Genomic DNA, 111,768 nt, shown 5'->3' on the forward strand with positions numbered 1-111,768 from the left:
TTTTGCCTCTTTATGATGACTCGCTGAACTTAGTCCTAATTTGTAAGTCGCTTTGGATAAGGGCGTCTGCTAAATGACTAAATGTAAAATGTAAATGTAAATGTAAATGTAAACTATATATTTTAAATACATCTGTTATTCCAAATGGGACTCGGACTTTGATTTCATGATGTGTATGAGACAGAACAAACGTAGCCTAATAAGATAGTGCTAATAGATAACTAAAAAATTACAAAGTATGTAGGCTAAATTGTTGTGATTATGATATGTTTTGTATACGACTTCTTTTATGGAGCTTTGACACAAACTCTTGTTTAAAATACATAAACTCGTTTTAGACAAATTACATTTTTATCACAAATTTAAGAGCCAGGTTAAATTGCGTTCTTTGTATTAGCCCATGCTAATTAGCCTACTATAACCATGTTTTTTCTTAATCTAATTCTTATCTAAAAAGCATCATTACCTTTTCAAACAATAAGTCTTTATTTGCTATAGCCAATAATAAACATTTTTCATTGTTCATGAAATTGTGACTTAAATTCGATTCAGGTTTTGGGAGTGCATCTTTAACTGGATAGCCTAAACTTTTCTTGTAATGATTCAGGTTAACGAATGTCTTTGAAGGAGTTGCAATGTTGAGGAGTGGGATGGCGCTTCAGTAAAGGTAACGCACGTGAAGAGTGGGTTTGACATTGGGAGTTTGAAAGTGGAGACCGACACAGTGAGGCTTCTGCTCTCAGCCTCTCGTCAGAGAAACAAACAGTTTATCAACCCAAATGTGACTTCAGTCTCTTCCAGTGACATTTAGGCTAGCAATACATCAGAATTGGAGATACCGTGTGGAAACATAGTCTCAGCATGGGCGCGCGCACGCTGCCGGATCTTGTCGGTGACTTTCAATGAAGAATGTTTTATTTTTCGTATATTCGCTGAAATTGGACATCGACCATGAATTATGTTTGTGAGAACAGTCGCCTGTAAGGTGCTTGAACTTTCTGGAATACAAATTGCTTGACGGATTCGTTTAACATGGACTCAGTGGATAAATAAATCACACATTTTATCGATACCAGAAGGCTATATTTTGTCCTGTCACTCAGTTTATTTACTGTCATTTTTGCTGAAAGTCCGATGGACCGAGCATCTTCACACAATAAAATACACGCACAGAGGAATTAATGAAGAACTTATCGTTTGGGATAATAATCAGACAGGGTTTGGAAATCTCACAATGAGGCTGAAATCATCGAGGTTACGTTACCTGTAAGTATGCTTAATATGGACGTTTCATTGCTAAACTGTTATTTTTAGATTTAAAAACATAATGATAATAATCCACAATTTTTGTATTTCAGATTCCTTCAATTCATGACTCTGTGTTTTTACACTCAGGTAAGTTTTCTGCATTATGTAGAACAAGCATCTCAAACTAATAGTATCCTATTATATATAAACTTATAAGAAACTTTAATATTGTAACATCGGTTTAACCAAAATGAGCTACATGGGTGAAATCACCTGTAGTTGTAGTTGTCTCTGTAAAAAAATCTAAAATAAAGTAAAAGTAAAATGTTTAGGATCTGGTTTATAACTTTAGGTGTTAGTAGATGTTAAAGGACAGTTTCAAGTGAATGAGCATGCTGTTTTGTTTACTTTGATATATAACATCCACATCAACTTTTTACATTTACCTACATGTTAAAATAGAAATATCACTGGGAGGGTTGTAACATGACTTTCCAGTGTTTTATATTGGACCCACAAAGACAGGTGTGACAACTCTTAGAGTTGACAAACACACTCTTAATTTTTAGAGTTGTAAGCATATATTTCAAAATTTGTTTCAAATTTGATGTGCTGTTTTCAATTATGTTTATTTTATGTTTAATATTTTCACATACATTGGGTGGGGTGATCATGCATGGGCAATACTATATATTTTGAACAAGATTGTTTGGATACCACAATAAATTCATGCACAAAATATAAACCTTTAAATTATTTTCTATTAGTGTTACACCCCATCCTGTTGTAGATTTAGGTTGCAACAGCAAACATTTTTGTGCCTGACATTCATTTTTATGGATTATAAATAATTCATAGAATTATAAATGTTATTAATTTGTAGGTAAATGGGAATAATGTGCCAAAGTTTTAGTCACGCAATGCGAAACAAAACAGTCACAGACATTGATACCAAAATGTTACAACACTACTCCGTCTCCCCTACAAATATTTTCCGGTAAAACATCAGCTGAAAACGATACGTTTTTTACGCACATTAATCCTGTGATGTTATATGTGTGTAGTTAATGTGTTATAATCGTGAAAACAACTCATTATTAATAGAGTCATTGGCAAATTGTCAAACATCTTGAAAAGGCGTAAACCCCTCACTTTAAAGGTAATGGCTCTAACATGTGGGCAAGGCACATGGCTGACTTACAAAAGAAAATCATTATGGGAAAAGACCCGGGAGACAGGGGTGAAAGATCAGTGTTGGTTGAAACGAACCCTCATTGGCATGTCATCTAGAGTGTGGACAGCGCACTTGCCCTGAGAATGCCAACCATCGTGTGTCCTCCACTTCATAAGACCAGGCACATATGGAATCATTATTTTAATCTGATGAGAAACAATTTATTGTACTTAAGAGTGCAGTCCATAATGTCTATATCATTGTTCTAATATACACAATGAATCAATAATCGTAATGTAGTTCTTCAGTCTTCTATTTACACCATGAATCTGCATGTTCTTCTGTCACATTTTTATAGATGACGATGCAGTCCATCTCCGTACCCAATTTTAAGCACCACGTAACGGAGCAGAGTCGTCTATCGGACAGGATGAGTCGGAGATTAACAAGGACTTATCAGCTCTATAGCCGGACCAGTGGAAAACATGTACAAGTCCTGGGCAATAAGAGGGTCAATGCCAACGGCGAGGATGGAGATATTCATGGCAAGTCACAATCTTTGCAGATGCACTTTTATGCATTATTTTACTTTGTCAGCTTTAAACAATAGGACAGAACAGTCAGTTGAGGATATCACCTCAGGTTACTTTCAAGAATGTCCAGTAAATGCCATTGCCAAAAAGTAACCTGCCTAGTTTGAAATGGATTCTATATTTTTGAGTTTGGGAATCTCAAGAGAAACCCGTTTCGTTTCTGGAAAACACATCAGTACTCATCTTACCTCTGCCGTCTTAACATTTCCTGAATAGTTATATATAAAAGTTGTAGGATAGAAATATGACATGCAATTTTCTAACATCATTATTTTTCATCTTTCATGTCTTCCAAAACAAATGTTTATTGCAAATGTTCCTGTATTATGTGTGAAGCAAGATGATGATCTAAAGTTTCAATCACTTGTCAAAAATTATTGGCACCAAAATTACATGCGTATTTTTATTCTGCTAAATAAATGATTCATAGTATGCCTTGATGTTGCAAATAGGCAATGAAAAGTCAATCTTGTTTTTACTTGAACTCAATGTAATTTTAAAGCTATACAGTAAGGCACCTGTTTTAAGTGAGCTACGGCACTTCTTCTCCAAACAAAACAGTGGTTAGAATCCCGTCCGCTGGGAATGAATTCCTGTCACCAAAGTATTTCTGTGTGTCTAGCCATCTTTCCACTCGTGCAGTCCATCCACTTTGCCCACTTTTTTGGAGGGTCATTTTACGAGGAATTTTCATAGCTTTACAACTCAAAGTATGAGTCAGTTTATGAAGAGAAGTGAGGTCAGCGTCATTGGTTTATACCTCTCTTTGTTACTCTTACTTTTACTCTTTGTAGTCTTGGCCTAACACACACATCTAGACTCAATATTAGCAGTTTTGTTCACACTTTATTCCAACCCAGACAACATTACAACAATGCAAATCATAAACTATCCAGTACACAATCAGAAGCATCACTCATTATATCACCTGAAAGTGATGTGTAAAAGTAACAAACTTTGTCACATTTCCAGCTAAACTTATTGTGGAAACCGACACGTTTGGAAGCCGGGTTCGAATCAGAGGAGCAAAAACAGGATACTACATTTGCATGAACAAGAGAGGCAAGCTTATTGGACGGGTGAGTTTAACCCCTTAAGTGCCCCAACCATAAACCATTTTTTTGCATAGACATGAAAATGTAATTGTAATTAAGTGTGTTTATGTAAAAAAAAAAAAAAAATCAACGATATCTACAAGATACCGTCCTTTAACTCAAACAGTAGAGCATGACACTAGAAATGCCAAGGTCATGGGTTCGATTCTCAGGAAAAGCAAAAACCTGATCAAATGTGTTCCTTGAATGCATTATAAGTCACTTTGGATAAAAGAGTCTGCCAAGTGCTGAATGCGATGAAATCATACGATTTTAATAAAATGTAGACATCTAAATGGGCTCGAACGGCACTAATCGTATCACAGGTAAACCCATCATGCCCTGTGAACAAAACTGAGCCTCATAAATTTCTCAGGCTTGAATAGCAGATTTCTGAGTTTGTCATTTCAGTCCTCCGCTGTCTGTCTCTTTTTGTTGCCAGAGGAAGGGCCGTGGCAGGGACTGCATATTCACTGAGATTGTTCTGGAAAATAACTACACGGCTTTGCAGAACGCTAAGTACAAAGGCTGGTACATGGCCTTTACACGCAAGGGCCGACCCAGGAAAGCCATGCAGACCCAGCAGCACCAGCGCGAGGCTCATTTCATGAAACGTCTTCCTCGAGGACACCTGTTAACAGAAAGGAAGCCTTTTGATTTAATCCCATATCCCCTCAACAAGAGGACTAAGCACCATCAACGCACAAGTGCGAATTGAGGGCAGTATCATATCTTATACCGGAGTGTCTTAATTTGAGTTAATCTAATCTATGTGCATCCATAGTTCTGGACATCATAGCAAACTGATGCTGTGTAAAAGAAAAAGAAAAAAGGAGGCTGTACAGATGAACGACTGTACTACGAACAGTTTGTTCTAGGACAATTACTGAACTGTTGACTGAACAGAGGACACCGTAAGCCTTGTAATAATGAGCAACACATCTCTGGGAATACAACAAGACAACAGAACATATGACACACAAACACTCTCAGAAAAATGTGCACAAATTGTACCTTTTGGGATATAACATAGCTTGTCACAGGGACAGTCCTCTTTAATTGGTCCTATTATGCTATTTCACTTTTCCAACTTTAGTTAGTCTGTAATGTTGCTGTATGAGCATAAAAAAGATCTGCCTGGTTACAAAGCTTAAAGTCCACTCCAAAGGGAGAAATTTTATTTAAAAGAATCCACTTTCCAAGAACTACAGCGAACAACTCGTTTGGACTACAGTGCATTTTATTCCGGGCTTTGTGAAGTCATAATGTTACTCATTTAAATAATATCCGCCCACAGAAAATGCAAATAAGGGGACGAGGCCTGGACGGGCTGCATGAGAGAAGACAGTGTTGTCACTATGGCAAAGAGATGCTGTTTTGTCCACCCCATTTCCAAAGCTATGTCCTATTATTTGTAGTTGTGTTTTTTTATCAGTTCCAATTATACCTTTTATGTAGTTTCTACGATGTTAACAAAGGGCAAAGCTTTGCCTCCGCTTAGTGTTGATGTAGTGTTTACTGTAGCTTCTGTAAGCTCTTGCTTATGTAAGACTGTTCACTGCCCCTTAGGAAATTAACCATGGTTTTGTGATCGATTACTGTTTGCATTACCATAGTTTTCCAACAAATATCCTGATTAAATGGTGTATAACATCGTATCTAAAAATGAATAAGAAAATTACAGAAAAAACAACAAAAAACATACCACTCTGAAACGTCCTGTGAAATCCGCGGTTGCAAAGACGAAATCCGTTCTGGACGTTCCTCTTGTTCGTTAACATTCTTAAGTCTGAATCAGGCTTGAATTGGCTTGAAATTGACACCATCCTTAATATTTACACCTGAGCAGATGAAACTCGCGATTATGGTAAGGGGCGTGACATTTCCCGAACACAACACACTGGGCCAGCTAACCAATCACAGCACATTTTGTATTTCGGAAGGAGAGGCTTCATCGAAACTGGAACTAATGACGCGTTCTAAATATGAAATTTGTAACATGTGTAAAATATGTGAAAAACAATGTGTTTTTTGAACAATCAACCATGAAAGCATATTCTAGTACACCCCAAAAACAAAATCAAGACTTTGTAAAAGGACATAATAGGACCCCTTTAAAGGGACAACTTTGGACCTCATTTACCCCTTAAAGGGTATATATCACTACTCTAAGGTAAGCTGACCAATTAAGGGTACTGTTTTTGCTAATTTTTTTCTGACAGTGAACATGGCAGCTACTGATATTCTCGAAAGTATGCAGATACACACAGATTCCATGATGTGTAGTGACATTATCAAAAAGCATCTTTATTGTTTGTACATGACTATATATTTTTATTGGAAGATTGTAAGATACTTCAAAAAGTGGAAATATTTATTTTAGAGCGTGTATTAAATTCATGTAAAAGTATTGATTTAACAAGTTTATAGGGTGTGTGATTCATTGACTCCCTAAACGTCTTTTGTGGGAACTTTAAATTCGGACTGTGATTGATTCGACTCCTTTGAGATGCGCTTCTACGCTGAATTTGCTTTGAAGGAGTCAGCGATCATTAGCTGACGGGTTGAATTCTCGCTCTCTCATAGATCACACTGTATGTGTGTGGGCGCATCAAGAACACGAACACGACAAGTGTGGGTTAAAGTCGAAGGCCTCCAGGAACACAAGTCGGCCAAATTGGGAGCCAGTTTCTTTCAGAGTCAGGCTTATTCAGTTGACAACAACAGGCAGCCTGAGAGAAACCTCAAGGGCATGCTCGGGTCTATTCAAGAGGTATACCTCCAGGACCGTATAGCTGTTGTTATGTTTTTGGCCCAGCAGTCGAACTCCCAGAAAAAGAGGCCTGAGCCTCAGATAACTGTGAGGCAATATCTGTGACAGGCCGGTCTCGATTGAATGTGCTCAGCAAGTGAGACTGGGCCTTTGAATAGCTTGGGCCTTTTGCTTTAGAAGAGATGAGGTCAACCCACCATTGCTGTCCCAAACAAAGGTTACCACCGTGTAGTTGCATTTCTGCGACCCGCACACCGTAACCCTCTGATCAAATGCTGCCTTTGTAGGCGCCGTAGAAAAGAAACATGTTATACAATGGTGGACCTGAATAATAACACAAGGAGGGGTCAGCTATCAAAAAAGGAAGCCCAGTCACACAGAGGGGGTGAGGGCGGGCGAGAGAGAGAAACCAAGAGCGACTCGGGGGGAGAGAAAACGTTTCGGGGGGTGTTATGGGTTGAGATGTGGGCGAGAGGGGCTGAAAGAGGGCAAATGGCTGGGAAGAGGCAAAGAGGGGCACAGACGAATGAAAAGGGCCAAAAAAGAGTGTCTCTCTGTTGAGGCAGTTGAGCATGACCATTGAGGCCTCAGGATGGGGAGGGAGAATGGGAAGAAGAGACACTGAACAAAAATCACAACGCTGAGCTCTTCGCCCTGTCGCCTTTTCCCAGGACTTCTGATTTGTCAGTTGGCCCTTGGACTGCTTCCATCTGCAGATCCATGTTGTGGTAGAAAAGCATCTAGAAAAGCATTTTATTGACCTACTAAAACTATTTAAATTGGTGCTTTGTTCTGTTCTTGTCCAAATACCACTATAGGCTAATGCTATGCCTGCATCATTAAAAAAAAAATAGACTTAATTTTTGTATTTTAAATGGGAAATGTTTTTGTGTGCGCTTATTAACCATACATTTCTTAAGTTCGAATTTTTCATACAATATCCGTAAAGAATTATAATAATACATACCAGTATATAAACCAGACCATTGCTACAAATTTGATGTTGGTATTATACAAGCCAAGGTATCATGATGCAGGTGTTATAAAACATTCAATGTTTACACTGCACAACTTTTAAAATGTGAACAGATTATAAAACACTAAGCATCATACATGTTCCTGTAAAGTTACAGAGAAAAACTGGAAAAGCACACAGCAAATTAAAACAATATGTGTTCTAAAACATGTTTGCTCTAGACTGGATGGAATCACAGTCTGAATCTAAAAAATCGGAGTCTGTGCCCATCATATTCCACACAATTTTCTGTTCTCTGACTGCCCAAAATCTGCAGACTGACTCAATGATGCAACTTTTTTTGCAATTAGCATCAACTCCAGACTGCAAATCTGGGCAAAAATCCAGCTAAGGTTGTTTAGTAAAATCCAGTCACATTTAGCCACTTGTTAGAAATCTCTTATAGTCATGTAAAAGCTATAATAATCATGAGTGGGGTATTACTGATGTATTTTATCTCATAGAATAAAATGTGAAAATACCTTGAGCTTACTCATAAAAACCTTTACAAAATACATTGACCTAATGGAAGCGGGAATTCAAAAAGGCTAACTGTGATTGATTGCTTTACATGTCAGTCAAGCTAATATGAGTAGGCCTTACAAGAATAAGCTGTAATATGGACCAGACATCCAGTCAAAGGTCTGGAAACTTGAGTCAAACAATGTAAAAACAAAACAATGCAAATGTTGACCACCACCCAGTTTTAAAGAAAAAACTGCATTGCTAAAGTATCAGTAATCAATAACTCGCTCCAAAATGCTAACGGCATTGCAGATCACTCCTGTAGGACCCATTGTATCCGCTCTGACTTACAGATAACAGTCAACATCTGCCAAAAGTCCAGACCACTGGTCACCAGTCTGTCAGAAGAGCCGGTACCTCTAAGAAAACAGGACTGGTGGAACTATAAGAATCTCTCTCGGTAGCAGTTAACCCATAGACATCTGATTCTTTCCATGTAAGACATTTCTAAATAATTTTTCACAGACCTCAGGCCAACAATCTCCCCTGGACATTTGGTATTGGATGAATCTGGAATCTCATATTGCTGTGAACTGGAGCGAACCATCTTTGGGCAGTGCAAGAAGGGGTGAAGACAGCGCCAGGACTCTTGCTCTGCTCCTAGAAGGTTTCAATGATGTGTGCAGATGTTTGGCTCGCGGCACTGCTTGTCAACACACGAGTGTAATGATGCACAATGGTTTCCGTCTCTCTGTGGTCAATACGAGGCCGTTACGATGAGAGGTTAACACACTGCAAAAGCTGCAGATTCTGGTGAAAGGTCAGTATGTTTTAAATCATTTTGACAGCTCATGTCAATGCATGGCATATCCCAAAGGTTGCTACCGTCACCATCACCAGAAGAGTGTTGCCAGAAATTAGGTTCCATGGTGTGTTATGGGATGTTGAATATTTAAGCAGGTCACAGTTCACTGCTTTAGAAAACCTTGGATCTTCACATGCATAACTTTACAGTGAATGCTTATACAATTAATTAAAGGTAGGGCCTTCAATCAAAACACTGACCTTGATCAGTATATATGGCAAAATGTTGCACAGATACATGTTAAGCCTAGACTTAGGCTAAATCAGTATCTCTATCAGTCCTGGGCTTATACAGAAATCGAAAACTATTGCTTTTCAAGTGTAACGTTTCAGTCCAATGATGAAGTCAAAGGGAAAAAGAAAAAGCCAAAAGGATCAAATTATAAAAGGTTTATTACATAACTCAAAAGCAGGTAATGCAGAAATGAGCAAACACCACGAAACAGAGTGCTAGGTACAAACAATACCAGACAATAACCTGAATGTAAGGAGGAACTTAAATATACAATGATAACAAACTAAATGGCAAACAGGTGTTTTGATTGCATGAGTGTCCATTGTAACTAAAGACTGGTGGAAAACTAGAACAAAGGGAACAAGTAACTGAAGAGAAATAAACTAAAAGTCCATGAAAATGAACCTAAATGAAAATGAAACTAAACCAACAGACCTTGACAACAAGCTTATGTTTAGCCATTAAATGAATATTTTAAGGTTTTAATGCAAGGTAAAGTTGACATGAGTGGAAATTCACCCTATCTATTTTCTTAATGCATGTTGATCTTATTGTAAGCAATTCATCCATGAATATGTATTTTATACCTCCTTTTTAATCAAAATGGCATAACTTAATCTTCCAGTAAAATGAGACTTCTTACTGTTGATGTATGTCTCCAATCATTTAGTCTGTTTAAAATCTGTCCCTTTCTTACATTTACAAGCTCTCATTTAGATCTGCCTCTATCCAATCATCAACGGATTGAACCAGTTCTCCTTATATTTCCTTCTCTTTTTTTAAGAAGAAAATATCTGTCACTACTTTCATCACATCTCGACTTTAGTTGGCAGCACTTGTGCTCAGCGTAATGTTGATTACCACAAAACTGAAATTGAATGAGGCAAATTCGTAAAAAAGTTGAAATACTCAAAACAAAATGTAAACAATGCATGTTAACATGTTTTAGTGTGAATGTGTATAATAAAGCTATTACAATTTTTATAATGTTGTAAACCCAAAATGACTATAAAATAACAAGCTTTACAACTTGAATAATAAAGACGAATTAATTAACATGCATAAAAAGTGATCAGTTGACTTAACTTAAAAAAGTAAGGAAACCATTAGCCTTAAAATTATTAAGGTGTCAAGTTCACATAACTTAATTTTTTCAATTACGCGTGAAGTTTATCACTTTTTTTAAGTTGTCAACTGATCACTTTTTTTACAGTGTGCCATCTTTCATATTTTCCACCTTTGCCATTCTAAAATATTAAAATTTTTCCATGTTAAAACCCAAAACAAGAGACTGCAGTGTCAGCCGTGAACCCTGGCTGGTGAATTCCAGGGCAGAAAACAACATCCTCAGAGGCCGTTATACACAATAGTGAGAAAGACTTGTGGTTTAGTGCCTGTTTTATGCATACAGTCTCTTGGTTTGGCACAGAAACTGTAGACTAAGAACCAGAAGCGAAGAGTCACCAGAGTCAGAAACCGTATATTCACATGTATTGTTTTGTCTTTCCCTTGACTTAAACCAACATAGAGTTTGAGTTTGTAGTATTCTATTTACAGTAGAAACACAAACAGTACTGTGGTGCATGCCAAACATCATCCATAAACATGAGACGAATACAGATAAAATCAAGGAACCAAGATAAATGAAATGTTTAATTTTCCCACGATGCACTTCAAGGAAACTGATGAGTGGAGATGGCAGTATATGGAAACTGAAGTTCAATGACCTTCATGTTATAGAAATAATGATGATGAATCTCCAATAATTATGCAACTGGACAACTGCTAGATGCACAAGTTGTCAGTTTATGAATTTGATGCATTTACTGAATGAGCACTTAGCTGATTGCACTGTATCATTAGGGCCCGAGCACCGATGGTGTGAGGTATGTTGTATGTATGTTTCCTGATTTCTTTTTTAATTATTTTTTTGTCCGTTTTTATTTTTAATTCTTATGCATCTGCTATAATTATTTTATGTTTTTGAAGTATTTTATGTTAAATTTGAATTACTATATGACATGTACTGTATAAACATACCTTGCCTAAATGTACAAACAGTGTTTACTAAATGATGATTTATCTCACAACACATTGGTGGGTTATATTTTCTAAGTTACAGTATAGTGGAAATAGCTGGAATAAAACAAACTTCTTATAATAATTTTATTTTATTTTAGTCAGTGAACGCATTATTTAACAAAGAACAGTTGTAGGAAGACCATTTGAAATTTTACATTGAAAAAGAACACACATTGAAAGTGAGTTGCTTGGATGCACAAGGCTGACAGAAACATGCCATTGTGAGACACAGAGCTGAAGTGAATGTGCACAGAACCGCTTCCAGAAAAATACAATGACGCAAAGGCTCCGGATCCACAGCAGTTCACTGAGTTTTACAGTCAATATCTCCTTCACTTGTCCCCTTCAGTTTCTTCAGTTCCACAAGCAGCTCCTGTTCCAGTGTTAAAATCTCTTTGGGCTTCTTGTACTACAACAAAAGCGAGAGAAACTCCATATAAAAATCCATTGCTGGATGGAATAGCTGAGTACTGGAGCAGACAACAGAGGTGAGAGCAGTTCAGTTCAACCTTCTCTACTTAGGTGAACCAATAAAAAGTGAAGGCATAGTTGCCCTTTTGATGATCTGAGACCAGAATTGTGTGCTCTCTTAGTGGGGATTAGGGTTTTGGCAACCTGGTCCCAGATCCACGCAAAAGGGAAAGTTCCTCTACGTGATGCGGAAAAAAACTGTGAATACATACCTTACAATACAGAAAGAGCTTAGAGAAAGTAATTAAGTGAGACTAGCGGTGAGAGTTCACTCACGCTGATGATTAAAGTGTTGTTGGCGTGGGTAAAACTCAAGGCTGCGCTCTCCAAAGGCAGCTGGCAACGGTCGAGATCTGGAATACTGAACTTCTTATAGTACCTGGGAAATGAGGAGATGAACAAGAGAATGTTTCTCATGGCCAGCCATCCATCTTCTATCTAGATCAACAGTGCCACCTATAGGGTTACTGCAGGGCTTTTGCAACTAAACAATTAGTTCAACACACTTTTCACCAGGGTTATTGTAGCTAACTAAAACTGAAACTAAAACCATAAAAAACTTTTACATTACCTGAAATGCTATAAACTTTAACTTAAAATATAAAAAAACATATTTCAGCTTGTCTAAAAATGGATGGGAAAAAAACTGATACTATAGAACTATAATAGTATACTATATGATACTAAAATAACACTGCTTTTCACTAGGTAATCCTGAATTTATAAGCAGAAGTTGACTAATTTGATTTGATATGATTTTATGATTATTGTATTTCTCTAAAATGAAGATGAATGCATACATGAACATGTTTACAAACTTATTTTTAATGTTTTTGAAAGAAGTCTCTTGTGCTCATCAAGCCTGCATTTATTTGATCAAAAATATAGAAAGAAAAAAACAGTAGTATTCTACCATTTAAAATTATGGGTTTCTATTTTAATATAATAGTAATAATAAATATACTAAAAAATTAAATTTATTTATGTGATGCAAAGCTGAATTTTAATCAGCCATTACTCCAGTCTTCAGTGTCACATGATCCTTCAGAAATCATTCTAATATGCTGATTTATTATCAATGTTGGAAACAGTTGCTGCTTAATTTTTTTTTTTTATAACCTGTTATACTTTTTTCAGCATTCTTTGATGAATAAAAATATTTTTAAAACAGCATTTATTTAAAATAGAAATCTTTTGAAACAATTTACACTACCGTTTAAAAGTTTGGGGTCAGTCGTTTTTCTTTTTTGAAAATAAATTAATACTTTTATTCAACAAGGTAAAAAGTGATTGTAAAGATTTCTATTGTTAGAAAAACATTCTATTTTGAAAAAATGCTGTTATTTTTAACTTTTTATTCATAAAAGAATCATGAAAAACGTATCACAGGTTCCAAAAAAATATTAAGCAGCACAACCGTTTCTTAACATTGATAACAACTGAGTATCAAATCGGCATATTATAATTATTTCTGAAGGATCATGTGACACTGAAGACTGGAGTAATGGCTGATGAAAATTCAGCTTTGGCCACAGAAAAAAAATTATATGTTAAAGTATATTTATATACACACACCAACACACATTATATATACATCTAGGCTATTACATACACTACCTACTTTAACACAAAATGTGATACTTTGTCCAATTTCAGTCAGACAACATGAACACATATTACAGCCAATAAACACTAAATTAATTAAAAACACTCCTTTCATATTCCACAATCAAGACTAGTTGATTTTTAAATGGTTTAGCAATTTAAAGCCTCCTACTTGCATCAATTTGAAAGAACTCACTTTTTGTTGGAGGTTCGAATGACACAACATCTTTCCGTCGGCTCTGCTGACACACTGTAGACTTCAGCAGGATAAGAAATATTACGGATCCTCCATTGGAAACTGGCTTTTGTGTCCTTACGCATGAACAATGGCTGTGGGCATTTAAAAAAAAAAAAAAAAAACACTTAGATAACAAAACAGGTGCCTAGCACACATCAATATTAAAACACTGTCATTTAAACATGATGAAAAATGAAAGGAAACCTTACATTTGAACTGTTCTCTTTTATTAAATCAGAGGTAACGTTAATGTCGTTTGGGTTTGCTTCACCAACTTCCCATGTCCACTGCCCCTGCCCTCCAAAAGAGGTTTTATGTCGCCACTTTCGCACTGAATAACGTTAAAGATGGAATGATTATAAAATACAAATCAAAATTAGTATGAGAATCAATTTTTTTTTTTAAAAACTGAAAAAAGTTCAAACTTACAGACAAGTTCGTCAGTTTTCAGGTCATACTCCTCAGCCATCTCATTTCCATCCTCAAACATATAATGAGCTTTCCTTTTCCCTAATGAGAAAGGCATATGAAAGAGTCTCTCAATTCATACTTTACTTTACATCGAACATTGTTCACGCTTTAAAAGAAATAAAACATTCTTTTAACAGGTATTTCATGATATTTTGCATAGATTCCAATACTATTAGCCGGTAGCAAATGTATTCGACTTATCACACGTATTAGCAAGACTATTAGCAAGACTGCCAGCATAAATACACATGCAAAATAGCAAATCAAAAAATAATACAGAATATATATCCGCACCATCCGATATTAAGGCAGTTTTCTTGGCTTTCCTAAGCGCATCTGCCCAGTGTTGAACAGCCATGCTTCATGCGCTATCATTTCCTCAAACAATCCCACGCCTGAAGTTGCCAAGGCAACAGCTATTTCTCAAACAATATATTTCGTATCTTTAATGCATTTACAATGTGTATATACAATGAAATATGTAATTATAACTATGAAAAGTATTACAATTAAGTACAAAAGAAAAGTATAATTTTAAATGTTTAATTTTTTTTTAAACGCAAACGCTAGTGTTGACTATGACCCGGAAGTTGATCCGTTTAAAACACTCGTGTGTTGTGTTGTTCCTAGAAAGAGGAGCTCGAAGGGGTAAGTATGGGGTGTTTTAAGTCATTTAAGTTGTTGTGCCTTTAAAGTTTTATACAGTTTAATGTATGTTTTAAAACACAGCAATCCGTTTATTCGCTTCCTGCTCTCAGCTCTGGTTGCCTATATGAGGACATTAGTCTTATGATTTCTGCCAGTGCTAACACCCTTCTGTAGGTTCGATCTGTGTATTTCTGTAGATATTTGAAGCCTGCTGATCCCAATCATTTTGTTTTTAGGGCTCCTTTCCCTACCCTGGCCGGAATGGAAGGTCATGGTATCCTGAAAGCCTTTCCTAAAGTAAAGAGACCCAGGCCGAATGATCAGAAGGACGCGCCTCCCCAAAAGCGGACGCCCGCTAAACCAATAACAGGTTCATAATTCACTCTTAGAAGTACACTTGAGTAAAGCAACAAGGACTGTTTGAGAGATTGAAGCTGCATATTTCACTTAATGTAAATATTTTGACAAATAGATATCCTTCTATTTCTTCCATTGAATTATGTATAATATTTTGTTTGAGTGTTGAAGTGCTGTTCCTTTTAATTTGTCATTTTATGGTTTAGGATGTTACCGTGAATTAGTTTGAATGAAAATCACCATTATGCAAAAACATTTATTAAATAAATAAATAAATAAATAAATAAATAGAATTGCCCTAGTTCCATAGACATTGGATTTGTTTAGAAATCAACCAACCGACCTACCAAAGCAACTAGAACAAGTAGTTCTGTCAGGACCACTAACTTCAAAGATGATTGACAATTAGAATACAGTTTGTATTGACCATATATGTTTTTGTTCTGGGCAAGAACTCACTGCCCATCCATATCAATAACATTCTTAATGACAATAAATGAATGACAGTCTGATTCGAAGAGGAATCTCAGAAGACCAGGTCCTGACTGGAAGAGATGTGGAGCTGGGGTTGGGGGAGGGTAGTTAGCTACTGAGCAACACTATAAAGCTGCTGATAATACTGTGTGGGCCTTATATATAGGGATGTGGTGATAGGCATCATATTCCTATAGATAGACGTGGATCAGCTGAGAGTCAGCTGATGCAAGCTTGAATGATGTGACCTGCCAGAACTTCTATTCTTATATATGAATCTTCTGATACAATTTCAACCTGCTAATTCCAGTAATGTTTTATAAATGAGTTTTATAATTATTTATATTATTAAAGTTTAACTTCCTGCTCCTCTCAACCTGCATCAGTCAGCCCAATCTGGTATGAGTACTAGTAGTGGTTATGTTTTAAATGTCTGCATCTTTTTCTTAGGTACATTATTCCAAGGAGTCACAATATACATTGTTCCAGCTGGTATAGGGAAAGCCAGGTGTGATATATTCCATCGACAGATCACCCAGAATGGAGGACAGGTAGTGTCCACATTCTCTCCCAGCTGCACACACGTTGTGGTGGATGATTCAGTCGATTGTAAAAGAGCTCTGAGGCTTCTGAAAGTGGAAAGACTGCCCTCTGCTGTTCAACTGGTCAAATGCACTTGGTTAAGTTCCTGCATTAGTGAGAAAAGATTACTAGCCTCTGAAGACTACAGCCTCCTTCCACCTGAGAGGTAGGGCACTGGAGACTAGACTCAATTGCAGTGGCATTGCCTGTGGTTTTAAGAAATTTTCATAACTGGAATTATATTTAGACACTTGTTTGTTTGACTTTTGAATACATTTGTAAATGTTTATTCTGAAGGAACTTGTGTAGAAATAAATACTAATGCACATGTGCTCAGTCCCACAGTTGCCCCTTCTGAGAAGTTAAATGAGACTGAAGTCAGCCCAGTTCCACAAGTAGCAGTAGCTCAGGATCCTTTGAAAATCCTTAAAAATCAGGATACTCAAGAAAATCCCACAGAGACGGTAAGAAAGGGAAGGATGGGAGGTTATTGTAAGATCCATAATTAGTTGTTTTTTTCTTCCCTTATGCAGTGCATTTAATATGACTCATTCCACAGGTGCCAGATATTCAGGAGGAGCACCATGAGGAAGATGGTGTATCTCAGGATGATCTGGAGGCCTTGATCAGTGGCGTTCACCCATCTGAGAGCAACCAAGACCAGAGCCAGAGTTTGGCAGGGAATCCAGTTTTGTCTGCGAAGTGGGTCTGTTCCCAAGCATCCACGACTAAAGGGGAGAACCATAACAAGCACATCACTGACAAACTGGAGCCGCTGGCTAAAGCTTATACACACAAGGGCGATAAATGGAGAGCTCTGGGCTACTCTAAAGCAATCAATGCCCTTAAAAGCTACCACAAGTCCATCACTTCATATGAGGTCAGTTCAGATACGCATTTGAGTCCTCAGAGGTTTTAGGGTTCATGGAGGTGCTTATTTGTGTTAGGAACACATATGGTTGCTGTTGCAAAGGTAGTTTCAAGCGTGCAACCGTAATTAATTTAGTAATAATAAAATACTTATTTTGCTTTTTAACATTTTCAACTTTCTTTAATGTGTAATGCATTTTGAGCATGAAAAAGGTCTGCAAACGTTTTGAACATTCAAGAATGAAAGCCTATTCTAGTAGACCCCAAAAACTAAATCAAGACTTTGTAAAAGGGCATAATATGGCTTCTTTTAATAATTATTTCAGTAAAAAAACAATAACTTCCATATAAACATGCTTTTTACCCCTTCTATTTATAGGAAGCATGTAAAATTCCAGGCATTGGTAAACGCATGGCAGACAAGATCATGGAAATCATGGAAAGCGGACACTTGCGTAAACTGGATCACATTGGGGAGGAAGTACCTGTTCTTGAAATGTTCACTAACATCTGGGGTGCTGGGGCCAAGACTGCACAGATGTGGTATCAACAGGTAAGACTGTTATACAAGGAAACTGTAGTTCACTGTTGGATATTAATCATATGTAAAAACCAAAAAAATTGTATTTGTATGTCAGGTGCCACTGTAACGCAACATTATTATTCTAAATTACATGGAGCCCCACACATGACAGAGAAAGATATTGAATTAAGAGTTCATCCCCACAATTGATTATTTTGTTCCCTTGTTTTATTTAAATTGTGGTCAAGTTGTACAAATTTAACTAAACCGAGAGAATGAAATTGGTACAATGTGGTCACGATTTAACTAAAATGAGGGAACGAAATAATAAATTATAGCCAAAACAGTTCGGATTATGACAGCCCTAGGAAAAAAAGGCTATAGTTGTGTCCCAATGATGCACTATGCACTTATACACAATGTACTTATGCACTATGTACTCAACTGTGTAGTGTATGAATTTTAATATGGTTATTTTGTCATTCATCATCGGAGTACATGACAGTCGAGTGCATTAAGTGTCCAACGTTCCACACTTTGTTTTGGTTTTTCTCGGTTAATTAAGTCTCTGCCAACTTCAACCAGTAATGTGAATTTAGAGCCGGATTACCTGATTGTCCAAACAATGGGCACTTTTCAAACTTTAGTGTTCTCAGGCATGAAAGTCATCTGTAAACTGTCAGTACATTCCATTCAGAAGGAAGCCAGCCAATGCCAGGTTCCCTCTAATGCCTTCACCCTCCTCAGTGACTGCTGTAGCGGTCGAAAATAACAGTCATGCGGAACACACTTTAATGCTATCTTTCCAAGCCTAGATGGGGAATATTTGGTGTTACTAGTAGTGCAGAACATTTACAGCAGCTTTGTACTCTGTGTAACATACAGTTTTCAATAATATTAAGAAATAACCATAATATTTTACGTTTAAGTTTAAATGGCTGATTTGATTTATTTTATTATCAGGGATTTCGCACACTGGAGGATATTCGCACTAAGGCAGTTTTGAATCACACTCTAAGGATCGGACTAAAACACTATGATGATCTCCTCGAGCGGATGCCGAGAATTGAAGCAAATGCGATCGAGAAAAAGGTTTGTACAGACCTTATTTTAAATGGCCTGTAGTAAAATAAAATGCCTATAACCAAGCAATTTAACAGAGGGATTTCCTTTGTTCCTTCTATCCATAACAACAGCATCCGGTTGTGAAGAACAAGAATGTATCTACTTGATTTTCAAAGCAGTAAATAATAAAACTGAATTTCTAAAGCACAAGCAGGTAAAAAAACAAAACAAACTATTTTGCATTGGCAGCAGAAATACTGTCAATCTTTCTCTGTTGGCTGATGGACATAACAGAGATTGTTAGTGAGTCTGTCATCCCATAGGAAGAGTGGGAGTCCTTGAAAGCTGGCGCGTCATAAGTCAGAAGCTACCGAGCTCCTTACGGAGTCTTTGGTCCAAGGAAATTGTTTTCTTACTTTTACTTGGAACAGCCCCCTGTTTTCCTCTTAACAGACCGACCTGATAGATAAAAAGGGCAGATGAGTGCAGCATGTGCTGTCCTAGCTTGACAGAATGATATGTAGAGCATTTAAACGTATGTGCGCTCAGCGTTTCAGCTCCAAATTGCCTGAATGCTAGGTACAAATAAGCATGGGTATAATCACCATGTCCTTAGAACACTGCTTAAACTGACAAAATGTGCATTTTTTTTTTTTTTTTTTTATGGCATATTTGATCAAATATAGTAAAACTAATATTTTAAAATATTAGTACAATGTAACATAACTGTTTTCTATTTTAATATATTTTAAAATGTCTTTTTCTCTTTTCTGTGGTGGCAGAGCTGAATTTTCAGCATTATTTCTCCAGTCTTCAGTGTCACATGAACCTTCAGAAATCATTCTAATATGATCTGGTGCTCATTTCCTATTATTATAAATGTTGAAAACATTTCTGTTCTGCTTAAACATTTTTTTCCTGAAATTCTTTGAATCGAAAGTTCAAAAGAAATGGATTTTTTTTTTTTTTTGTGACAATGTGAAAGTCTTAACTTTCACTTTTGATCAATTTAATGTATGCTTGCTGAATAAAAGTAGTAGTAATTTTTTTTTTACTAAACTTTTAAATAGTAGTGTATATAAATTACATCAATTAAATAAAAACTTACACATGAACAAAATAAATATTATTTTTGTGATTGACAGGTGGAGGAGGCAGCTCACAGTGTGGACTCACAGCTGGTGGTTATGGCGTGTGGCTCATACCGCAGGGGCAAGACCACGTGTGGAGATGTGGACGTTCTCATCACTCACCCTGATGGAGTATCGCACAAGGGTGTTTTCAGCAAAGTGTTACACTTCCTCCATCAGAGCGGTATGCTGTGATATTACAGAGAAATGTAGAATAATTTAGTTTGATTCAATAAACCCATATTTGATATTTATTTTACCATCCAGGTTTCCTGACAGACAACCTTGTTAGCCATGAGGAGAACGGTGAGCAGAAGAAGTACATGGGCATCTGCCGGCTTCCAGGCCCTTCACAGCGCCACAGACGCCTAGACATCATTGTAGTGCCCTATGCTGAATTTGCATGTTCTCTTCTGTACTTCACTGGCTCCGCTCACTTTAACCGATCAATGAGGGCATTGGCTAAGACCAAACACATGAGCCTATCAGAGCACTCGCTAAACTGTGCTGTTGTGCGGCAGTGTGGCGTGAAATTGGTGGCGGGAACTCCTTTACACACACTGGCAGAGAAGGATGTCTTCAAACACCTGGGCATACCTTACAGAGAACCACATGAGCGAGACTGGTGACAAGGCTAGATTCTTATTTTTTGCATGTGACTGCAAGTTTTACATGGGAACTCATTATGATTTTATGGAATCATGCTGTTGTAATCACATTTTTAATGTGGGAGTGCATAAAGGGTTGTTCTATAGTGATGAATTGGAATTTTTAATCCTGATTTCAAATGTCATCAAAGATCTTAAATAACATTTTATTGGATGTATTTTTTAATGAGAGAATTATTATCTCTTGATATATGCTACTATAAATATGTAAATTATTAAAACTCCTCAAAAAGTATGAACTTGTGTCGTTCATGAATAAATTGGGATGAGCAAGCCATCTTAGTGGTGAATGAAAGGGGACGTTATTGAAATGTATTATTCATTTCAACATTTGGCTGTATTGATAACTTTTTCTTTGCATTTTTTCCGAAGTCCAGTAGTGGACAAAATGGAGGACATTTTGGAACTACTTTTCATTTGTGGGGAAAACACTCTTTATAGTTTCTTAGAAGGTTCTGTTGACACATTTGTTGACTTGGTCATCATAAATGACTGTTTTTATGAATCAGTTAAATGGCTTTTCCTTTCATTAGGATTTTTTTTTTTTTTTTTACTTTCGGGCACTTTTGGGGCCCTTTACATGCTCAAAAACTCTTGCAGACTTTTCACACACGTTGGACATCTGATGGCCAGGCACAAGTTGTCATGGGGGGGTTCTGTGACGCACCCTTTTATCTGGTTGTATTTGAGGGGCTCTGTAGCACACCCCTTTTCACATACAGTAACCAAACTTCATACACTCATAGATCTCATCGGGCTGAACATCTTTAGCAGTCTAAGTCATAAGCCAGCCCAACAGGAAGTTGGCTATTATGGGTTGTTTGAAAAACGCATGCTCTGGAATTTGATATACTCCTCCTAGGGGATTCATCTGATTGCAACCAAACTCAGACAGCATAAATTCAAGACATTGAGAATGCTAAATTGCGAGCAGATTTTTTATCTTTTAAATGGTTTGGCCGTGGCGAGGCAACAAATTTATGGTGAAAAAAGGGAAACAGGAAGTGTGTTATAACTTCTGCATGCATTGACAGATTTTGATTAAACTTCAGCTGTGTGTTCATTGTAGCAGGCCGATCACATGGGCGAGACTATTGTGAGTCAAAGTCATAGCGCCACCAACTGGCAGCAGGAAGTGTGTCACTTTCAATAGATAGATAAATGTCTCAAACTCTGCGTGTACTCACTTACAAAGAAATGAAGGATCTATAATTTTTATGGTAGGTTTATTTCAACGGATAGAGACAGAATATCAACCAAAAAATCCAGAAAAAAACACATTATATAAAGGTTATAAATTGATTAGCATTTGATAAGGTGAAATAAGTATTTGATCCCCTACCAACCAGCAATAATTCTGCCTCCCACAGATTGGTTATGTGCCTATGTGAAATACAGATTAGTCCTGTCACTTTAAGAAAGTACTCCTAATATCAGCTCGTAATATGTATAAAAGACACCTGTCCATAGAATCTGCATCTTCCATTCCAACCTCTCCACCACCATAGGCAAGACCAAAGAGCTGTCAAAGGACATCAGGGACAAGATTGTAGACCTGAACAAAGCTGGAATGGTCTACAAGATCATCAGCAAGAAGCTTGGTAAGGAGACAACTGTTGGTGCCATTATTCAGAAATGGAAGAAATACAAAATAACCATCAATCACCCTCAGTCTGGAGCTCCATCTGTCCTCATGAGGTTAGGATGATAATGAGAAAGGTGAGGGATCAGCCCAGAACTACGCGGGAGGAGCTTGTAAATGATCTCAAGGCAGTTGGGACCACAGTCACCAAGCAAACAACTGGTTTTCCTTGACAAGATGGCGCCAGTGTGTAAGGCTAGCCGTCTGTCAGCATCACGTTGCGTCTGCCTTTTGTTTGCTGCTGTTTTATTTTTGTGTTTTTGCTGCCGGGATATAACTAGCCTTCTCTGTCCACCTCTGTGATTATTCCCCTGAAACGGCCCCACTTACCTGTGGTGTCCCTCAAGGTTCTGTCTTAGGCCCCATCCTATTTTCTTTGTATATGCTGCCCCTGGCCTCCATCTTTGAGAAGCACGATGTCTCTTTTCACTGTTTTGCAGACGATATTCAAATTTATTTGCCCATAAACGTAAAAAAAAAAAAAAAGGGCCCACTGCAGCCCCTGTTTGATTGTATGAAGGACATTAAAACATGGATGAATCTAAATTTCCTCAACTTAAATGGAGACAAGACAGAGATCATAGTGTTTGGACACCCTGAACTGCTTGATGTAGATTATCTCGGCCCTTTAGCTTCAAACAGCCGCTCAACTGTGAGGAGTCTTGGTGTTGTGTTGGAAGGTGCATTTAAACTTGATAAACAGATATCCGCCACTGTTAGATCGTGTTTTTTCCAGTTGAGAATATAGCCAAGGTAAAGGCTTATCTCCCTCCTAAAGATTTGGAGAGGGTGATAAATGCCCTTATAATTTCTCGCCTTGACTATTGTAACTCCTTATATGTGGGCTTAGACAAGTCATTGATTCAGCGTCTGCAGTTAGTTCAGAATGCTGCTGCCCGCCTCCTGACAGGAAAGAGGAAGAGGGACCACATTACACATGTGTTGCGTTACCTCCACTGGCTTCCTGTTCATTACAGGATTGATTTTAAAATGTTACTTTTAACTTTTAAATGCTTAAATGGATTGGCTCCATTATACTTAACGGAGCTTCTCCATGTTCATATTCCAGCTAGAGCGCTGAGATCAGCCAATCTCCTCCTCCTGGATGTACCTAGAAGCAGACTAAAAACCAGAGGTGATCGAGCCTTTAGTGTAGCTGCCCCTAACCTGTGGAACAATCTGCCAGTCCATATCAGAACCTGCCCAACTCTTGAATGTTTTAAATCATTGTTAAAAACCCATCTTTTTTCTTTGGCATTTCCTTCGAGTTAAGTCAAGTTAAGTTACTTTCCTGGTAAGAAGGAAGAAAAGAAAAGAAAAGAATTTTTTTTGTTTTTTTTGTTGTTGTTGTATTTTTATTGTGTGAGTAGTGACCTGTTAATGTATTTGACCTGTGAAGCACCTTGATCAACCTTGGTTGTTTTAAGTGTGCTATATATAAATCAAATTGATTGATTGATTGATTGAATTGGTAACACACTACGCCGCAATGGATTCAAATCCTGCAGCGCCCGCAAGGTCCCCCTGCTCAAAAAGGCACATATAGAAGCCCGTCTGAAGTTTGCCAATGAACATCTAGTGATTCAGAAAAGGGTGAATCATTTTATGGTAGGTTTATTTTAACAGACAGAGACAGAATATTAACCAAAAAATACAACACATTATATATAGTGTAGGCTTTTGAAAAGAAATTTGAAATCCGTTTTTGTGACATTATACCGGAATGTTGCTTTCTTCAGATCAGTAAGAGGATAAAATCATATTCTTGCGGGACTCGCGCCCTTAAATTATGTCTCCGCTGCGGCTGCGCATACAACATATAACCCTTTCACACGTAAATTTAAAATAATCTGGCTGACACCCCAGCGTGAGTTTTTCAAGGCGACCGTTATTTAGAATGTGTCACTTTATGGTTTCCATGGTGACGCGTAATTGCTTGTCACGTGACACACCGCAGCAGCAACAGCGCTTAATGAATGATGAAAAATGTGGAAATTTGAAGAGATTTTCTGTCGAGTTTTTAATAACAGCAGCCAGTGTTGCTCGATCAAGAACTGCCATAGCAGGTCACACGATCGTTCAGGGAGGAAAATAAACAAAGGAATACGTTTTTCCAGCAACAAGGGAAGCAGGTGGAGGAGTTGACGAGAAGACGCCAGATCGCGTGGGTTGCCGCAATAATGAGGAATTTGTTTAATTTTAATAAACAAATACAAAATATTGTCTTCTAAAATTCCCATAAATATGGTTCTGCCATGTGAGGGTGAGACTGTGGTTTTCTTGGACAAAGTTGTCATAACGTTAGTCTGCTGTGCTCTTACAAACATGTGTCCAAGTGTTGAGCAGTGATTGCTAAATCATCTGGTTTGCAAAAACGTTTGTTAAAAGTTGTACAAAGCTAGAGGTTTTGTATTGTATATTCCTTGATGACTTGTAGGATAGTTGATGAATTATGTTGATTTTGTGGTTCATGTTAGCAGACGATAAAGCCAGGCCACATTGCATGAATCAAATAAATTATATTTATTTTGTTTTCAATTAACTATTTGCTTTGATATTCTGTACATCTTTTGACATGCCTTTTTAAAATGTTTGTGAATCAAGGTTTTATATAACTGCTTAATAAATACATTAAGTGGCTTAATTGTATCCGTTTCTGTACTGATTGCACTATTTTTTTGTCTATGTGATTGCATCCAAAAGGACTCTTTTAAGTAACGTTACACATAAACTGGGATGGGCAAAGATACATCAATCTATTTTGAAGGGATGTATCTTAAACTCCTGCAAAGTGTACGCACTCAATTCAAAAACAAGGTTAACGATGTCCAGATTTGTGAGCGGAGGTAACGTTAGTGCGTCTGGATCTGAAACGTTAATCCAGTCTTGGGCTGCTAAATAATATGGATCAACGTCGTTTATCACGGACAGTTTGTCCAAATAACGTTTTTGGAAGTGGCATTTAGTTTCTCCCGATAGGGTCCCTTCTCTTTTTCTTTCAATTTCTTCCGTTCTTCTTCAATTTTTACCTCGTTTTAGCCAAACACACCCACTATTACATGTTATAGCAATGGGCGGCGAAAAGGTAAACAGAGATCGTGCCTGCAAACATGGCGCCCACGTCCCATAATGCAACACTGCGTGAAGTACCTTCACATTCCCTGAAGTCGACATCAAAAAGAAGTTGTGACGGCCTTTTCTTCCCTATTGGGATGTATATTCTAGTAGTGAAATGGCTTCTCAAACAAGATAAAATTAAGCTTCCTTTGGCTCTAGCTTCCACAAGCAAGCACTTTCGACATGGTCCATGATTTTCAAGCATAATTACTTTATATGGAACAACAATGATATATGACATAAACATAAGACCCTATTTTTTTAAGAATTGGTTTTAAAAAAAGGATCAATCTGGTGAGCCAGTTGTTTAATGAGAATTGTCAAGAATTTATTTTTCGCTATAATATTTCTTCTACACCCAAGCAGTTTGTCTTGATGCATAAAATAAAATCAGACATAAGAAATGAAACCCAGAAAAAGGACAACTTGAATAAAATTATATATTTTTTTATAAAACGGTTAGTTTCAATCCTTGATTCTGATTGGTCAATAGTTGTGCTTTATTCACGATAAAACAAACACGGCTATGACCGCTTCACCCAATGGTTATATGTATCACTACAACACCCCTAGCAACCACTCTTAGCAACTTAAACACATGTGCGATATTGTCCATTGAAGCTATAGTGGAGTATTGTGAGAGATCGAGAAAGCGAGTGTAAGTTACCTGCATTCACAGTAGACATTGCATTTTCCTTCAGGTCAGTCCTATATTCATAATAAAATATTCCGTTTGAATGTCCGCTGCGATATCTTGTCATTTTAACAGTTAACCGTTAAGGGGTTTTCCCGTGTCATCTGTCAGTTGCGTCTTCCTTCTCCATGAAAACAAGTTTGAGTCTTTTCAATATAAAAGTATTCTCTACCGACTGACTCATTCATAACAGTCTTTGCCGCCATCTATTGGCGAAATAATATATGTAACTTCTGTTGCTGTTTACGGTCAGGGACTATTTTTTTCCAGCGGAAGGAATGCTTTTAGTGATTTTACTTCATGAAAGTAGCATAGATAAATATTTTTCGGCTTTAATATTTGTATTGTGTGGCAACCGTTTTATAAAAGCAATAAGGTACTCGAGGCAAGTGCTGTATCGTGAATCAGTAACGGCTGAAGGGGTTGCAGGCACTCCGCTTCGCGTCGTGCCTAACAACGCCCTTCAGCCGTTACTAACTCACGATACAGCACAGCCTCTCGTACCTTATTGCTGCTTACATATATTTTTTCACCAACAACAATGGCCTAACAATGTAGTTTTGAGCTTCTGATGCTGTTTTTTCAGTGTGATTGTTTTTGTTCATATTTAGTTTTCAGTAAACATTTTTATTGTAGTTTTAGTAAGGCTTTGTTTATGTGTGTGATTTAAACAAAATCTGATTATTCGTGATTACATATATTTATCAACTGACCACTCTAGTTTTTATTTTTAACATGCACGGCTTGATTATTCATACACAAATTAGTGTTATAAGCTCCGGTTAATAAAGTTTAGATTACTGTGATGCCTGCTGTAAATAGTAATTGCTGTACTTTTCAATAATTTGTACTGCTCTAATCAATAGTATTTGTGTGGTCATGTGCCTAAATTTAGAAACAATTTCAGAAGTGATTTATTTCATGTTAACCATGCATTTAAGAAACAATATAATATTTTAGAATGACTGGTTGCTTCCATTGATCCATCAATTACTTCCACATAACCAGGTTGACATTTCTTTCATTCAGGTAATTCTGGTGTTGTTGCTGTTGTCACAAGACAATGTTCTTCAGCCAGGAACATCAGGCCAATATGCTGCCATCGAGAATCAGCTGGTATGACAGCTCAGACCTGTCCACTATGGGTGACCCTACCAGTAGTGGTGAAGTACCAGTGGCTTAGATCTCAGCATCGCTGATGCACACAAGCCCTCACAGTACGTCAAGCTGCAAACCATTTGAGGGATCCTAACCTAACTGTTTAAAAGCAACAACATATCAACCAACCCCAACATTCTAACAACCAGTTAGCAGAAATGCATGAAAAACCACAGAAAGTCAAGCAACCGTACAGCAACATGGTGATAACAACCGCTCAGAAAACCTTGGCAAACGCATGTCAACACACAGGAAACCACCCAAAACATCATATCAATCACATAACAATGCATTAAAAAAAAATCACTTGAACAACTCTTCACTGATGTCCATGTGGATTCATGGAGCGAAGCTTCTGCTGGGTACCAGTGAAGGGCAGTTGAGGGTCTCCCATAGGCGCTGCTTGATCTTTAGTCCTTGCGCAATGCTGTAGGGACAGTGTCGGCTACAGAGTGTCTTCTGCACGCTGCAGCCGTGGATGGAGACATGGCTCTCCCTGCTGACACATGTCCACTGAAGAGACTGAGGCTGCTGGGTGGATGTTTGGAAGGACAGCAGTGTTCTTCATATAGCGCTCTTCCAAACCGCTGGGTCCTTGAGCTTTCACATAGATGGAGCTATAAGTGTGATCCAACCTGAATACAGAGGTCAGCTGTGAAAGCTCACAGGGGTCTTGAATGGAAGAGATGCCCTCCACCAAGAATCCTCTTGGGTGTGTGGGAAAATCCCTGGTTCTTCTCGGGCGATGCTGCTCCATGCTGATGACTGAAGAACAACTTCCTAAATTAGACAAATTGATGAAACTTACTAAATTGGAGAGTTGTGAAAGGCTTGTAGCACCTTTGATCAAACTTCAAGGCTTTCAGGGACAGTTGTGTTGATTTCAAATATCAACAAGCTGCTGTACTGACATAGAAAGCTAAAGCTCATTTAAATGTAAATAACACTTGATATCAGCAGTAAGTCGATTAGAGCAGCCTGAGCTCTCTATTAGCATTATCATCTTCATTTACAGTTACAGTGCCTCCAGAGACTGACTATAATAGCACAAGCCGGTAGCATTCGAGTGCAGCCTGTGAAGGGGCTTTTCATTGGTTGAGTATCTACTGATAGAATCTACTATCCTATCTGTGTGTCTAGAACAGGTTCCCAACTTTCTGACCTCAAATCCACCCTCAGCATCTTAACATTCTTGACGTAGACGTCATGCAGAGGGTAGATGGATTGGCTGGCCTTTTCAGTGTCCTTGCCTACACTGTCAGGAATCCTATGCAACAAAAGAAGAAAGAGAACCATTTATTACACACAGCATAACAGTTATAGATCAAGACTGGATTATGTTTTCGATGAGTGAATGTGTATGAGTCCAAGACAAATTTCCCCATTGGGGACAATAAAGTGTATTGTATTGAATTGAATTGACTGCCAACACTCAAAAGTTATGCTAATAACGGTATTTGTAAGAAGTATGAGTTCCATTGTATGAAGAGTATCTACTAAAATCAATCAATCAATCATTTATAATCAAATCATCAATCAAATTTGATTTATGTAGCACCTTTAAAAACAAATCAACGCAGTTCAAAGTGCTTTAGAGGCAAGAAGCAATTGACACTAAAAATAATAATTAGGCAAGAACAAGCCATTTACATTCATTTAAAATAACAAATAAAATAGACCCACAAATAGATTATAACAAAAACATTAAACAAGTTAAAAAGTATCAATTAGAAAATCAATGTTGATAAAAACAAAAACAGTATACTAGGCCTACTGTACTGATGATTAATTGCCATAATAAGCAAATACTAAAATATATAAGATTTGGTTTGGTCTAAGACATTACACGAAAACCAGACTGAAAAGGTGTGGTTTTTAATTTAGATTAAAAATATTATTATATTTAAAACATTCAATTATTTTCTGCACTTCTCACTTCCTCCGGAAGGTTCTTCCAGTGGCAAGGTGCATAATGACTACCCTGGAAATCCAGAGTTCTCGCGAGAGCACAAGTTGAATTTGCTCAGCGAGTTTACTCTGGCGTTGAGTAATGATGCTCATTAAATATGCCCTTGTATCTGAGCTGCACCAATCACATCGGGTTATCTGATATAGGAGGGCCAGAGGCGAGCTGAACAGATGACGAAAGCGCTGTGACGTCGAAGTCATTAGTTAACATTGCAAGATGACTACGGATGAACACCAGGGGCCTGTTTCAGAAAGGAGGTTAAGTGAAAACTCTGAGTATGTTAACCCTGAAATGAGGGAAACTCAGAATGGGAGGTATGTCCAACCTGAGAAAGCAGAGTAAGTCAAGCCCATTTCTGAAAGAGAGGTAACTTATACTCAGAGTCAGTTACCATGGTAACTTACTCTGTGAACCTAACCTGGTCGGGAGCAGGTTTTCTTCGGTAAACCCAGAGTTTCTTTCGGTCTCCTCCCCTTTTTTAAAGAGGAAGCGGTGTTTAAACACTTCACTCATTCTTTCAGTACATTTTTATTAATAAAATTAATCTTTTATTAATAAATAAAATATTGCTATTTTTACTGCTGTTTTTTCTATTTTTTTAACAAAATGAAGTCTATACATAGGCGTAATTTGCGGGTGGGACGGGTGGGACATGTCCCCACCACTTTTTGCCAGGGTCGATATTGTCCCCATCACTTTTTAAAACATCTCGCGGCACGAATGTACCAATTCTACAAATAAATAAAACATCTCCAGTTAACTGGCAGAGCATTCATTTCGTTCGTTTTTTAAATAAAAGACGATCTAGCGCTCAAATGTGTTTTTTAAATCAAGTGATCAAAGTGCTCGTTGGCGCTGCGATCAGTGGCGCGGATACAGTGTTTTCGGTGGACCGCACAGTCTTCACTCGGACGCGCGCTTCAGTCCGTTGCGGATACTCTCTATTCGTTCTGGTGAAATCACAAAACATAATGCACACAAACGTGCCCCTGCTTGATATACAACCACTGATGAACATAAACGGTTTTGATGAGAAAAAAAAAAATTATATGAGAAAAAAAAAAAAAAAAACTATGCGAGAGCAGATTAGAACCCAGAACCTCTGACACGGTTGGCGAAAGTTCTACCACTGGACCATTAAGATACACGTTAGTCAAGCAGCGGATACATATATCAGGTTACATCTCATTAAACGACAAATTAAACCCCATGTAGCCTACTATTTAAATCGATTGAAGGTCATCGTAATGTTATTGTTCATATATCTGATTTAGCATTTTATTAGCAACCCCCCCCACCCCACCCCACCCCACCTGTCCCACCCACTTTTTAAAACAAAGTTACGCCACTGAGTCTATATAACTCCTTAACTGGCAACTGAAAATACAGTAGTAGATTAGAGTTACATAATGTAGATCTAAAAAATTCTACATAATTAAACTGTGGCATTTACTGAAAATCACTGAACTGTGATCATCTGTGCACCAGAAGTTGATGGACCGTCCTCCTGCTGTTCTTCCACACTCTGGGAGAGATAAGAATACCCGTTTATACTTAGATTTAAACTTAGATTCTATAGGCTACTCCACATAAAAATGTGAAAAAATCTGAATGTGTAGATTGTTTGATGTGTAGACACATAATAATATTACCTCTGTAGGCCTCTCTGTGCCAGCAGAAACTCTTTATCCCCATCGTCCTGTGAAGATGAGCATTTGGTCGAGTATAACTTTATAACACTATTTGTCATAATTTCTGGTGTATTGAGTAGGCTACTTACAACTGCCTGGGGTTCTGTTGGGACAGGAGGCTCCAAAAGACAGATATTACCAGAATCTGTTGGGACCAACAAAAAACCCAAAGTAAAATAAATGGAAATATCAAAAATAGCCTATTTTCATTAGTCGATGCCAGACCATTAATCTTTCAGATTTAGGTCTGGATTTCCAGGCTAAAAGCAGCATCAAAATGACAATTGAAAAACACTTAAAGGAGTCATGAACTGGATTGTTTTATTATTTTATAATGTTTCCTGGGGTGCCCTTATAATGTTAGTATGATTTTTACATCAAAAATTGTCATAATTTATAAATAAAAGCCATTTTTCCAAGCCTGATTTCAGCCTCAGATTTGAACGCTCTGTTTTAAGGGGCGTGTCTGCTGTGAGACTGCAGTGCAAACGCCCACTGCTGTGATTGGCTGACATGCTTGCATATGAAATAGCTAGTATTACATGAACTCTCTCGAAAACTTTTACTAAGTTTTTTACTATTACAGCTATCGAGATTAACAAATCGTGAAAAGTATCGTTTAAAGCATTATATTTAAATCTATTCCATCACATGAAAGGTTGCAGCATGATGATCACTGACTGAGCAGATGACAGACAGTCTGTTGATCGCGTGAATAAAGATCTTATCATTGCAACGCAATTTTTGTAAAATGTTTAGCACAGACACCTAAGCCAGTGGGAAGGGTTGTAGGAACCGCGTCATTAAAAATGTATTTAATCCACTGGTCCCTGATAGCTTGGTCCGTTCTTGGGAGAGAAAAAACATTTCCATGTTGATTCTGGCAGTCAACAACAGAGCAACTCACGTGTGCACCACGTTTCTACATCTCACACTGTCGAGTGCGTACTTCGAATCGGAATTCAGTAATGGCGGCGCTCGACTGAATATAAGGGGGAGAGGGGCAGGGCGGGCTTCCTGCAGCATAGGTCTGCGGTGTCCATATATGGTATATCCTGCGCCGACTTGACGTCAAGTCGGCGCAGAAATTAACATCACGTATTTGAGTGCGCGTGCACGTGGGCTGGTTGACGAACCCAGGGGTAAACAAATGCTTCACTTTTAAATATCGGCTTCCCGGCCAGTGTATAATCGTTAGGCAATCATAACATACATTTTTTCTCGTGGAAAAGTGAAAATTACAGGTCATGACTCCTTTAAGAAATCATTTGACCGCTTATTCTCTACAACAGTATTTCAACCAGTAAATTTTAGTAAGAGTAAATCTTAGCCCAATTAATTTAATAAATCAAACCCGTTCCTAAAGGGCCACCTGCAGTGTTTTATTCAAACACAACTGCCAATTATTTCCCCACTAATCTTGTAGACCTTGATTAGTTCAGGTGTGTTAAATTAGGGCTGTAGTTGTACTACAGGAGCAGGGCCTGACTCCTTCTTCTTGTAGGTTTTTAACGGCACCTGGTAGGGCCTGACTCCCCTGATCTAACATGAACTTGTAATGCTACAGATGAGGGGTATAACTTTATATGTACAGTTTGTTGAGCACCTTCTTGAGGTCACTGGTCATAATTTTCATCATCTTCTTGCATATTTCTGATCTGGTTGTGCACTTCTTAGTGAAGCCCATGCAAAATAGGCATATCCATTGGTGGTCTTCACATCAGCATGGCCCTCAATCATTGTCTAACATGAAAGAAAACGACACATTAGGATTTTAAAACAGCCTAGAATTCAACTTAAGCATGCATTGTTGAGAATAACTTATTCATGAAGTTTAATGTATCCTCCTAATGCCATAAATTTAATCAGATTGGTCATTATTATCTTTACTAAAGAACATTCCCCCCCAAAAATGAATAGACAGAATCAAGGGGCCCATAATTGACCAGCAGCGCCATCTTTTATTTTTAACTGGAATGAAAGCGAGGCTGTGAGGGATAGACAGACACATCCCTTCAGTGGGATGTACTGTTATTTAATGTGTTTTTGGATTTTGTTCTGCTGATGAAACACTGGAAAAATATCTTGCCAAGAAATTTCAGAACACAAAAAACTAAAGACAACATGAGATGTGCAAAATTATAAGTGATCTAGGGGCTGTATAGCCTACAGCTTTTTACAGCTGATGCCATTGCAAGCAACGTTTAGTCTATCCCTCACAGCCTAGCTGTCATACCTGTCATTGCGCTGCTTTGAATAAGTTCTATTGTTTGGAGTCAATATAATGCCACATAGTTTTGCAAAAGACTGAAGTATCGCAAAAGAAAATGAAGTTTTATTTAATAGACTCCATTCTAGTGTCCATATTTACCACCTTAAAACTTTTCATAGCGCCCCTGCTCGCGTGAAAATGAGAAGGTGACGTCACAATGTTTTCACTCCACGTTGCATTTCGGGAAGGCGTTCCCCTTTGTCTTTGGGGGGTTTTTTTTTTTTTTTTTTTTTTTTTTTTACAAGTTGGTTAGCAGCTAATTCGACAGTGACCGACATAGACTGATGACAGAGAGAATGAGTAACAGAGAGAGAGAGAGAGAGAGAGAGAGCAGCAAGGTGGGATCAGTAGTTTTTGAAATATGCTGTTGGCCAATGTTGATATTTAAAATCAACCCAGTGTTACTCACGTGTGGACCCGAATCAAAGCAACCTCCGCGTCTGTTTTCAGGCCTTCTTGCTCGGCTCTCTCCAGTGCTGGAAAGCTTTTCTAATATTAACACGGGTCCTAATAAAGCTCTTGCCCATACATAACCCTTTATTTTCAAGTCATTTCTTCTGAGCTTTTCTCTTTTGTACTGTCTCATCTATTTGTAATGTCTTGAGTTCACTTTAAATCTCCCTCTTGTTCGTTCTCTCTCATCCACCGTCATACGTCCCCTACTGCTGATTGGCTACACGGTTTTTGGTGTCGGTGTCGGACCGACTAAAGTTAACATCCAAACAGCATATTTCAAAAACTACTGATCCCGCTTTTAATATTTGTTTGCATTTTTTGCGATACGGCGCAGTTTCTTGGGAAGAAAGGTAAGGACGACCTGCCAGCAACAGAATGGACGAAAGACCAAAGACACAGAAGCACTAGAACCTCACACACACCCTGACATCTGGGGACACTTTTCCCGACGATTTAGGATGACCCACGCTGTCAGAGGAGGCTCACTGAGGCACTTTAAATGCATGTTATACGAAAAAAGTACATACATCTCATATGCTACATTTCCAATTTCCCTTTGTCAGCAGGAATTGCGTTTCGATGTAACCTAAGGTCAATAACTTAGTGAGTCAGTGAGAAGAATCACCCCACAGTCCTAGACTCTCACTCTGTGGGCGGAGCTAAGCACCATTTGTCCCATCATCACGTTGCGCACATGGCGTAGGTTACGGCAAGCGTCACACCCAGCTGTGCCTTTGCTGTTCGCAGGGACTCGCTTGTATAATAGGTAGGGGCAACCAGTGGCACGGAGCTCCTGCTGCTGCTCCACTGCTGTGCCTCCCCTCATGTCGCAATATAACAATAACAGCAGAAGGCGGCGGTGCATTAACAAGTCGAGAGCCTTTTACTGTTTGGATATCTTTGCAACCCTTGCGCTGACCAAAGTAAACACTGATAGATTGTAATGTTCTATCAGCTTGTTGAAAATGGGCTTGTTTTTATATATCGCTGGATCTGCAACCCCCACCGAGGCCAGTGTCTATGAGGTGAGAAAAACATCTTAAATGTCTTGTTAAACTTTGCCGGTTGTTTGTGTCGGTTATGTGTCCTGTTGGGCTCTCAATGCACACTTCAGGCTCAGCCACTTGTTGAATGCAAGTGTCGAATCGAATCAAAGCATGTTATCCTCACTTTGTAGGGCATGTTAATAAGTTTGTGTTATTAACACTGTCCGTTTTATTTATTTTGCAATCTGATACATCTGTTTATTACGAGTCTTCCGTGCTGCTAACCAGTCTTACGTCAAGTCACGGAAGTGTGTCTCAAATCCTAGTTGGCTGCTTGCTTGACGCCGTTTTGGACATAACGTGATGACCGAAATGCTGTCTAGGTAGACACCTCCCTATGTTTTGGAGACACGGCCTAAGCCTACGGGCCAGGTTCAGTAAACAAAAGTCTGCAGTGTTAGCAGTGGCTAACAATTCAAATGTCACATATTTCGAGACTTTTATAGTGGCGTTTATAGTAACGTTAGCTGATTTGAACTAGAATACACTAACGTGAGTTGTCAATTACCAGTTGTGTTGAGAATATAAGTGATTCTATGAGCATGTACAGTAACTTGATTCAACAATTAAGTTGAAGTCATTAATCTAAAGTCGTAATTTTGCATATCACAAGTATCGTGACACGTGTTTTACCTTTACAGAGGTCTATGGATTAATTGGATTTTGTTATCGCTGTTGAAGATAGTGCTGAGCCCATTGTCTGTAGTTCAAAGAAGTGAATTTATCACTAAAATGTGCTGAGTGGTTTTTTTCTTCTTGGCCTTTGAGGGATCCCTCTGTAGCCTACATATCTTTTTGATCAGAGTACAACTTGTCTCGTCAAAATGTATTTTTGTATGGATTGTAAATGGTATTTATGGTAGCATAACAAAATCTGACAATTAGTGTAAAACGTCCCCAAATGCCTTCAGTATTGTTCGAAAAAATAAAGGTAACAAATAAGAATTGTTTTGTGGTCTGGTCACTGAGTCTGACCTTGATACATAACTTGCAAATGTGCTAAAACCCACAAGGTGGTAGAATGTTTACATAGAGTGGACATTTTTATGATTATTTTTGAAGTCATTTTCTGCATGTTGTGATGTGACTCACATTTTAAATAGCAGGCTAAACAGAATATTTATAGAGTTTACCTTGCATTATACATCAATAAATAGACTGCAAGGGGTATTCTTGTCATCATGAGGTCCAAAGGACATTGTGTGTGTGTTTTATTGGATATAATTGAGTTATTGGTCAAACAAAAAACAATGCCAGGGTGTTTTTGCTTTGATGTTTCTGGATGTACATGCACATGCTGGTTTGCAGGTCCAGTAGAAAGAGATTGCTAAGGAACTTGCAGTAGGGTAAAACGATTTAAAGAAACCTGCGCATGAACCCTGTTGTAATTGGTGTAACTGGTGTTTGTAGTACTGTGGGACGCAGACAGACCTTTCTCATAGAATTAAGTGAGTGTGAAACCAGACCAATGCTGCGGGGGGCTCGGGAACAATTTCACTCAGATGTGGACCTTCTAAACAAACTCTGGTGCGGTTCGACTGAAATATGAACGCAGCATGGACCGAAGACACCTAATGGAACCAAAAAAAAGGATGCAATGTCACAAGATGCAACCCAGAAATTCCCCTCTATTCCTTAATTCACTATTCCCTACATTACTCCTAATATAGTCCACTTGAATAAGTGAACAGAAAACAACTGAGTGTGCCAGAAATGGCTGCCGCTTTTGTGTAGTTAGTCATTTGAAACTTGCCAAACTGGCAGCTCCAGACCAGTAGTACTGAACATATTTATCTTGAACCCTGTCATGCTAGCATGTATAAACTTTAATTAAACAATTTAATAATCAATAAAAAAATTAATTATACCTGTATGATATTACGCTGTACACATTGGACCAGCGGTTTGGAAAATGGATAGATGAATAATTCAGCTGTTGGCGCCATCTTCGGGCGAGGCGGGAATTAATTCGGCTCGACCCTCGCAGTGCATTATGGGTATTTTCTAGCTGTTGAGTGTACATCAGTTGTACACTTGTTATTGCAGTGAACTATGGGATTGAATAAATGAGTGCACTCGATAACATCCACTGTGGTTTCGGACATTACTACAAATGGCGGGTATAGGGGGCGATTTTGGACATAGCCCTGGTTTTTCTTATCATAGGAGCTACATTGCCCATTACAGTTCAGTGGAAACGCTGTCTCCTTGCAGCAGATCTTCATTTGTGTTCAACGGAGGAATTCCTGGAACTGTTGTGACTCTTTTAACCGTTTTATAAGCTCTTCACAAGTTCTCAGCTAAATATCACCATCCTATGCATGCACGTACAATGAGCGCGTTTAGCACCGACACCGTACAATTATTTTGGATGTTTGTTGCAAATTATTTTTAATTTTTTTTAACTTTAGGCTCGGTCTTAAAAATGACAGTGTGAACTTTTAGCGAACCAGAGCTAAATTTATTTTATTTTTTGGTCCTGACCAATAGATCCAAGAGAACGGAACTACAAGTGTGAACAGAGTCTAGAACCGGCCTAAATGGTAACGCTTTTATCCTCAGTGTTGAGGGGGTTCCAATTTTATTTAGCCTCACATTTATTTTACTGAACCAAAGTTGCATCTGTATGTCAGCAGTAGGGAAATATTTGGTTTTGTTTTGTGTTTTCACTGGAAAAGATTGTAAGTCAGGAAAAAGTGATAGATTGGCAATTTGGCAACACTGTCTGTGTCTGTGGTGTGCGGGAGAGAAACTTGCATGTTGTAACATACACCAACAAAAAACTCTTTCTCTATAATTGAAGATGCCTGACACAAGCTATTTTGAGTGGTAGAACAAAATTGACCTTTCCAAAAAGTGGTGAGGGCATAGTACACTATGCGCTGCCTTGACTAGCAGCATATAGAATTGCGTTGGTTATGCTATGCTATTGGTTCCTTGAAACTTTATGGGCTATAGACATTTAATAATTTTGGTGCCATAAAAAGTGGCTCAAAAACCTTTAAATCACTCTCAAAGTAATGAAGTAGGTTAACTACAGGCTGGCTGTAGTACCATCAGATGACAGCATAACCTGAAGATAAACCACACTCACCAGTTACAAGTTAAACAGAGTTCTGCTTAGGAGTATTTTATGTAATACAGAGTGCATTTGTGGACAATTCCTCCCTCTAAATAAGAATTAAAATCTCATGTTCACCCGAAAGTCTCTTGAGTTTTAGCTGACTCAGTATTAGTATCATTATGCTGTCGCTGATACTCAACTTCTCACTAAGACTGTGGAAAACAATGTTAGCTAGTCAAGGATCCTTATTAGACTGGCCAACATTATCTTCTGCTTTCAGCAACTTCTCATTATAACTTATTCAACTTAATTAGTTTTCTGATATAATGTTTTCTGGCACTGAAACCGGATATGGATAGTCTCTGCAGCTGCAACAAATTAGTTCAATCTGAGGTCTTCACACATCTGTCAGATCTTACACATTCTTTTGGACACATTTAGAACATTTAAAAGTCGCACATAAAAAACATGTAGTGCCATTTATTTGAAAGATTTTTTTTTTTAAGCATGCAATAGAAAAAAAATTAAACAATAGAAGTACTTTAATGGTTTTCAGACTTGGTCTTCATAGTTATTTTGATGAACAACACTTGTGGTTACTCTGCTAGGACACTTGAGGAAAACTGACATACAGTGACTTAAAGGCACAGTATGTACATTTCGCTGCTAGAGGTCGCTTTTTCTAAACAACAACAAAGGCGTAGCTTGATGGAAAGAAATCCGACGGGACTCGGGCAGAAATTATGCTCATGGATGAGCTAATGTATTGAAGTTGTATTAGCGTTACTGTTGTATGAAGCAGGACGGGGCCGAGAGCCCGGGACATTTTACCTTGCTGTGTTTATTATGCTAATGTGGCACATTGCAGTAAGCTGAGTCAATATTATAATATCTTATTAAAAGCTGGATGACTTGTTGCTGAATGGCATGAAATATAGCCTATTGCATGACAGAGAAAAGGCTGTAGTATTGTCCCTACAAATAAAGCTCTTTCTGATTATGCTGTTATTAGTCATGGCACAAACATGTTATATGTGGTAAATCAAGAAAATGAGACTCAAAGAGTAAGACTTCTGTGTTGAACTATTTAAACTATATAATGATTAGTTTTCTGTCGATAAAGGTATCCAAACAGTTGCTCACCTGTCTAATAAAATGCATAATATATTATGCGTTTAGTGTTTCCATGGTTTCTACGGAAGTAAAATCAGAAATCAAGGGTAGCTTGGATATGGTGTCATCGACAGGCGACATGGGCTGTTACACTGGTTAAAATATCTTATTTATCTGGATTTAAACATTGTTGAAAACATTTGGGATAATGCAAGTAGGCTACACAAATCAACAAAATATATAGCATTGTTCTAGTGGTTTTGGGATATTTTGATCCAAAAATCTTACATATTGTGCCTTTTAAAATAACCTTGACACCATTTGGTTGAGAGAATAAATCCAAAAATGGGTCAGGAAAGTAGAATGAGTTCTTCTGAGAAAAGGTCTTGCGTCATTTGTTTGCAGATTCCACATGGCTTGATATTTTGTATTCAGTCACGGTGTAATGTGATTCATACATTTTGTGTGTCCTAAGTGTCCAAATACTTTTTTGGGTCACTGTGTGTTTAATGATACCCAGAAACAGTATGTCCAGTCTCATGTTGCAGAGTCGGCATTGGTTAATTGCTGATATTTGTGGTTGGTGATAAATGACACACTCAAAGTGCCGTGACAGTCCTTGGCCCTGTCCCAAATGACACACTTCATGTGCACTTTCGGTCTTGTGGACTTACAATGGCTGCCGCATGCGCGTGCCCGTTAAGTCCGTGAGACCGCAGTGTGTCCCATTTCTCATTTTTAGGTCTCAGAAGGGTGCTCGCGAGCGCCCCCATGTGGTCGATTTGCGCCCTTGATGCACACTTTTGCCGAGCCCGCGCTGATGCGGACTCCGCAGCAGACTTCTTCCCGACAGTCAAAGCGGCATTACGTCACGAAAGTGCGGACTCAGAGGAAGACCGTGAGTGCTTAGGGTTCCATTTGGGACAGGGCATATGACGTTCTCAAGGGAAAGACACAGTGTCATGGGCTACACTTGACCTGCTCAGCAGAATTGAGTAATTTCTGGAATTTTATGTTTACTTTGGTCTTGAATCTGGTCTTGCTTTTATGGTGACAGTCATTAAGGCTTGGTAATGGCTGTGTGTGTTGTAAGCTGTGGTAAAACAGCTGTGGTTAAAAACTATTTGTGACAATGTTTCAGGCATTATGGGATGATATTTTTTGCCTGTTCAGCCTACGTGAACATGAACTGCTTAAATGTACTGATTATACTGATACACCATAATAATACAAGATGTAAAAATGATCACATGCACATACTGAAAGCTTATCAAAATTGTGATATGTAAACAGTGTTCAACAACCAATGTTACCCACACAAAGGCAAAATACTTTAACTATAAATGCTATACTTTGTAGATTATAATTATTTATAATTAAAATATTTTAAAGGGTTAGCCTAGTTGAAAATTGAAATAGAAAATTCTTAAAATTAATTAGCCTAATTACTCAACCTCATGCCATCCAAACCCGTAAGACCTTTTGTTTATCTTCGGAACACAAATTAAGATATTTTTGATGAAATCCGAGAGCTTTCTGTCCCTCCATTGACTGCAATGTTATTACCATTTTCAAGGCCCAGGAAGGTAGTAAATACATTGTTAAAATAGTCCATGTGACCGCAGTGTTTCAACCTTAAAGGATAACTGTTGCCAAAATGCAACCTAGGGTCTTTTTTGTTGGGGGGGAACCCAAAAAGTTTTGGGGAAAACACAAAAAGTATTCTCGTCACTTCATAACATTAAGGTTGAACCACTGTGGTCACATGGACTATTTGAACTATCTTTGCTACCGTTCTGGGCCTTGTAAATGGTAATAACGTTGCATGAAGAGACAAAGTTCTTAACTTGTTTTCTGAAGATTTCTTAAGGGTTTAGAACGACTTGAGGGTAATTGATGACAGAAATGTCATTTTTGGGTGAACTAACTCTACCCCCCCCCCCCCCCCCCCCCATTTTTACAATGTATAGGTAGGGTCAACAGCAAAAAGGTGAAGAAAATGCTGCTTTAGATAAGTTTTAGGATCTGACTAACTGAAACGGAACAAAACATTGTATGGCTTTGGGAACAGAATGTTAGGCAATGTTTTTGGTAACCTTTTCATTTCATTTTGTACTGTCTACTCCCATAATATTGAGGGAGCATCTCATTATAATGCAGACCTCCTTACACTCCTCTGCTCCATGGAATTTTCCGTAGACCAATCCCTGTCCCCTGTGTGTGTGTGTGTGTGTGTGTGTGTGTGTGTCTGTGCACCCTGTTCCTCCCCTGTGTATCACGGACTTTCACAAGGCTGAAGGGCTCTGGAGTAACATGTCTGTACTGCACCAGGAGACGAGAATGGTAGAGAACCTGATCTCTTAACTTTATTTAATCATTAACTGATTCATGAAATGGAACAAACATGCCTTGCCTATTGTGCCTACCTTTTGAAGGTTTCTGCTTGTTTTGTTCTGATCTACCTGTAGTCTTTGTTTTCTTGAGGGTACATGGTGTCCAGTGCTTTTGTAACTGGATTTACTGTAAGAGAAAGGAAGTTAATTGAAAAGATTCTGTAAATTTTAGATTTCGCTGTACACAACATTGACAGTTCGATGCTATACATATTCTGAGTGTCCAGGCAGCTTTTGTTCTTTTATGTCAAGTAGTTGACATGAATCAAGAATTATGGAGCCAGTGCTTTGTTCAGTGATATGAAAATTTTATTTTATTTTTTTTACCCCCAGATCTAACAAAGTTATTTCAGGTTGTACATTTTCATGTGTTTCAGCCCCGAAAAAAGCAATTATATTTACAAATAAATTCAGCATACAACCTTTTTGAAAATAAATAATTATTAATATGTCTATTAATATGTTTAAGGAAAATATGTTGTTTCTGTTTAAACTGTTACTCTACATGACATTTTGTTTTTCAAAAATGGCATAGTTTTCTAATTTTAACCTTTTGTAATGGGCATTATTATTTAACATTGACCCACTTCTCTGGTAAAATGTTTGATTCAGAGTTTTACCTGACAAAGCATATTTATTGTTTTATTTCACACAGGTGATTAACCTGTTTACTGTAAAACACAAATTGCACCCAAATATTGCACTGTATTTTAGAGTAAATAGTTTACACACTGGATTATACTGCTTAAACTGAGCTAAATTTATTCATTATTTTGTTTTCAAACAGTTTCAAGTACTTTGGTGGTAGAAAAGTACATGGTTTAAGATGGAAATATAGCCTAATACTTACTGAATAATTATGGCACATGGTATAATTATACACTTTGCTTAATGATAACCATATTCATATTGGATATATAATGTTAATATAGCGATTTCAGTCCAAAAATCACAATGCTACCATACCATACCCAAAAGTTTCTCAAAAAAAGTTTCTTCCAAGAATTCTCAAAAAAAATTATACTTTTTTTTTATTTAATTTTTTTGGTCAAGATTTGCTGTTCTAGAGCTAAACGCTGAATCCACAATACATTTATTTTGTATCATTTAAATTTTTTTTCCAGCAGGTACTTCACTGTGAGGGGGTGAATAATAAAAGCTACGTGTGTGAGACGGGACATTGTTGTGGAGAGTCCCAGTGCTGTAGCTACTACTATGAAATTTGGTGTAAGTGCATCTTCATGTTTAATATCAGGGTCACAATGTTTCATAGGAATTCATAAACGCTAGTTCACATTCAAGAATGATGACGAAATAAAACTTCCAAACATTCATTAAACTTCAACCTGATGAAATGTAACCCAGCCTTAAGAGGTTTAGAAGAACTAAACAATATGCTGAAATGTGGAGAAAAGGCTGTTGTACAGGAAGTGAGTTCAGCTTAAGATGCTTGACCTTCAGCAAACTGTGGAGTAAGAATGACATGAGTCTCGCAAATACTTATGTTTGACCATGCACAAGCAGTGGTTTTAGTCTAAGAGGAATTAGTCAGGTTTTTAAGTAGCAGTATAAAGTGCAAAGGCATACTTTAAATGTTTTATTTTGTTTCCGTGTGGGATTATTCCATGTTTTTTTCTCAGGGTTCTGGCTGGTGTGGGCCATCATCTTCATCCTGAGCTGCTGCTGCGTGTGTCATCACCGTCGCACCAAACACAGACTGCAACAGCAACAACGGCAGCACGAGATCAACCTCATTGCCTACAGAGAGGTTCACAACAACACCTCTATCCCCTTCTACTTCAGTAATATCATCTCTCTTATATACACATTCTGTTTTATTTGCTACTTTGATTCATTTAGCAAAGAACCTAGAAAAATAAGGGAAATGAAAAACGACAGTAATAATGCTTATTACTTTAAAGCTCAAACATAGATGTTTAATAATAAACTTAACATATTCTAATACTGGAAAAGCTTCTATTGTTAATACGCATTTTCTTATATTAATACTCTGTACAAACAAATATTGAATTGGCTAGAATTTGTGAGTGCTTTGTGTAGATTAGAATTTGTTGGCTGTCAAATGATTTGTTACAAAATCTGGGCCGTCAATCGAATATTTTAATCAAATTAATTACTTAATATGATTTAATTGAATTAATCACTTATATCAACATTAAATATATGTGACCTGTGCTGGCAAAATGAGTCGTAATGTTCACGGGCTAATTTCGAGCTACAGGCAAAACAAGCGAAAAATGTCTATTTTGAGATTTTCACAAAAATGAAATTAAGCCCTCGTCTAGTGATCCCAATGCCCCAAATAGCAATTAAACATCTGAAATTACAGATCCGATGCGTGCGCACCTCAGACGCGATCCTGATATACACACATACACAGAATTGTATGTCTTGGCCAGTGTTCACGCAAACATTATCTGTTATGTCTTATGTGAACGTTTGGTTAACTGTTGGGGAAAAACATCTGATGTGTAACATTTTAGATCTTAGCAGTACATTAGGTCTAATATACAGGCTGTCTGTTTCATTAATGTTAATCAAACAATTGTGGCATAATGGAGAAAAGTTGAATATATATTTTTGCTATAGATAAATAGGCAATATTTGGTTTTGACTTGGTGTGTGCCAAATTTTTTGTTATTATCAGTTTTTTTTAATTATGGTTGCTATGTGATTTTGTTTTGGAACCTTCAGAAAACTTTAACTTGATTTCTCAATTTACTTTGCTGACTCTATCGACTTCAAGCAGGTGTAGTAGCTCAGTAATTTTTGGTCTGATTCCAACAAATCATACATCATTTCGAAGGTTTTTTAATAGAGAATGTGAAAATAACATGAAATAAAAGTTGCTTATTGTGACTCATTTTGCCAGCACAGGTGACATAGATTTGAATAAAGTGAAAGTGAATGTGACATGACGTAACCCATACTCGGAATTCATCCAAGTTAGTGCACATACATTAGGAGCAGTGTGAAAAGAGATGTTCTCAGAAAGCTGTCTTTGATGGTCTTGACCTGGTTTTGCTGATAGATGAGAAATTAACTTACACCTACAACCACCTACTCGGCACTTGCTGCTTTTTGTTTGTTTCAGTAAGAGCACGTGTGAAAGACAGTGTTATCAAACATTTAGCATGAGTTTTTTTCACACAATGGCATGCAAGGTTTGATCAAAGTCCCTTTTTGAGCCATGTAAGTTTACGTGTCGGCATGCTCCAAGCAATTATTTTCTATGTAGGCCAATAGGCATGCAAATATATCTGTTCTCTTCTTCATCTCCAAATCTCCGAAACCAGTTTGTTAAGATTCCATTTCAATGTCTCACAAGCAACAAAATCTAAAAAAAAAAAAAATTTCTTAGCTCAAACTTACTTCTCCTGCCCTTTAGCTCAGCTAGGAGAGCATCCTGAATTAATTTCTCTTTCTTTAAGTTTTTTATTTTTTTTTCAGTACCACCTAGTCACAGCAATTTTCTTATTTTTAGAGTTATTTACTTACAGTAGTCTTATAGTCAATAGTCCTATTTTAACATTAAGCAAACTGAAATTGCTTTAAAAGGATAGTTCACAAAAAAATGAAAGTTCTTTCATAATTTACTCCAAATCTGTATGAACTGTTTGGTTACACATATTCTTCTAAATATCTTCTTTTGTGTTCAGCATAAGAAATTCATACATGTTTGGAACAACTTGAGGGTGAGTAAATGATGACAATTTTCATTTTTGGGTGAACTATCCTTTTAAGGACAAACCTTAAGGACTGTGTGGGCAACTATTATCATGATTATGAGTAATGTCAATATTCCTGTTCTTAGTGAAAATGTTGTCATTCAGTGAACTGGTTGTGATCAAAACACTTGGCACACAACAAGTGCACAATAATATCTGTATGACAACCACTAAAATAATTTGTCTTACAAAGCTATATTAAAACTGTATACACTAACGTTCAAAAGTATGGGATCAGTAAGATTGTTTTTGAATGAAGTCTCTTATGCTTACCGATAAACATTGATCAAAAAATACAATACAAATAAAAATATATATATTTTAAAATGTAATTTATTCCTGTTACAAAAGCTAAATTTTCAGCAGCCATTACTCCAGTTTTTAGTGCCGTGTGAACTTTCAGAAAAGAAACGTTTCTTCATCTCGTGAATGCATCTACCAAATGAATAAATATAGATGACCTAAAAAAAAAGTTAAAAAAAATGTAGAGTACGATCGATGTGAGTTAATAGTTTTAATCTAATCTGTCCTGACAGGTTAAAACAAAAGACCTGTTGGTCATATTGAGAGCGCGTCACATGATGATAAATACATCAGTTGTAATTGTTCAAAGTTATGTGCCTTATCATTTTATGGCTTTTTATTATTAGGGGTCCAAGCACTGAAAGCGCACGGACACCCAGCCGTCTGACACTAGGTGGTGCTATAATAAAGCATTTTGCATTTTGGATTATAACTTTGGAGCCCTAAGGGCTACAGACAGTTTTCTCTCCCCTGAATCCTTGAGTCAAGCCAAAATCTCAGATTTTTTTTAAGTTTCTTAAACTACTTTTCAGACTCCTCCTAGGCCGTTGGTCCAATCTTCACCGAAATAGGCACACAACAGCAAGTTAAAAAAAGTTAAAAAGTTAAAAGTTATTTTATTGGTGAGGCAATGCCCATTTTTATGAGTTGACCTATAGCTGCTGATCGCAATGTCCAAGCTTAATGAAACTTGATGCACAAAGACAACAGGACAATCTGAGAACACACACTAAGTTTCGCACAGTTCTGCCAATAGGGGGCGCTGCAACTAAAATCAATTATAACTTCGTACCCGTATGATCCATGAAGTTGAAAATTGGTGTGCATCTTCTTTGGTGGACATCCTAATTATGCTCTAATATGACTTGGATAAAAACATGGCCGTAAGCAGCAAACAAATTTGTGACACAAGGCAAGGCAAGGCAAGTTTGCCCTATTTTTTCAATAGGGCATAAGTCAAAATAGTGAGATACTAACACCATGTCAACACCAGATGCGACTGTTCTCGAATTGCACCATAACAGCTTATGGCTGTCAATACAATGGACTAGTGTTGGTACTGAAATTTTACAAATATGGCGATACCAGCATTTCCCTCTAGCATTTTGAGCTTTGTTGAACGGATTCTTAAACCCCTCTAATTGGCTATAGTGTTCACGTGCTCAACATAAATGTCTCTGATTGGCCATAGTTTTCATGCGCTCAACATAAATGTCTCTGTTTGGCCATGGTGTTCACGCGCTCAACATATGTCTATGATTGGCATCAAAAACATAATAGACGTCTTTGACGCTCTTCACTGAGCGCTTACTCATACACACGGGAGCGTTTGAAAGCAGGTGTCTATCAGCGAATCCGTTTATCAGCGGTTATGTTCAGGGCATAATCAAGGCATCGCATCCAGCGTAGACAGCATCACTGATTATAATAGATTCTATTGTCGATTGTTCTGTTGCGTCTACCTGCTTGCGTCCAGTGTAGACATTGTGTAAGTCATAATTAAATGTGGAAGAAGTTGAAATTTACATATAATTAATTAATTAATTCGACATAGTAAGTGATAATGTGAAATTCAAATTTGAGTCAAAAAAATTTAAGTCACATTAGAAAAAAAATGTATTTAAAAAAATCTAAATCAGATCATAACATACAAAGTCGAAATTGTGACATTCAAAACTAGGGGTGTGCAGAGAAGCCAATATCTGTATCTGTAACAATCTCAAAATGATTTGTATCTGTATTCAAATAAATCTGACAGTGGATGGGGCTTTTACTGGAAGTTCATGAAATTACATGAAAAGCCCATTTTAAATGTAACTCTGTTCCCTTCATAGTTTTCATTTAACTTGTATAGCTCATAAAATATATTTTTTTAATAATGATACAATTTATTAAAATATCTTCTAATTAAAACAATAATACTAAATGTTAAATAAAAGGTTTAATATAAATATACAGCTTTGGGGCTAATACAGAAAAGGCTTTTCACCTTTAGATTTCAAGCAAGACAACGGGATGGTTAATAACTTCCCAGAAGAAGATCTAAGGGATCTCTGGGGGGGAGTAGGGACAAATAAGATATGTAATGCAAGCTGGAGCCAAGCCACGCAAGGCTTTAAATACAAAAGTTAAAACCTTATCAATTGTAAATTGGTCTAATATGGTCTGAAAAATCTACAGAGAGGTTTGGAAATTTGAGTCTGGAAAAGTATGGAATTTTGAAATGGAAAATGTGTAGGAACCTTGCATTAGGATATAAATTTCTAAATTAAAATACTAAAAAGACAAAATTAACAAGTTCAATTTATAATACAAAAAGTCAAAACAATGACATACTACAGTGTTGTCAATTATGAGATTGTGTCAAAATAAAACAAAAGTCCAAATGTTTTGTCATAATTTTGACTTTTTTTTCTTTTGTGGTAGAAATAGCCTTTCATGAAAGTCAAATAGGTTCGGAAAAACATGAGGATGAGATAATGATGACCATTTGACCTTTTTGGGTGAACTATGACTATCCCTTTAAAATGGTTAAGCTATAGTTCTTCAACCAAAACAAAAGTTTGAATTCAATTCTCACAATGGTTCTCAGACATTTTCTTGGCATTCTTTCTCTTTCAGGATTCCTACCCAACTATCTCCTTCCAGAATATGAGGAAGCGGTGCATCATCCTGCTACGCCCCCTCCCCCATATAGTGCCTTAAACACCGGACCTCCAGCCTACACCAGCCCCTTAACCACTGACCAGCAGGATACGCACTGCCCACCCAGGCAGATCACTCCAGTGCCCCCTGCATCTGACACGCTCTGTTCCAGACCCAGCCTGGAAGAGATCCATACCTCCAACGGGTACCACCACAAAGACGACAGCAAGAGCGAGATCGAGTTAGAGCGAAGCAGGTCCACGCAGAGTGCTCTTCCCTTAGAGCAGCCTCCCGGCGTGGACAAACAGAACGAGTGCAGGAAGGAGACGCTCAGGAATGTGGTGATGCCTGATGAGAAAGAGAGGATTCTGGCAAGGCACCGCAGATTTACGGGGGACTCTGGGATTGAGGTGTGCGTTTGTGGGCGAGGCTTGAAAAGCCATGAACCCAAAGAATTGGAGAGGCTTTTGAGGGAGGAGGACCAAGGGGACTCGGAGGATTTCTGTGAGGAATGTGGCCTCCATTCCTTCGAAGAGGAAAATCAGGGCCGTCTATCCCCAGAAAACAGAATGGAGTGTGGAGCATCGCCACTGGCCCAATCTCAACCTCATCCTGTTTGCCTCTACTTGCATACTATTAATGAACAAGAGGGTCAACACAATAACACAGAATCTTAAAGCTGAATACTAATTTAGAAAAAGCTGAATGTGATGGTGAACAAAAAAGTGAGATATAGAGAGCATACTGATGGAAACAATTAGATGTTGTCCGCATCTTTGTTTTATGTACAAAGCATCTATTTATGCAGTTAAAAGCCCAAAAGTGCACAAGGATGGGCTCTACTTGCTCCACGAGTTGAGAAGTCGTAATTACAACGTCAGGTGCGTTCAAAGTGATCGGAGCAAGATGCCGGTGTGCCTTTTCTACACAAAAATACAGCAAAATGATGAACAAAGAACGCACATTTTATGAAGGTGCTGTAAACTGAATCATAATTGTACAATACTTTTGTACATGCAACGTAGCTAGTTTTAGTTTTAGTTTTTCTCACTGACACGCCCCCAACTCAATTCTGGGCTCAAAGAAAATCCAGCTTCCCACTTTGCAATTACGACTTTGTGCATTCATCTCGTAAATATGATCTTTCATGACTTATAAGCACATCCACAGTGTAAAGATGCGGTCACATTTACAGTTGCTTGGTGAAATTTTATTTCAATAGCAATCTGTGTGATCAGGAGTTTTCCGTAAGGACGAAAAAGTTCCCAGCACAGAATCTGCTTTTATTCAAGTTGGTTGTGTGAACTCGCTGCGTTCTCCTGCAGAAAGCTTCTTGGTTTTAAAGTGACTTCTGTGTTCGCTGTGCTTCACACATCACTACACTATTGACAATGGACCTTTTTTTGCCCATGAAATTGTGCAGTTTTAGGACTGAGACACTAAATACGTAAACACTGGTGTGCTGAAATATCAGTTTTTCAGGACAGTCAGAGAGAAATGTAAAAACTGACGGGACACCAAAAAAAGACATGCTTTTGAGGCCCCTGTCGACTTTCCCTAATGTAATGGGACAAATTTTAACGGTGTTTATTAACTTTTTGTTTTGCACAATCACATTGTTCTGAATGAATCATATTCAATCAATTTTAAACAAAGTATTTACATACTGTACCTACAGTCTTAATTCACATATTGCCTGTTGTTTTTGCTGCTGTAAGCTCTGATGAATGTGTATTCAGAACAAGTTTGATTCGCAAATCTAAGCTTTCATAGCCAAAGTAGGCTATATAGATGACATGGGACAATTGTTAGCATTGGAGCTTGAAAGTGCTGCATTATTATTACTTGCCATAATTTTCTGATTGCATAGACACACTACATGTTGTATGTTTCTTTGAACCTGTAGGGATAAAAGCCTTGCCAAAGGGAGTTTTCTTTAGTACACGAACTGCTGGAAGTCAGGTCTTATAGCTGTTTATCCATTGATGTAAGCTACAAAGTAAAATAAACTATTTTCTCACTGAAACATATTTAAGTGAACTCCAAAGACAGAAACATTCTGATATTTTTTCAAATGATATTATAGATAATTCTATTTGTATAATGTGTCTTGATGAGATTGATGCTATTGCCGACACATAAGGGTACATAAGGCTGTATCGGTGTAACATGAATTGCCTCTATTCTTTTTGCACTCTGTTACAACCACTCTTAAATGCAATTCACGTGCCAGTTGTCCAGTATCATCTTGGACATCAGCCTAATAGAATGTATATTTTTATGTAATACTTTTCTTCATGAAAGCTCAAAATCTGTGCCTTTTAATTTTCACATCATGTACTTTGGTAAAAATTCGAATTGCCTTGATTTTCTGTTCATATGCAAACTAATGAGCTACTTGTGTAATTATAAAATGATTTATTTTTGTATTTCTGCACCAAAGTAGCTTCAGTTTTAAGTTCCTCCATTACTGAAGCACTCTTTTAACAAATAATTTATTTCACTGCCCTAATGAATGTTATTAGTAGAAAGATGTGCTGCTCTTACTGGTGTCTCTGTGATGACAATCTAATGTTAGAGCTGTGCTTGGAGACAAATACATATGAATCAATCTCTTTCTCTGAAATCTTAATAAGCTGCTGATTTTCAAAAAGTTATAGATACTCTGAAGCATTGTGCACACATGATATGAATATGATATCATGTTGTACAGCCTGCAATTCTTTTGTCTAACATTGCAATCATCTAATGATTTGAGTTCTGGCACAATTGATTTTGTATCGGTCTATCTTTTGTTATGCAAAAAACCTAATCGTGAAACTGTCTATTAAACACAAATCAACACAACATGTGTCATTGTTTTCCATAGTTTCCTGTTGATGTTATCTGTAGGGATATTGATTCATTCCTGTGCCATCTTTGAATCAGTTCATTAACCAGATCTGTTCAGTGACCCTTTCTGTGGTTTGGGTGGCATGAAGATAATGGTGGATCTTTAAAATTCCAGTGTTTAGTGAGTCACAAAAATGGTTCAATCATTAGTTAAAAACACATTAGTTCTGATCATGACCAAAACATGTCTTATCCTAATAAAATGGCATGTTTACACTTTTCTAATTAAAATCGTGTTAAAGTGTTTAAGCGGTTTCTTATTGTTTTACAGTAGTAGGGTAACATGGGGCAAGATGACCACCCCCAGCCGCTTTCATTTTTTTGCCCGACCATAGATGACACAAAATCTCATCTCAGTACTTTTGATTAATGGCTACGCTATTTTTAATTTTGTCATTTCATCTGAATATCAGCATTTGTGAGATTTAGTCAGCCAAATCAGTTTTGAGTTTAATTTATCTAATTTTGTGTCTCTGGAAAATAGTTAGCTATGCCGTATGTTGGAATATCAGTGTGTGTCTATTTGTTAATGAAGGCTTTGTGGACACATAAGTGTTTTGGGATTTGTGGAGTAAAAGTTATTGATTTTATTGTAATTAATGGGGTTGTTATTTAGTATTTACACAAATGAGATGTACATTATACATCTTTTCTTTCATTAAAACCTATAAGTTAATTGAGTGATATAATTCAATTTGATTTTTACTGTGTTTCTATTATGATATATCTTCAAATTAAATATGTAAGTATTCATATGACTACATTAGACAACGATTTTACCTTTCAGATGAATCTCTTTTACTGGGATTCTGCTTTGTCTGTTATCTGTTATTCAATTATGTCAACATTTTAAATTGAATAGTTAGTTTAGTACTTTTATGACACTTTAAAAATGTATTTATTAATAAGAAGTTATTATCAAAAGTAATGTGTACATTCTGTAAAAGCTTCTTATTCCTCTTTTAATATCTTGTCTTATGCTATAACAGCAAATTAGCGAATGTTTCTATTTATTTCCACGTCGGCTGATGCATCATCCTCCAGCAAAATCTAAACTTCCATCTAAATGTGTTAGCCTACTGTTTAAAAGTAAATCCACATTGTTCTTAAGGGGGGCATCTTCCCCATCTATTATAGTAGGCCTAATTATTATTGGGCGTAAACAAGGGTTACTATGGTACAATTTTACAAGGGCACGCCGCACGCCACACATAAAGATCCGCTGGTTGACAGTAAATGGTTCCTCTGAACAATTAAAAGTATATATTTTTGTAAATGATATAAATACACTATCATATTTTATTAGATGAATTTCTGAAGGCTCTATGTTCGTGATAGATTATGATTTTAACAGGTTTAAAAATGCCACGATTGTTCTCAAAGAGCGCTCTCTACAGGGCATGCGTTGTATTATTTCATGATACACGTTTTTGGGAGAAGGTATTCTTCTTTTGAGTTTTATCATTTAAACAATATTAATAAATACATTAACATAAATCATTTGATTTAACCCTCTATGGGACTAATTATGAAATCCCAGCTAGAAAAAAAAAGACTATATTTTACATCATTTAAGGCTAAAATCATTTTTCAAAATTAGTTTTCTAAATATGATCTGACCTTTTTTTAGGGTGCCGTCATTTATAACTGACTTTGTCCTATTTGGGCAAATTGCCTTAAACTTCACATTCATTCAAATGCATTTTCACTAGCTGTAAAGTACTGAAAAGCTCTTTGTTTCAAAAAAAATTAAAAAGCTTTATTAACATTCCATTTCATCTTTTGTTACTACATTTGGAACTCACATGTGAAATTGTCAAAAACTTGACACAAATTCAGACGCAACTTCGCTGCCTGGAATTATCAATGATAATTGAGAGATGGACAAATAAATGTTCCCCAAAAGCCTTTTTTTTTTTTTTTACATTATAAAATGATGTATGAATGATCACTTAAACCCAAGTTGCTTGTTCATCTTACATTTACTTTATGATTTCTGAGCAAAAAAGACTTTACCTGCTAAAAAAGGATGAACTATCAATCAGAGGACAGAATGCATGAAGATTATATTATGTACAACAAGTTTTTCAGCAAAGTTTTGGTCGTAGTGGATAATTTATAGGCCCTAGACATTTGCAAATTATACAGTAGCCTAGGCTAATATATTGATAAATAAGCATTATACTTACTGTTCAACATTTTATAAAGAATGTTTAGTTTAAGTTATGAGGGAATACATTGTTTAAAAAGTTGGCCAAAATGTAACACGACGTGTCCTGGGGGATACAAACATAAAAAAAAATAATAAAAAAATAAAAAATGTCCTAATAAGATGGAAAATAGTAATAAATAAATTTTCTCATGTGTCTGTATTGTTTTGTTTTTTTATACCCCTTTTAGGGGTTAGTACCGGGTTAATATCGACTTTAGTGTAAATAAAACCATATCAGTCTTCTTAATCACATTATTATTAATAATTTACTCGGGCACTGCATCATCATCATGACAGTCGTTTATCACTCTCCTGCTGCATGACAAAGTGGTGGCTACAGCATACTGCTCACTGATTGGCTGAACCTCTCAAACTACCGAAACCTAGAAAGACCAAAACACATTTTCGCATATAATCATGGCAGACGCACCTACAGCAGCCAGGTACGTTTTTTGTTAGGTTACTCAAATATTTTACATGTGATTTGTAGTATCATTCAAGATGGCAAAGTATGAACTTTCATTTTGTAATAACAAAAACAAAATAGATATTACATAGTGACAGAAAGTCTTTGCGAGTCGTCCAGTGTAGCATAAGCAACAACATAGTCTGTAACAAATTAGTCTCAGTAAAGTTTCTTATTATTGTTCACAGTAACAAGGCTGTTACAAGTGTCTACAATGAGGTGAAGGTATGTATTTCTCCAAACGTTAAAAGACGAAACTCTGTTGTTGACTTTAAAGGGCTGTTAAACTAAAAAAAAAAAAAATGTATGTAGCCTACTGTATGTGTGTGTGTACCAGGGGAGGCGAACGTCGGTCCTGGAGAGCCACAGTCCTGCAGAGTTTTTCTCCAACTCTGATAAAAGCCCTTTAGACCTTGATTATCTTGCTCAGGTGTGTTTGATAAGGGTTGAGCAAAGCTCTGCAGGACTGTGGCTCACTAGAATCGACGTTTGACACACACACACACACACACACACACACACACACACACACACACACACACACACACACACACACATATACATGTGTGTATGTATGTATTATGTATGTGTATGTATGGGTGTATATATTTTGCATCTCACATCGCGGCTAATTGACACCTACTCACCATTAATACAGGAGTATTATGGAAAGACACTGAAGAAGACATCTGACCTGAAAAGCAATGCCTGTGTGCCATCTGCCAAGTCTGTCCCTGCATATGTGAGAAAAGCGATAGCTGGGATCCATCCAGATGTCGTTGCAAAGTGAGGTTGTGTTGTGTTGATGCAACACAGGCTATATATATTTTTTCTAATCATCCAAAAATCCTGAAAGAAAGGTTATGTGCAGGTATCATGATAAAGGTATCATGGTTTGCACAAAACGTTTCAACATTGATTATATGAAGACATGTTACTTAAGCATCAAAGCATGCCATGATGATTTCTGACGGATCATGTGACATCCTATTAAAATAGAAAATAGTTAGATTAAATTGGAATAACAGTTCATAATATTACTGATTTTAATATATGATATTTTTTTTTTTAATCAAACAAATCCAGCCTTGGTGAAAACAGGTGACATATGTTTTAGTGTTTTCACCAAGGTAAAGGTATATATGTGTGTGTGTGTGTGTATGCATTTATGTATATATATATATATATATATATATATATATATATATATATATATATATATATAACAGTTATACTACTTTATTCTGAGGATACTTCTGACGTTTTTTTTTTTTTTTTTTTTCATTTTTATATCTAGCCTTTCACCATGTTTCAATGCTTAGCCCTTGGTGGCAGTATAACTTGTTTCCGTCCTCTCAGGTACTATGGCTGTGGTCTGGTGGTCCCTGAGTGTCTGGAGGGCTTCAGGGTGCTTGATCTCGGCTGTGGGAGTGGACGGGATTGCTACATGCTCAGCCAGCTCGTAGGAGAGAAGGGACATGTCACAGGCATCGACATGACTGAAGATCAGGTCAATTTCCTGAAACTGCAGATTAGGGTTACAGGGTTTTGAATAATAATGTGCACAGTTAGTAAATAAGTAATTTTGTGCTTGTTTCATGTTTCAGTTCCTTTCAATTTAAAAAACAAAACCTTTTTTAGTCTTCCCCAAACCATTTAGGAGATTAAAGGCCTGTTCGCACCAAGGACGATAACTATAATGATAAAGATATAGTTTTAAAAATCATTCTAAATAAAAGCATAAATAAGTAAAAGCATTGCAGAGTCCACACCACAACTATAATGACAATGGCACAGAGGAACGGTAACGATAGAGGAAGTCAATGTCAAAAACACTGACAGCCAATCAGAATCCACCCTGCTTTAATTTAAAGAGCTCCAGCATTGGTAACACTTTATAATAACGTTCAGTTGTAAGTCATTTATAAGTGGTTAGTTAATGATGAACTAATCATTTACAAAACATTCATAAATGATTAGCAAGTGATATACTAACATTTTATGTCTGTTTTGTAAATCCCGTTACAAGTCATTTACAAGTGATTAGTAAATGATTAACTAATCATTTATGAAACATGACTATGCGTTCATAAATGAATAATAAGTAATATGTTCATTATTTTATGTATGTTTTGTAGATTCAGTTATAAGTCATTTACAATTGATTAGTTAATTATTAACTAATAATTTACAAAACATCACTATGCGTTTCATAAATGTTTAATAAATAATGTTACCTTTTTTTTATTTTTATGTTTTGCTCACTGTTTTGGTGCACAGTGGTTAAAGACTCCATGTGTTTCAGAGAAGACAGCTGTCTATACCCTCATCAATCTGCACTTACACTACAGTGCACACTACAGTGTTCAACACCTGTTATAGATGATGTGTGAACGCATGAATAAATCATTTACAACACTTTCTGCGTCCCCTAATCTAAAGTGTAAACTATTCATCACTTGTAAATGTATTACACCTCATTCGTAGATTACCACTTCAAGAATCAATTAGGCATAAGATCTACGAATGTTATCTAGAATGATGTGTAATAATTAACATATCACTTATTAATCATTTATGAACGCATAGTGATGTTTCGTAAATAATTAGTTAATCATTTACTAATCACTTGTAAATGACTTGTAACGGAATTTACAAACATACATAAAATGTTAGTACATCACTTGCTAATCATTTATGAATGTAAATGATTAGTTCATCATTAACTAACCACTTATAAATGACTTACAACTGAACGTTATTATAAAGTGTTACCGTTATGTTTATTAACTTTATAGTTATCGTTTTATGTGTGAACAGGCCTTAATAGTGTTTAAGTATTTTAATAGATAAAGGCCCGGTTTCAAAGACAGGGTAGAGTCCCCCTGTGGTGAAAATCATGCTTTTAATGTTGTTTATATGTCTATGTGGTGTTTTTAATATAATATAATATAATATAATATATAAGTCAACACCATTGCTGAGCATTTTCTTCTTAAAACTGAGGTTAACCAAAGACAGTGTCAAAAACTGTTTGAAATCGCTGGTGTTTCTGACATCACAAACTACCTTGTTAACGAGTCAACGTGATCGTCAACGAGTGAATCTCTGAGCTGGGGCCAGTTGCATAAACATAGCCATTATGTTAAGACTGTGTCTTAAGAACTAGTATGATCAAATAGAAGTTAGTTAGGGGTAATCAGTCTTACTGTTCGGTGTCAAATAAGACCAATCTACGTTTTTATGTTACTGACTTTAAAAAGTTATTAATAGTTTTAAAGAATAAAATTGGATGACTAACTTGTAAGACTAGTCTTAACAGTTTATGCAACTGGCCACTGGTGTGAGTGAGTGAGTGAGTGAGTGGAGGCTGGGCTAATTTGCATATCGCATATACTAAATGAGACAAGTGTGTAGAGTTACATTCAAGCTACTTTAAAGCAGCACTCAGTAACTTCGGGACTTCTTCGCTGTATTCTCACTTTTTGCTCGCAGGTTTCTCTCTAGAGCTCCCCCCACAGCTTCGGAATAGATATTTGACAACACTGTCGTAAAAACTCGTTGGTGATTCTCAGACACCAGAGGCTATAGATCAACGACATCAAAGCAGATGGGACGTTCTTTAAAACGTCGTCTTCATTCGGGTTCGGACAGCGTGAGGGAGCGCAATAATGACAGCATTTTAGCAGATTTCTTTTGGCCGTAAAGCAATTGTTTACATCGCGAGACCTGATATCACGCGAGACTTCCTGACGCGCCGGCCGGCGGCCCGCCGGCTCAAAGTTGCAAGTGCGTATTTTCCGCTCACGGGCACCAGGGGGGTGCGAAACGACCACCATTCAACCCGAAATAAGTAATATAACCATTCCAATGACTCCGAAGCTGTTCAGTTAAGGTAAAAAAAGTTACTTAGTTCACCTTTAAGGCATGAATTTTTTTTTTTTTTTTTAAGGAAAAATCATTTAAATGTAATTTTGGTAATCAAAGATGAGCTTGAAGGGATACAATTATTGACTACAGGGGGACTTTAAGATATGTCAGTGCAGGTTGCTTTCAGTTAAAACAGCTCAAACATGCATTTTAGCCTGGGACTAGCTTAAGCCTTGTCTGTGAAACCGGGGGTGACAGTCTTAATAAAAATAAAAAAAAACAGTATATGTGAGCTACACTTGTTTTTTTTTGTTGTTTTTTTTGCAGCTTGAGGTGGCCCAGAAGTACATTGACTACCACATGCAAAGATTTGGTTACAAAAAGCCAAATGTGAATTTTGTTTGTGGTTACATTGAGGCCTTGGCTGAAGCAGGTCTAGAGGAGAAATCATATGATATCATCATGTAAGCTTTCAAAGTTTCAAAATAGTAGCCTTAAAGTCACCATAAAATGGAAGTTGCGGTTGTATTTTCATCCCTATCGTGGAGTACATCCGAGTGTGGCACATGAAAAAAAAAAAAAAAATTCATAATAAATACTAAAACAAACAGATATGTCCTTTTTGATTTAATGGTGACTTTAACATGAAGAAAAAAGTTTTATTTTCTGACTTGAGACTATTCTCTTCAACAGGTTTCAGTCTGTTCAGTTTCCACTACTAGCTTGCATAAATAGCCAATTAATTGGCTGTTTTTGTTATTTTCTTTCAAAAGATCAAACTGTGTGGTGAACCTGTCCCCAGATAAAACCAGTGTCCTGAGGGAGGCTTACCGTGTGCTAAAGGTAACTCTATTTCATACTCGCACCAGTGATTTTGAGTCATTTCAGAATTCAATTACTTAATTTTTCAGTTGTATTTTTCCCCCATCCCTGACACTCGGATACTATACAAATTACAACAGTTATACGAAGCATTAATTTGAATATTTGAAATAACATTGGACATTTTTGTATATTTAGCTCATTAACAAACAAAAAGGATTTAAATTTTCTTTGTTTTTAGGATGGAGGGGAATTGTACTTTAGTGATGTTTATAGTGATGCTAGAATCCCAGAAGACCTCAAGGCCAACAACGTGTTATGGGGTAAGAAAATACATTGATCCTAATTAGCCTATTTTCTTTCTAATTGTTACAAGGTATAGTTTAACTTTAGTTGTGGAACTGTGTTAAACATAACAAATGAAACCTGACACTGATATAGGCTTATTTGCATATGTTGATCAGGCGAGTGCCTGAGTGGAGCATTGTGGTGGGAAGACCTGATACGACTGGCTGAAGAGGTTGGGTTCTGCAAACCCAGACTGGTTACTGCTAGTATCATCACTGTGGGCAACAAGGAACTAGAGAAACTTCTTGGTGAGACATTAAAATGGTGAAATATGCCACCTTGTAATGGTAATCAAAAATTAATTGGCTCAAGTCTGTTCTGCAAAAAAACAAAAACGAATAGACATTTTGCCAAAAACTTCTTTTGTGTTCCACAGAGATAAGAAAGTCATACAGTTTAGAACGACATTAGTAAATTTTCATTTTTGAATGAACTGTCCCTTTAAGGCTCAATCACAGCCATGCTGATCTTCAGTCCAACAACACTCTTACTCGTGTGATATTGGTTAAGGCAGCAATCTAGAGGAAATTATTACTCTTTTACCACAGTTACCACATATGTACTGCATGTATTAATACCAAGACATTTTTATTAGGTTTTTATGCCACAAACATTCTTGTGTGTAGAAATATTAAGTTCTACTATTAAGTGATATGCGCAAGTGCTGTACATTTATTTACCAATCTTACAATTATATATAAAGTATATATGTATAACTGATGCATTTAACATTTTGGATGATTTGTAGTAATACTGAACATGTTGGAGGAAAAAAGTTGTTTATAAATTGCGCTAGTGCATAATGCATCATAACAAAGATGAATCTTTGTCTATCTGTGTACACACACACACACACACACACACACACACACACACACACACACACACACACACACACACACACACACACACACACACACACACACACGTTGTGTTTTCATGTTTTATAGGGACTGTACATTGACACAATTATTTTTATACTGTACAAACTGTATTATACCCCTAAACCTACCTATCACAGAAAACTTTCTGAATTTTAAATATTCAAGAAACATCACTTGCTGTTTAACTCATTGGGACCAAAAAATGTTTCGGATATTGCCATCATTGTGGGGACATTTTATCCCCATATTGTAAGGTTTATCAGGATGCACATACAACACAACACAACACAACACAACACAACACAACACAGCACAGCACAGCACAGCACAGCACAGCACAGCACAACACAACACAACACAGCACAGCACAGCACAGCACAGCACAACACAACCCAGCACAGCACAGCACAACACAACACAACCCAGCACAGCACAGCACAGCACAGCACAGCACAACACAGCACAGCACAGCACAGCACAGCACAACACAGCACAGCACAGCACAACACAGCACAGCACAGCACAGCACAGCACAACACAACCCAGCACAGCACAGCACAGCACAGCACAACCCAGCACAGCACAGCACAGCACAGCACAGCACAGCACAGCACAACCCAGCACAGCACAGCACAGCACAGCACAACCCAGCACAGCACAGCACAGCACAGCACAGCACAACACAACCCAGCACAGCACAGCACAGCACAACCCAGCACAGCACAACACAACCCAGCACAGCACAGCACAACCCAGCACAGCACAGCACAGCACAACCCAGCACAGCACAGCACAGCACAGCACAGCACAGCACAACCCAGCACAGCACAGCACAGCACAACACAACCCAGCACAGCACAGCACAGCACAACACAACCCAACCCAGCACAGCACAGCACAGCACAGCACAGCACAGCACAACCCAGCACAGCACAGCACAGCACAACACAACACAACCCAGCACAGCACAGCACAGCACAGCACAGCACAGCACAGCACAACCCAGCACAGCACAGCACAACACAACCCAGCACAGCACAGCACAACCCAGCACAACCCAGCACAGCACAGCACAGCACAGCACAGCACAACCCAGCACAGCACAACCCAGCACAGCACAACCCAGCACAGCACAGCACAGCACAGCACAGCACAGCACAGCACAGCACAACACAACCCAGCACAGCACAGCACAGCACAGCACAGCACAACCCAGCACAGCACAGCACAGCACAACACAACCCAGCACAGCACAGCACAGCACAGCACAACACAACCCAGCACAGCACAGCACAGCACAGCACAACCCAGCACAGCACAGCACAGCACAGCACAGCACAACACAACCCAGCACAGCACAGCACAGCACAACCCAGCACAGCACAGCACAGCACAACCCAGCACAGCACAGCACAGCACAGCACAGCACAACCCAGCACAGCACAGCACAGCACAGCACAGCACAGCACAGCACAGCACAGCACAACCCAGCACAGCACAGCACAGCACAGCACAACACAACACAACCCAGCACAGCACAGCACAACCCAGCACAGCACAGCACAGCACAGCACAACCCAGCACAACCCAGCACAGCACAGCACAGCACAGCACAACCCAGCACAACCCAGCACAGCACAGCACAGCACAGCACAACACTACCCAGCACAGCACAGCACAGCACAGCACAGCACAGCACAGCACAACACAACACAACACACACACAAACACACAATTAATTGTCAAACATGCAGCACACAATCTCAGACACATATTCCAAGCATAATTTTGTTTCTATTGTCCCAGTACATGCTCAGAGAAAAAATTGCAATTTCCATCTTGCTGACACTTTATTACAGTAGTAGACAGGAGGCTGATCATCTGATCTCTTGTCTCCCATTGGTAGTCATTACATTAAGTCATTCTGCATTTGCATGAAGTTAAACCTTTGTCATCTTTGTCACATTTATGAAATGTTAGGATATTCATAATTTCATTTTGAACTGTAAAATTTGTTTAGGTGACTACAAATTTGTGTCTGCCACATACCGGCTCTTCAAGTTGCCAAAAGGTTCAAAGAAGAGGTCCTGTCTGGTCATGTACAATGGAGACATTACAGGTGTGGAGGAAAGCTTTGAGTTTGATGCCCAGTTTACTTTTAAGGTATGTAGTTACATCCAGTTCATCAGAATTGAACTACTTATTCACCAGAGCTCATAACCCATATCAGATCCTGCACATTCTTTCTCTTCTTTGTCCCATTAGTAATTATTAATATTTTAACTATAATGTTATAGTTACATCCATGGATTAGTTGTTTGAATCTTGACAATATGTCACTATCATGTTGTTTGGAAAATAAGTGTCATGTAAGTGTGAGCTTAAAAAAATATCTTAACTATTTCTTATATTCCTAGATTTTACTTTGTTGGTCATATGGTAATAATATATGAAAATGATATGCATATAAATGCTACACATGTCATTATTAAGTTAAATGTGTTACATAAGACATTTTACCGTTCAAAAGTTTTGGTTCGGTAGAATTGTTTTTCAAAGAAATGAGTAGTTATGCAGCAAGGATGAATTTAATGATTATTCAGCAAGGACAAATTGAATAATTAAACACAAAAGTGGCAGTAAAGTTGAACTTTTTGAACCTTCTATTCTTCAGAGAATTCTGAAATAATTTTACTGATCTTAAACTTTGGAAAACTTGTATTTTGTGACCAATCATAATCAAGACAATTCTGGGTCTTTGTCTAGGTTGATAAAGTGATGGAGGTGGATGGTGATGTGGCCAGTCTCTTGAGTAACTCCAGATTTGCTGAAGAATTCACATTTCAGCCTCAGGATGTGAACACCTCCAGCTCTGGAGGATGCTGGGACAAACCCAAGGTAATTGACTCATTTCCTACCATGCCTCATTTTCTTGGCCTCCATTTATCAGCAATGCACTTAATAGTATATCACACCTCTACATCCAATATTATAATGATCCATTTGAGTTACAGTTGTAAAATAAATTTTAAAACTGACATCGGCCAGTGGCACATGAATATCGACTGTCACTAAAAATCAGTAGTAAAACGTGAGGAAATGCTAGATTTTTTTATTGCTGGCAAAGTTAAAGTCTAATGAAATACACTGACACCTTATTTTTGTCCTTTCAAAAGTAACTGAATGCCGTTCTACATCTATTAGCCTACAGCAATCGCAATTGTATTTAAAACATATTAATGTACATGTGTAATTATAATGTCATTATAAAATATATATTTGTTTATATACACACTATAAATGCATATATTTGAAAATAATACATTTATAATAAAAAATACTTAATAATAAATAATAAATACAAAAAAGTTCCGTACATAGCCTAGATCTACACGCCCCCTGAACCCCCATAGTAAAGATGGACAGTGACAGAAATTTGCACGAATTAAGCATACGTTCCGTACAATTGAGGTATTATTGAAATAACTAAATTTTAATAAGGAGTGCTTATTTAACAAAAGGCAAGTAAAACGGTCAGGGTTACATTTTAGACACACACACACACACACACACACTTCTGAAGGGATAGAAAAGTCCAAGGGACTTGGTACTGCATCACTCGCAAGACGCAACCTGCATTGGTGAACAAGGCCGAAGTCCACCATTCTCCAGAAAAATGCTTGCTACACACACATAGTGTGTGTCCGTGGTTAATGGCCAACCAACCGACTTGTCTCGGCTCAGCTCGCTTTTCGCTCCGTTTTCCATTGCAGATAGTACCTCCACAATAGTACCTGGTCGTCATAGCGACGCCACAGGAAACTGCCGTGACTTAATCTTCTACGCGACACACACCCGCTACCCACACACACAGGACAATGGAGGAAATCGAGTGTATGCTGTTTTTGGATGCTTTTGTATTTGTTTTTGCTGTTTTTTATTCAGGTTACTCCGTCTGGCGCGTGCAATGATGACGCAGTGAATAGTGACGATTCTCTCTGACCAATCAGCAGTCTGCCGTGTTTTCACGTCACATTTTAGTATCGCCTCAGCTCGCTCAGAACCTCGCCGGAGGTGGTACGAAAAAAAGTACCTGGAAGCAGGTACAGGTACAACTTTTACACAGTGGAAAACCAAACAAAGGCGAGTCAAGTCGAGTCGAGGCGAGTCAAGGCGAGCTGGTACTGTGTAGTGGAAAAGCGCCATTTGACATGTCTGTCATTGGAAAGATCCACGTTGTGTCATGAATAATTAAGAGGAAGTGTCTTCTCATTGGATAAGAAAACTCAGTCTCATGACTAATTATGAGACACCGATGAGTCATCAAAGTACTACAGTGCTCTGCCACCTCACAGCCTGTGACGTGGACATGATGAAGATTTTAAACCCGAAAAAAAAAAAAAAAAAAAAGATGTTACCATTTTCCCCCTACTATTAAATCTAACAGATGCTAACATTGTCTTCAGTGATGTTCAACACTCATACCTCTGTTCAAATCTCAGAAAATTTGGTTTAGGGTTTCATGACCCTTTAAAGAAATCTATTGTATAAAGTGCCAAATTGCCGAGCTGGTGCAAACATATCGACTTCGCTATGATCAGATGCTTTCTTATCTGTTGTATTCTCACCGCTGTCATTTTTGCTGCATGTTTTTGTTATTGAGAGGAAAGCGAGCAACACATATTCTTCTAAATCGTGCTCTCAGCAGTGTGGGTGGCGTCGTATACTGCTGAAAAGTAATTCAAACTTCTTTTTACCCTTAAGAAAATAAAAAAACTTTTGCCGTGAGTATTTCTGGACTTTCAGTTGCTCTAAACACAAGGTCACCCATCTGTACCACAAAGCCTTGAACACAGAGGAATGTCCGCCCTTCCAAACAAAGAATGCCATCTTATCAGTGCTGGTGGTGATTTGGTCTTTGCAAACACAAAAAAGGACCAGAATCGACTTACAACAACACGCAAGGTGGTCATCCTCCAGGCAGTTTAATGATCACTGTTGGTGCCTGGATCAGATTTACTCCATTTTTTGTTTTGGTTTCATTCATAAAATATCTAAAAGTTTCTTAAACCTCTAAAGAGCTAAAAAGGTTCTTGCCATGCTTCAGTGGATTTTTACTTTCACACAGAAAGCCTAAAATATAATCTCATTGCCAAATATCAGAGATATATGTCATAAGTGCTGTATAATCCAAATCTTTTTTTAATATTGTAAACCAAAACAAGATTTACATTGTAATAAGGCATGGGTATGTTCTTTGCCCACTGTAAACCCCCCCCCCAAAAAAAAGAAAAGATCAATAAGTAATGGCAATATGTTTTTTGCACTTGCTTTGACACATCAAAATAAGTTAAGCAATTTTTATAAGTAATGCAAGATTCAACTCATTGTTTTTAAGTGAGTTTAATGCAATTTAAGTTGAAATTACTTAAACATCCAAGTTGATAGTACTTAAACATTAAAGGCAGAATTTTTTTTGTTTTTTTGTAACCGTGTATTAGCTCTATTTTGTTTTAGTGCTGGTTTTGTCTGATTTGGAAGTGTAATAAGGAAGTGTTGCACCCAGGTTGATGCTGTTTCTGTTGTTTTAGACCCAGAGTTTTCAAACTTCTTGATGCTCTAGCCCCCCAAATGTGATTTTGTTATATATTTTCAAGTATAAACCTGAAGAGGTATATATAGTTTTTAAAACACATTTTACAGATCATTTTTCTCTGAACTTTTCCTTCTGTGTCATTGAGTACTTTGGAACCAAATAGCTGTCCATAATGATTAATGCAAATACTGTACTTCCAACCACTGAGAATGTTCCTCTCTCTTCAGGCAGTGTCAATGAATCCCTTTGAACTGGTCCAGCAGTTGGCCAGTGCGAGTGTAACTGCTTCCACTGGGGGGTGCTGTGCAGGCCAGGAATCATGCTGCAACTGAATCTAATTTAAAATCAGTTTTGCTTGTTTATGATTTGAAAAGAACAAATTATTGTTTGTAATTTTTAACTGTGATTTTGTAAAAATAAATAAATAAATATGTACACAATATAACATTTCTCATAATTTGTGAAAAGGTAACAAAAATCCTGGACAATGATCAGTATAGTGTAATGTTTTGCATGCATTTTTAATCATAATGATTAATGTATAGCAATATCGTGTACATTACACAACTCTATATAGTTGCATAATCTTAAGCATTCACCTGCCAGATTTAATCTTTATTGTATCTTTATTGTATTGCCAGATATAATCTAACTGAAAACTCATGGTTTATTGAACTTTTGTAATAAAATCACCTTTTCCCACTGATGTAATAAAAATGTTTGAGCTGACTGCCTGGCTATTACTATCAGCTGGAGAATATTCATGGTCTCTCAAATGAAAATCACCTCTATTTAATACAAATCTAGCCCCCATCCCTTAAAATGTCAGGATTTTCAGGTGAGAAGGGGGAACACGTCAACCCTTTGCTGGGAATTTGAGGTTATAGAAACTTAAGGAATCTTGTACAGAATTCCATTGTAGATTAAAACGTTTTTCCAACATAGTTTTAAAAATTCTCTCTAATTTACTGGATATGTAAAGTTTCACCACCTGTGAAGATTTTTAGGATTGTGAAATAGTTCATAATCAATCAACTCTCCTTTGGTCTGGATTGATCTCTGGCCCTGATAATGATGAAATGCACACTGTACGGAGATCTGAGTCCATGATTATTTTTACATCCTTTCATAGGTTTTGCACCTCTTGCATTTCTTAAGATCCCTCTAATCCCTGTCTTATCTATATAAGATAAATAGTTACCTATTATAAGTTTTTGAGTAATCACAATAAATGTACAGCTTTGTTAATGTTCTTTAGGATGACATGGACTGAATCGTTGTTCAAAATGTCTGCATTGTGGTGTTTCTCCAACTGTGAGAACTTTCGTCTCGGGGGTTTATAACTAATGTTTTTCAACTTTTTGCTTCTCTTCAAATGATTTTTGTATAGATTTTATTGTTTCACCCTTGTCCCAGACACAAACTTTCAATCCAACATAAAGATATGAATAATTGTAAGATCTGTGGTGCAGCTGTGCACGTTTCGGATATATGGGTCTCCGAGAGCCCAACCTGGGACATGCTGTGATCCCACTTCCCCTCTTACCCATATTTTCCTGTCTACACTTTTCTATTTATTTTTTATTTATTTACTTTTTTTAAGGAAATAACCCCCTAAAATATAGGAGATGGTAATACTTTCATAAATGTAACAATCATACAACAATTTCATTTGATGTTAAACAAATGATGCTGTTCCTCACTGTGGCATAATTTCCAGCACAACCAAAAATGTTGTATACATTTGTTTTTTATTTTGTATAAAATATAGGCCTATATTTTGTATACTGGTTACTTGGGAGGAAAAAGTGAAGATGTTTTTTGAGATGATCTAAGATAAACCAAGGCAAATATCTGTTTTAAATGTATTTTATTGTGTATCATTTCAGGCAATTTAATTTAGGGTAGGCTACTTTAAGATATGTCATTTATTTTTAAAAACGTTTAAAATGTAATTCCCACCACTGTCATTTCAGCACTATCTGACACAATTTAATTAAATTTTCCTTTTGTAAAATGATTAAGACATAATTCTCTTGTGATGCCAAATTACTGTTGGACATTGTAAATAGACTGTAAATTAAACAATCTAGTGAGTGTGATGTTATGAATGTATCAGTCCCCAGGTTGTCCCTATAGGCTGTCCATGAAGTCTACTGTTGAAGAAACTCTCTAAAATCTTGTTTAGGTATTTATTACATTTCTTGAGTGTATCTTGGCATTATTCAAAAATGCTGTCACCAAATATCCTTCTCAAAACACCAAAAAACAGTCACGAGGAAACTTCTGTATGTGCTCGTTTGCATTAAGTGCGACTGTTTACGGAGCTCATTGGCTGTTTCGGCAGCGAAGGCCCCGCCCAACGTCCAGCTGCGCCACCGGATTGGCTGCCCAGGTCGCCTGTCACCGAGACATCAGTAGAGGCACGAGTTCGCGCTGCTCTCGCTGAAGTGTGATCAGTTTCAGCCGCGTAGTGGGACTCAGCGAGACCTGATGCACAAGTCAAGGCGACGCGCAGCGGAGATGAAGCCGGATTGGCTCTGATTTTTAAAAGCCCTTTCATTCAAGAGGCTGTCCATTATCAACAGTCGGTTCCAGTACCCCCTCAAAAAATGGCGTCACTTAGCCGGGTCCGAGCCTTTACTTTGATTTTCTTTACTGCAAGCAGTTATTTAATTACTCCCACAAGTGGCAAGGAAGGAGGGGGAGAGGAGACTGTCATCATCGGGCTGAGACTGGAGGACACGGACGACATTTCCTTCATGGACAGGGGCTATTTGCGGGTCAGTGAGAGGTCTCGGGTGAGATTGAGGGTGTACGGGCAGAACATTAACAACGAGACGTGGTCCAAAATCGCCTTTACGGAACACGAGAGGAGTCGAGTGATTGGCAACATCGACAGCTCCTCAGGAGACAACAAGAGTCAGGAGGACACGTCGGGCTTGCACCCCTGTGGCATCAGGACTTCAGATATTCTGATCTTACCCAGCATCATTTTAACCCGCAAGACGTCTGGCATCGTGGAAATCGAGGTCAAACCTTTGCGAAAGACTGAGAGGAGCAAAGCGTACTACCTGTGCATCGCCACTTCCACACCTGCTGTGGCTGGCATGCACGACCCGTGGACGGAGACCACGTGGATCTATCACGATGGAGAGGACACCAAAGTGATCGTGGTGGAGGAGAGAAAGTTTCTGCTCCCTTTCTGGCTTCAGGTCACCTTTATTTCCATGTTGCTCTGCCTCTCGGGCATGTTCAGCGGCTTGAACTTGGGTCTGATGGCGCTGGATCCCATGGAGCTCCAGATCGTCCAGAACTGCGGGACGGAGAAAGAGAAGAACTACGCCAGGAAGATCGAACCTGTCAGGAGTCAAGGAAACTACCTGCTTTGCTCGCTTCTTCTGGGGAATGTTCTGGTCAACACAACCTTGACCATTTTGTTGGATGATATCGCCGGTTCTGGATTGATAGCTGTAGTGATGTCAACCATTGGCATTGTGATATTTGGGGAGATTGTGCCTCAAGCTATATGTTCACGACACGGTCTCGCTGTGGGTGCGAATACAATCTTCTTGACTAAATTCTTCATGCTGCTCACTTTCCCTGCGTCCTATCCGGTAAGTAAACTGCTTGATTATCTCCTCGGACAGGAGATTGGCACCGTGTACAACCGAGAGAAGCTCTTGGAGATGCTGAGGGTCACGGATCCCTATAATGACTTGGTTAAAGAGGAGTTAAACATCATTCAGGGCGCGCTGGAGCTCAGGACTAAGACAGTGGAAGATGTGATGACCCCGTTGCGCGATTGCTTCATGATCGCCGGCGACGCCACGCTCGACTTCAACTCCATGAGTGAGATCATGGAGAGCGGCTACACGCGCATTCCGGTATTCGAGGGCGACAGGTCCAACATCGTGGACTTGCTGTTCGTGAAGGACCTTGCGTTTGTGGACCCCGACGACTGCACCCCGCTGAAGACGATTACGAAGTTCTACAGCCATCCCTTACATTTCGTCTTCAACGACACTAAACTCGACGCGATGCTGGAGGAGTTCAAGAAAGGTGAGAACGCGCTCGCGCTGAGAGATGTGCTGAAGATGTGTCTTTAAACAATGTTGCATTGAGTGTTTTCCTACTATTTAAGCCTACTCTACGTTGCATATAGGTTTTATTGTCATATGAAAGCTAGACTATCATGCATCATGTTTATATCAAGGCAGTCGCGTGCCTTTTACGCACCGGCTGTATTACGCACGACTAGATTTTCATTTACAGGTTCCACATTTCCTTTTCTTCCAAAAAATAAGATTTTTTTATTCTTTAGTTGTTTTGTCCAACATATGTCTATTCAGGTATTTAAACATTGACCTGGAAGGCAACCTACATAGTCCATTCATTCAGTTTACTTGAAGGTACTCAGATATTTAGTTTTGATTGTGTGAAACCATACGTATAGGCTATTATGGTATGTCCCCCATCATTATTTAATCACACGTTATCCTGTATACAGTCCTCTGTCTTCCCACTTTTTATCACCTATAATGATTTAAACTCGCTAAATTGGGATAAAACTTAAGTTTAAATGCCTTAAGATTTTAAGTAAAATCGGCAACTTCCAGTAATTGCATTTTTTGGGGGATAATTTTTAACTTGGATTAGCTTACTTAAGAATAAAAAAGCTTATCAACTCTGCACTATATATATATATATATATATATATATATATATATATGTGTTACATTGTTGGGAATAATTTGTTCTAGTAATAATGTGAACTTTTGAGATTTAAGGTCTAGTTTGTCATTCATGGTCATCCCATTTCAGAGTTTGCTAAATACTTCCTCTCCATACCCATTGCTTGCTCTTTCTTGAGTGTTCCTGCACTATTTAAAACTAGTTAGGCCTGTTTGACCTCACTTGCTGCCCTCAGGACCCTACAAACGTATTACAATGTGCCTGAGTGCAGGGAAGTGCGGTATCTCGATGTGCCCTCACATAGCTAAGGGTTAATGCTTGCAGCAGTGGTGAGAATGTAGTGATGCAATGGAAATACACTGCAGGTGTACTCACAGTTGCTAAAGGATGACTCAGGGGGGTTATTAGGTGTAATACTTCATAATGCATGAAATAACATGCCAGTTCAATGATCTGTATTTTGTGTTATGTGGTAAAATGGTGAGTCTTGATGGGAATTTTCTAAGTAGACAGAAATTTCTTATACATTATGAAAAAGAAAACTGTAGTATTTAATAGCTTATTCCCCATATAGATTTTAAAAAGACAGAGTAGATTTAAAGTTTAATGGTGTGAATCATACCCTATGATTTTTGTATCCAAGTTTTGGATATCCAAGTATCCAAGTTTTGGTACAGACCAAACTTGCTAAATGTAATTACCAATTTGCCTACATTATCAAATTGTGTTGTGCATTATCACACAATGTGCATTATATGTGCATTAGACACAGCCTCATACAATCTTATGACATTGTCCACACCTCTGCAAACCTGATGTTTTATTTAAAGTCAAACCAGCTTACAATTAATATAAAAATGAACTATAGTAGTTCATCTAATGCATTAATACATTTATTTTTTATTTTTTTGCGGGAAAAGGCATCAAAGCCTTGACATGACTTAGCCACTAAAGGAATACACAGCCTCACAAAAGTAAGAATTTTAGCAACCTTTGCTATGATTGTGACTCTTTTGTTCTTGGCTTCTCGCCAGAGGAAACTCACGATTGGCTGTAGGTATTCTAATGACTGATTAGGGGAGTGGGCACAAAGTTTCACGTCAATCTGGCTGTGGTTTGGGCACTCTCTCAGTTCAAACTTAGTGCTTTGTATTGTAAGTCAGTGTTAATTAATCTAATGCCTCTTGTGGAGCTGCACAGCCATCCAAAGTAGGAACAAAATACATCACTCCTGCCAAGCACACCAAAGTGTAATTTGTTTCTCTTTTATTTTGCTTTTTGAGTGGCAAAAGTTGCTTTTATTATTTCTGCAGCCGACTTACATGATAGCATTTGAACATGAGGTAGATGATGCTTGGACTCAGATGTCTTATAATAGTCAACTAATCTGGGTCCGAATGAGAAGGACTTCTGACTGCAATCATGACCTTGAAGGTCAGCCCTAAAATTCCTAGAGCTACAGACTAGCTCCTTTATGATTGAAATAATTAGTGTGTCATAAAGGGACCCCTGCCAAACAGCAGTTTTGTGTTTAATGAGAATGGCATTGTTCATCATCTGGGCTTAACCCAAAGCTGTGCAGTTCAGGAGGCATTTGCTGCTGCTGCAAAGATTCTTACATGTTGAGTGGGTATTTAGTGTTTCTCTCTTAGTATGTGAGTTTATTTGTAAGAATATTTAACAGAGTTTCTTTTTCTTATTTGTGGGTAATTATAAATTATAAATAACTTAAGGGCTCAACAATAAGGATTGCCCACTATCAAGGGTCAGGGTGAGACAGTTGAGAAAACTGTCAATGCAGCATAGAACAATTTGCATTTATTGAACTTGTACATCAATTTGTTCAATACAAACTTTTTTCTGTAATGTATTGTACATTTTTGTCGCAAATTCTGCTAATTTGTCACCAAGATTAATACATATGGGGATTTGTCAAAAAAAAAAAATTACTTATAACTATAATTTTCAGCTTGTGGTATATATTATTTTTGTTTAAAAAAAAAATAGTGAACAAATGCAAAAATGAAAATATCATAATTTAGGCACTCTTTGTTTTGAAAAACTCTCATGTTGAAAAAGGTAATCATAAAATGAATGGAATCAAGCAGCTTAATCCAAGTCTTGTGAAGAGATATGATCGCTTTATATGAACCGATTTAATTTAAGCTTTTACATCTAAACAATGATTGACACACACGTATAGACCACATTACATGCTCAAACATGTGTGATGCACGAGGACCAACAAGGTTTTTTCTAGACTAGAGCATAACGAACACATGATGCGTGCAGTTTCTGTTTACCATACGTGATGTATACGAAGTATGTGTGTTTATATATGGAACGACATGTCGCAATGTTTGGAACAACATTTTTGGCTTTGCCTTCAATATATAATGAAAGAAATAAGAAAATAAAAGTGGCTTGCTAAACATAAAAATCATTATTTTGTGGCTGGGCAAGTAAAAATCTGAACTACTGGCCCAATTGGCCATAAAAAAAAAAATCCATATTGTTGATCCCTGAACTTAAATTATTTAGAGGTCATTCAAAATCCAAAGGAATGGAACACAGTGCAACTTTTACCTAACAGAGCTTTACAAAAATGCAACGCTCAATGGCGCAAGATGCTGAAAAACAACAAGATTGATTGCAGCAGGCAAAGGCGTTCATCTAGTCCATGCTTTAAAAAAAAACTGTGCAAATGGAAGCAAGTACGCATCCTGAGTGACCAGCCCTTGGATGCTTTCATCGTGCTTGATCATACCTCAACATACATCTTGTCAGTTAAATTAGTGCTTAATCTAGTACAGAAAGGTTACTGACCTCTTTGTAGTACTTACCTCATCAAACTCATTTAGCTGCACGTAAAGACAAAGGTCATGAAATCAGAGCCTAACTCTCCTGAACTCACTAACCCTCCAATATGACTTGGTTCAGTGCCAGCATTGCTATCACACGCTTGAGGCGATCAATCTGTTAATTTATGCGAGATAGGAAGATTTGTTATCATTTTAAATCATGCAGATGTACTCTTGGCCTTCAGTGACTCCACACTCATCTGTATCTCCAAAATAAGTGTTTTGCGATCATGTTTTTGCCATTACCATTATAGGAATCAGTAATTAAGAGACTTACTTAATCTTATCTCATATTCATGTTGTTATACCTTCAGAATATATCACAAATGTTCAATACTCCTTAAAAAGCCTGCATACATATTAGTTTGCATCTGTCATGTTATCAGTAGTGACATCTATAGATGTCATAAACCACAGTAGTTCATTTACAGTACAGTACTATTATTGTAACGCAGGGCCACTGAAGGTGGTTGGCCTCCACATGAGTTCTTGCACGTATTGAACCAATCCACCCGCCTGCTAATGTAGGCCAATCTATGCTTAATTCAGATTCAGCAACCTCCTTTCCCTCTTGTTTTAACGTGGGAATTCTTTTTTACTTCACTTGGCCTAGTTATGGCTGCATTATGTCTCATAATAGATGACATCCCTCCTTCTTTCACTGCTCAATCCAAATATCATCCTCTTGAATTAAATCAGATTCATTTTTGTGGCACCCCGCATCTTCAATTTTGACATTGTTCATCTGATGAGCAATCAATCAGTGTAATGATTTTTGCTGAGATGTTGGAGCGTATACAGTACTTGGTAACACTTGCTTTTGCTGGTGGGGATTATGTTGCGTCATATTGGCAGGAACTCTGCTGGATGTAGTGTGTGGGATCCCCCTTTGAACACACTATGGTTTCACACTTATGGCGTTTCTACTCTGGGCACTTTTGCTGCAGTCCGTGTCCGAGCGTGATTGTTCCCGGCGCCCCCAGCTGTGTTGGTCTGGTTTCACTCTCAATTTTATTCTATCGAACCCTGGTGCACTTGCGTTCATCTTACGTCATCACAAACGTGCACTGTGCATGATAGAAAAAAGAACGCGGGTCAAATATATTGTGGGGTTTTTGTGGTGCTATGCACAGCTGAGTAAACGACACTCTGAATGTGTGTCGCATGAAGGCATTTTCTGCTGCTTGCAAACAGACTCTTTTGAGGATCAAAAAGTGGATTGCCAATAATTTGCTGCCTTGATTGCACTCTTTATGCGTAAATACACTGCAGGCTCACTCTAGCTCGTATCCGAGGCAAATCATCAACACTATCATTCCTTATGTGTTTTATTGAACTAAATGCATCGTAATCGCCTAAAACGCATGCACAGGTTTCTTTAGAGTACTTTCTGAACAAGTGTGCACCTGCTTTCACATTCACGCAAATCGCGGCACAAACCACCTCCTCTAGGTAGTCTCGGGTTCGGTACATCGGTGCACACCCTGGTCCGCATGCCATTACCAATTTTTAATGCAAACCATGCCCCGTTCCGAACTAAACCAAGTATGAAAACGCCCTCAGACTCACAATTCCAAGGCCTAGATTAGGGATGGGCGGTATGATATATATTAGGGGTGTAACGGTACATGTATTCGTCCCGAACCGTACGGTAAGTATAATATTCAATTAGTTATGCTCATCTTTGCTCACTCCTTTGAAGGCATCTTGAGTAACAGCTCTATATTTAACGAAGCACATACAAAAGACCTGAACCCAAAATTATTCAACCCGTTTTACAGAATACTAAAGTTTGTTGCGCATAACCCCCATTAAAATAACTTCCCTTCCACAACGAAATCCTGTCTCTTCTCTGATGATGTGCTTACTGGCGAAAGGGCAGGACAACCTGTCATTCACATGAGATCACAGCAATAGCAAACCACAGCAATCCAATCAATTGCCGAAGGGCAAAATCAAGTCCTGTCCTACATTTTCTCATTCAAGAAGCCTTTTCACTCAGATATTTGTGACAATAGGGAAGAAAAAATAAACGTTCTCAGAATTAAAGTACTGTTGTGATGTCAAGCTACCAGCAGTAGTAGTCAATTATGTCAGGACTAGGGTTAAATGTTATTGAACATGCTCTCCATTGTCATTCCACGTGTGCAGCTCAAGCGCATGCTAAGACGTGGCTTTTCAAATGGCCTACATTCCTCAAATTCTGGTACATGAACATGAAATGGCCTCAAAAGCGATTAGTTAAACAATTGAGTAGTGCCAGTACCTCAACAAAGTCTGTCTGATCTAGCATTACTAGCCTCTGTTGTGTCTTGTTCATTTTAACAAAGATAACAAGCATATTGATGTTTTACTCAGTGTTACTCACTGTTTTGAAATAGTTATTTAGAAGTTGCTTGGCAAAATCACTTCTAATAGAATCAGGTTGAGTCTTGGTCAAATCAAATATTGAGTGCTGAGTAATGGCCTTTTATTTTTCCTGACTATTATGCAATCAGATTGTTCTCTGATTCAGACGTCTGCTTGTATTCATTCCTCACTCATTAATCTGTCTCCGCTTGGAAACTGGAAACCTTCCAGACAAATACAAATGGAAACATGTACTTTCCAAAAATACTTTTTGGATGTTATTATTTGCAGATTGTAGTATTTTTGGGAGATTTAAGGAGAGTTTGGAGCAGTTTGAAGGACAGATTGTTCATGTTCAGAGTTTAAATGGATTTTATGTAGCTATTTTTGTACTTTTAACAGTTTTTTTTAGTTTTCACACATCATTAATCTTTGTGAATATCAGAGTACTATTATGCCACTAATGCTGTATTTTGAGACTCCCTTTAAGCTTCTGCCTAAATTAAGGACTGCCACTGTACTTCAATTCTTGGAAAGAAAATCTGGATCCAGCTCTCCTGCTTTACTGTAATTAAAGATCAAGCAAATTCGATGTAACACTTCTCTTCCAAACACTCTTTATTCTGCCTTTCTCCCTCTTTCTCTCTGCCATCTACTTCACAACACATTCAGAGTTGCAGAACCCACTTGGGTTTCAAAACTACCCCCTGGCATTCCCAAGGCTTCCGTGCCATGCCCCCTCCCCCGACCCCCCTCCCATATTGTCCTTTTGCCCGTTTCCCTCAATGTCGTAAATTACAAGCGACACAAACCCTTGCCTAATGCTTTGGCATGGAAGTCTTCCAACCAGAAGAGCTCTGGCTGGCAACATTGATTGCGGTAAGCAGTTCTCTCTCCTTCTCTTAGTGAGAGGAAAAACAGCCATGCCAAACGGGTGCTTCCATGGAGTATAAAATACAGCGCTAGTGTCAGATAAAGACATGACTGAACTTAAGTCACGTTAAACAGCACGTCATGCAAGGCCCAAAAATTCATGGCTGAAGCAGGCTGCCTCTTACTTGCATCTATTATATTTTCAGTTGCATGGTGTATGATACTTGTTTTATGTCTGCTTTTTACTACTGCTAAAGTGCTATAATTTGAAAGACATATGTTGAAGCCTTAATTTAATTTAAAATAGTTTAATATATAATTTTTATTTATTTATTTAATTAATGTCTGCTTGTAGAGGGTAAGGCATGACAGTTAAAAAACTTTCTTTTATTACTTTTAGCTTAATGGAGTCCAGCCACAGTGAATTGTTTTCAATGTGGTATCAGTTGTTATTTGCAGCTTAGTTGGCTTGGATTGAAAACGTGCACATTTGCGTATCAAATAGTGTTTCGTTACCGTAGCTGTAGCTGATACACATTTAAAAGGATTGCTTGCCTAGAAATAAAATACTGTCTTCATCTACTCATTTGCACATTTCAATCAAAGGACATTTCATTTGAGTGCTTGAATTGGTCAGGAAGAATAATTGTTTCTTCAAATCATGGAATATGCAAAAAATAGCAACTCAGTGTGCTAGAGAGGGCATGCGCGTGACGTCACCGTCGGCCGGAGTGACTGTGGTTACGCCCACTGAGTGGCAGAAAGACAGAGCGGCAGCATTTGGTTTCAGCGTGAATGCTGCGACAAACACACAAAGCACATCTAAAACAGGAAAGAGCTTTGCGATTGACTGTACAAATAAATTTGACAAGAAATCTATATTTTTAATATAGACTGCTAATATTTTTACAGACTGCTGAAAGCTTCAGCACAGAGAAGCAAATGAATCGCTGCCATTAATAGAAACAACTGGACTCCAAGCATGGAAAAGCTGAGTTATAATTTTGTGTCATTATGCTGAATTTAGGGGTAACATCATACCCTATATATTGTATTGTTATATATTGTATTGACAACTCATCAATTAAATATTTACCATCGTATATTCTACATAATTGGACGTTTTTAAATAAACACTGACAAAAACAACAAAAAACTATATATGTTTTAAGGCTGGACAATATGATGTTATATACAACATTGATATAAGTGATCACATGGATTTAGACCTAACTTGTATTTATATAAAGCGGTCACAGGCAAATTAGCTTTATGTATTTCTCCGCTTCGAAATCAGGCACATATAAATTTCAGGAAACACAATTCCTGGCTGCATGTCAATATCCATGGATCACTGGATCTTTTGTAAGTTGTAAGGAACACTATATCGAGTCCAACCTTTAGCCTAGTTCAAACTGATAATTGTTTGTTTTACTCACGTATTCGCAGTTTCCCCTATGAAATCCAGTCACGCAGCAGCTCTTTTGCCACTCAGTCAGGCTGAGGGGGGCGTATTCCGGCAGGAAAGTGATGTCAATGCATACCCTCTATTGAAGTTGGCATTGAATTGATTTGGATCTGGATATTTCTAATCATTATATTATTGTTTACATTTCAGTACTACAGAGCTGATCTCCTAATTAATGCATGACAGACTACTTAACAAAACATTAAATGATTGTGTTAAATTATATGTGCATAATCTAATTTATATTAATTTGTGCGTAATTCTTCCCACCACTTTTTAAGGTGTGATGCCCATGATTCCCAAAAGATTACAAAAAGTGACATGATGTGTAGAAAGACCCTGAAGTTCTTTTTCATTCCTTAACAGCGGTTATTTTTGTTCTTTGCTTAGGGGTAAAACCACATCAGCAGTTGTGCTGCACGCTTTTCTCTCAATAACACACAATGAAAATTAAAATAAACACAAAAACAACAATGACAGCGGTCTGATCAGGTGGAAATGTTTGCAGCTCTGCAATTCAGTTCCAGTTCGGCGCTCCAATCGTCACATTATTTATATAGCATTGTATACAATAGATTGCTTTGAAGCAAGCAGCTTTATAATATTAAACATACAAAAACAGTGTTAGTGTCTCTTTCAATTAGTATTACAACTTTAATTTCTACTATAAAACGGCTCTCCAATGGGTTCATGTATTAGTCGCTGACGTTTGACCTCAAACAAATGAACAAAATAAATTAAATGGAGAAGATTTCCACTTCAAATAAAGTGAAGCCCCAGATCACACCTACTAATCATATAACCGCCACTCACCAATGGTAGTTTGAAGGCGTTTACCAGCTGGAGAAAACTTTTCCAGAAAGTTCGCTTTGGCAAGCTGTTTTGCACTCCTGAAACAAAATCCGAACAAACTTTGTTTTGGCCTGATTTTGTTCAAAATGAGTATAATGCATACCAGGGACTTTAGGTTGAGAACTGATCCTTATTCAGAACCGGAAAGAAAGAAATACTGAAACCCAATTATATTCATAATGTGTGGTTCTGTTAACAATCAAATGTTCAAGTTCTTTCACTGATGCAGACAGACAGTATTTCCTGCCCCACCATTCATTGGCTGTGCCCCTGTTGTTAGGAGAGCAATTCAAGGGATAGTCCACCCCAAAATCACTGTCATGATTTATTTACTCATCCTCATGTTGTTACAAAACTATATGACTGACTTTCTTCTTTGGAACATTAAATAAGATATTTTGAGAAATGTGTCCGCCAGCTTTTTTAATATATTTTTTAATTTTTTTATGGAAGTCAATGGACTTCAATGTTTGTTGGTTCCCAAAGTTCATCAAATTATCTCCTTTTTTGTTCAGCAAAAGAAAGAAATGCATTCAGCTTTGGAACCACATGAAACCACCCACCATTCATTTTGGATGGACTATCCCTTCAAGAAACATAACTTTTCAGCGAGGGTTTCAAAAATGCTATAAAAAACAGAATGAGAAGTTATTATCCCCCCTCTCATTATTATTATTTTTAACATTTCTTCCCTCTGTAAATTCACCACCTCAAAAAGTATAAAACTCACTATTCGACCTCATTAATCCACACAGCATAGTCACTGTAGTCATAGTACAAGAATGCCATGTGTAGCAACTTCGTATCAACTATATTCACTTTGCCAGTCTTATCTATAACTCCTTATAGTTCATCATTCCAACAGACTGGATGTCACAATGAAACCGCTGTTAGATAAATGCACCAAGGACACCTATGAAGATGATGCTTCCTGAATTGTCCTAATCAAAGTCTTGCAAATCCTGGGAATGGTGTGAGGGAGTAAAACCCATGGTGATAAAAAGTTAAGGGAGTATATGTGTTCTCCAAGCAAGGAAATGAACCTGAAGAATCCATGCAGTGTGTTTTGCAGTTTTTCTATTGTTAGTGTTATCTAGCCTCAATTGTATTTATTGTATTACATTTATTGTATGACTACTAGTGGATAACAATACAATTGCTCTTTTGACCCACAAAAAAAGTCCTTTCCAAATAAACAAGCATTTGTTGTTGATCAAACCAGAACTTGAGTAGAAATGAATAGAATCAAGCATTCTCTCAAATATTTGCTGAAAGAAACTCACTTGTAATGATGCTGAATCTGTAAGCAGCATTAACCCAGAGCTCAGGCTCCTGTAACGCAACGCTCACAGACAGATCACTGTTATTCATTGTGAACCTTCACTGAGGAACCAAAGATGTTGGTTGGTTTAGTTACAGAGTAAAGAAATGAATCCTTTTTAACAAGGAGGTCAGTGTAGTGAGTAAACTTGAGTTTTGCACTCAGTGGTTTGGTTTATGTAAACAGAGCGATGAGATGAAACTGCTAAATTTGTTTTCTTCAGATGATATCAATCTTATTTGAAGTCCATTTATATTTGTCAAGAAAAAAGGAACAAGTTTAGTGACATGCTGTAAAGGGGGCTTATATTTAGAAAACGGGCTGATTTGCAGCAGCGTTATCTGGAGGTTGTTTTGGCCGGAGTTCATAATCACTGTGGGGGTTTGCACTGGGACTTTAAAATTACTTTAATAAAACAAATCTATAATAAACTTGACCTGATTTTTTTAAACATTTTTGGGGGTTAAAGAGTTGTTGTTTAAAAAAAAAAATTATTTCTATATTTTATTCAGGGTTTTGATTAGAGCTTAGTATATTATGTAGCATCCATCTTTGATAGCATTCAACAGCACATTAGTTTCAGTATTTCTTATTAAGTAAGCAGATGATTTTTCATCCAGAACAGCAGTATACCAGTTGCAGGACTCTTACATCTATTCCATTTGAATAGCCTGGGGTTAGGAGTCTTGCTCCAGGGCACATTAATAACAGAGTAACGTCTCGGTTACGTATGTAACCCTTGTTCCCTGAGGAGAGAACGGAGACGTTACACCAGTGAATGACGAAATGGGGGTTTCGCTTCGAAGGCTATCACCTTTGAGTTCTACAAAACAAAGCCAATGGCAATGGAAATGCCATGGGCCTGCAGAATTTGCATAGCGCAACTCCACCCTACCATGTGGGTATAAAAGGAGGACGCTGGCAATCTCGCATCATGTTTTCCGCTGAGGAGCCAAGACTGAACTGCAGGCCGTTCCAGCTGTACAGCGGTTGTGGCAGAGGGACGTAATGTTTCCGTTCCCTCCTCAGGGAACGAGGGTTACATACGTAACCGAGACGTTCCCTTTTGTTCAGTCACTACGAGTTACGTCAGTGAATGACGAAATGGGGGCCCCAATTCAATCACGCCTCAGCGACTGTCTTCCAGTGCCCTGCACAAGACTGAGCTCCCTGTTGTGAGACTAGCACGGATGAAGGGCTAGGCTTAACGCAAGAATACCAAGGTACACTGGGTGGCATATCCCAGGTGGAATATGTAACACAGCGCCTACCCGTAGGGAGGACTTAGAATTCACATATGACCCGAAAGCGGGATGCATATGGAAAACTCAGAGGTATCCAGCCCGCAGGGTGGAATGTTTCAACCTCGAGATGGCAAGAGGGGGCTTTCCGTGGAAATACACATGTGCAAGAGCTGGTCTGAGGTCCTGAAACACTGCGTTCTGTCTACGTAAGCACGGAGGGCGCGTACTGAACAGAGCAGTGTCAAGGCTGGGTCTGGCTCCTCCAAGGGCAGCGCTTGCAGGTTCACCACCTGATCCTTGAAAGGAGTGGTGGGAACCTTGGGCACGTATCCAGGGCGGGGTCTCAAGATCACGTGAGAGTTATCCGGCCCGAATTCCAGGTACGCTTCGTCAACCGAAAATGCCTGCAGTTCCCCTACCCTCTTGATGGAGGCCAAAGCGACCAGGAGCGCTGTCTTCATTGACAGGAACTTAAGCTCCACTGATCGCAATGGCTGATAAGACCACTGCGAGGTCCCAAGAGGGTATAAGAGGAGAGCGAGGAGGATTCAGTCTCACCGCCCCCCTCAGGAACCTGACAACCAGGTCATGCTGTCCTACCGGTTTTGACTCCACAAGGTCGGGGTGCGTAGAGATGGCAGCCATGTAAACCTTCAGGGTAGAAGGAGACAGCCTTTGTTCCAACCCTTCTTGGAGGAAGGAGAGCACGGACCCGATCGGGAATTTTCTGGGGTCTTCTCGGCGAGAAGAACACCAGGTGACGAAGAGGTTCCACTTCAACGCATAGGCGTGTCTAGTAGACAGGGCCCTAGCGGAAGTGATGGTAGCCACCACCTGAGGTGGTAGGGTACTCAAACCTGCCGCGCCCTGTCCAGGAGCCATACATGGAGGTTCCATAGATTGGGACGTGGGTGCCAGAGGGTGCCCCGTCTCTGAGAAAGTGCATCCGCTAGTGCATCCGTGCCGAAGGTCCCCTCGATCAGGGAATAAAACAAGCGGCACTGGGAAGAGTCTAGGGAGGCAAACTGGGCTGGGTTTCCCGAAACCTCCTTAACGCTACGTCGTTCTTAAGTTACACCTTAAGCTGTACCTTATCGTTAATACGTGTTTCCCGAAACGTTCTTAGTTAAGTATACCTTCTGTAAGTCATACGTTCGGAAGGTTGGTCTGGACCACTCTTAGCTTTACCTTATCACTGTTGCAGGTCTATACGAATATAATTCTGAAGGTTTAATACACCCAGACGGTGTTCAATTAGCTAATTCAAGTGTTTTCATGCAAAGAATAAAATTGTCATTGCACTGATTGTTGTTAGATTTTTAATTATATTATTATACAATATTATTAATTTAATTAAAGAGCGCTTTTAAAGGCCAGTGAAAGCATAGGCTACTGTCAGTTAAGTCCTATTCGGACGCTAATATTGTTTCTCATGGGCTCGTCCGGTATTTTAAACATTTACAAGGGTAAGTCGGTGATTTTAGTGCCGTCCGAATCCATAATATCAGTGTTTTTTTCTCACCCAACCCGCATAAAAATCCCTGGCCAAATTAGTACCTACTGTTTTTTGACAAACAGGTCGTGTGATAATTTAATTGTCGTCTGAATCCACATCTCTGAGTTTACAAGAAGAGATTCAAAATTCACTGTTTAAATCCTTTTTGATCACTGCCGAGCACCGTACATAAGATGTACACTTTTATTACTGAAATGCTGGAAAGTATTTACAAGAACAATATTTCATCGCAGCTCCACCTCAGCGAACATTACAAAAATGGGAAAGAGAAGAAAACACATAAAAAACAGTGTACTTCCTTATATACCCACGAGGTGGGGCGGAGTTACGCTATGCAAATTCCGCAGACCCATGGCATTTTCTTGCCATTGGCTCGTTTTGTATTCTCGAAGGTGAGAGAATTTTTAAGTGAAACCCCATTCATCGTCACGACGTAACGTCTCCGTTCCGTACTCAGGGAACGAGGGTTACATACGTAACCGAGACGTTTCATGTAGTTACAGGGTAAATGTGACATCTGCGGGTTGTAAATAAAAGTGGTGCTTGTTACCCTCTTGTTCCATTAAGTTACAGAGTATGTACAATAAAATCACTCACACACACACACACACACACACACACACACACACACACACACACACACACACACACACACACACACACACACACACACACACACACACACACACACACACACACACACACAATCTCATATCACATTGACTCTTAAACCTTTGTTTGAAACAACTTAATTCAAAACACATTTACAATACTTATTTCTTATTAATTTACAACATTTTTTATTTCAAATACTAAAGTCCTGACAGAAAGTAGCACTTTCGGAGCCAAGCAAGAGAAACAGAAAAAGAGAGACAAAACGTGCTACTTTCTGTCAGCACTTTATCATTTGAAATGAATCAGATTGTGTGTATGTATTTTTTATTGTACTTACCCTGTAACTTCATGGAATAAGAGAGTAACAGGCACCACACACACAAATATATATAAATATAAATAAAATAGTTTGTTTTACTTGCCTTGAAACAAAGAAGACCAAACTTAATCAGTGAACCTTTTTGCTATGAAAAATTAAAATAAAAAATACTGTATAAATGCACTGATATGTACCCTATAATTTTTAAAAAGCCTATATGTATTGGTACACTTTTATTACAAAAAGGTATGCAGTTTATGTTCTCACTAAATTGCTCTCAAACGTAAGATTGTTGCCCAATAGTAGAATAAGTTCCCCTTAGTTCTAAAATACTTACAGTATACAATAATTTGTTAATTTTCCCTTTATTCCCCAAACTGTACACATACATAATATTTAAGTTACGCTGTCAATTCGTTTTACTTATGCAATACTTAGCAGGCTGTAATTTAAGGCGTTACCAAAATCTTTTTAAAAATGTAGTTTAAAATGCATGTGCCAAGTTCGTTGTATGTTCATAGATTGTTAATTTTCATGTTGGTTTCATAATTTATTATAAATCTATTTTCATACTATTTAATGACTCCCTGTCATCATAAAATAATAAAAGAATATATTTTCCTTATACATTGAATACATGTGTACACATCCAAGGCCCTAATCATAAAAAATCAAATAAAAAAAATCTTTATTTTTAAGGTAAAAAATATTTTTAGCATAATATCTCATGAATTATTAATTATTTTGGGGGAGTTGCACCATATATTATTTTACGATCAGAACTAAACTTCCTTTGTCATAAAAAGGTCAAATATGTGGATATATTAAGATTATTATTCATCTAATATTATTTACTGATCTTGACATAAAGTAATGTCAAGATCTGGATATAAATACCCAGATTTTTTTTCCCGTCTTTTATTTGATCACAATCTTTTTAAAAGATTAAAGCTATTTATAGGTTATGGTTACAAGGTTACAAATGAAATTTAGGGTCAAGCATTTGGATAACAATGTAATGATTTTCTCAGAAAGTCCTCTTATGAAATACGTCACTTAATCTGTGATATCCCACCGCTCATTTCCAGTGTCCCAGTAGCTGTCAGAACTAAAATATTTTCTGAGAAGGCTGATCACTGTCTGTCTGAGACTGTTTCGTGACTATTTATGGTGGGAATTAGGCTATGGAAAAATATGACAAACTGCATTCCAAGACTTAAACTGGAAATGGTGGAAAAGAGCACACAATGAGTCTCAGAAGAGCTGAGGGGGAGCAGTAGATGTTCTCATGCAGGGTTGTGTGGCCATCTTACAATCACAAATTACTGCTTAGCTATTATCCCTACTAAATGATACTAAATGATATACAACATGTGTAAATGTCTTAAGGATGAAGATGACGTTGACGATGATAGTGCTGAAGATTGTAATAGTGATCAATTTAAACAAATGTGACCAAATGAAAATGTCTGTTTAGCATTATATTGCATATCTCTTTTTACCTGTATTGATTTATATTGAAGCAATAATATTGTTTGTGAAGTTTTTATAGTTTATTTTATTTTATTTTTTATGGTCAATGTACGGTTATGAGGAGTGTTAATTTGGACCTGTGAAATTTTACAGTGGGTTTGGGCGTGTGGCAAGTAAATAAATAAAAGTATAAGTAAATAAATGTTGTTGCAGTTACAACTGGTTACACACATGCATGGTACACACACGCACGCACGCACGCACGCACGCACGCACGCACACACACACGCACGCACGCACACACAAACAAACAGTGGTGGACAAAATAATCAAGTACTTGAGCTAAAGTACAGATACCCTAAAAATATTGCAGTAAAAGTACAAGTACTCAATTTTAACTCCTGTAAAAGTTCTTGAGTACTTATGAAACAAAAGTAAAAAGTACTGATTGATGAACCATGTCCGGTATTTATTTTAGCCAGCACTAGTCATTATTTAGCACTAGTATGAAAGATTACTACAGACATTTAGTATTGAACTACAAATAATCAAACTTTATATTTCATTACCAAAAACTCGTTAAACACAATCAAAACATTATATACCATGTAATATACCATGTAGTATTTTTTATTTTTGGGGGGGAAAAACACAATTGTGTATTTAAACAATTAATAAATATGTACAGATGGTATAAAAATTCAATGTACAGACATCACAATAATATTTAAAGAGAAACTCAATACAAACATACTAGTTTTATATCATTTGAAACTTCTAGAGCAGCAGGAAAGATGCATGGGCATTAATTTGTGTTATTTTACCTATAGCCTTCCCTGTACAGACAGTGCTGCACAAATGCAGACATTTCCACTTTAATTTGTTTCAATGTGATTCAACAGTTCACCCTTTTACAGCAGATTATAAATATTATAATTCCGATGATTCCGATTCGACTCGATTCAATATTGATTATTTTGGATATCAGGTATAATACATGGAACATTTTCTCAAGGAAAACAAATCTCTTAACTAATGCTGTAAACTATGGGAGTCAGTTGTAGCCTACTAGGCTTCATTAGCCTACTATAATATTGAAGGTAAAAATTTACTGATTTGTATACAAACACTTAAATTACAAACATTATAAATGGTGGCTGTCATAAAAACTTGCCAGATTTATTCAAACATGCATTAAATATAGAAGAACATTAAACATTATAATGTATATTTAATATGGTGCATATATTTAGCAAAATGCTCCTCTGAAGAGTTAATTTTTCTAGCTGACTAACGAGTTTATGGTCACTGGATATGGTTTTTCTGAGGTAAATCGTTACATGACATTGTTTTCAAGCTGTTTTACTGACGTCTTTCCACGGTTGAAACAATGATTGAGCGATTCCATGTGACATGATACGGATTTCGATAAGTTGTACTCTATCTTTTAACACACTTTCAGATGCTCATTCATTTTTATTTCGCGCTGTAACTGGTATTATTAAGGCGGAAGAGAAGATCATGTGCACTCCACGCTGCGGCTTCTCTTGAGCTGAGCTGCGCCAGAGCTCATACCAAAACGGTATTTATGTTTTTGAATTTCGTAAGAAAATGGACGTAATTTGAAATCTGAGACTTTGTTTTATATCAATAGTAACAAAGCACAAAGATTATTGCGATTTATTGGGTGGGATGGGCGCTACAATGTTCCATTCATTCATCAACTGAAAACAGGATGACTAATCGATTCTTGGGATTTAAGAATAGATATCGGTTCGTAAAAATGAGAATCAATTAAAATCGAGAAATCAATATTTTTTTACCCAGCCCTAGTCTGTGTACCCTCTAGCTCCGACAATATCTTGGTTTTTGGCTAATTTTAGTTGTAATTTAGAGTTGTTGTTTCAAGAACAGCTACAGTTGGATCAGTCAGATTCACAAAATAATCTTTCAGTGTGATTTGTGAACCAATTCAACAGGTTAATTGGAAAGAATCAACTTGTTCACAATTCAGCTATCTTCACGCCCATACCACAGGCCAATTCAGTGTGATGACGTCACGGGGAGCGCCCAAGGGTATAAAGGGGTGCTTGCAAACACGTCATCAGCTTCATTGTGTGGAAAAGTGGGGGTGATCGTGGGGATCTCTCTCCCTAGCTTCTCTGGCTAGATCGGCGGCTCTCGTATATGTGTAGCGGCTTCTTCCAGGTTGGACGTGAGGAGATTGCTTGCTTCTGGTTCTGAGGAACTAGATATGGAGTCCGTAACAGACATTACAACTAAGTCTAATACTCTCCCCTCCTATCAAAGGCCTGCATACAATGAGCTATTCGAATATGAGATAAGCAAATATCAAGCTATCACTCCTCAGAGACTTCTTTGTCACTAAATGCTCCTGTTCTGCCATCCAAGCCATGCCAGATAACATCTAGGCTGGTTGGCCAATAGTATGCGGCAACAGGTCAGGCTTGTGCTGCCCTGTCCATCATGGTGGTGTTGCAGGCATACCAGGCTGACCTACTGTAATACCTTGTACCAGGGTGAGGGTCTATCCCCTAAGGTAGTCACTGAACTGCTCACAGCCACAGACCTGGCCCCTCCGCACCACTAAACAGTCAACCCACTTCATCGGCCTATCCATGGCGGCAGTGGTGGCGATAGAAAGGTATTTGTAGTTTAACCTGTTGGGCGTTAAGGAGAATTAAAAGACCGTCCTCCTTAATGCCTCCGTCTCACCTTGCTTTTCGGCACTGCTGAATATATAATGAATGAATATATAGGGATGAATATATAGGGATATAAAATATATCCCTTGCCGGTTCCAGGCTCTTCCAAAGTCTTCTGGTCCTTCTCCTTGTACGAGTTCTCAGAGGAGTAGGGGGAAGAGGCACCGTGCTGGGAAGAAGAAGGGAAAGGAAGGGAAAGACAGATGATTGAGCATAATAAAATTTAGGCTTTACCCCTCTCTTTTCCTTCATGGTTGCTTTATTCTTCACTCTTATGCACACTAGGAGCTTTACTGTATGATGAGTATTAAGTGGACTTTATTTAAACTAGTTTAAAGCCAGATGAAACAGCGCTGACAAATGGGATAAACACTGTGCGCAACTATACAATCAGAAGACTTTTCAATCTACAAATCGCCATCATTTAGCATGGATTTGCTGTAGGAACACTAACTGCACCATGGAATTGTGGCAGAAATGTTGGATAATCATATAAAATGTTGTTATACTATTAATATAGATGTGTTAAATATGTTAAAGGATCAATGGAATATAATTACAGTATTTTTTTTAAAAGCAATTTCATTTGTGCATTTATACTCAATGTATTTAGGCTCATACAAATACCATATAAACCATATAGTTACATTTTACCATGGTAGTGAGGTGCTATAATGTGTGGTTTTAACTATGGTTATTATGATCTAAATGTATGCTACTATGGAAGACCAATGGTTAAAACAGTCAGAATATATACATTTTACCATATACCATACTAACAGATGTTACTGTTTTTGTTAATGAACATAAATTTACATCTGCATCCCAAAAAAAATCAGGCAACACAAACCTGTTTTATGACTTGAAACAATATCACCATTTTTTCTATTAAGATATTTTGTTATGGAAAAATTACTGAAAAAGTGTAAAGAATTCAAAAACATTAAGTGTTTGTCATGTTCTGATAATAAAGAGTAGTTTTAGACCATAATGAATGGTCTGGTTTCTACAAATTTCACTAAGGCAAAAGTATGCCTTTAAACTTGAAAGAAATAAAGATTTGACATTTATCGTGATAATTATCAATATCGACTGGTATGAAAAACTTTATCATGATATATATTTATTTATTTATTTATATATCTTTTTAATTTTTATTTATTTATTATTATTTTATTTTATTTTATTTTTGCGATATCGCCCAGCCCTAGTTGAGCTTGACACTCAAAACCTTTCCTCTCCAGTCTTTATTAGGACTTGAGATGGATTAGGCGTGTTAATATGGTCCAGATTTCGGTTTGGCCCATTTTTCCATCCTGTTAGCCCTTCATTGGGTATCAAAGCAGACCCGAGGAGTCTGTTGCCCTCCCATTGTATTGTAAAAGACGTAAGCAGGGCTGTGCTCTTCGTGAGATGTCTGGTGAGTGGAGATGACTGGTGAATAGATAGGAATAAGGGGTTATGTTTGGGCTTATGCTCCCCACCTAATGGGTAGAGCAATATTGTAAAATTTTTTAAAAGTAGAGCTGTACAGATTAAGGTTGAGGTGGTTGACTCGTCAAGTGACCCACTCCCTAATATGTCGCCTTCTCCTGCATGGATGTTAAAGTAAGGCTATGCTCCTTTCTAGATCTGTAAGGTACAGCCTGGCAGACTCTTAAGCAGAATGGGCTTATCAGGGAACCAGGGCTACATACGTAACCCTATGACATTTGTATGGAATGTAGTGAAGTAAAATGTACAATATTATGCTTTGGGAATGTTTATTTTGGGGGGGAAAGATTGTTACTTCACTACATTCCAAAGCGTAATATCGAACTTTTTACCCCACTACATTTTATAAAACATATTGTTCCTCGTAATTTCAAACTGAAGAAATCACTGAACAGATACTTGGAAAATGTACTTAAGTGCTAACTTAAATACAGTAACAAAGTAAAATGACTTTACTGTCCACCGCTGTATACAAAGCACATAGAGTAAGAAATAAAACATGTAATTCTGAGATCAACTTTAAATAATTTACAGTATAAGATATGAAGTCACAATTATGAGGAATGAAGCAATCATGAGATATAAATTTGAAATAAAATGATTGAAGTCTGGATTTCACACTAAATGTCATGTGTTAACCATTCAAAAAAGGTTAGGTTTTTGTACCTTTGTTTTAAGTTTTTCTGAATATGTGAGTAAAGAATTATCATTATTTACCATTGTTTGGCAAATTTTCAGGGGTAAAATTATATTTTCAATAAGAATTCACACTATTAGGAATTTCGTGTGAGGGCGAAAGATTTCTCAAATTTCACAGCAGATTCCACTTGTTAGGTTTGAGAGAGTTTACTTTTTTGAGCAGTAAAAAGCTCACAATACATTGCAATACATTGCAACACCATAATATAAAAAGTGTCAAAGCAACATTAAGGGCCCTATTTTAACGATCTGAAACACAAGTATCAAACGCGAAACGCAAGTAACTTTGTGGACGTATCTCAGGCACTATTGCTATTATACCGGCGGGATAAATTACTCTTGCGCCCGACGCAAATCTAAAATGGGTTGATCTGAAGTAGCTACATTACTCATAGGTATGGTTTGGGCGTAACGTGAAATAAACCAATCAGAGCGTCATCTCACATTCCCTTTTAAAGCAGGTACGCTTGTTCCATGGCGGATTGCTATTATAACAGCGGATTTGCCAGGCGCACGCCAGGAGCGGTTCACAGCCGAGGAGACCGACATTCTCGTCAGGGCCGTAAAAGACAGAGAAGTGACATTATATGGGGATGGGAGAAACCCACCCAAATTAGCTTCGGTTAAACAGGCGTATAATAATTTGGGTAAATGTGCATTTTTTCACATCTTCACGGACACCACAATGATTTCCCTTGTGTGGTAATATTTTTCCTTGTAATTATGTATGGTTTGCAAAAATTGGAACTGCTGCGCCTGTGTAGATGAGAGAAGCAAAGTGTATGCGCGTTGTGCACACGCTACATTATGGCCAAGTATGCGCCCTTAAAATAGCATCTGAATAACGCGCCACTGACTTTAGACTAGGTTTTTCCTGGTCTGTGGCGGAATTGTTTTCTGAAACTGCAAAATAGCACCAGGGAACGTTTGCGTCGGAACACGCCTCCTCTTTTCGCTGAACCGCCCCCCGGGAGCACATTTCATGATTTCCTAATGTCATCCGATTAAATTGCAAATATAATGACTGTCTGTTTTCTCCATCTTCCATTATTCAAACAGATATTCATTAGAAACCACTGCAGTGATTTTATAAAAAAAGCATATTTATCCTCAGAATTATAAAACACGCCATTTTTTTTTACAACAGTATAGCTTCAATCCAGTGAGTTTTATTTTTTTATTTTTTTTCAAGCTGTGACCACAAATAATGAAACAAAATTGTAATCTTCTTTTTTTTTCTCTACCTTGGGATAGAAATAATCCCAGCAGGAACAGAGTAGAAGCTAATATCCTTGTTTCCTTGAAGGGGTGAGATATGGTGTACTCAAGGGAACCTATGAAGGAAAATACATAAAGTAAACATGTTTTTTCCACTGTGGCCTGAATAAACCCTTATTTTTGTGCTGAGATTTAATGCTTGAGCACTTATTTATTTAGTCTTGTGACTTCTACTACCCCTTGACCCTTGCTCTTACGTCCTCTCTTTAAGGGTGATTCATTTCCACTTGCATACAAAGGATTGACTGATATTATTTAAATACTATCTTGTGGAGTTGTTTTCTGTGGTAACTCTGGTGACCTTTGTCATCAAGTTACTTCATTGTCACATATAACATAATCACCCTTTATAACTAGTGTAACTTTGTTTCCTAGTAAGTGTTCTTTTTGAGGTTTAGTCATTTGACTGACAAGGTTTATCTTACCTTAAATGAGATTTAGTTTATAGTGTTGTGCAGATGGGTTCGGACAAGGATTCTAGATCAGGTCATCGGTCTAAGTGACCTTTGGGTATTAAGACTGTTCAGTTATTATTATAATTTTTTTCATTTACTCCAAAATTTGGTGATATAAAAAATAACTCATAGGATTGCAAACATAAAGTACACTAGTTCCAACATATTCCGGTATGTTTAGGGAATCAAGCTACATGCCTTTGGTTAATTGAAGTCCTTGCAGTGGTAAAATAAGGAAAATAAGGTACACACACTCAAGTTAAGGCCACACTCCTTAAGCAGAGATTTATAGCCAATCATTATTTGTGTGTTGTCATGGGGTTTGCCACAAGTGCGTCCCAGGCTTCCTAGTATTTCAGCAAATGGCCATCTGCATATAAACGACCAGCTCTGAGACAGATCAGATCACCCAGCAGTCGCTTTGGTGAGAATATTGCCCAAGTGGAATGGAAACTTCATTTCAGGTCTAATATTAGCCTGGCCCTCTGGAAAATTCCTTCTAAAAGTTCACAAGCTGAGAAAAGGCAAAGAATTTGTTTGGTGTTTTTCCTGATAGAATAAACAAAAAGAGGTTTTCACTTTTGTCTTTGGGATATGTATTAAAGCTTCAGGAGAAACTTGAAAGTTTCACCCTTGTCCTTTTACAGGGTTTCAGTTTTTATTTAGTTGAAATAAACACCAATTATCAGAAGCAGGAGCTCATTCAATCTTACTTTAAAAGTTTTTTTAGACGGCACAATGCTTATGACATGTTTGTCCACTCCAGTGGAGATATCTCACCAAGACTGGACTACTTTTGTTCAAAGACACAATACACTGTATTTTGAGACTGAACCCAGTTACTCTAGACCTCTAGACCTTCAATATCAAAGACAAAACACTTAGGTGTTTTGGGAAACAGGGTCAGACTTTTGAACTTAGCAGAGGGAGAGAGTGTGGCTTCTTGTCATAGATGCTCTGATATACTCTAGAGTGTTGGTTGTACAGGTACTGTACATATGTTGGATAATTTGTTAAGATTTGGTGTAGAAACCACTATAGGATTGTTGCCGTTGCCAAACATTTTTATGCTAATACCATTATCAGGCTGCCAACAACAGTTATTCATTGTAGGATATGTGTGTGTGGTGAGAAATGAAAATTCTGACATTATTTACACACATGCATGTCACTCCAAACCTTAGACACCTCTAGCCTAGAGGTGTTTGTCTTTCTTCAGCATTCATTTTTTCATATGTTTTGGACCCCATTGACTTTCGATCTATGGACAAAAAATGTTGAAAAATTACTTAAAATATCTTATTTTTTTATTCTAAAGAGAAAATAGTCATATTTACTCCTAAGAGTAAATTATGGCAGAATTGTCATTTTTGAGTAAACTATAACTTTAAGCTTGATTACATTTTAACACATTAAATATTCCTTTATATGCAAACAGCTTAAACTTTAAAATAAGAATGGTGTGCGTCTTAATCGACCTCTAAACAAATGTATTATTTTCTAGGTAAATCTCACCTGGCAATAGTCCAGCGGGTTAACAACGAAGGAGAAGGCGACCCCTTCTACGAAGTTCTTGGCATTATCACCCTGGAGGATGTCATTGAAGAAATCATCAAGTCTGAAATCTTGGATGAGACAGACTTATATAGTATGTGCTATGAATGTCATGTACTTTTGCATGTTTTTACAAAGAGCAGTTTAAATAGTACATTGTGAAATTCTGTAAAATGACAGTGTCATGGAGAAATGTGGATTTTGTCCTGTATCTAATGTCTTATGAAATAGTTATACAATACTAGCATTTTTAATGTAGTAGTTTAATGTAGTATATAAATTTCAATAGCATGACATTAAAAAAAACTTTACCTTTCATGATAACACTTTACAACAAGGTTTAATTAGTTAACATTAGTTCTCTATCGGTCGACTCGTTTGACATCTCACTATGGGAAAGGCCTCTTGTATGGCCATCCATGAAGCCCTATGTAATCACACCTCCCAGGAAGCACACCCCATCCTATATAAACAGCAGTGCTGTGTCAAAATTGCATCCTACCTCTCTTTACTCGTGGCATACAAGCTACGAGCCCTTTCTTTCAGTACACTTAGTGTTAGTTTGACAAGACTAAACTGTCCAAAAGACAAGCTACCACTTATCATAGAGCGTCAGGCCAAATAAAAAAAAGAAGTGTAGTGAACTGCTTAACCAAGCATATATAATAGACAAAAAGTTAACTTACCACTTGAACATGGCTTCTTCTATGAAGCCTAACAAGTCCAGAGCACCTTCACACACTTGTCCTAGGGAATGTGAATTCACAACTATTGCAACTAGGGATCCACATGTGGTATGCCCGGCGTGTCTGAGCCCAGGGCATGCCCAAGCAGCAATACAGACACCAATCTCCTGTAAGCAGTGCAGTAAACTTTCACCTGGAGTGCTGCGCAGGAGAGTGGTGTACATGACGTGTTTTGCAATCCCTTACTGGGGAGAGACAGCACGGCATCTCCGGAGGACACAGAATTTCCTATGTCAATAACAAGTTAGGCTGACCAGCTTACTCCTTCGGATGTGCTTGGGGAACCGGTCGCTTTCAAATGGAAATCGAACCATTCCTGAAGGTCTTACCGGACGACGATTCCATTTCCATCGCTGACTTGGAAGATCTGTTTGTTCCCAAACAGAGTCCCCGGGTTATCTTACAGGGGTAGACGAACAGCAGATGGCAGCAAGGTGTGTAACTCTGCACAAGGCTTGCCGTCAGGTGGTGAACTGGTTGAAATGCTGAAGGCAAGACAATAATTTCCTCCTTCCTACCACCTTGACAGTTCATCAAACACTTCCACCTTTCCAGAATTGCATGGATGAAATACTGGGAAAGACCACTGTTATCCAGAGTCCCAGTGTATGGCTTATCCTTGCTAGACATGGGGGAGTGCAGGAAATGGGCTGGTCTCACATGTCGCCAATGAAGGCCTCATTGACAGGCCATCTGGATCCCCCATCGGCATTCAAATTATCCACCGTCGCCCCTAAGCCACCTCAAAGATCTGATCAGTTCTAAGCATTGATTTTTTAGAAGGGGTGGGGGTTCTGTATGAACAGGATAAACAACCTTCCTCCTGGCAACGAAAGTCTTATGATCAGGTGACAAAGGCCAGGCCCCCACCCACCTCAGCTGCGAGGGGCAGAAGGAAGAAACCGGCGGTTTCACAAACCCAAATCTTTATCTTGCTGTCTTCACAAATCCCCCGGAGAACAGTGGTGTGAAACAAAAGTACTCACCAACAACCACATACACCCCGGGGTCGAGTACAGAATGTCAAGAAGTACTTTAACACACTCGTTTCCCCTGTGTTGTCGAATCAAATAAAGCAGTTTACACACAAAAACACAGTGTGGCCTCTTGTATTTTCCCCTTTCTAAATTCAGACAATTTTATCATACAAAATCTCATGAAGAGTGATTGTTTTTATCACAATACTGTTATACACAAGCACCCTGTAGAAACTGTATTGGTCAGAACGCCACCCACAGCACTGGTAGAAAGCAAGTCGCACTTGTTTGCACAGACTTCAAGTAGTAGTTCAATAGGGCATAAGGATATCAGCATTTCAACTGGTTAATCTGTGCCAGATCAAGGGAGATGGCGGGGGTGTATACATGGGCAGTATTAATACATTTTAATTCTTTGGGGTTCATAGTGTACCAGAGGAAGAGCTTATTAACCCCAACACAATTAGTGGTATTTCTTGGTTTGGACCTGAACTCAACTTACTGGGCAACCTTCTCGGAGCAGAGAAGGGAGAGTTTATGGAACTGTGTGAATCAGTTTTGCCTGGTTGGACAATCTCTTTTTGGCTTTGTATGATATGGCTTGGACTGGCAGTAGGGCTTTTGGGGCTGTTGTTCATTTCATGAGATATTGTCAGAAATGGACCTCTTCTCTGGAATAAAATTCCTCCATATGTCTGCACAAGAAGGTGCACGTCTCAACCCACTCTCTTAGGGCTCTGCTCATTTGGCGAGACAAATAATTCTTGAGGGAGGGGTTGTCAATGGGAGTGATTTCAGACTGCAAGGTGGACACTACAGACGTGTCCTCACAGGGCTGTGGAGCGATCATGGAGGGAGTGGAGTATGGACAGAACCAGTCAAACTAATAAATATACATTGTCTGGAGTGCCTGGCAATATCTTTGGATCTTAAATACTCCCTCCTGCAAATAAAAGGCTGTCATGTTTTAGTCAGATCAGACAGCACAACAGTTGTTTCTTATAAATACAGGCATGCTCATACATCTGAGAGTGCTATAGAACAGGACACACTTGCTGTCCCTCAGAGCAGCAGACGTTCCAGGCCTGGTAAATATTGGGGCAGACCTGTTGTCGAGGGGGAATCATCACTCAGGGGAATGGAGGCTCCACCCAGAGGTGGTTCAGGAGTTATTGGATAAATATAGCCAGGCAGATGTGTATCTGTTTGCTTCGGATGAGAACACCCATTGTCCCCTGTTCTTCTCACTAAAGGAGACAGTTGTGTCAAGGGATGGATGCATCAGCACATCCTTGGCCAGAGACCCTGTTAAATGCCTTCCCACCTATAAGCCCCATCCTCCCCACCTATAAACCTCATCCTCCCCACTCTGTCCAGAATCAGGTCGCAGAGGGAGAGAGTGATCTTAATAGCTCCATTATAGCCATAGAGGCCATGGGCAGAGGAGATGATTTTTCATCCACATCCGCAGAGGTGAAATTTCTGGATCTGGCCTGTTAGAGGTTTAATCTGAATGCTCTAGGCCCCAGAATGTGATTTTTACCATCCAGAGTGCTAGAGCGCAATCCACCAGATCTCTAAGGTGAAGTGGTGAAAATTTTAAGCATGGTGTCAGGAAAGACAAAGGATACCATTCCTTTCCTCAGTACCTGACATTCTTTCCTCCTTCTGGAGATACTAGATGAAGGGAAGGCCTTCTCTATGATCAAAGTGTACCTGGCGGCCATTTCATCATGTCACATGGGATTTAACGGTGAATGGTTTTACAATGAGGTCCATTAGTTAACTTTAGTTTATGTCACAGTTCTGTTCTGTTTGGGGGCTATTTTGATCTTAGTTTAATTTTCATGGGCTTTTCATTTGTTATTTTCAGTCACATGTGTTCCTTTGTTCAGTTTCCCGCCACTCATCTGTTTCCATGGACACTTACTCAATTATCACAGCTGCTTATTGAGTTCATTGTTTCGCATTGTTTGGATTGTTATTTGCCTGCCTATTCTGAGTCATTTAATACATCTTGTTTTATTTCCTAATACTCTTTGTCGTCTTCGGATCAGCGTTACAGAATACTGGACCCAAGAATGGATTATGTAGCGGAATCTGCTGCCCTAGCCTGAAAAGGGCTTCCTCTAATCCTCTTTTCGCTTCAGTTCTGTCAGCTCGCTTTAAATACTGCCTTCAATGATGAGACGTTAAAGTCTCTCTTCTGGGTCGGGGGAAACTACTTCTATCCTGTAGACCAGGGGCGGGCAACTCCGGTCCTGGAGGGCCACTGTCCTACAGAGTTTAGCTTCAACCCTAATCAAACACACCTGAACAAGCTAATCAAGGTCCTCAGGATTACTAGAAAATTACAGGCAGGTGATTTTTTCAGGGTTGGAGCTAAACTCTGTAGGACAGTGGCCCTCCAGGACCGAAGTTGCCCACCCCTGCTGTAGACCTCCCAGACACCACAGGACTTAATTGGAAGGAGGCCATCATCCGGTGTCTGGAGAGTGCCTACCCCTGATCCAGACCACAGCCAGACTCAGAGCCCAGCCTACCACCACCCCTAACCACGGAGACGACAACGCCAGAACCCCCCGCAGATGGAGAGCTTCCTCCCGCCGCAAACACTGAGCCTGTGACGACAGCACCTAATAACATTCCGGAGCCGAAGCACCAGCATATGTCTGACCAGGGGTGTGAGCGACCAATCATCGTCCAGGTAGCAGTCCTGGTGGAGCTTGACACAGGAGACTGGTTAATTGATTGGGACTTTGAAGCGGTGCTTCCCACCCTGTCCTTTTATCATCAGAACTATCATCACCGTATCATAACCCAGCAAAAACACGGATTTACCAATGATCCCACCCACCCAGCCTCCCTCTCCCGCCTCCACTGTAGATCTCAGCCAGTCCTTAAGCCCTGCCTCAGCTGGTTTCCTGCAGCCCTTCACCTTTCCCTGTGACGCCTTGTGTTCTCACCAGCTTCACCTAAGCGTTAGGATCCCTCGGCTTTGCTTCCGGCCACTGATCCCTCCGCTCCGCCTCTGCCTGTCGACTAGTCAGCGAAGTGAAGTGAGTCCAGACAGAGAAGTCAGTGAGGGTTGGCTCCTCCCACCCTCGGCTCCACCTGAGATCCTTGTCCTTGTGGCTTCACCAGGCTCCCTCATCCCTCCGGCTCCACCTCGGTCAGCCGTCACTCTGCCTGCGCTGTGGACTTACAATCAATTTGCGGCACTCCGGCTCTCTACCCCTTTGGCTCCAGCGGGCTCCGCCCTTCCTACGGCTTCACCTGGGTCCTCGGATGCTCCGGTTTCACCTCGAACGATCATTGCCGATGCTCTGCTTTGGTCTCCAGCACTAGCTGCATCGCTTAGGTCCATCAGCTTTCTGTCTGCGCCCTGGGATCCCCTAACATAGGCTCTGTCTCCGTTGGTCGTCCCGCGGATGTCGTCGCCCACGTCAACATCTTGGCTCCTCCCTCCATCGACTCCGCCTTGGGCTATCGTCTTGGCTGAGCTTTGGGTCATCACCATCTGGCTACTCCGTCCATCATCTCCTCCTTGGCTTCTTCCTCCATCATCAACTCCTTGGTCTATCCTACCTGCTTTTACCAGCCTTCCGCCATATCCTCTCATCAGCCCTTCATCAGCTCCTCGTCCACCCCCCGAGCCCCCACCTTTCCTCCCTCACCGCATCTGTTTTGGCGTGAGGTCACCTTCCGACAGGGGACGTACTGTCACAGTTCTGTCCTATTTGAATGCCATTTTGATCTTAGTTTCATTTTCATGGACTTTTAGTTTGTTATTTTCAGTCATATGTTCAGTTTCCCACCACTCATCTGTTTCCATGGACACTAACTCAATTATCACAGCTGCTTATTTAGTTCATTATCTCTGTCTATATAAGTTCTTCTGTTTGTATTAATCATTGTCTGGTATTGTTTGTGCGTAGCACACCGTCTCGCATAGTTTGGATCGTTATTTTCCTACCTAATCTGAGTTATTTAATAAATCTTGTATTATTTCCTAATCATCTTTGTCTTCTTTGGATCAGTGTTACAGTTTATGCATTAACATTAACTAACAACAGTATTTATTAATCTTTGTTAACATTAGTTATTAAAAATAAAACTGTTAATTGTTAGTTCATGTCAGCTCAGGCCCATTAAATAATATTAACAGATACAAATTTAGATTTTAACAATGTATTAGTAAATGTTTAAATTAACATTAATTATGATTAACAAAGGCTTTAGAGTATTTTTCACTGGTAGTTCATGTCAACCAATGGGGTAAACTAATGTAAAAAAAATGGAACCTTGTTGTAAAGTGTTACCCAAAAACCTTTTTAGGTGTCATTGCAAATATTTTCACAAACATATGAGGCAAGATGTTTTACACATCATTCAAGAATTTAATTAAAAAACTTTCTTCCTCTGTCATCCCATTTTTTCTGACAGCCGACAACAAAACAAAAAAGAAAATCGCCCATCGAGAGAGGAAGCAGGATTTCTCGGCTTTCAAGCACATGGACAATGAAATGAAGGTTAAAATATCACCTCAGCTTCTACTGGCTACTCTGCGTTTCCTAGCAACAGGCAAGTGCACTGCATTGCTGCTTGATTTACCCCAGTGTGTCCTGTGACTGTAGTATGGTTAGGGTGCTCACACAGGGGAGGAGATTTGCCTCTGGTTTTGGTGAAAGTCATGCCATGATGTCTTTTAAAAAGAAGCAGCTGCTTTGGGTTAGTGTATAGAAGAATGACTTCCTGCACCTTAAAAACCTTGCAAGCAGCTAAGAGAAAACATCTTTTCTCACTCTTTCTGTCTTACTTTTTGTTTGTTACTTTTTTTGTTTCATAGTGTGTTTCTCCAAGAAAGGAAAAAGATTTGGTGTGTAAGCCAGAGTAGGATTTTTGTGATTGTTAACGTTTTTGTTGCTGTACTGCATTGACAGATGTTTGTTTTAAACCCAGACTGTGGGAAGCAATTTGATTAAACATGAAATCTCATATTAGATAAATACCATACAGTGCTTTTCAAAAAGTTGGGGTCTCTTATGCTTTCCAAAGCTGCATTTATGTGACAAAATATACATTAAAACAGTAATATTGTGAGATATTATTAAAACATTAAAATAACTGTTTTTAACATATTGTAAAATGTTATTTATTCCTCTGATGGCAAAATAGATTTTTAAGCAGCTATTTCTCCAGTCTTCAGTGTCACATGATCCTTCAGAAATCATTCTAATATGCTGATTTGGTGTTAAGAAACCTTTCTTATTATTATTAATGTTGAATATGGTTGTTTTGCTTAATATTTATGTGGAAACCATGACTTTTTTTTCCAGGATTCTTTTATGAATAGAAAGTTGAAAAGAATAGCATTTATTTGAAATGGATATATTTTGTAACATTGTAAAAATCTTTACTGTCACTTTTACCGTATAACCAACATCTAAAGCAACTTTTTTTAAATAGGTAAATTACGGAAGTTTTTGGTGGAAGTCATGATATTGATGTTGTTTGTATACTAAAGTTTGGGCTATATTTAGAGAGTGGTGGCCTGCTTTATTAGTGTATAACATAATGATCTCTATCTCAAAGCCATGGAAAAACAGCTGAAAGAAGTAATTAAAAACATGCTGTTGTTGTTTTTCACAGCAGAGATCATCTCTCACTAAGCTACCACATTTTGTTTCATGGTGTATGTGTCTCCTAGAAAGCACTTTATATTTCTAATGTATAGAATACATTTGTTAATATTAGTGTAAATAAATGTTTTATCTTAAGACATTACCTCTTCTATTGCAACAAACCAGAGTCTGCCTGAAATTGTCATTTGTTTTCTGTAAGCTGTTTTTTAGTAGCCATTTACAATACTGTTTAAAAGTTTGAGGTCAGTAACTTTTTTTTTTTTAAAGAAAATGTTACTTTTGTTCAGTAAGACTAAGAATACATACAATGTATTAAAAAAAAAAATTACACTAAAGACATTTATAATATAAATTCAACATTCAAATAAATGCCGTTCTTTTCAACTTTGTATTCATCAATGAATCCTGAAAAAATATATCACAGTTTCCACAAAAAATATTAAGCAGCATGACTGTTTTCAACATTGATAATAAAAATCAATGTTTCTTGAGCTGCACATCAGCATATCATTATGATTTCTGAAGGATCATGTGACACTGAAGGCTATATTAATGGCTGCTGAATATTCAGCTTTGCATCACATGAATAAACTACTTTTTAAAATATGCTTAAATTGAAGACAATTTAAATTTGTTTTACTGTAATATTTGATCAAATAAATACAGCCTGCATTGCTGATTCTTGCATTCTTTTAGAAATCTTCAGGCATTTGGCACAGCCCCCTACAAGTCATTACCCTTTGCGTTACTATCCATCAAGCTGCTGTTAAATGGTCCCAAGGGTGTTTGTGTATAATAGAGACAAACCATTCTGAGTGGTATTCCCCGTTAAACCTAATTCCAGGATTTGGTAAAAACTTTCCCCTTTGTGGCTTACGCTAATCATTGATTAACAAATACAATACTATTAGCGTTCCCTGGTCAAGGAGCGATCAGCTGCCAGGTGACACATATACTGTAAACAGAACAATGTTACAATGAGTTATTTAGCAACAGGCAACCATCATAATATAACATTGCTTATTCATAAACTTGGTAGTCACAGAAACTTTCACACTCTGTTAAGTTTCAGCTTTTGAGAGAACAATAAAATGTTGAAAGCTGACGGTGTTAACAGGAATGAAAATTTGTTTTTGCTTTTGTATGTTTCAGAAGACTTTAAACAGTCAGAACAGTGTCACCGATGGATAAGCAGTTATTAAAACAGAGTATTTGCCTGCTACAAGCTGTGTTCGTCCCAAAAATAATTATGTTAGAGCATCATTTACTCTGGGTTTACTAATATACAGTGTGATGTTTTAAAAACCTGAAAATGCAATATTACCTTTAACCATGGTTTAGAATGGCTCTGAGGTAACAATTTCAATTGTGAAAAACCCACAGGAACAGGAAGATGATGTCATGTCTTCTTTTGCCTTACAGAAGTTGAGTTATTCAGTCCCAGCCAGATGTCTGAAAAGATCCTTCTGCGTCTTCTCAAGCACCCCAACGTCATCCAGGAGGTCAAATATAATGAGAAGAATAAGAAGGCCATCGAGCATTACCTTTTCCACCGCAACAAGCCCGTGGACTATTTCATCCTCATTCTGCAGGTCAGCTTGGTTGTTTGGTCCAGGACCGTGGAGGGCATAGAGAGAAAGGATTGAGGTTATTAGCCTAGAACAAGCTGGGATTTTCGCAAGTATTTAACACGCCCAGTATGAAAGAACTAGGGTACCTACGTAAAAGATGAATGTTTAGTTCAGTGAGTATAGTTAAAGACAGACATGCTTCTAAAGGAAATACTGAAAGCCTTATTTTGCACAAACCTCCATTAGATGTAAAACTATCCACTTAAAGTTATTTAAAAAAATAAATAAATCTTAGCTGTATTGAAAGTCTGGCCTTCAATGTGATCTGTTCTCTAAGGGGAAGGTGGAAGTGGAGGCAGGGAAGGAGGGAATGAAGTTTGAAGCTGGAGCTTTCTCCTCCTATGGGATCATGGCTCTCACCGCTTCTCCAGGTAAATACAAATAATACATTCATTTGCATACGGTATTTCTACTAAGTACGAAAAGTAACCTATATGCTATGTGCGCTGTACTTACTGGTATTTAAGGTTTATGTGTTTGAATTTCATATAAACTTTTCTTAGATTTGGATTACAGTTTTAACATAAACTAATAAACTTAATATGATGCATATTTGTCTGTCATACATAAAACGTAAGAAACAGGTAGGATTTCTGTAATAGTACTAATAAACTGAATGTCTTTTAAATACACAATTACCAGGTTTATATATTTATCATCAACAACTAATTGAATCTTACTTGTTCCATAGCTAGACATATTTATACTTTTTAACTGAATAAATGTAATTGTTTTCACAATGAAAAGATTTGTGCTTACTCTAAGCCATTTGAATAAATGCTTTTTTGAAAATATGATTATTCAAATAAAATATAATATAATTTCCAAAAGGACAATAAACTTAAACTTATTAAAAACTATTCCATGATTTTTTGGGAGTGCAGAAATCTTGCTTCTTTCTAGCCCGTTTAACTCAAGTATGACACATTAGGTATATTAGTTTGTTAATGTTAAAACTGTAAACCAATGCAATTTAAATACATACATTTTAAATGTAGGCCTAAATATTTTAGAAAAATTACACACTTTACATTAGATGTTTTATGCTGGTTTAAAATAATAATAAAACTGCAATACAAAATTCAGTCGATACCACAGGATACACCCACATACCCTGCAACAGTGCAAGCAGTTGTGGGCAGCATTAGCCCAAAAAGTATATGCACGGATACATACTTTGAAGATCGACAGGAAGCGGAGCCTCATTCTGGCACATTTGACATACTGTTTTCAATGTACTATGATTTGGTACTATGATGCACTAATCCCAGTCTGGCATTATTGTATTATTGTATACACTATCAGAAAATAACACCATGTCACAGAAGCTTTGTTCCAGAGGTCACATGGCATTTAGAATGGCAAGAGAATTTGAGACTATCATTTGTTTTGCACTCAGAAGAAATCTGTTAAACAACTGAGATATTGTGTATTCCACAGTAGACTATTTGTGCAGCTATCAGTGTTCAGTATTCATTAGTATATAAATACAAATGATAAAAGACTCTAATGTTCTATAAATAATAACATTTATTATTATTGTTATTATAGCAATCATGCATAAGACGAGCGGTTTGGAAAATGGATGGATGAATAGAAATTTTTATAATTTTTATTCATAATCATAATAAATCATTATACTGCCAAGTATTATAGTTTAAATGCCCCCTGAAATCAAAATGTATGTTTGTTTTTTTTAGCTTTTAGTATGAATATGTTAGCATTAAGGTTATGAATAAGCTTGTGTGTTCCAAAACAATGACAAAATTTGCATTTAGGAGATATAATCATTCAAAACTTACTCTCATTTCCGCTAAAATGGATCACAGATTTTTATGACCGCGGACTTCAGCTTCTCATCACATCTTCTGTCCAATCAAATGTTCTGTAGAATCTAAGGTGTCCCGCGACTCCCGCCCCCTATGCTATAAATACCACCTGGCCAAAACGACTGTTGACACGTCACGGAGCAATATGGGTTGGAGATCTGTGTTCGGTTGCTCAAACGCTCGAGTTTTATTCTGCTTTTTAACTGTACGTTGCTTAAGAATGAAATGAATGAATCCTCTACTATTGAATCCAATGTATCATCAGCATTTTGATTCGCTTCCATGGAACTACTTGCAGTCTGTGAGGTAAACTAAACGCTATTGGCTATTTGAAAAGGGGGAGGAGCCATTCAATATGTCCCGCCTTAGCTTCTTGTTTCATACAAAGTTGCGAGTTCCAAGGCACTTCAGTGGGTCTTTAATATATATACTGTAGCTTATCAAGCAACTTAGAACTGCAATGTAGACCTGTGACTAGTGACTTTTTACTGATTTTAATTCTAGTTCTTCCAGTGTTATATTCTTCTACTTCGTAGATTACAAATTTCATTGATCCAACTGAACATAAATATATAAAGTATTTGGGGGGAAGTATCCACTGACTCTTTTTTAAATATCTATAGGGTATTTTCAAATAATTTTTAACATAGTTAGATCCATCAGAAATTGATAGGGGTTGAATAGTATGCCAAATTTTAACCAAGTGTCACATGTGCCACTAGTTAGGGGACTATCACAGAACATAGGTGACCTCTGGTGGTGAGAAAATGGGCCTACAGTAATACTAAAAGTGCTTTGTTATGTGGGAATGGAGAATATTTTCTAATGTGGATTAAAACAAGTGGTATTTAGTGATTTCTTTACTCCTGTAGCTCTTCAGTTCTACCTTTCAGCCACCTTTTTGTTTCCCACATTCTTGTGATGCTTTTCTTTTCCTCCTATTCTTTATTCTTCCCTGCAGTTTCTCGTACCTTTGTGGTCATTAGGGCTGAGTCTGTTGCTGGATCTCCAGGTATAGTTAAACCAAAATGACTAATCAAACAATGACAAGGTCAGACATTAGTCTGTCTGTTACTGTAAATCATACCGTATGTTACAGTAAACCCACAGAATTCCTCCCACACATTTCTACTTCGCAGGCCTCCTGGCGACAGCGGGGCCATACGCACACACACACACACCTCTGTACATAGTCACCCACACACACACTGTTCCCGGTTCTCACAAACCTCATGCTGACTACCAGCATGTAGGGTTCAGAGTTGGGCCCCTTCAGGCCAGCATTGGAGCCTTGAACTAAAGACGCGGTGGCTCCCCCACTCCACTCACACATCCAAACACGGATTACATACATTCCAACCAAATTGTGGCATTAACACACCCCACTGTGGAAACCTGTGTGTGTGTGTATTTATATGTGCGTTTATGTGTAGGAGAAACAATGAAAGAAAGAATACATATATGTGCTGGAGTGTGGAAGTGTGCTCATTTGAGTGTCTGTTAGCAAGTATTTTGTGTGAGTAAAGTCAGTATGTTTGTGTGTGTGCACTTGTAAATTCCCCCTCTTTATGAAGTGGAAAACATAAGCTGTGTTTAATTAAAAAACAAGCCAGTCTTCACTTTGAAAAGCTCTTAGGCTTTTTATCATACTCTTGCCAGCGGCAACCCTTTTACATACATGAAACACCCCCTTCATAACTAGCAATGCAATTATTGAGTTCTAAAAAGCTGTTACAAGCTATTATAAATTCATAATATACCATGTGCTAATTATTGTCTCTATAAAGCTGGATTTGAAGGTCTAGTCACTAAAGGGTTCAGTGTACTAAAAAGCCATAAACATCTATAAACATACACTACTGTTTGAAAGTTTGGAGTCTTGTAGAATTGTTGAAAGAAGTCTATTTTACTCACCAATGCTGCATTTATTATATCAAATATACAGTAAACATATTAATATTGTGAAATATTTTAAAATGTGTTTTCCCCCTGTGATGCATTCCTCCCGTTACTCCAGTTTTCAGTGTCACGTGATATTTCAGAAATCATTCTAATTTGATGATTTGGTGCTAAAAAAAAGTATTTACAGTCACGATCAATTTAATGCCTGCTAGCTGAGTAAAAATATTCATTTATTAATTTTTTTTATTCATATCAATTATTAAAAAAGTGCTAGGGTACTTAAATGTTAATTGATTTGTAAAGCGTGTCATTCAGATAAAAAAAAAAGCGTTTTTCAGACAGGTTTGGAAACACTCCCCAATTCTATCATTACTCTGACAAACAGATAGTCCCGCCCCAAACTCGTGTCATTGGTTGAGCCATTGTTGCTACATCAGGTCAGATAATTAATATTAATGAGCAAGGCTGATAAGTTTTACATTGTGTCCCCCCCCTCCCTATCGTGCTCTTGATTTTACGTGTTTTATGTTTGTCCTGATCATTGTAGTCCCAATGCTTTCCTTTTTCCTCTGCAGAGAACAAATCCCCTCCTCGGCCATTTGGACTGAACCATTCTGACTCGTTAAATCGTAGCGAGCGGATTGAATCCATCACACCGTCACTGGGCAGCAGTAACAACCAGCTCAACGCCTTCCTGCAGATCTATGTGCCAGACTATTCTGTCAGAGCTGTGTCAGACGTACAGTACATTAAGGTAAACATGATTGCACAAACACACCAACTCACTTGCAGTTTATGAACATGTTTTTTTACATAACCAACATGCCCAAAATATTTAGAATCTATTTAATCCTTCAGAAGACATCCACTGTACATTTTTGGTGCCATTGTGGCTCTTGGGGTTCAGACTATGGCCTAATGGCTGTAGTTCAGAGGTAGACTGTGGCTATGGCTCATTGGCTAACATAGACTGTTGTTCAATTACAATCTTTGGCTGTGACTTAATGGCAGATGTGGATTTAGGTGTTGGCTCTGGGACAGATGTGGAATTTGGCGCTGAGTAGGGGTCTGTGACATACGTGAGCCCTGGTTTAGTGACTGTGGCAGATGGATACATGAGCTGACTTTGGTGGTCATTGACATGGGCTCTGACGTGGCCATGGAATGAGCTCAATAAAAGAGGTTTTCACAGTGATTCCTCAGAAGAACCATTTTTGGCTCCCCAAAGCCCGAATGCAATGGAAAGGTTCCATGGATGTTAAATGTTCTTTTTGGAATCTGATATATGAAATAATACAATCAGTTTATTGAACCTTTCAAAATAAAAAATATGATTTGATACATCAGGCTTTTATGGCTCATAGTATGATATAGGAGAATATGGAGCTCGTATTTGAGGTGGAAAAATTATTTAGATTTATTATTTAGATGCCCAAAACCTAGCGAAAATATACAATTTGGTGCATGTTTTAAAAAAAAAAAGCTTCTGATAGATTGTAATGTGAATCAATAAGATCTTTATAACAGTATAACAGACTTTTTACATAAAATGCATATAAATATCAGTAGACGCTCAGTATCTCCCAATAATATGCCTTAGTAAGATGATTAATATGTAAGACAATTTTATGATCAAAGTAGTTTTTATTATGTGGGGCAAAACATATAATGCAATGCAATACACTGATGAGTGAGAGATGTAAAAAAAATAAAAAATAAAAAAAAAACCTTTCCTCAAAAGCCTTATGAATATTTGATTTTTATTTGATTTATTTTTTAAATGATGTATGAATAATCAAGTAAACCTAAGTTGCTTCAGTCTAGTAAGTGCTCATCTTTGAATATAACTCATAATATAACATTTATTCTTACATTTACTTTATAAAATCAGACCATTTTGATCATGTTGATCATTTAGAGGCCTTAGAAATTTGTTTATCAAATATGATACAGGAGGCTTTATAGGGTTAAGAGTGTGTTGCCATTAAAGAAAGAGGAAAAGACTCATCCTGGAACGGAAGCTGTCATGAGAGAAACAGGAAATGCAACAGGAGTGTGCTCTGGAACCGACAACTCAGGCGCATGAACCAGAAAATGTTTGTTGGATTGGAACATTTTTTTTTTTTTTAAAGAACACCAACACTGTGTCATAATCAGAAGCAATACAATAATATTCCAGCAACAAACAATTTGTCTGTCAACAGCCCCTTTCACATACAGTCTTTACTGGTAAATTACCAGGAACAGATCATGTGTGAACAGGACATTTAAAAAAATACCGGTAAATTGGTTCCGGTAATTTACCAGTAAACGAAGATGTAATCTTTACCAGTAAATTATACGCTGTGTGAACACGCTGATGTAAAAAGTGATTTGGACCAATCAGAAGCCGTTGAAAGAGCAATGGCTCTGAGCCATTCATAAAATTATGACGCAGATGACACATTTACCCAGGACAGTTTACAAATGTCTTCAAATTGGAGTGATACCGAAACTAAACTTGCTTTCTTCAGGAACAAGGCATAAACTTCCGGTTAATTACATCATCACAGGGTTTACTGATATTTTGGAACTGATGTGTGAATGGTCTGTTACCGGTAAAAAGCCAGAACGCTGTTGCTTGTGTGAACAGCACATTTTTGAATTTACCGGTAAAGTCGTTCTGGCATTTTTACGGTAATTTACCGGGATTGATGTGTGGGGGGCTATTACCAGATGTGCCACAGCTCTGAGAAAAAAGGAATCACAAATCACAGCCAATCAGAAGAGCATCATCTTTGTCTGAATAGATGTTTATGTATCCTTTCATTTATTTGCAAGATCTGAAGTAAACTATCTATTGTTGCTTCAGTGTGGCTATAAAGGTCATGTAAAATTATATTCAAAATATAGACCCACAATAGACCCTTTTAACATTAAATAAAGCACATAATCAGTAACTGAGATTATCATTGTCATTGTTTGTATGTTGTTATTCCAGCTGCAACGTCGCAGAAATAGAAACTGCTTCTAAAATAGAAACGCTTGTTGTCATGGCTGGCGAGAACAAAAGCTCTGATTACCATGGAAAAATACCTTTTATCCTGTGTTTGCGCCATCTGGTTAGGAGGACACAGTGTAAGATGTTACAAAAGGTTATTTTGTAACCCCCTTTCCCGTGTGTTTTGACAGGTAACACGCCAACAGTATCAAAACGCCGTCATGGCATCACGTATTGACAAGACGCCACAGTCCTCAGAGAGCGAGTACACCAAAATCGAAATGACTTTGACTGAGCTCCACGACGGAGTGACCGATGAAACCACCGCTCTGTTCAACCAGACACAGAACTGCGTCGCCCACATCAAGTCGAACCACACAGGACACAGTGAGGGGGCCATCTAGCCCTCAGCGGGGTGGTGGAGCGAAGCCGATAGCAGAACCCTAGAGCTGCCTCACCACCCCAAACAACTCTAATCTGGTAGTGCAGTACTACTGGGGCCAGAGCTTGGGTTGACCCAAGGCAAGATGGGATAGTCCAGTGACACGCTTCGGTCCCGTTAAGATTTCAGATAAACCACAGTGTTTATGTCCCCCCAGCCAAAGAGTTTGGAGGATGGACAGTATTGTGCTCGTACGAGCCCCTCCAGCTACACTCAAACTGCCCTGTGATGTTCACAAACACAGAAGAAATACTCCGGCAGATGCTGTAATAGGGTAAATCAAAGACTGCTCCAAATACTGCTTTGAAGGAAACCGTGAACCAAGAGCATTCTACTCACATATTTATTTATTTTGTATGCATTTGTATATACGTGCATGTCTGAGGATATAATTGTCGGCACATGCAAACACCTGTCTGTACTTTGTGCATGTGTGCCTCTATGAGTGTCACTGATATCATGCACATGCTATACATAGTTTCAGAAACATCATTGTATATGTACTGGTAAGGGTCTTTTACATGTATATTTCAGAAATGGTTATTTTTACTGTTCTAAATCTGGTATATCCCACAATACCTTTTACACAATTTTTTTTTTTTTTTTATGAATCATTATATTGCCTTTTAAAAATCATATTAATTTTTTTTTAACAAGTGCAATGAAACACATTTTATTTAAAATATGATTTATCATGATTACTGTATTGTAAATTATAGATTATTTGTATGCATTCATTGTATCATATTTGTATATTTGATATTTGGGATTCACTTCCAAGGATGAACAGGTCCTATTTGTCTGCTTTAAAAGTTTGTCTGTCAAAGACACAATAACTTTACATTTAAAGCCGAACGCTTTCTTATTTGAACTAAACGCAAAGACCTGTCAGGACTTTATGCAAGGGAGAATCCATATGCATTCATGCGATTCCTAACTGAATCCAGCCCGTAACAAAATGAGTCTTTACCACGTCATTAAAACAACTACTACATTAAACTGTAATACCCATCACACGTCTGTAAGAGTGGTCGCTCCTCCACTCAGTTTTCTTGTATTACCTTTATGTCTGTAATGTTGACTTCAATGGTTATTTATATGAACGCTGGAAACTCCTGCTATGCATACAGTTGTATTTAAAAATGTATTTACTGTTTTGTTAATGATAAACCACTTACATTTTCTCTTTGAACTGTCACTGAAGTGACCCTTTGCCATACTCCAAATGACCAATAGTGGCAGTAAGGTTTTGCCGAAATGTTAGTGGTCACATTTTCCTTTGCTTTCTCCCCCTCCCATATCCTCAGAGACCCAAAACAGCTTATCAACAAACAGCATATAACTCATTCCAATAACTATTCCTATATGTCCGTATAGGTGGCAGCTGCATGACCCTGTTTCTACAATGTCAGACTTTGTGGTAAATCTGATTCAGGCAGCTTTTCAGACTTCGCCCTAGATGTGTTCATGTGTTCAAATGGTTACTTGAACCTTAACAGATAAATAACAGGAATGCATTGCTTGACGTATTCTATTATTTATACATGGGTCAGTACCACAGACAGCCACTGCTTGGCACTACGGTCTAACAATTTAGCAAAGCTCAACCTTGATAAGGTATCTTAAAATTGTTGTTCTTTATACCAAAGATTTTACATTAGAGGTGAGATCAGAGATTGTTGGGTTTTATTTAGTAAATTAAAGCCTACTTTGATTATTTTTTCCTAGAAAGATGCTCTTGTGGGGTTAAATACAGGTTCTGGCTTTTTACATTTTTTTTTCTAATTTGCTTTAATGAATTGTAGCTACTTTGTTACTAAGATATAAACCCTAGGGAGTAAAATGGTTCTAGATAAAGTGCTATTAAACGTTCATCAGTTTCACTATGGTACTGTGTTCTTTCTGAACTTTTTTTGCATATTAAACATCAAATATATTCTGATTGACTGTAATTGTTGCATCATATAATTTTTGCTTTCAGTGTGGATAGACAAATGACTTGTCAGGCTCATGTTTCTCAACCATTTTGCTTGTGATTGATGTTTTATACCATGTTTACAGTTTTTTTCCAACTGCTTACACACGTTTTCAAAACTATGTCTCCTTTTTTCAAAACTCTACACACAATTCCCCATAATGCAAAATGCCTCACACATCTCCTTCAAAATGTAACACTGCATTCAAAATGCCATAAACACAAGTCAGAATGAAGCATTTGCATCAAATGGCAAACACTTCTTTCATAATAGTACATTTTTGGATATACCATGTAAACACTGTTGTTCTAAATCTAAAGCTATTTGGTCTTTCATAGGTTTATATCTACATTTCAATACAATGTTCTACAGTGAAAGTAATCTGATGTAACAAAGTACACTGTAAACACCAATGCAATGTAGAAACAGAAAATATTTATTAGGCCTAACATTATTGTTGTTTACAGTAGCATACAACAAAACCATAAACATATGTACTGTAAACCAAAAGTATATTCTTTAGAATACAGTAAAGAACACAATTGTGTGTGTGTGTGTGTGGGGGGGGTCCCAGGAATCCATTGTTCAAAACAGATCATCTGACCTTTGACCTATTTAGGCCTATACTACAGTAAAGCAGTGATTGGTTAGTGATCAGTTAAGCAATTCGTGTTTGCACATATGAGGAGTGTGTGTGTGACCTGGTGAATAAGTGTAGCATTTTAATTGGTTGTGTTTGGAAAAGGAAAGCAAGTCACTTCCTGTTAGATTTTTGTGTTTTAGGTAGAGAATTGTGTGTA

At 37.9% G+C, this 111,768-nt stretch overlaps 6 protein-coding genes across 9 annotated transcripts; 5 read left to right on the plus strand and 1 right to left on the minus strand.

Annotated features, from left to right (window-relative positions):
* The first annotated feature begins 721 nt into the window (after positions 1-721).
* On the plus strand, positions 722-6,488 carry fgf8b (fibroblast growth factor 8b). The gene is made up of 5 exons (XM_082164067.1): positions 722-1,266; positions 1,359-1,395; positions 2,781-2,967; positions 3,988-4,094; positions 4,552-6,488. Exons 1-5 carry the CDS (start codon positions 1,235-1,237, stop codon positions 4,825-4,827), a joined length of 639 nt encoding a protein of 212 aa, XP_082020193.1. The 5' UTR covers positions 722-1,234; the 3' UTR covers positions 4,828-6,488.
* Positions 6,489-11,613: 5,125 nt separating this feature from the next.
* On the minus strand, positions 11,614-14,761 carry dpcd (deleted in primary ciliary dyskinesia homolog (mouse)). The gene is made up of 6 exons (XM_082164646.1): positions 14,623-14,761; positions 14,287-14,367; positions 14,067-14,188; positions 13,816-13,949; positions 12,291-12,393; positions 11,614-11,952 (listed from the first exon to the last, which is right to left on the minus strand). Exons 1-6 carry the CDS (start codon positions 14,684-14,686, stop codon positions 11,848-11,850), a joined length of 609 nt encoding a protein of 202 aa, XP_082020772.1. The 5' UTR covers positions 14,687-14,761; the 3' UTR covers positions 11,614-11,847.
* A 156-nt stretch (positions 14,762-14,917) lies between these two features.
* Positions 14,918-20,880, plus strand: poll (polymerase (DNA directed), lambda). The gene is made up of 9 exons (XM_082164640.1): positions 14,918-14,976; positions 15,213-15,346; positions 16,258-16,555; positions 16,727-16,853; positions 16,949-17,269; positions 17,639-17,812; positions 18,746-18,874; positions 19,993-20,161; positions 20,245-20,880. Exons 2-9 carry the CDS (start codon positions 15,238-15,240, stop codon positions 20,604-20,606), a joined length of 1,689 nt encoding a protein of 562 aa, XP_082020766.1. The 5' UTR covers positions 14,918-14,976; positions 15,213-15,237; the 3' UTR covers positions 20,607-20,880.
* Positions 20,881-34,363: 13,483 nt separating this feature from the next.
* Positions 34,364-50,805, plus strand: wbp1lb (WW domain binding protein 1-like b). Of its 4 annotated transcripts, none has more exons than XM_082162728.1 (4): positions 34,364-34,669; positions 42,388-42,487; positions 42,901-43,062; positions 47,935-50,805. In XM_082162728.1, exons 1-4 carry the CDS (start codon positions 34,610-34,612, stop codon positions 48,633-48,635), a joined length of 1,023 nt encoding a protein of 340 aa, XP_082018854.1. In that variant the 5' UTR covers positions 34,364-34,609; the 3' UTR covers positions 48,636-50,805. The 4 variants fall into 4 exon arrangements, with proteins under 4 accessions (XP_082018854.1, XP_082018853.1, XP_082018855.1 ...); XM_082162727.1 differs by having other exon boundaries at positions 34,365-34,669; positions 42,385-42,487; XM_082162729.1 differs by lacking the exon at positions 34,364-34,669 and adding an exon at positions 40,837-41,210 and having other exon boundaries at positions 42,385-42,487.
* A 2,594-nt stretch (positions 50,806-53,399) lies between these two features.
* as3mt (arsenite methyltransferase) lies at positions 53,400-65,777 on the plus strand. The gene is made up of 11 exons (XM_082164048.1): positions 53,400-53,505; positions 53,717-53,753; positions 54,187-54,314; positions 54,888-55,038; positions 57,726-57,862; positions 58,172-58,241; positions 58,462-58,543; positions 58,685-58,816; positions 61,473-61,615; positions 62,219-62,350; positions 65,276-65,777. Exons 1-11 carry the CDS (start codon positions 53,480-53,482, stop codon positions 65,378-65,380), a joined length of 1,143 nt encoding a protein of 380 aa, XP_082020174.1. The 5' UTR covers positions 53,400-53,479; the 3' UTR covers positions 65,381-65,777.
* Positions 65,778-65,911: 134 nt separating this feature from the next.
* cnnm2b (cyclin and CBS domain divalent metal cation transport mediator 2b) lies at positions 65,912-110,880 on the plus strand. Its single transcript, XM_082164019.1, has 7 exons — positions 65,912-69,110; positions 92,791-92,934; positions 99,010-99,147; positions 101,631-101,800; positions 102,117-102,210; positions 106,146-106,324; positions 108,742-110,880. The coding sequence occupies exons 1-7, from the start codon at positions 67,661-67,663 to the stop codon at positions 108,952-108,954; spliced, it is 2,388 nt and encodes a 795-aa protein (XP_082020145.1). The 5' UTR covers positions 65,912-67,660; the 3' UTR covers positions 108,955-110,880.
* Positions 110,881-111,768: the final 888 nt, after the last annotated feature.

The sequence above is a fragment of the Leuciscus leuciscus genome, assembly GCF_965113295.1.
Source record: "Leuciscus leuciscus genome assembly, chromosome: 3".
NCBI classification, from domain to species: Eukaryota; Metazoa; Chordata; class Actinopteri; order Cypriniformes; family Leuciscidae; genus Leuciscus; species Leuciscus leuciscus.

Bases quoted from the DNA above. Each gene is read 5' to 3' on its own strand.
- fgf8b (XM_082164067.1), top strand. From the start codon at position 1,235: ATGAGGCTGAAATCATCGAGGTTACGTTACCT. The intron at 1,396-2,780 runs GTAAGTTTTCTG...ACATTTTTATAG, and splicing joins CTCTGTGTTTTTACACTCAG to ATGACGATGCAGTCCATCTC. The intron at 2,968-3,987 runs GCAAGTCACAAT...TCACATTTCCAG, and splicing joins CGAGGATGGAGATATTCATG to CTAAACTTATTGTGGAAACC.
- dpcd (XM_082164646.1), bottom strand. From the start codon at position 14,686: ATGGCTGTTCAACACTGGGCAGATGCGCTTAGGAAAGCCAAGAAAACT. The intron at 13,950-14,066 runs GTAAGGTTTCCT...AAATGCCCACAG, and splicing joins TAAAAGAGAACAGTTCAAAT to CCATTGTTCATGCGTAAGGA. The intron at 12,394-13,815 runs GTGAGTTCTTTC...CTCATTTCCCAG, and splicing joins ATTCGAACCTCCAACAAAAA to GTACTATAAGAAGTTCAGTA.
- poll (XM_082164640.1), top strand. From the start codon at position 15,238: ATGGAAGGTCATGGTATCCTGAAAGCCTTTCCTAAAGTAAAGAGACCC. The intron at 16,854-16,948 runs GTAAGAAAGGGA...CTCATTCCACAG, and splicing joins AAGAAAATCCCACAGAGACG to GTGCCAGATATTCAGGAGGA. The intron at 17,270-17,638 runs GTCAGTTCAGAT...TTCTATTTATAG, and splicing joins AGTCCATCACTTCATATGAG to GAAGCATGTAAAATTCCAGG.
- wbp1lb (XM_082162727.1), top strand. From the start codon at position 34,610: ATGGGCTTGTTTTTATATATCGCTGGATCTGCAACCCCCACCGAGGCC. The intron at 42,488-42,900 runs GTAAGTGCATCT...TTTTTTTCTCAG, and splicing joins CTACTACTATGAAATTTGGT to GGTTCTGGCTGGTGTGGGCC. The intron at 43,063-47,934 runs GTAATATCATCT...TTTCTCTTTCAG, and splicing joins CTCTATCCCCTTCTACTTCA to GATTCCTACCCAACTATCTC.
- as3mt (XM_082164048.1), top strand. From the start codon at position 53,480: ATGGCAGACGCACCTACAGCAGCCAG. The intron at 53,754-54,186 runs GTATGTATTTCT...CCATTAATACAG, and splicing joins GTGTCTACAATGAGGTGAAG to GAGTATTATGGAAAGACACT. The intron at 55,039-57,725 runs GTCAATTTCCTG...TTTTTTTTGCAG, and splicing joins TCGACATGACTGAAGATCAG to CTTGAGGTGGCCCAGAAGTA.
- cnnm2b (XM_082164019.1), top strand. From the start codon at position 67,661: ATGGCGTCACTTAGCCGGGTCCGAGCCTTTACTTTGATTTTCTTTACT. The intron at 69,111-92,790 runs GTGAGAACGCGC...ATTATTTTCTAG, and splicing joins GCTGGAGGAGTTCAAGAAAG to GTAAATCTCACCTGGCAATA. The intron at 106,325-108,741 runs GTAAACATGATT...GTGTTTTGACAG, and splicing joins CAGACGTACAGTACATTAAG to GTAACACGCCAACAGTATCA.